The following is a 144179-nucleotide window of genomic DNA, read 5'->3' as shown; positions in this document are numbered from 1 at the left end:
ATGTTCTTTTCCTATGGGCCACTAGAGAGCACCATTGGAGCAGTGTCAAGTTCAGGAGAGTCTAGTTTAGGATGGAGATTTGGAGACCTATTTGTTATCAAATTTGCATCTTCATCCGCACTTTCCTGATAAAGGTTTTGTTTATTCTCAGCTCTGGGAACCCAGAAATCTCTCGCTTCCTCCACTCTGTATCTTACCATTCCAGCTCCGGTGGGATGATGACAGACTCACCAGGGTTCTTTCTCAGATGCCCCACAGTTGTTCACAGGCCCAGATGGAAAACACTACAGAACTATTATAATTGGCATAACCAACGAGAATAGCCACTGTCCCTGCTGTCACTGTGATTACTGCAATTTATGGAAAACAAAAAATCGCCAGTAATCAGGCTAACACCTTGACACATGTTACCTCACTGTAGGATCACAACAACCCTGTGAAGTAAGCATGACTGCTATCCCATCATACATATTATGTGTGTGGGGTAGAGATAACACACACACAGATCCAGACCCTTAAAAAATCCCAGGGGTTTTCCTCACGCAGTAAGTGTATCACTGTGTACATTTGGTGTTTCAATGTGTGGCCCCTCCTGGGTCGCCATGTTCAACTCATAGCACCACCTGTCTCAAGGCAAACCCAATCCAAATTCTCTAGTTTTCTACAGGAACTGCAGAGTTCCTAAGTCTTTGCATTTGCTATTGCTGCTGTCCCGTATGTCTTCCTCAGCTTTCCAGACCCCAGTCAACCCTTTACCTGAAGGACAAACTTTTCCTTCTTCAAGGAGTCAGATTACATTTTTCCTTGTCTGTAGAGCTTCCCCAGGCAGACATAAATACCCCCTTGTACCTCAAGATAACAGAAAAAGTTGCTTACTTATCTAATTCTCCCACTAGAAAGTTCTAAAGCCAAGTCTCACTGTTCTTAGTATCCCTGTGCCTGGCACAGCAGTTAGCACACAGCAGATGTTCAATACATGTTCATAAATGAATAAATGAGTGAATGACTGAGCCATATGGGCTCTCTCTTTAAACTCTAGAGTCAAACCCAAATCTTAGCAGCATAATGTAAATACATAAAAGCCAAAAGACTTGGGTCACTTCCTTTCAGAGAGGATTTCTGTGACAAATCCATTTACCAAGCCAATCAGTAGCAAATAAAGAGCCCCCGACTTTTGTTCCGCAGCTAAGCCTGCAGTGCTACTCTGCCTATGGTCTGGATGGTTAAAACTGAAAAAAGAGAGAGTGTGTTGGGCTATTCACATATGCCTAGGGTCTGCTATTAGTTGCTGCTGAGAGATAAGATGAAATTTCTTATTAGAGCGGAAGTACTTCAGGCTCCAGAATTATACAGCAGCTGTGGGGGGAAGAATTTGGGGGGGAGAGAATTCACCTTTCATCAGAAAAATCTGCGGTAAAAGTGGATATGATTTTTCTCTTTAAAAACACATGCAGAAACTGTTTGGCCTGGCTGGCCTTATTATTTCCTCTTGCAAAAGTCTGGCCAGTTCTCCTGAGTAAAGAAACGAAGACCCATCCACGTGAAAGTCTTTGGGGCCACAATTAAAGATGTACTTTCCCATGTGGTGTTTTCTTTCCTGTAAGCTCCAGATACCACTAATGAGGATGCCCAATTATTACATCTGTGGACCAGGGGCAGTAGTCTTCACTGCCCAGTAATACGTCGTCTGGCAGCTCATTCTAATCAGAAACAGGATTATTGCGGATTCTCTGCCCACGAATACAGTCAAGAAGTCACAGGCTAAGTTTAACTTGAAACCACAAATGCATATGTTCAGAGGTATAGTTAAGAGATCTTTGGACCGTTCCCCCCACCCCCCCGGCAGAAGTTGGCTTTCTACTTGTTTGCATGTTTCAAGTCTAATCAAATAGAAAAACGTGTATTTTGCCTCTTTGTGCCCCTAAATTTTAAATGCATGTTTGATATCACAGAATCATAAATTTGGATGGAAGCTCTAAACACAGGAAGCCCCGCCACATGGACAGAACTCTACTCAATTCATCCCTGGAGCAACCTACCCACCCTTTCCTCAGAAATATCTCAAAGGGACATCATACACTGGTGCATCCTGCTATCTCTTGGCACAATTTGCTTCCTTGAAGCTCACATACCATTGTCTTCATTTCCTCTACTGCTCAAGTAGGAGCTTAGCTTTTCCATTGCTTTCATTTCCTCTGCTGCTCAAGTAGGAGCTTAGTTTTTCCCATCATCTCCAGAGTCACTGTGGGCTTTGAGACTGTAGGAAGATCTCTCTAAAGACAAGTCCCTGAACACTTTGTGCTGTTTTGTTCCTGTGTCTTTGCACCTACTTTGCCATTAGCCTGGAAATCTTCTCTTTACCTATGATCCACCCTCTCCCACATTACAAACCTCTACTGAACCTCCAACACCCAGGTCCTTGGTGAAGAGCCTCCTGCTCATCATGTTCTGTCCCTCCCCAATCTGGGACTTGAATTACTAGTTCCTGAGTGCTACTACCAGCTTTCCTAAAACTTTGCTGTTCAAAATGAGGTCCTTAGGCCAGGAACAGTAGCATCACTTGGGAGATTATTGAAACTGAGCGTTCACGGGTCCCACATCTGACCTACTGAATCATTATACCTGAGAGTAGGGCCTGGGAATCTGGGGTTTAACAAGCTTGCTTGAATTTAAGAAGAACTGTCCCACAATAATTTCAACTCAAATAACCTTTGGCAATTGTAGATGTGATGCTTTTGACAGACAAGAGGTTCGTGACATGGAGCCATCATTTTATTGAGCAAAATGAAAGCAACCAAGCAATAGCACTACTAGGAATTTATCCAAGGGATACAGGAGTGCTGATGCATAGGGGCACATGTACCCCAATGTTTATAGCAGCGCTTTTGACAGTACCCAAATTATGAAAAGAGCTTAAATGTCCATCAACTGATGAGTGGATAAAGAAGGTGTGGTTTATATATACAATGGAATACTACTTGGCAATGATAAAGAATGAAATCCTGACATTTGCAATGCCATAGATGGAACTTGAGTGTATTATGCTAAGTGAAATAAGTCAGTCAGGGAAAAACAGATATCATGTGTTTTCACTCATATATGGAACTTGAGAAACTTAACAGAAGACATGGGGGAAGGGAAGGGAAGAAAAGATACAAACAGAGAGGGAGAGAGGTAAACCATAAGAGATTCTTAAATACAGAGAACAAACTGAGGGTTGATGGGGGCAATGGGGGAGAGAGGAAAATGGATGATGGGCATTGAGGAGGGCACATCTTGGGATAGAGCAGTGGGTGTTGTATGTAAGCAATCAATCATGGGACTCGACCCCAAAACCAAAAGCACACTGTATACAATGTATGTTAGCGAACTTGATGATAAATTATATTTTTAAAAAAAAATGAGAACAGAATTGGAGGTCATTTCATGAAAAGAAAATTGTAATAGCCCAGGCTCTACATACCACTAAAATTGTCACTCTTCATTCTTAATTACAGACATAATTTAGGGGAGGAATTATATGGCAAATCTGGAAAGTCACAGATACCTCCCATGAGAATACCAAGGGTCAGCACTTTTACCCTTTTAATATAATTTTGGAATTATTCCTTTGCATGCTTCTCTCATATTAGTCATAAAGTCTAGATCCTTCTCTCATTCATTTCAAAATGAAGCATAGGCCCTGACACACAGCATTTAAGATGTTAACTGAAACAATGAATGAATGAATGTTCACACAGAACATTTTCTGAAACCTCACTGCCTATTTTAGATAATACAGCCACCAAACTTAGTTTTGATTTGGTCTCCAAAAATAATTTTGGCTTACATTAATGTTTTTTGAACTGATGCTCGCTAGACCAACCAACTGTATCAGCATCATGTGAGATGTATATCCAGATTCCTAGACCCACCCTACAATATTGTTTCTGAATCTTCAGTTTGTAGAATCAAAAAATCCCAGAAGAATCTTATGTAGACAAAGTTAGATTATGTGGTTACCCCAATCTGCAGTACTCTGAAATTGGTCACTAACCAAGGAATAAGGAAAAACTTCCCTAACCAGAGGCTCATTATCTAAATTCAGTATAGGAGAAGTCCTAAAGAGATAGGAAAGAAATCAAGAATCCTACAGAGAAATTTCATTATGCAAAGATTCAAACAGTCCCATTTGTTCCATTGTATGTTTGGATTGAAATCCATACCTTCGTCAAATAGTTGCTTTGGGAAGTGGGAAAAGAGTTTAAGAAGTTTCTTTTGCCACCCCTTACATAAGAAACCAGTGAAATGTACTCCCAGGAATTTAAATCAAGGGAAGAAAAACAAGTGGAGGAAGTAGGGGAATTGTTTTCAAAACAGAAAAGAGAAAAGCCAAACATAGAGTTATATATTCTTCTCAAGCCCCTTCTCTCAAGAGTCTGATGCAAGGGCCCAATAGACATTGATTTACCATGGTATGATCTCAAGAAGTTGAAAACTTGATATCTGTTCCCTGAGAGCTCTTTAACTGGAGAAGTTCCACAATTTAAGATAACACCTAAAATATAAACACCTGAGGGGGTAAAAAAAAAAAAGCCTTAAATTCAAACTATAATAGGGGAAGACAGTGGTGAGGGTATGTAGCTTTTTAAATATCCCTAATCACCTCATTAAAGCAGACATGTAGAGCCACACACAGTATCTATAACATTAAATAAAATAAGTTATTCACATGAACCCCAGAATAGGAGTAAGTGAAGACAAATCATCAAGACTCATCTGTACAGGAAGAAGCCAAGGGAAATAAGGGAGTATCTAGCAGATCTGAGAACAGGATAACCCCAGAATTGCCAACATTTATTGACTTGGAAAGTGTGGGTGGCCAATTTGAAGACCGCAGCTGAATCGGAAAGGTTGTTTGCAGGTGAGTGCAGTGAGATGGCAGGAAGATTTTAAGAAGCTGAATTAATCTGGGACTTAACTATGGAAGTGAACTTGCCAAAATGCTGTTCCAGGACAAAGCTCTTCTGCTGGGAGAAACTGCTGGGGATATAACCTAAATTGACAAAGAAAGGGGAGAAGAAAAGAGAAGGTCCAAAGAAAGTGGGGATGCAGAAAACCAGGACATTTCCAGAAGTATGACACCGTATTTTAAAACAAAAACAATAAAGCAACAAAAAATAGAACTCTACAGCAATGAAGCTAGACAAGCTATCCTGACCCATCTCTTCCCCCTAAAAGTTGAGGAAAACTAATCTCATGTGAAAATGAGCAACGGAAAAGAATTATAGTTGAATTCTATACAACATTTTTATACGAAAATAGAAAATTAGGCACAGGAAAATATCTCTCTATATAACGAAAGCTCTCCAGAAAAATGGCCACAGAACAGATGAAAACTATAACTTAACATATTTCAAATTTTCTCATGATGGAGCATACCAAAAAAAAAAATCCCAACATCAATCAGAATGAAAAAAATTTCAGAAATGAGGTGGTAAGGACAAAATAAAAAAAAATTATCATTTCAAAGTGTAACATAAATCCCATCACAAAAGAAACTACCCAAATGGACCATAATAATGTGAAAAAATGCTCCATGTCACTATTCATCAGACAATTTAAGCCACAGCAAAATATCACTTTACCCCCATTAAAACGGCTAAAATCAAAAAGACTGATAATACCATGCACCAGCAAGGATGTAGAGAGACTGGAACTCTTGTACACTGGTGATGGGAATGTAAAATGGCACAGCTACTTTACAAAACTGCTCAACAGCTTCTAATACATGTAAAAATGCATCTGCCCTATGACCCAACAATTTGGCTCCCAGATATTTTCCAGGAGAAATTTATGCATATGTTATCACAAAGATTTATAAAAAAAGATTCATCACGGGGCATCTGGGTGGCTCAGTCGGTTAGGGGTCCAACTCTTGATTTCAGCTCAGATCATGATCTCAGGGGCGTGAGATTAAGCCTTGCATTGTCCTACACCCTGGGTGTGGAGCCTGTTTAAGATTCTCTCTCCTCCCTCTGTCCCACTCCCCACTCACACACATACACATGATTTCTCTCTCTTTAAAAAAAAAAAAAAAAAAAAGAAGGTTCATAGCTATAATTTGTAATAGCCAAAATCTGGAAACTGCACAAATGTTCATCCACAGAAGAAAGAATAAATTGTGCTGTATATATGAACTGCTGTAAGATTTTGTAAGAGGCTGGATATTGTATTGGGTATTTTTTAATAATTTCAAACATCATTGAGTGAAAGAAGTCAGGCATGAAAGAGTATATAATTATATGATCCCACTGATTTCAAACTCAAGAACAGGCAAAACCAATCTCTGGCAACAGAAGTCAGAATAATTGTTACCTGTTTTATTAGGAAGTAAGGGTTTTTACTGGAAAGAAGCACAAAGGAACTTTCTGGAATGATGGAAATGTTCTATATCTTTATCTGTTGGATGGTTACACAGGTGTGTACATAATCAGGAGACTACAAGACCACTCCCAAGTTCAATGGTTTGCCGTAGGGCCCCAAGGACTCAACACAGAGTCACAATAATGGCTATAATTTATTACAAAAAAGAAAAAAAGATGTAAAGTAAAATCAGCCAAGAGAGAAACCACATGGGGCAAAGTTCAGAGTAAATCAGAAGCAAGATTCTAAGAGTCCCAGTGAAGTCACACAGGATGTTGTTAACTCCTACAGCAACAAATGTGATATGTGTGAAGTGCTGTCTCCCAGGGAAACCCATTAAGGACTCAGTGCCAGGATTTTTATTAGGAGCTACTCACGTACATGGCTTCTGCCTCGCATTTACCAAATTTCAAACTCCCAGAAGAAAAGAAAGTCTTTAGCGTAAACCATATTATTCCCATAAATACACATTTAAGTTTTCTTTATTTTTTTAGTAATCTCTACAACCACCGTAGGGTTCAAACCCACAACCCTGAGATCAAGGGTCACGTGCTCTACCAACTGAGCTAGCCAGGCATCCCCACAATGAGCCATTCTTATCAAGAAACACACACCCTCCTAAAATTCAAGTTCCGAGCAACATTGCAAACAGGCATTTCTAAGGATAGCAGTCTTCGCAGTTAACTTTTTTCTGCACATTATGTAAAAAAACTTCACAAAGCTATACATTTACAATTTTGGTGTTTTACTTCATGTGGATCATATATCAATTTTTTAAATTTAAACATTGACCTGCTAAGGCTCAACTCTCTCAGGGACATAATGGGTCCTGTTCTTAAGTAGCTTAATGTGAAACAAAGAATATGGACTCTGCATCAAGCTGGTCTCTCTTTTTTTTAATTTTTTTTTAATGTTTATGTATTTTTGAGATAGAAATATAGAGAGCAAACAGGGGAGGGCCAGAGAGAGGGAGACAGAGAATCCCAAGCAGGCTGCACTCACTGTCAGCACAGAGCCCAACACAGGGCTCGAACTCACGAACCATGAGATCATGACCTGAGCCAAAATTAAGAGTCAGACGCTTAACTGACTGAGTCACCCAGGCGCCCCCAGCATCAAGCTGGTCTTAAAGTCTGGCTCCATCATTTGCTAGCTCGTGATAACAGTCAAGATAATTCACTTATCTGAGCTCCAGTTCGTCAGCAGGCTGAGGATTTGCCACTGAAATGTTGTAAGGATTAAACGAATCAACACATGCAGTTGGCACTCACAAAAATGTCAAGTCCCTTACTACACGAGGTAATACTCTAGAAGATAAGACATACATATGGAAAATTATAAGGCAAGAGAGAACGTGGTTAAGTGCTATGAGGGTCGTCCAAAGTTTTGACTTCTATAGGAGATCGGACAGAAAGGTTCCTGGTGGCCTGAAACCGAACTTTATGAGAAGTGGCATTTGAGCCGGTGACTGAAGGTTTGGGAAGATGTTGAGATTCGGAAATGAGGAGCGGGGGACATTTTAGGACCAGGGAAGGGTACATGCAAATTTGCAAGCTGGATTTCTCTTGGGCTTCTGTCAGTCCAAACTTTGCTGAAAAATCTAGCATTTATTCACCTACATGACTTGCTGTTACCAGGCCGTTATGGGCATCAAACATAATGCCATGCTGAAGAGGGTTACACAGTGGGTTCTTCCACTCTGGATCCAAGGCCAATGACATTTTTTTTGCCTCTTGACATATAGCAATATGAAACAGGGGTATGACCTTAACCAGGAACACTACTGAATCCTTTGGCAAAATGGTGACTGGTATAGAAACATCAGATGTATGCCCTTCTTCCTATCATTACAGTCCCCTCAGACTCTTTTTTTTTTTTTTTATTCAATAAGTATTTATTGAGCGTGTGGTCTGTGCCAGGCATTATGCCATACCCTAAGAATGAAATGTATGGATCCCAGCCCCAAGGAGTTCACAGGCTAGTCAGAAAGGCTACATGTAAATGCATGGATTACACTAGAGATCAGTAGAGGCTTTAGGGTAGAGATGAACGAAAGACCTCAGAATCACACAGGATAGGGCTGGGCCCTAGTTTGATGCCTCTGGTTTCTACTTTGCCAGTACTCTCACTGCTGACCGTTAAACTGAAGGACGGATTTGATAAGCTAGCTACTTTCCAAAACTGGTCAAATGGAAAACACTGGGCTCTAGGTAAGGTCGGAGTGCCCTCTGCTGAAACAGGAAGCTGGAATCAGAAGACAAACTATTCTAGTTTTACCTATATAAAAACACTCTCTATGCTCTTTTATTTGTAGTAATGAATAAATATCCTCTTTCCCTATCAGTAATACATCTTGAGTCTCGCTGGATTCTTACGTTTATTTGGGTTGGGAGGCAATAAAGGAGGACTAAGCAACATCAAACGCATGTGATCACATGGCAAAACAGGCTTAAACTAACTAGCACATAAAAACTTTCCAGGTTGATTGGCGGGCTATCGAAATCCAAGCCCGGGGCCTTTTCATAGAATGACTTCAACACTGGAGCCTAAACTCCTGGCAAGCTACCATGTATTTTCATTCTCCCATCCCAACGTTTTACGTGAATGAAAAGAAATTCAGCCACGAAGGATGTGGAGGAAACTTAACTTCATATGACTACGTGAAAGAAGCTAACGTGGGAATGTACATACCATAACGATTCCAACTGTGTGATGTTCGGAAAAAGGTAAAACCATGGAGACAGAAAAAGATCAGAGGTTCCCAGGGGCTAGAAGGGAGAAATGAATAGGGCAGAAATTACTCTGCATGATACTGTCATGGTCGACACATGGCATTCATACATCTGTCCAAACCCCTAGAATGTACAACACCAAGGGTGAACTGTAACGTGAACTGTGGACTTCGGGTGATAATCACGTGTCAATGAAGGTTTACGGATTGTAGCAAGTATACCACACGGGTGGGGGATGTTGATAGCGGAGGAGGCCACAAGGGGTGGGAGGGGAATGATGAACACTCGCGCCTTATTCTCAGTTTTGTTGTGAACCTAAAGAATAAGTCTGTTGAAAAACAGAAAACATTAATTCCAGTTAAATACGTAAGGGCAAGCCATGGGAGGCAAAATAAGTTCATAAAAAGGTCATTTATTTTGCCATCTAAAGGGGTCGCAGACAGGAAGAGAGGACGTGTGTGTGATGGAAAGTATGGTGATGTGTGGTTGAAAAAAATGCTACCTCATTTCTTTCCTTTTGCCCAACCTCCATAGCAAGCAACAAATCCCAAAGACAATGACCATAGTTATATGTGGCTTAAATTATGACTGATTTAATAAAGACTGAAACACTCGCTCCAAAGTAAGAAAGGCTATAATCTTAACCAGCTTATTTTTAACATGCATCCCGGGCTGTAGAACACAAACTGACATTCAGATTGCAGTGTGACACCGTAAGGAGGAGTGGCTTGCTTAAGGACCCTCCTCCAGCAGCGCTGAGGACTGACAGTGTGCTGAGCACTCAGCGTTTGTTTGCCAATATGCAAAGGCAGAGACAAAAACCGTCGCTTGTAAACAGGCGAGCTCTACAACAAGGACTCTTCAGCAAATGAGTTACCTTAAAGCAACAGCTTGGGGCTGCTAAAAGCCAGGGTCTTTCCTTTGGGTTGGATCATGTGATCTGAAATCTTTATTCCACTCTGAAATAACTTCCCAAAATGGATCCCATATTTTGGAACAGTGTGATTAATGAATTTTCAAAAACGTCCCAGGAGAAACACTGTAGTCATTTACTTAACTGGCCTTTAGAGTAAAATAATTAATAGTGTTAGAAATTTTTCTTGCCTCTTTAATTATGGAGTGAGGCTAAATATTTCCTTGCTCCTGATAATGAACGTGCTAGCACACATGAAAAGGTAAGGGGGAGGTCTCTTTAAACAGGTGCTGAATGACTTACTTGCAATAAACATCCCCAGCCACCATGAGGTTTCCACATCTGGTAGAGATTTTGTAGCCATGAACATCTGGAATTTAATTTGCTACATGTACTAGAAACCCATTTCATTTAAAAAAAAATTCTTTATTCAAAGTAATTTGCAGTCTTTTATAATCCACTCACACATACCCCCACCCACCCTCCTTGAAAAAAAACTCCCCACAATGCCTATTGTGAAGACCATTGGAATTTTTTGGCTTTGCAAAATAGTAACTTAATGCAATTCAAGCAAGGTTATTAGAGTTCCTTTTTTCTCATTTCAATGTATGGATGAGCTCTGGCTTTACGATTAACGTGGCCTCTTGTGTTATTTCAGCTTAATTATTCAGTGCTGTCATCTCCCTATCCCATGGCCTGTGGATTCAACAGTATGTATGAAGGCGTGGTAAGAGGGGGTAGGATGTGAGGGGTGAAGCAGGGAGTTCATCTGTGTTTATTGCATACAACGTTCTTTTCCTGTGGAAATGGGCGCTGGTGACTGTTGTTTTCCTAGTTCGGTGGATGGCCTGCCCCGTTGCAAATGGCTGCTATCAATAAACACCCTCACTTTCATTTGTGAGACCCAACCACCATTTCCTGGAGATAAAAGTGGCTTGGCTTTCAGCACAATGTAAAACATATTCCAAGACATTTCTTGAATGGAGTTAGGATATTTAAAGAAAACCTAACAGGCAGCCCTTAGATAAGATGGTTCTTGCTTTTTTGTGTTTTGCCATTCTCAGATATGGGGTCAAGCCACCTCCAGAAAGCAAGAAGACTGTCACCTCAGTCTCAGTGGTGACAGGTGGCCCCAAAGGACAAAAGGCTAGAAGCTGACATTTAGATCCTGAATGTGTCTTTCTCAATCCTTTCTAAACTTGACCTATGGGCAGTTTCATGCACAACTTAAGCCAGAAAGTTCTTCTCAGAATGATTTCCTCCTCCACTGAAACAGACCCCAAAAGGAAAGGAAACACTGAGTCTGACTCTTCCCTCAATTACTCCTATTCAGCATTTCCTAGATCACTAACACCCATCTCATTAAAAGGAAACTGTCCTCAAACAGTTATAGCTGTTACAAAATTGTATGTTCCTTTCTTTCATCTATTTCTCCTTATAACAAATTTTCCCTTTGTGTCAAATACATCATATTCAATGTGTTAAAGCACTTCATTATTTTTCTAGTAACTGAAATGTGAACTGATTGCCTGAAAACAAAAAACAAAACCAAAAAAAAACCAAAAAAACAAAAAACACATGTTCAGTCCAGAAAAACACATCCCTGTAAATGGGACCTTTTGCAATGGGAAGGTGACATATGGAAATATACAATATGGGACCAGTTTTAAGTTGGTTTCCCTACGTCGGTACCAGCTGACCTTCCAGTAGTCTTTTGCTTTCAGACGAAATGAAATCTAGAAGTTGGGAGAGTAAAGGAGGACTTGTGGTTGGCTTTATATTGTATATTAGATTGCAAACATATGTTTTTTAAGGAAAGGAAGCCTGACACAGTGAAACCTTTTGACACAACAAAGGAAGGAAATTGATCTAAGTGTCTGTCTGTAATGTGCCATTTACTGTGATCAGTCTCTCATTCAAGCCTGATCTCTGGCGTCCCGGTTTGTATTGGAGCCATTTCCTGCATGATAGTACATTCCTGTTTGACACAGCAGGCCTGGGAAAAGGCGCTATCACCTCCCCCCCACACACCCTCCCCACCCCCCCCACCCCCCCCCCCCACCCCCCGCCCGGGCAGGCACAGGCTGTAAGACGTCATCAGAAGCCTCTCCGTTTCCGTTGCTGGGCGTGGGCTATTCTGCAGGGTTTGCATCTTTCTCAACTGACTTCCTGCTCCGTTAAAGGAAAACTATAGAAGTGTCCAAAGATTTGGTTTCAAGATGAATTGGCAAAACTTAGAAAAGGAAGACATGAAGGAAGGGGAAATACATCCCAAGGTCAAAGATTTTATAACCAAAAATTTGAAGCCTATGGACTTTCTCTGTCCCTTGCCTGTGTGATCCCTGGACCAGCAGCATCGAATTACATGGTTGTCTATTACAAATGTGAAACTTCAGACCCCACCTAAGACCTACTAAATCAGAATCTGCATTTTAACAAGATACTCGAGTTTTGCACCCTTATGCTTGAGATACATGGGTCTCGATCCATTTATTCGTAAATAAAGAAACTGAGTCTCAAGTAAGTAGCTTGTGCCAAACCACCAAGTTATACATCGGAGCAGCTCGGACCTTAATACGAATGCTCCGGCTAGCCTGCTTTTGCTGTATATGAAAGGAAGACATACAGCTCAAATACCCCAGGACCAAAATTCCTTCATACTCATCACCATCTTTTACGCCATAGGCCAAACCGATTTCTCTTTATCCGAGCCTCCTCACTCCTGTCTTCATCACCCTGGATTCCATTACAATCCTCCTCCTGCAAACGCCTGAACATCCCTAGGACCTTTTCTCAAAGCACCTACCATGACTGAACTCAACCACCCACCTTCTCCATACCTGCACCCTAACAGCTGAGTAAATCTGGAGAAAAATCACTCAGTTGAATACATTGCTATCACTTTACATTTAAAATCAGCAAACTCAACCGAACCCCCAGAAGTGCCCATTAGTCTTGCTATTTTTCTCTAGTAGTAGCTTTTCCACCATTTTATACCTTTTCCAATTTCCTCGCACTTTCCACCACCCATTTTCAAGTAATGACTGACTTATCTCCAACTTCACAAAGGTAATACAAGGAATTAGCTATCAAACCCCTCAACTTTCCACCACTGATTCTTTTTTTTTTAAATTTTTTTAACGTTTATTTATTTTTGAGACAGAGAGAGACAGAGTATGAACAGGGGAGGGGCAGAGAGAGAGGGAGACACAGAATCTGAAACAGGCTGCAGGCTCTGAGTGGTCAGCACAGAGCCCGACGCGGGGCTCGAACTCACAGGCCGTGAGATCATGACCTGAGCCGAAGTCGGACGCCCAACCAACCAAGCCACCCAGGCGCCCCTCCACCACTGATTCTATATAACCTCTTGCATCTGCCCACCCTCATCTTCCCCGTTCCCCCTTTTTACAGAAGATAAATCACCCACCTCCTAACAAAGGCTAGGTCAGAACAGACGCTGTGGAACTCATTCACTCTCCTCTCCTCTGGAAGGGACCCCCACTCCATAGATCACTTCTCTTCCCTAAATATGCCACATGCACACACCCTTGCTTCTGAGTCCATTTCATCTGCATTCAGTTTTATTCTAGTACCTCCCTTCTAAAACAAAAAGCAAGCTAGCAAAATCTTAGAGAAAACCTCTCTAGTCGGATCCCTACTTCAATGCTCTCCTTCACAGGTAGCTGGTGAGAATGTGTTCTCCACACATATGGTCTGTGCTTTTTCATGTCTCATTCACTATTTCTCAGAATGACTTCATTTTTTTTTAAATTTAAGTAATAGGGAAAAAATTTTAAAAGATAGCAAGAAAAAAATTACTATAACTCTCACAACCCCAAAATAATCATCCATCCAAAAAGAAGATGCATAGGTAGGGAAGGAAATGTTAAATGTAAAATGAAATTGTATTCTATATGCAATCTTCTTAAAGTATAATTTCATTGTTCTTGAATTTAACAGAAGAAAAGTTTAGAAAATGAAATTAAGACCCTTAATTTCAACTCCTTACTTTGAACAAGAAGGAAATTTGCTTTTTGTAATTCCTTTCACGTTTTTAGTTTCATAAGTTATATTATTATTTTAACTGTCAAGATTTTTAATACTTAAGCTCTGCTTTGTTATTATAATCCTGCAAGTATTAAGTCCTAGCTTTCTATTTACATGTATCCAATCTGAACACTGATAATTTTTACTATAGGTTTTCCATTCCTAAGTATATTCAATACATATGTTTGGGGCATCTGGGCACTGGGGAGATGAGAGTGAAAAGTGGGTAAGATCCCTGCACTCACAGAACTTACATTCTAAAGGAGGAGAAAGAAAAGAAACAAAGAAAAACAAAACAAGATACTTCTCAACGTTTTTTTTTTTATTTATTTTTGGGACAGAGAGAGACAGAGCATGAACGGGGGAGGGGCAGAGAGAGAGGGAGACACAGAATCGGAAACAGGCTCCAGGCTCCGAGCCATCAGCCCAGAGCCTGACGCGGGGCTCGAACTCACGGACCGCGAGATCGTGACCTGGCTGAAGTCGGACGCTTAACCGACTGCGCCACCCAGGCGCCCCCAAAACAAGATACTTCTCAAATTATGTGTGATAAGTGCTATGTACATAAGGACACATGGTGAATAAGTGGGGAAAAGCCCATTTTAGCAAAGAAATACTTCTCCTTAGATGTGATGTGCAAACTGAGTCCTGAATAATCTAAAATACTCCATCAATAAAAGGCCTTAGAGCAGAAAATTCTACATGAAAGGAACAGAAAATACCTAAGGTAAAAAATAAGTGTGGCTTGTTTGAGTACCAAAAAGGTCAATATAGCTAGGACTAGTGGGAGAGTAGGAGAGGAGAATATGTGGTCAGAGGGATAGTCAGAGTTATTTGACACAGGGAATTTCAGACAATGAAATTCAAAATGCAATGTAAAACTTTAAGAAAGTGTAAGCAGGAGGGGGAAGAAGGATGTGAACCGATACACATTTTTAGAAGACCAATTTGCTGTGTAGAGAATGAATTGAAAGAAGATGTAGGCTAGGGGTGCCTGAGTGGCTCAGTCTGTTAAGTGTCTGACTTCAGCTCAAGTCGTGATCTCATGGTCCGTGGGTTTGAGCTCCGTGTTTGGCTCTGTGCTGACAGCTCAGAGCCTGGAACCTGCTTCAGATTCTGTGTTCCCCTCTCTCTCTCTCTGCCCCACCCCCACTCACACTCTGTCTCTCTCTCTCTCTCTCTCTCTTTCTCTCTCTCAAAAAAAAATTTTTTTTTAAAGAAAGAAGAGGTAGTCTGAAAAAGTAGAAGCATAAAGTCCAATTGGGAGATAATACTATAATATAGGCAAGAAATGATGATGTGGACTAGAGTAATAACAGTGAAGAAACAAAGAGTGACATATTTGGGATGTACATCACAAGTAGAATGGATGAACTGCCTAGAGTGGATGGAATGACTGGGGGAGGAGTAAGAAAAATGGAACCAAGCACAAATTCTAATGGCCTGGTTGGTTGGTTCGTTGGTTGTCATTCTACTTGAGCAACTGGGTTTAAATTAGTGCCACTTACTGAGATGTTAAAAAAAGGGGTCCAGGAGAGTCACATTTGAGATAGGTATTACAAATCTAATAGGCAAGAGGTATCTATGTTTAGCCTAGGGTTTAGTGGAAAGAGAAATTTAGAAGTGATCAACATAGGGATAAAATTAACACCAGAAGGATAATCACCTTGGGTAGACAGTGGTCTTCAGTCCTCAGTGTGCAACAAAGTCATCTGAGCTTTTACTTTTTAAAATTTCTTTTAATGTTTATTTATTTTTGAAAGAGACAGAGAGACAGAATGAGAGGAGAGAGGGCAGAGAGGGAGACACAGAATCGGAAGCAGGCTCCAGGCTCTGAACTTCAGATGCCGGATTCGAACTCACAAACCATGAGATCGTGACCTGAGCTAAAGTCAGACACTTAACCAACTGAGCCACCCAGGTGCCCCCAAATCATCTGAGCTTTAAGAAATACTTGTTTCCAGTTCTCTATCCCCCAAATAAACAGCATATGTGAGGATGGAATGTGGCATCATGTAGACAGAGAAGTGGGACCAGGACTAAGCCTTTGGATACACTCACATCTGGAGGTCAGAAAGAGGAGAATCCAGTAAAGAAAACCAAGAAGGAGTAGCTAGAGAGAAAGGAGAAGTAGGTGTTGTCCTAGAAGCCAAGAAAAGAAAGTGTTTCATGAAGGAAGGAAAGGTTACTCTGCCAAGACATTAAGAAAGATGAGAATCGCGTACATATGGAGGACGAAGTCAAGTTACCATCTGTTTGCTTTCATCAGTCAGGTAAAGGGAAGCCATCAGGTAAGATAGCATAGGAAAAGAGTAATACTAAAGGTTGTATGAGAGTGAGGAAAGTATATAAAGATCATTTTAAAGAGTCAGAGAGCAAGAAGAACACACAAAGAAAGCCAGGAAGTATCAATCATTCTTCTCAAAATTATGGGCAGAAGATTACAGTGGGACTAGTCAATCCATTTGGATTAGTTACTCTAACCCCATTCAAGTGTTCAAGTAGCAGATGGCTGGGTTTAATCATGGAAGGGTTTTTGGTTAGAGTTTTGTTTTATTTTTTGCTTGATTTGCCAAGTGAATATAATAAAGGAAGAAAGGGAGGCAAAGGAGTGAACTTACATCCTAGTTTCTTAAGGGCTGATTGCAGTGACAGCCCATATGATATCAATATGGGGTATCTCTTGCTCTAAACCAGGCACCAGCTATACCAGAAAGGCTATCATCCCAGGGCGAATCTGCCAAAAAGATAAAATAAAACAACAAGAAAAATATTATTCCTACTTTCAAGGAGTGCATGTTTAAATAAATCCAAGCTGAATACAGAGGGAGTGAAGTGAGAAAGCCCGATGAATTACAAAACACGGTAGGATCAATGGACTGACAATCTCAATGAAGCACAATTGGTAGGATGTGGACATGAGAGTGAACCAGTGGTGGGGACACTCTTTGTTCGAATTGCTTTCAACTCTTGCATTTTCCTTCTGTGTGCACTCTGAAATCTTCAGCTTTTTCTCTATGGAAATAATTTGATTTTCAGCTGTTGTGTACTCTGTTCTTTATTGTCTCTAATTTATGCATAAGTTTTGTAATGACGTTGTTTTGGTCCTTAATTTGTTCCCTTAGCTCTGAAATCTCCTTTTGCATTTCATGCTATTGTTTTTTTACCATTCTGTCCTTGAATTCTTTTTTATATTCCTGTTCTTAATAAGGAATTCCTGTTCATAATTCTTTTATGACCCAAAGCACCCATGGAATTATGGACCAAACTATTCATCTGTGTTTTACTTAGTATGTTCCAGCTCCTTCCCTCCTTTACCTCTCCTTCTCTTCTCTTCCTTCTTTCCTTTTCCCCTTTCATTCCTTTGTTCCTTCTAGTCTGTCTTCCTTCCTGCCTTCCTTCCTTCCTTCTTTCTCCCTTGGTCCTTCTTTCCTTTCCTTCTTCCCGTTCCTTTCTTCTACTCTCTCTTCCTTTCTCCTTCCTTCCTTCCTTCTTCTCAACCTATCTAACACCATGTTTTGTTTTGTGTTGTTTTGTTTTGTTTTGTTTTGTTTTGTTTTGTTTTGACACAAGCTTAAGGCTGACAGCTCTAACCAAACTTCTCTTTGCTCAGAGAGGATGCATGTCAGTGTTCACGGACACAGTCTGCAGCTCATTTGAGACTGCACTGTTTTCTCCTCTGAGCTATATATAGGTCAAAGAGTGCATATTGTTTTGGACTGATTGTTTTTTCTATGGTCTGCGGTGCCAGGGGAAAGTGGAGAGCTCTGCTGGGGCTCTGCGTAACCTTAACTTGAAGACACAAGTTCTTCTTTCAGAGATTTTCTTAATATCCTAAGAATTCACATCACCTAATTGTGAGTGCTATCCCCCCCCAAAAAACCTATTCCCATGGGACAAGGGTGCCTGGACTTTTTCTCTGCTGCCTACTCACTTCCTTTGCTTCTTCTGGAAGGTGGGAGTGGGCAAGAAGCTGTGCTAAGCACAGCCACTGTAGAATCTCCTGATTCTCTGGCTACCAGCTTCTCACAGTTAAAGAGTGAGATTGTAACCATTTTCCCTATGTGATTGCTGCTGGTGAACTCACTGCTGGTTTCTACTGGATTTGTTGCTTGAGGAACAGAGGTTTTTATGATCCTCTTTCACACTACCATCTAACGGATGCACCAGAAATGAAGTATCTGCCCTCAGAGAGCTCTATTCTAGTGGAGGGGAAAAAATAAATAAACAAACCAACAACCCTGCAAACACAGACAGACAAGACAGTTTCAACGTATTTCAACAGAAATAAAATGCAGGTGAAAAAGTACCTCTTTAGAATTGTCTCATATATTTTACCTGTTACTCCATGGATCAATTAGTCCTAGGAATCCAGTCCCACAAAAGAGGACACTACAGGCAGGCCCTTTGCTTAGGTACACTGAAGCTTTATGTGGGGCTGATGTTAAATGGGAGTGACGTAGGGGCGCCTGGGTGGCTCAGTCGGTTAAGCGGCCGACTTCGGCTCAGGTCATGATCTCGCGGTCCGTGAGTTCGAGCCCCGCGTCGGGCTCTGTGCTGACAGCTCAGAGCCCGGAGCCTGTTTCAGATTCTGTGTCTCCCTCTTTCTCTGTCCCTCCCCCATTCATGCTCTGTCTCTCTCTGTCTCAAAAATAAATAAACGTTAAAAAAAAATTAAAAAAAAAATGGGAGTGACGTAAAATTTAACAGCAACAGTTGTTACTTGGGAGAGTCATAGGAGCAGTCACAGGTGAGACATGCTAAAACAGTTCTGTCAACTGGTTCGCAGCATATAGAGGGGAGCTCTGATTTGTAGGGTTTGCAAATTTCTGTGGTATGCTCACACCATGTGATTTCAAGCTACTAACAATCTAAGAACCAGCTTGAAAAGTCCTGAATATTTACCAGTGGGCTCTGTGAGCCAAGACAAGACAGCAGAAGGCAAGCCTTTCACAATAGCTGCTGCCCTGGGACCCAAGCTTCAGTCCTCATTTTCAGAATGGCTTTGAACAAGCTCTTTTCCCTCTTAGTCTCTAGATTTTCATTTTTATAAGAGGATCAATGGCATCTAGCGGAAGGAAATGTGTGAAGGTTAAATCAGATCATGACTGGTCTAAAAATCTTCCTAATTCAGCAAGAATACATACAATGGAGGGTCTATTGTGAGCTGAACTCTGAACCAGAGATTTCTGAAGAGCCTCAAAATAACTGAAGACAGGTTTGTGCACATGGTCTCTATATAACTCGGTTGTGAAGGTACATTGCCTTCTCTTGGGTCCTATGTCTCCCACATATATGTGTCCAGTTTAAGCCACCTGAATGTCCAGGAGTGACAACTCAGCCTCCTGCTCTAGTCCTGATTTTACGGGGACTTCCGACCAGGTGTTCTGGCTCTTGGCCCTGCCATTTTCTCATTAGGAAGAAGCTCATTCTCAGCACTCAGGCCTAGAGACCTCAGAAGGAAGCTTTCTGTAGTAGGCAGGATTAAGTAAGAATGTTTACGTCCCTCCATAGCCTCTGGCCCATTACTATAGTAACCCTGTAAATCCCTCTCCTCAAAGACCCCTAAATAAGGAAATCAGCAAAAAGCAATCAGAAGAACAGGGTGGAATTATACCTTGGCTGATGTGGCCCCATGTTAGACAAAGCCCCACCTGTACATTCCCTGAATAGTGAGCTCTGCCCCCTGAGGAAAAACCTTACAGCAAGGCAGAAAGCACTAGGCTTGGATCCAGCTGACCAGGCCTATACAAAGGCCTCAGTTTTCTCATCAGTAACCTGGGCATAATAATGATACACACTTCACAGTGCTATGTAAACACAAATTGAGATTGTGATTTGTGTATGAATGTGTATGTAACACATTCCATATAGTGGCTCACACAAAGGATAGGCTCATACTCCCCTACTCTGTCTCTCAAAAAATAAACATTAAAAAAAAACTTTTTTAAGTGGGGGGGCACTTGGGTGCCTCAGATGGTTGAGCGTCTCACTTCAGCTCAGGTCATGATGTCATGGTTGGTGAGTTCAAGCCCCAGGTCAGGCTCTGTGCTGACGGCTCAGAGTCTGGAGCCTGTTTCCAATTCTGCATCTCCTTCTGTCTCTGCCCCTCCCCTACTCACACTCTCTCTCCCTCAAAAAATAAATAACCACTAAAAAAAATTTTTTTAAAGGATAGGCTCATAAATGTTAACACAAATATTATTGTTAAGTACATCTGCTTATTATTAAGGATATCTTTCCAGTCTTTGAGAAGCTTTACCTATAACTTTCTTAAAACATGTGCCTTTAAATAAACCCCAAACTTACTGTTCAGGACTTGTTTCACTGTGTTACTATTTTTTAATTTACCCAAAAAATCTTTTAGGATCCTTCATGCCTTTTTCCCTGACAGGAATTGTTTTGTGTGGTTTTGCTGTAGATGTCAGTTTGGACTGTTGTAAAAATAAAAACCTTATTCAAGATTCATTTGTTCAACATTTTTTGAAAACTCTTTTTATCTTACTTCTATCGCTTCCCTTTTTTTCTTTATTTTTATAATGCAGATGGAGAAGGAACCAGTGCCAGGTTGCTGGCCATGGGGAAAGTTTTAGGGGTGGGGGGCTGGATCCATTTATTCACTCACATACATCTGTGGAGGCCATGTCTCATGCCGGCGTGCCAGGCACCACTGTGGGAACCAAAGCCCCAGAGAACAAAAGCATAGTCCCCAGCTTCGAGGACCCTAGAGAGTAAGTAGGAGATACAGACAGGCCAACTGGTAATAAATGTATGGTGTGATAAATGCTCGATACAAAAATTCTTGTGATGCTACAGACCCGGTGGGGAGAGTGAGATAAACTGGGAAAGGAAGAGACAGGGCCGTATTTTTATAGTTTGGAAGTGACAACTGAGTGACTGAGGTATAGTCAGTTAAGAGAGGGGACAAGGAAGTCTGAGGAAGAGGGAAGAGCTGATTCATAATTATAAAAACATGAGCGAGACTGGTGTGCTTAGAGAACCACATGCAGTCTGATTTGTTAGAAATTGGGAACAGGGAAAGGAGGTCCCAGAGGTGAGGCTCCATTCAACCAGCTTATACTGCATCCTGAGATCAGTGCGGAGTAATCAAAGGACCTTAATCAGGGGGATGAAGAGATCAGATCTGTGCTTTGAGAGGTCGCTGTGGTAGCAATATGGAAAAGACTTAAAGGGGAGAAAGCTTGAAGATGGAGAGACCCCTGAGCAGGTGAAAAGAACAGGCAGAAAATAAGGAGGGTCTAAGCCAAAGCAATAGCAGTGGAGTGCAGAGAAGCAGAAGGGCTATAAGAGATATGAAGTGACAAAATCAATAATTCCTGTTCACCAAAGTCTTGGTAGGGAAGGGAGACAAAAGGATCAAAGCTGATTCTTAAGTGCCTGGCCTAGGCATCCAGACCAATAGATTACAGTGGCATTCACTGACAGGAAGCACAGGAGGAAGGTGGATTTAAGGGGTTAAATATTGATCCATTTTGGGTATCTTAGATTGAACTGCTCATAAAATATCCAGACCAGATAGAGACAGTGGTGCAGTAAACAGGTTGCAATACATATGTGTATAAATCGTGACACTGTATCTTAAATTTACATGGTGCCGGGGTACCTCGGTCAGTTAAGCATCCAACTTCAGCTCAGGTCGTGATTTCACAGCTCATAAGTTCAAGCCCCACGTCAGGCTCTGTGCTGACAGCTCAGAGCCTGGAGCCTGCTTTGGATTCTGTGGCTCCCCCTCTCTCTGCCCCTCCCCTACTCGTGCTCTGTCTCTCTCTCTCTCTCTCTCTCTCTCTCTCTCAAAAATAAATAAACAATAAAAAAATGTTTTAAATAAATTTACACAATGCTATATATCAATGATATCTCAACAAAGCTGGGGGGGGGGGATGGTGAAATAAAACTAGTTTGGAGTTTAATAGATCTAGGGAGGAGATAAGTGGTAACGAAGGTCACAGATGAGTATAATGAGTAGAGAATAGAGGGTCAAGGAGGAAAGGCTGGGGAACATAAATATCAAAAAAGAAGAAACATGGAAAGAGAAAGCCAAAGAGATATAAAGAATATAAGAAGAGTTGGAAACCATATTAATACTCAAGTTTCAAGACTCAGTTCGGGTACCATATTCCCCAGAAAAGCCTTCTCTTGGTCTCTGCCTACCTCCCGCTACTAACTGCTTTTGCTTTTTCTCATAAGCAGAGTGATAGCCCGGTATCCATGACATTCTGTAAGCAGTATTTACCTGTCTCCTCCACACCCCCAATCTCCAACCTCTAAAGCTCTCAAGGGCAAGGGCCATGTCTGACTCATCTCCATATCTCTGGCACCTAGGATGGCTTCGGGCACATCATATCTGTCCCATCAGTAAATATTCATTTGACGAAGTTGAAATTAAAGGGGAAAAGGCATTGAATAAGAGGAAATAATCAACTTTTTTGAACTACTTCCAAGAAGCCAAGTCAAAACATTGTACTTATAAACAAACTGAATCGACAATGTTCCTGTTAAGAGAACTTAGTGAACTAAGAGAGGCAGAAACCAAACAACCACAGAAGTGGATGGAGACAGTGGAGAAAGCACAAGCAGCTTTCTCCTTCAAGGAATCTGACAGCGAAGGGTTATGTTGCAGCATGTAATAGCTGGTCAGGAGAGGATATTCACCCTAATGGCTCTTCATTTAGCAACAATGTTTTCAAAAATTAACATTATTAAAGGAGAAATAAATAGGCATAGTAGAAATGGAAAGATGATTTAAAAAAATCAAGGGGGATTTTTTTTTAAGTCGGAAGATAGTTTAGCATAATTATAGACCAGAGGGAAATAAAAACACCTAAGAAAGAATGATGGGAGTCAGAGGCTCCAATGATAAAGCGATATTCTGAGAAGTAAAACGAGAGAGATCCAGAACCCAGGTTGGCAAATAGATGTAGAAGGAAGACCATGGTTCTCATAGAAACTTGAAGAGAAGGGAGGGAAAAAAGGCTTCGGATTCAGATCCATGGATCAGGAAGACGAGGAGCAGCTCAGGAAGGAACGCCTCTGACCTCTAACTTCCAGAAAATGCCGGATGGTGCCACTGCTGAGTGTGGGGCACTGTTAAGGAGCGCTAGGAGATGGGTGAAGGTGTGTGTAGCTGTGGACAAACAAGAGAAGCTTCTAACAAGAAACGTACGGGAACATTACCGGAGCAATGTGAAAGACGCTGCTGGCTTGCTGCTGCTAACAGCCCACGACTGCCTCTACAGAGCTCCTGCTGGGGGAGTTCACGTGTTTGCACAGCATCTGTAAGAATAAGAAACATGATTTGGGGCAGGACGATGGAAAGGGACCCTGCTGTGTGTTACCGGTTTATAAGAATTATGTGGATGAGGGAAAGAACACATTTTCTTACCTATTTTTATTCATGTTCTGTAACCTAAGTAAGGATACACGGTGGCTTATCCTTTTAAAATCCAAGTATCCAAACATCTAAGTTCTCACCACCTACATTCAACAAAAGTTATTTCTGCCATATTTTCATCATTTGCCTTAAGAAATAAACATGACAGTGGTAGTTACCAGGGGCTAGGGAAAATGGGGAGATATTGGTCAAAGGGCACAAACTTTCAATTACAAAGATGAACAGATTCTGGGATCTAATCCATAGCATGGTGATTATAGCTAATAATGCTGTTATTATATACTTGAAAGTTGCTGAAGAGTAGAACTGAAATGTTCTTACCACAAACACACAAAATTATGATTATGTGACCAGATGAACGTGTTAGCTTATGCTATGGTGGTAATCATGCTGCAATATAGAAGTATATCAAATCAACAGCCGTACTCCTTAAGCTTACACAAGGCTATATGTCAATTATATCTCAATAAACCTAGAAAAAAAAAAAAGACAGACACATGGCAGGTATCACTGAAACCTCTTAGCACCTCTCGCTTCCTCTCTCTCAGGAAATCACCAGATTCTTTCACTACCCTCCACGTTTTCATAATTTATCACCAAGGTGTATTATCTATAAGCAATAGTGATTTTTTTTGATGTTTATTTATTTTTGAGAGAGACAGAGACACAGTATGGGCAGGAGAGGGACAGAGAGATAGAGAGGGATACACAGAATTGGAAGCAGGATCCAGGCTCTGAGCTGCCAACACAGAGCCCGACGTGAGGCTCAAACCCACGAACCATGAGATCATGACCTGAGCCAAAGTCAGATACCTATCCAACTGAGCCACCCAGGCTCCCCAAACAATAGTGATACTTACTTGGCCCTACAGTTTCCAGTAAAATATATATATATTTTTTATATATGTGTATATACATATATATATACATATATAAAATACAGAATATATACAGTATTGTTTTGAATGTTTAAGTTGTTTAAGTGTCACCTCAATGTAGTTATTCAATAATCTGCTTTTTTCACTCTTTACTTTTGAGATTTACCATATTAATATATATAACTGGAAAATGAGATTTACTATTATAGTTTTAAGTGAATGTTAGAAACACTAATTTTACTTGAAAAAATATCCTTTTGCAGAGAGCAAGGTTTTAATTACACTTTCTTCATTTTAATGAACTTTTTTTAACATACTGGTTGTATTCATTGAAACAAGGACACAATAACAGTTTAACTGAAAAATACAATTATCTATTACAAATTCTTTGACAAGTGTAAAATAAATAGACATTGTTTCAAGTTCACAAGTGAACAGTCTTTGGACAATAACTATTAAACAAACTTCTGCAAATTATACAAAGTTCTTTGTTTAGTAAACAGACTTAGAGATAATTTTATGATAACAAAATACAAAAGAAGCATAGATTAATTTAAACTTGTGGTTACTGGAACATAAATATTCTCCAACCTTCATTATCTCTCTAATCTAAACAAAGAATAGTGGCTAGGCCAGTGTTTTGGGTTCTCAAAAGCCCGTATGTCAATGACTTCACTGAAGTTTCTTTTTTTTTTAATTTTTTTTTTTTTAATGTTTATTTTATTTTTGAGACAGAGAGAGACAGAGCATGAGTGGGGGCGGGTCAGAGAGAGAGGGAGACACAGAATCTGAAACAAGCTCCAGGCTCTGAGCTGTCAGCAAAGAGCCCGACACGGGGCTCGAACCCACGAACCGTGAGATCATGACCTGAGCCGAAGTCGGAAGCTCAACCGACTGAGCCACCCAGGCGCCCCTAAAGTTTCTTATCACTGAAACATGTAGTTTATAGTTTCAATGATAATTTTAGCTGAGGCTGCTTCCAAGTATTTGGGGTCAATAATGTTGTAAAGAACATTAAAGAATCTATACGTAGAATTTATCTCCACATAGTACTAACTCTTTTTAATTCTTCGCAGTATTCCATTTTCTGAAGAGCTTACCTTTTTATCCACTTGCTGGTGAAAGAATTCGGTTATTTCCAGTTTTTCGTTATCATAAGCAATGCTACAAGAACTCTCATGCCCATGCCTGTGCGTGCACACGTGCAAGAGTTTCAATAGGTTCCTCAGGAGCAGAACTGCTGTGTCCCAGAGAATATGCATCTTTGGTTGGATATGATATGAGGACATATCCTTACTAGATATCATCAAATTGTCCACAAGGGAGTTGTACCCGTGCACCCTCTCACCACCTGTGTGTGAGACTTCTGTTTCATTTCCCCACACCCTCACTCACATTTAGAAATATCAGACTTGTAAGTTTTCACTGATCTGTTAGGTATGAACCATGTTTTAAATCTGGATTTCTCTGGTTGCTAATGAGACAAAACACTTTTCTGTGCTTACTGTCCATGCTGGTTTCCTTTTTTGTGAATTGCCTGATCATACCGTCTGCAAATTTTCTCAGGATTTTTTTTCTTTCAAGGTTTGCAAGGGTTCTTAATATATCCTAGATACAAATTCTTTCTCAGTTTTATGTGTTGCAAAAACTGTCTTTTGGCCTATAGATTTCGTTTTACCAGCTTAATTTCTGTTTACTATTCTCCTTTTCCTCATGTTTTCTCCTTTCTTGCCTTCTGCTGTACACTCAACATTTTTATGTACATGTTTTTTTATCCTTTGTGGCCTTAAAGCTATAGTTTCTACTCTTTTCATGATCCCTCTTAATTTTTAGACTTACAGAGTTAGCTACAATATTTTTCTGATGAAGTCTGGAGGAGCGGTTCCCAAAGTGTGGACCCCAGACCAGTAGGATCAGCATCACGTGGTAATCGTTAGAAATGGAAATTCTCAGGTCCCACCAAAGACCTAAGGAACCGGGTGGGGCCCACCACTGGTGTGTTCCAAGTGATTCTGATGCATGCCAAAGTTTGAGAAACACTGGCCTAGAATTACTTAACATCTCTACCCATCTGCTAAACAACCAAAGTCGTCTTTTCCTACCCACTAGAAAGACCTCAACCTCCATTTCTGCCTTTCCCTCTTCCTTGGTATTGTTACATAGAGTTTCGTGTGTGTGGGGGGGGGGGGGGGCAAATAGTGCCAATGACCATCGGCCACTAACAATAGCATGTTATTTTCCGGTTTTTGCATCCCAATTCTTACATACCTGTTAATAGCTCTTTCACTGAGAATCTGAAGCATCAAATTTTCCTAATACATTTCAAAACTGTATGGTCCTTTTTTTTGAGTCATACTTTATTTGGATTTAGAATTCAAAGTTTGCACTTATTTGCTACCATCACCTTGAAATATTACTTTGCTCTAATTTGGCATCAGTTGCAGGTAAGAAGTCTGTTGTTCATCTAATAGGTATTTATTAGCAGGAATTCTGTCTCTCTTCAGGCTTTGAAGACTTACTCTCTGTGCCTGGGGTTCCACAATATTCCTGTTTTGTGTCTAAGTGTACATCTACTTCTGTTTAACCTCTTCATTATTCTTTGTGTTCATTTAAATGTGAGGGTTTGTGATTTTAACTCTGAGAAGTCTTCCGTTACTCTCTCTTTGAATATTGTTTTTCACCCTCCCTCCTTGCTTCTGGACTTCCTGTTGGATATAAGCTTCTCAGTCTGTCCTCCACGTCTTTTCCCTATTTCTCCGTATTTTTCCCCTTTTCTCTCTGTGCTGCATTCTTGGCGAATTTCTAATACAATTATCGAGAGCACAATATTTTTCTTCACATGTGTCAACCTACAGTTGATGCAACATACTGTGTGTTTTAGTTCAGTCTCATTTTTCATACACAAGATATCTAAGTGGTTGTATTTCATACATACTTTTTAATTTCATTTCTGCTTATTTTTGTTTGATTAATCCTTGCTCTTTTTATGGAAGTCTTTATTTCATTTACCACTCTGAGGATCCTAAAAACAAGTATTTTAAGTCCTTTTGGGGCGCCCGGGTGGGTCAGTTGGTTAAGCGTCCAACTCTTGATTTCAGCTCATTGAGCCCCACGTCAGGCTCTGCACTGAGTGTGGAGCCTGCTTAGGATTCTCTCCCTCTCTCTCTCTGCCCCTCCCCTCCACTCATTACACATTCTGAAGAAAATTAAAAATTTTTTAAATGAAGTTTTTTTCATATTTCTCTATTATTTTAATTGTACCTAAAGTGAACTTGTCTCCAACTGCTGGTAGTCACGGGCTACATTTCTTCATATATTCTGGAATTTGCACTTCAAGTTCTCTTTGATGAAATCTTTTTCTTTTCTTCTCTTCCAGCCAGTCAGCCTCTTCCTTCTTTTTTTTTTTTTTTTTTTGGCAGTGCAAGTAGTTTATTGAGGGGTGGTTGGAGGTACAAGGAACATTGGGAAGGAAGTAGAGAAATGATATTGGGCAGGAAAGATGGCCAAAAAGAAAGGGTGCATTATTAAGCTAGCTGCTACAGTGAGCAATTGGGAGTTTATCTCAGAAAACTTTCAAAAAAGGTGTATAAAAAACACATCTTAAAAAAAAAAAACACATCTTATTTAGTGCCCTCTATGGAAAGAAGAATTGAGGCATTTATATACCAAACCATATAAGCCAATGGTTGAGGGTAGCCTCACAATTCTAGTGGTGGACCTACAACCACCTCAAGCCCTCCGTGCCCTTGATGGTATTGCAGATATTAAATATCTGACACTGCCTGGGGCTTGCCTCATTGTGGGGTTGTGAACTTGCAAGCGTCTTTGCTTCCTGGACACAAAGTTTCATAGAAGTGGGAGCCTTAAGGAGCTTTTCAATTTCCTTTCTTAACTAGGGGCGTGTCACGCAAGACCCTCGTTTCAAGAAGCTCCTGTCTGGGGCGCCTGGGTGAGTCAGTTGGTTAAGTGTCTGACTTCAGCTCAGGTCATGATCTCACGGATCATGAGTTCAAGCCCCGAGTCAGGCTCTGTGCTGACAGCTTAGAGCCTGGAGCCTGCTTCTGATTCTGTGTCTCCCTCTCTCTCTGACCCTCCCCTGCTCACGCGGTGTGTCTGTCTCTCTCTCACTCAAAAATAAATATTAAAAAAAAAAAAAAAAGGAAGCTCCTGTCTGCTTTCAGACATACAGCCCAGCAGGGTCCAACACTAACCCCAACTATAGCTTTGTCTTTTTGTCGTGTTTCTGGAATGGGGAAATGTTATTCTTTTTTATTAATGTATCTATTACTTTAATTTTCTCTTTTTATAGTGTTCTATGTTTGGAGCAAAGATGGAGCTTCAAAAAATAAATTTATAATGCCTCCTTGATTCTCAAGGTCTGACAAGGAATCTGCTTTATTGTGTTGTTAGGACCCAGGAAGAGACCCAGAATGACGTAGATTTCTGGTTTCCAATCTGGCATGTAAAGAGCTTGGAAGCTGTCATTCCATCCTAACAACAAGTTAAAAGCAGAACAAACTGAAGATCAACAATTCTTCTTAGGGGTATCAGAGAAGTGTGGTCACAGGACAAAACCCTGCCCCCCATATTGGAGACGCAGACAGGTGCATACAGAGATTCACAACTTACCAGAGCAGAAACCTCCCTTAGAAATAACACCAGGGTAGGAAAACCTCAAACGTACGTACCCGACAAACCACTGAAGGCTGGGGGCAGGCAAGTAGACAGTGAACATCAGAGAAAGGTCCTTTCATGCTTCCAGCAGGGGAAAAGGATCCATCTTGAAACACTCTAGAGAATTCTGTCCTTCACAAGGCCTGCTCTCAAGAGAGCCTAACCTGCTGACGTTTTATCAGAGCCTAACCAATTCCTGGGAACGGAACTACCTAACTGCAGCCCGTTCTGGCCATCCTACCCCACCCAAGCGGGAGTGGTAGGGGACGCAGAAGCACGTGAACTTGACAGTGCAGGGGCACAGGCTCACTAAAAGACCTAACTGGAAAACTACTGAACACTTCCCCACCCCCACACCTTACCACCACGTTACCATAGGTCTATTTACTAGAGGTTTTTTTTCACCCAGTACATCATGACTGGCTTTTAACAAAAAAGCACAAGGCATCCTAAAGCAAAACACAGTTTGAAGAACAAGCATCAGAACGAGACTCAGATATGCCAGGAATGAGAACTATTATTAGGTCTGTTACTACAAGACCGAGAATTTAAAACAACTGATTAATACACCCAGGGCTCTAATGGAAAACCATTGACAACATGCAAGGATAGGTAAGTAGTCAGAGAGACGGAAATTCTAAAAAATAATAAAAAAGAAATGCTGGCAATCAAGACCACTGTAACAAAATGAAAAATACCTTCAATGAGCTTATTTGTAGGGCGGACATGGCTGAGGAAAGAATCTCTACGTTTGAGCATATGTCAATGGGAACTTCAAAATCAAAAGAAAACAAAGATTGAAGAAAAAAAAAGATTAAGGACTGTGGAACAATTACAACAGCATAACATAAGCATAATGGGAATGTCAGAAGCAGAATGATGTACAATAATCAAGTCTGCATCTGTACAACTAATTAAATTGCAACTTCCAAGCAGTTCTCTTGAAGATAAGACAGGTACTCTCCCTTTAACTCTTTGTGAAATTTCTTCATAACTAGATCATAAGCCATACATGAAAAGCATCTCTGAGGGGCGCCTGGGTGACTCAGTCAGTTGAGCATCTGACTTCAGCTCAGGTCATGATCTCACGGCTCATGAGTTCAAGCCTCAAATCAGGCTCTGTGCTGACAGCTCAGAACCTGGAGCCTACTTCAGATTCTGTGACTCCCTCTCTCTCTGCCCCTCCCTTCCTCCCTCCCTCTTTCTCTGTCTCTCTCTCAAAAATAAATAGACATTAAAAAAAATTATGGGGCACCTGGGTGGCTCAGTCAGTTAAGCGTCCAACTCTTGGTTTCCACTCGGGTCATGATCTTACATTTCGTGAGTTCAAGCCCCACGTTGTGCTCCACTCTGTGCAGAGCCTGCTTGGGATTCTCTCTCTCCCTCTCTCTCTGCCCCTCCCCTGCTCACTCTCTCTGTCTCTCTCAAAATGAATAAATAAACTTAAAAAAAATTTTTTTATAAAAAAAAAAGAAATGCATCTTTGAGGTCACATGTCAGGTGCTACAGGGATAGACACAGAAGCCATATAGACCATCACTGTCACGTAGTTTGAGTAAGGTCGAAACAAGTCCTGGCAAACACTGGCACACATACCATGGCCAAGGGAGGTAATTAGCTGCTGTATTCCTCCCACACTGCGTTGACACTACATCACGACCCTTCTCAATGCACTGCACAGTCGCTTCCAATTTACTGCAGTTAGCCTGCAAAATTAATTCTGTTCTCAGTATTTCCTAAGTTGTGTCTGGAGGAGCTTCCTTCTTTAAAACATTAAGTGGTAAAAATATTAATAATTATTATTAGCATGTCAAATAAATTTGAAAGCGCTGAATCAAAATTATACAGGTTTTTTAACTGTCAAACTTCATAATGTACATTATACGTTTCTATTTTCTGAACTTCCTAAACCAGAGGGAGCAGCTTATACAATGAGTGTTCCCTAGAGTAGACTTCAAGAAATACAGTTCTAGAAATATTCATGGATCCATCGTTTATGGGAAGGTAGAGAAGTCTGCAGGTAGAGCAGATGTTAGCAAATTTTCTCCATAAAAGGTCAGATAGTATTCGGGATTTTACAGGCCAGAAGGTCTCTGTCACAACTACTAATCTCTGCTGTGGTAGAAAAAAAGCAGTCGTAGTCAACACTGGATGTAGCTGTGTTCCAATAAAACTATTTAGGAAAAAAGGCCTGTGAGCTGTAGTCTGCCAGCTCCTGCTACAGAGAATAACAACGAGGCTTTGCCACAAAACATTTCTTTCAATCAACAAATACTAATTGAGTGCCTACTATGTGTCTTCTGGCTCCACACAGATGAATCTGCTGGGGGGGAGCGGGGAGATCATAGTATTTGGGGCACAGAAACATGCAAAGTCGTGAGGCCTTCACAGTTTACATTTACATGCAGTTTTTCACTTGACTTGTTTTAAAATTGGTATTATAAGTACCACCATTGCGCAGAAAAGGACACCGAGACCGAAACTTTCTTCAGTGTCCGTGCTGGGGAAGGCAGCTAGAAATGGAAGGTGCGTGGACACACTTCTGGTACAGCATTTCTAGGTCACTTATTCTTTCTGTGTCAACCCAACATTGCCTCCAACCTCTATTCAGATATTCAACCACAACAAAAACATCACAAAAAATTAACTAATTAGCTTTTGCCTTAGGCAATGGAAATAAATCCAAGCCCACAGTGTTTTATGTTCCAGGGTGGAATAGATGGATGCTTGGGTTGTTCAAAGAGACTGATTACATCTCTTCTAACTCACTAGTCCTCTCACTGAACTCAATACCTGGCGGGTAGGAAGGAAAGATAGAGATACCCTCTGTTGGTGGTGGTGGTGGTTTTTCTTCAATGTTTTGTTTAGAAATCCTGATGGAAAAGCTTTACTTAAGTCTGGCTGGCCTTTATCCTGCAAATCTTTCCAAAGTCTTCACATCTTGGTTTTTGTCCAGGTTCTGCTGATTCTGGTAAATCAAGCTAACCCCAGGCACGTTTGGGCTTTGTTCAAATCACCACTAGCCTCCATTTACACATCTGTTCCCCGTGCCAGTTGTTTAGACTACAGCATTCAGATATCTGCTGCCCCCTGTTACACCATGTCCTTCCCTAGAAAAAGACAACCCCAGCATTCAAGCATTTAGCATCGGACAACTACAGAAGCAGGGAAGAGGAAGCGAATGATAATGAAAAGGGATATTGGTGCCCATGATTACTTTCTCAAGCTCTGTTCCAGCATCCTTTCTGACTGTAAACTTTTGGAATAAGCACTAGGGGTTAGCCTGTTTCAGACAAAAGAAACCACTGAAGTCTCCATAACACTATATACCAAGTTGCTCTTGTGAAACAATTAGCACTGTGGCCAGACATAGGGCTCCAATTTTAAAAAGTGCTGCGTTCCTTGAAATTCCTTAGGCTTGGCTGCCCTGCTGGCCACTGACAGAGCCACTGGAATGTTTAATAGAGCAAATGTTGCTCTCTGCCGAAGCCATTTGTTTCTCTTCCTACGATTCCTATGGAAAATTTCCTATGAAAGAGATTTGACAGACGAACAAAGAGCTTCCCTTTGAACAACTGTCTTCTACTCCCCCATCTCAGCCACATCAGATGAAACCAAAAAAAAAAAAAAAAAAAAAAAACAGTTCTCAGGCTGCACAAGAAAATTTGGGCCTCATAAGGGCTTATAAAAGGTAGAGGAGGTGGGGGCCATTCTTTATGTGTTTAAATGAATGATCTACATGAAAGCAAATTCCTGAAATTCCCCTTCGGCTGGCATTATTTAGTACAGCCCGTTCCCAAACAAAAGTATTGGTCTTACGTCCGCCAATGGGATTGTCACCACTCATAAACATCTGTATATTTAACTCACCCCAGAGGTCTAACGAAGGGAAATCAGGCATTTGTTATTTCTGCAGAACAAACCAACATAGACCCAACAAGGGACAAAAAAAATGCAAAGCGAAATGAAATGACAAGAGGTAGGTATGATTGTTGGGAGACAGAATACATAGACTGAGGACTGAGGAGAGGTTTGCTCTTGGGAATGTGTAACAGATAATGAAGAGCACCTTCCCAGCATTTAGAACCCTGGCTTCTGTTAAATTAATTAAATAAGGAGGCCATTAGATCGATGTGGCCCCAATGCTAGGGCAGCTGACGTAAGCAATCCAAAATCTAAGCTTATATAGACTATCCCGGACTTCTCACGGCTTAAGACGATTCAAGTTTAGGATGGTGCAAAAGCGATACATATTCAGTAGAAATTGTACTTCCTGTTTTTAATTTGGATCTCTTCTCGGGCTAGCGATATGCAGGATGATACCCTGTCATGAGCTGAGCAGGGGCAGCGAGCAACCGCCCCCAGTCATGCCCACAACCATGAGGGTAAATCCCCAACAGGCTTACAGCTATTCTGTACCCTTTCAGCCATTCTGGTTTTCATTTTCAGTGCCGTATTCAGTAAGTTATATAAGATGTTCAGCACTTTGTTATAAAATCGGCTTTGTTACATGATTTTGCCCAGCTAAAAGCTAGTGTGTCCTGAGCACATTTAAGGCAGGTGAGCCTAAGCTATGGCGTTCGTTAGGTGTACCAAATGCATTCTTTTACAGCTTATTTATTTATCTCGGGGAGGGGGGAGGGGTAGAGAGGGAGGGAGAGAGAGAACCCCATGCATGCTCTGCACTGTCTGCGCGAGCCCCACGGGAGACTGGAACTCACAAACTGGAATCCCGACCTGAGCCACAATCAAGAGTCAGCCACTAAGTCACCCAGGTGCCCCATATTTTCAACTTAAGATATTTTCAACTTACAACGAGTTTACTGAGAGGTTGCCCCAACCTAGGTGGAGGAAGATCTGTCTCTGCCTCGAGGTGACAAAATCGCAACACCAATCACAGCCAACTAGCTTTTAAGTTGCAGCCAATCAAGAATTTCCTTACTTTGCTTCCGCCTTTTCCCTGGAAGAATCTCTCCGCGGCCTCTGTGCGTACAGCGTTCCTAGCCGCTTCTGGTTTGGTGCTGCTGGATCTGAATCACTTTTTGCTCAAAGAAACTCTGAAGATTTTAAATGTGCCTCAGTTTGTCTTTTACCAGCTCTGAAGTCAGAAGAGGGAACTGAGGGAGACCCTTCCAAACCCTCCCTCGCCAAACCCCCGCCGCTGCCACGTGTCCCAGCGTAGCTACCTGTTGAAGTGCGTCAGCCCGCGGCGTTCTGGCTGGCTCCGGCGGCCCCTCTCCCATACTAGCTTCGCAGATTGTTAGTCTTTCGGACTACTTGAGGGGGGGGGGGTTGGTGGGTTTTTTGGGTGTTTTCCCCCAGGACTGAGTCTGCAAGCCGGCCGGAGTCAGCCTGGGTCCAACCTGGAAACCAGTCCGGGTCAGGGTTTGATTTGGAAACCGGTCCGGGTCTGGGGCTCCCCTGGAAACCGGTCCGGGTTTGGGTCCAACATGGAAACCGGGCTGGCTCTGGATCCAAAACAGAAACCTATCCGCATCTGGGTCTCGCTTGGAAACCAGACGGGTCTGGGTCTCACTCGGAAACCGGTCCGGGTCTCAGTGGAACTGAATCTGACTTGGAAACCAAACGTGGTCTGGGTGGGTCTGGGGCTGCTTGCAACTTGCAAAACGGACCAAGATTGGGGTCGGACTGGGTCAGACTTAGAACCGGGACTGAATCTCACTTAAGCTGGATTGCGTCCTTTGCGAGGCCACAGCGTGAATAAAATTTTGTCTTGAGGCTTGTTTAAGTGGGTTAACCTTACCAAAAAATCTTAAACTACAGTGGCTGCTGTAGAGAAGTCTTAATGTAGATAGGTGTATCCGTTTAGGAGGTGCCCTAAGGAAAAAAAAGGGGGGGGGGGAGGTGCCCTAAGGAAAAAAGGGGGGGGGGGCTTAGCCAAGCACTCACCATAAAGGGTAGAAGGAAAAAAATGTTTTTCCTCCTCTCCAGTTTCTGGTGACTAGGATGGGACCTTCTGGGACACCCACTTGCCCCGGAGCCTGCAGACAGGATCATGGGAAAACTGGCAGAAGCAGACAAAGGGCAAAAATTCTTCCCAAAGTCAGCTGTCCCAGATCTCTGTCTGTGGTGCATGGTTGAGAGAGAAATAGAAAATTTCCTGGTGTCCCTTCCTTTTCAAATTCAGATCAACAGGCAAAAAAACATTTGTAAAAATTAGATCTTTGAATTGTGATTTGTGAATTTGCTTTCGGGTACCCATTGTAGATTCCTTCTCTCCCAGGGACAGCTGTTGCCTTCTTGTTCATCTTGGTTTGTGTCCAGGTGTCTGTTACTTTGGGAGCCCCCAAAATATGGCTGGACAGAAATGTGGGCCGCATTCCATTTGTGGCTAAGGTCCTAACAACTCTTGCCGGCTCTCAGGGTTATCATCTGTCTTTCTTTGGCTATCTTGGGAGTAGCTAGAGATCTTGGGAGGATGATATCTTTGGCACCTCCCTGGAGATGCCTCTTGCACCCAGGGGATTGTTCAGTACTGCCAAGAATATGTATCGATTGTCCCGGCTGAAACTAACAAGATATTCAGAAGGATTTTTTTTTTTTTTTTTTTAAGTAGCTCTACTGGCAGAAATTGGCCAAATTGGAAGCTGATATTCAGAGCCTGGTGGGAAAGTTTTTTCAGACGTTCTTCCCTAAACTAAATGAGACTATGTACCCAGAGGGAAAGAAAAACGTTCCAAAGACAAACAGCTCTAAATCTAGAACACAGGAGTGTTTTGATTTAGGTCTTAGTGGAAGATCTTCTCCCTGATGTAAAGAAGCAAATTAATAATGTGATTGGTGGGTGGGTGGACCTCACTATCATTCAAGTTGAAACATTGTGGTTCTTTAATGTTTCATTTTTGTAGATTTCAGGAAAGCTTTTTTTCTTTCTCCTAAGCTATGGGCAATTTTGTAAAGTATACTTTTGTAAACAGAATTGAAGCATTTGCTATTTCTCTGTACCTGAGCCCTCCAGTTCTAGAGGCCAGGAGTCCAAAATCAAGGTGTCATTTAGTGTTGGTACCTTCTTATGGCTCTGAGGGAGAACCCATTTCTTTCTTACCTCTTCCCTATTTTCTAGTGGCTGCTGGCAGTCCTTGGCTTGTGATCACATGACTCTAGTCCCTGTCCCCATCTTCACATGGCTTTTCCTCTGTATCTCTGTACCAAATCTTCCTGCCTTTCTCCTTGGAAGGACACTTGTCATGGGGCACCTGGGTGGCTCAGTCGCTTAAGTGTCCACCTCTTGGTTTCTGCTCAGGTCATGAACTGGTGGTTTGTGAGTTTGAGTCCCACATCAGGCTTTATGCTTAGAGTGTAGAGCCTTCTTGGGATTCTCTCTATACCTCTCTTTCTGCCCTTCTGGTGCTCACTTGCACTCTCTCTTTCTCAAAATAAATAAACTTAAAATAAAAAGGACAAAGGACACCTGTCATTGTATTTAGAGCCCGTCCTAAATCTAGGATAATCTCATCCCAAGATCCTTAACTTTATTTACAACTGCAAAGACCCAATTTCCAAATAAGGTCACATTCACAGGTACTGAGGATTAAGACTTGGACAGATCTTTTGGGGGACACTTCACAGTCCTTATGGATGCATGAGAACAAAAATACCACCCTACCCCATTCATTCCGGGAACTGAGCCAGCCACCAGAAACCCATAAATGAGTAAAGTCAATGCAGTCCTTATCCTCAAGCTCACTGACTGCTCTTCAACATCCCTCTTGCCAATGCCCCACTAGAATGGTCTCCTAATGTTTTCTCCTGGCTTCAAGTCTAACAAGTGTTACATTTGAAACAAAACAAAGAACCTATAATAGCCCAAACAGGCAAGGCTATACTGCAGTAACCACCACTGTGTCTCCGTGTCTTAAGACAATGGTTTGTGTCTTATTCACATCCACGACAAAATAGCTGAGGATCTTCTCTATGGCATTCTTACCTGAGGACAAAGGCTCATGCTGCCATAAAAGCTAAGGCAGGAAAAGGCTCAGTGACAAACCAGACAGTGTCTCTTAGGGTTTCTGCCCAGTTGTGGCACATATCACGTTCACTCATTGGTGTTGGTCAAAGTAAGTTACGTGACCATGCCTAACTTTAAGGCAGGCAGAGAAGTACAATCGAAGTGGGAAAAATTGGAAATATTCAGTGAATAGCTCTACTGCAATCATTGTACTGTTTGAATATCTTCAGTGGATATGTATCACCCGCAGGTGGCAGTGAAGACTCCTTAGCAGGGCATTCCAGCCTCTATACAGTGACCCCACTCTTGATTTTCACCCTCATTTCTCCCTCCTTCGTGACCACAGATGCTCTAGCAACACTAAATTTGATGACTCAAAATCCCCAACCAAGCCAGGCTCTCTCTAGCCTCAGGGCATTTGTTCAAGCTGTTCCCTTCACCGGAAACAACCTTTGCCCTTATTCATTCTCCAAAATTTTTCTTAAAGGGCACTTCCTCTTTGAAGTCATCTCCTTAGGTAAAATTAAGCCCTCCATCTGTGATCCCTTTTCATTCCTACATATCTCATTTCTTCATTGATTTATGCACTCAAGAAGCAAATCATGTGCTGAGCACTATTTGCAAAAGAAAAAAGAGCTCAGCCCCAGTGCTTGAATGCTTGTGTCATGGGGGAGAAAGAAAAACCACAGGCAATTACAATACAAAATTATACACGCCACTGTGGAAGAAGTATGAGGTGCTATGGGAGCCCTTGGCACAGTGACAATTTCCCAGAGGATATGGCAGGTCTGGGAGGGAAAAAAAAATCAAAGCAGGCATTAGCCAAAAACAGGAGTGGGAAGGAGAGAGATCTGGGTAGAGAACAAAGCGTGTATGAAGCCCAAAGATGAGAGAACGTGCGGCAGTTTGGAGAACTGAAAATATGTACTTAAGAAATATAGGGGAAATATGTGGCCTACGCTGTAAAGCAAACTGAACCGTGGATCCTGAATAGGAAGGAGAACAAGAGAGAACCCATTTCCTACTTTCATGATTCATCAGGGTGACTCCTTAATTTGGCCTCCTTGATCCATCTGTCTCAAAGAGAGATATTCTTTGTCTCTCTGTCTCTCTCTTTTAAATTTTATTAATTTATTTTGAGAAAGAGAGAGAGAGAGACAGAGAGTGCAAGCAGGAGACGGACACAGAGGGAGAACCCCAAGCAGGCTCTGCACTCAGAGCGGAGCCTGACGGGGGGCTCTATGCCACAACTGTGAGACCATGGCCTGAGCCTAAATCATGAGGTGGTCACCTAACTGACTGAGCCACCCAGGCGCCCCTCTCACTTTTTTTTTTTCAAGTAAACTCTACCCTCAATGTGGGGCTCGAACTCATGACACCCAAGAACAAGAGTCGCATTCTCTTCCAACTGAGCCAGCCAGGCGCCCTTCCTCTTTGTCTCTTAATATCATCTCCTATCATTGTGTTACCCTTTTTCTTCTCTATGCATTTTCTTGCTAAATATCCTATTAGAATTCTGTTAATATTAACATTGTTCAATATTAATATTGTTATATCAAATTTCTTGGCCAATGTATAATTTTCTCTTTCATTTTGATCACTCCATCTCATTTTGTTTGAGGTATATTTATAAACAGCTCATAATTATTACATTCTTTAGTTATTTGAAGTATAATTGGCATATAACATATTAGTTTCAGCTGTACAACATAATGATTCGATATTTGTATATGCTGCAAATGAGGGCCACAGGCCTAGTTAATGTGTCACCATACATAATTACACCTTTTCTTTCTTATGATGAGAACTTTTAAGATCTACTCTCTTACAAATTTCACTTTTTGATCCAAACTGACAGATTTTTGTATCCAATGTGAGAAAAGTGAGTTTAATCTGCCTCTACCTCTTATAATTATGAATGTATTCGGATTGATTTCTATCATCTTTATATTTCATTTTTTGCTATTCATTCTTAATTGTTTTTCTTCTTTTTGCTTTCATTAAATCAGTTTTTTAAACTTTCTTTTTACTTTCCAGTTTGGAAGTTATGCCTTTGGAAGAGTGTTTGTTTTTAGCATACGTTCTTACATTTATAATATGCTGACAAAGTCAATGTTAATCAGTATCTCTTTTCTCTACTGAAAAAGGCAAGGACCTTGGCACACAGTGACTTCCTCTGCCTCATGATGAGGCTGGACACTTGCTTCCCGGACCTGTTTTGAAAGCGTAAGCAGAACTATAGTTGTGTTATTGCATTATTAACTTAGCTCCACATTCTTAAGTATGTTTTATGCACCTCTTAACTTCACACACAGTCATTAGCTTTGCCTTTTCACCCCCATTCCCTGTTTACCCACTGCTTTTATAAACCTAATGGGGACTGGATGGTATCATTTGTCTTGAAATTATCTGATGTACCAGATAGAACCAGGTCCTGAATGGTGTCTCATTGTCCAGAAGAATGCATCCCTCTAGGTTATTTCAAGTTCCTCCCCACCTTAAAAGTTTCAAGAAATCCCTCACTCTCCACTCATGTGTCTACCTCCTTCCGTGAGTGTATATAAGCTGTCCCTGGGCTCACCAGGGCAAGACAGCTTTGAGAACAATCCCTTGCCTTCTCTTTGGGCTGCCCTTCTGCTAATGAAGCTTTCTTTGCTTCAAAACTAGTGTCTTAAATATTGGCTTACTGCACATCAAGTGCACAGACAAGTTGAGTTCAGTAAAAATGACTTCTAAGTTATGAAGTATTTTGCTTCCAGATTGTTTCCAAACACAAACATAAATATTGTTATGTTTGTTATTTTATGGAAAGTACTTTTTAAAACCATGCTCTATTTTTCACTGCTTTCATTATTCATCATTGCTTCTTATAACCCATAGCTTCACTCATCATTTTTCTTCATCCTGAAGGATAGTCCCCATGGTTGTTTACAGCACACTCCCCCTCACAACTGGGTATCAGGGACCCTGACATGTGACCCAGAACTTCAGAGGGTTTCTCTTGCCCTCCATCTATCTTCAAGAATCAAGGAATCCAGGAGCCCAAAAAGACACACCCCTCTGGGGGGCATCTGGTTGACTCAGCTGGAAGAGCATGCAACTCTTTGCCCAACTCTTTACTCAAGACCCACTTTGGGTGTAGAGATTCCTTGAAGAAATAATAAAACTTAAAAAAAAAAAAAAAAAAGAGGAGTGCCTGGGAGGATCAGTCAGTTAAGGGTCCAACTCTTGGTTTTGGCTCAGGTCATGATCTTGTGGTTCATGAGTTCAAGCCCCATATCGGGCTCTGCGCTGACAGTGCAGAGCCTGCTTGGGATTCTCTCTCCCTCCCTCTCTCTCTCTCTCTCTCTTTCTCTGCCCCTCCCCCACCTGCATGCCCTCTCTCTCTCTCTCCCTCAAAATAAAATATAAATAAACTTTAAAAAAAAGGCGGGGGGAGTCTGAGAAACTGCTACAATTAAGAGGAGCCTAAGGAGACATGACAAATACATTTACATAGTATCCTAGATGGGATTCTAGAACAGATAAAGGACATTAGTTAAAAACTACCATAGAGGGGCGCCTGGGTGGCGCAGTCGGTTAAGCGTCCGACTTCAGCCAGGTCACGATCTCGCAGTCCATGAGTTCGAGCCCCGTGTCAGGCTCTGGGCTGATGGCTCGGAGCCTGGAGCCTGTTTCCGATTCTGTGTCTCCCTCTCTCTCTGCCCCTCCCCCGTTCATCCTCTGTCTCTCTCTGTCCCAAAAATAAATAAAAAACGTTGAAAAAAAAATTAAAAAAAAAAAAACTAAAAAAACTACCATAGAATAAAACATAAACCTCACTTAACATATCAATATTAGTTCATTAATTGTAGCATATGCACCACCTAATGGAAGATATTAATGATACAGAAAACTAGGTGTGGGGATATATGAGAACCCTCTGTACTGTACTATCTTCACAATTTTCCTATCTAAAACTATTCTAAAATTAAAAGTTCATTTAAAACGATCTTCTCAAAAATTGGATGAGATGATTTTTCAGAGAGTTTTTAGCCTCAACATTCTGATATCTAAATATAAAATAATGGATCTCCAAGGTTAACAAGAGTAGAAGGAAATTGGATCATGCAGCTTCAACAATATGTTTGCAACCACAAATGTTACATTACTTATGTATTTACTTGTACCTTGTCTATGTAGGGGCCAAGGGCAGGCCACCCCAAGACGGGCCACTTTGGCAAGGAACATTATTTTGAGTTAAAAGAAATCAAAACCCAGTAGAACCCAGAAAAGCTGTTTATCTCCCCGTCAACTGCCTGCTTACACCAGGAAGAAAGCTATTAACAGAGATTCCTCTTTACCTAAGAAACATATCTACATAATAGAGAAATCTTTGTTTTCCAAATATGTCCTCTCACTTTCTTAATAGTCTTTCTCCCTTTGTATCCTCAGACCCCTTCCTACCCCTCTCCTTAGCTGATGTAAGCATCATGTTCCCTCGTTGTCTTTGAAATTTCCATGTCTGTACGGATTCCCTGTATATACATGATTAAATTTGATTTTCTCCTATTAATCTGTCTCATGTCAATTTGATTCTTAGTCCAGCTTGAAGGGCTTTAAAAGGAAGAGAAAAATTCTTCCCCCCACCCAAATCTACCAGCATTACCTTTTTTAGATGTATTTATGTTGATACTTAAACATTATTCATTTTACCTGCAATATAGTGTCCAATCTATGACTATACTGTAATGTATTCATGTAATCCCTCAATAATGAATATCCATGCTCTTTCCAATTTTTTACTCATATAAACACAGCCATGAATATCTCCACATGTTTTCTTGCACACACGAAAAAATTCATAGGAACATATATAGTTAGGGTAGCTTAGATATAAAGCTATTAGATACTACCATTTTGACCTCCAAAGTGTTTGTACTCGCTTTCCAGACAACAGTATATCCGTAGTTTCATTTCCTCTGCATATCATGAACCCTTTGAATGGTATCTCACTTTTTTTTTTAATTTTTTAACGTTTATTTATTTCTAAGATAGAGAGAGAGACAGAGCATGAGCAGGGGAGGGGCAGAGAGAGAGGGAGACACAGAATCTGAAATAGGCTCCAGGCTCTGAGCTGTCTGCACAGAGCCCCACGTGGGGCTCGAACTCACGGACCACAAGATCATGACCTGAGCCGAAGTCGGACTCTTAACTGACTGAGCCACCCAGGTGCCCCTGGTATCTCACTTTTGAATTGCACTCTCCCTAAATACAAATATAGTTATACGTTTTTTACATATATATATATTTGCCTCTCAGGTTTCCTGTTCTGTGCTGGATGTGATTGACATTTGTCCATTTTTCCTTTGGTTGGCTTTTTTTTTCATTAATGATTTAGAGAAGTTCTTTATACGTTTTTGATACTAATTCTTTTTTGGTTATGCTCATTACAGATATCTTATCCAAGTTGATGGTGTGTCTCTTGGCTTTGCTTATGGTACCTTTTGTCATCCAAAATGATTACATTGTAAGTTTTTTTCTTTTTCTTTTTTTTTACGATTTGGGTTGCTTGTGTGTTTAACATCTATATCTCTCTTCCAATGTCAACATTATATTCTCCTGTATTTTCTCGAAAAGCTTTATAGTCCTACTTTTCACACAAGTATTTAATTCATATGGAATTTGTTCTTCATGGCGTTTGGTAGGAATCCAGCCATATCTTTTTCCATGGAAAACCATTTATTCTCACTTTATTTATTGACTAGTTTATCCCTTACCCACTGATTGTAATGCCATTTTTGTTACCAGTCTACTTCTGGGTGCTATGATTCATTCCACTGTTCAGGCTGCTTATTTAAATACAGATTTTGGGGTTTCAACAAAAGATTCCAACTCAATCCATCTAGAACAGAGCTCATTAATCTGCAGTGTTAACAGTAAATCCCATGGTTCTGATGGAAATAGCCCATAAACATCACTTTAAAAAGGATAATTCTGGGCTTTGGAAAACAATCAAGAATGCAGAACCCAGAAGATAATATCCCACAACATGGAATATGATGTCTCTCCTTCATAACCGTTGTTTTTCCATGTGGTACCTGAAACCCTAACATTCACCAGTACAGCCCATTTCAAGGCAATCTCATAGAAGTTTAATCAGAAAGGCTAAACTGTTTTTCTCTCTAAACTTAGAAACTCATACCAAGCAGATGGGTACATCTAAATAGCTAACTTCCCCATGGTAATTAACAGACTTAACTTCAGCCACAAAGCAACACTCTAACCTACCACTGATAAAGACACTCTCCTTGACCCAAATGAGTCAGGCTCCTCTGGGTCCTTCTTCTGACTAGGCCACTGACCTTGCGTTTTGGGGACCTTCTGGCCTATTTAGTCCAGTTTCAGCAAGCATCCTGCTGTGTCAGTTTAGGGAAAACCCCCCACTCTTGATATCTGATCAAATTCCTCATTCCCACCCTTGGTATCTCATCACCCAGGCAAAAATCCCATAAAGCTAGAATCCCCCTACTAGTGATGTTTCCTTTTAGTAATATCCCATCCACCAATGCCTACCCTGCTCCTTGTCTATAAATGTCGCTTTGTCCTTGTTGTTTTCCAAGAATTGAGCTCCATCCTCTCCTAATACAAAACTCCATTGGAATAACCCCTGGAGTAAAGTCTACTTTACCATCTTTAACAAGAGTCTTCAGTATTTAACACTGCACACACCAGTAAAATATTCTTTGTAGTCCTCACCAAGATAAGCTTCTATAACAGGGGAGGAACCAAATTTTGTCGTTAAAATGTGAGTTTTTGACATGTGGAGGATCTCTTTCCAAATCCTCAATTATATAATTACAAAAAAAAAAAAATCCATGTTTCAAAGAAACGTGCTTAATCCTAATATAAAATTCATGTCACTTACCACAAAGTTAGTCAAGTGTATTAAGGATAAACAAAACAGAAGCAGTATTTACAAATTTAGATTATATGAAACATTGTGAAGAACGTTTTGCTAGTAAACAACCTAATACGTGCTTTTTTATACACCAAAATGATGTATCTGTGAACAGTATGATAAAGTTTATAATGTTAAAGACTAAATTAAATTCAAGGTTGTCATATTGAAGACTTTTTTTTAAGTTTATTTACCTATTTTGAGAGAGACAGAGACAGCACAGGTGGGGGAGGGGCAGAGAGAGAGGGAGACAGAGAATCCCAAGCAGGCTCCGCACTGTCAGTGCAGGGTCCAACGCAGGGCTCGAACCCACAAAGCCACAAAGCTATTTGATCACAACCTGAGAGGAAACCTTAACCAGACACTTAACTGACTGAGCCACCCAGATGCCCCATCATATTGAAGACTTTTAATTAAATGCAAGTAAGATAGCATTGAAAACTAAATTCAAGGTCAAGGTCAGAGTGATAAAGACTTTAAATTCACGATTTTAGTGATGATATCAGAATAACTTATAAATTCTCAGGCATATGAGATACACACACACACAAACACACACACACACACACACACACTAACAAAGAGGGCAGAATTTGTTTAAAATAGCAAAGTCAGGGGCGCCTGGGTGGCTCAGTCGGCTAAGCTACTGACTTCTGCTCAGGTCATGATCTTGTAGTTTATGAGTTCAAACCCCACGTCAGGCTCTGTGCTGACAGCTCAGAACCTGGAGCCTGCTTAAGATTGATCTTCCTCTCTCTCTCTGCACCTCTCCCACTCACACTATCTCTCTCTCTCTCAAAAATAAATAAAACATTAAAAAAAATTTTTTTAACTTAAATAGCAAACTCAGAAATTCACTGGCTAGATTCCACTGGTTCTGACCTGCTAATTTAAGTATAGAAATAGTTAATGGAAAGTTTTTCTTTAAAAAAAGAGGATAGTCATTCTTCTCTATCTCATTCTATGTTTCTATTTGCTATTCTTTACACCTTTCATTGGTTACCTTTATGCTTCATTTTAATCATTTGTCTTCTGTGAGCAAATAAAGAATGAAATACTATTAAAAGATCCTCTCGTTATTTCAAGTATGTAGCAACAATATAGGTATTAAGTTGAGAGTTTCAAAGCCAACTATCCAAAATATCCAATAATTATACTTATCAGTAGCTTCTGAATCCAATTATTTTAGATAACATCACATTAAGAATTTATAGCTGAAATAAACAAATTATCCCATTTCAAGGAATTGGAAACAAGAGCCAGAAAATATAGATCACCAATATAATAAAATCACCCTGCCTTCACCCCCCAAAATAATAATTTTGCATTTGTAATTGACCTTCTTCCTCTGGATAAAAGTGTACAGGAAACCCTAATCCTTGTGATCTCTAATTTTTTTTATACATCATCTATCCACTTGGATCCTCACTTAACCTTGCAGGCACATGTTTTCAATATAAGGCTGCAACAAAGGAAAGCTGTAATTACCCAATCTCTTCCTTACAGCTATTGAAATAATGCAATTTACAGAAATGCAAGACAGTACAAACAAAGGGGATTTTCCAGTGTTCACAGAGCACAGCTTCCAGGAACATGTCGTGATAAATATGCTTTCTTGTGGCCAAGCCCCCTGGGCCTGGAATCCAAATGGATTATGTTTCAGAGCCAGGTAGGGTTACTCATCTAGTCTCTGTGTTCTGAGAACATTGTTTAAGTAGAAGGAAAATCACAGGAGTATCCATAACCTTCTTCAAGATGATCAGAAGGGATTCTATTCAAATACAAATACTGGTATCCCATAGATGGTTTTGACCCCATTACCCAGTGACTGATTACCTGGTTTGTGGATTTTCCAGATTTGTAACTTTCTCTAGGCTTTGATGGCACCAGCCCCATTTATAGGTGAAGGATGCAGGAGGGCAAAATCGCTTTAAAAACCAACCAAATCAGATAAACAAAACTTCCAGCAACACATTACTTTTAACATTATAAGCAATTGCAGGCTGATTTTAAAATGGCATCATTGCCTAAGAAGGAATTAGTTTTAGACATGAGGACTAATCTGATTTTGAATTAGTTTAGCAAGGAGTAAGGATCCTGAGGGCTGGACATGGGATATGTGAGCAGGGATGGGTACAAAGAGGTCTGGGAATGTGGTCTTGCCCAGTCTCACGGTGCCGCAGCAGTGGGCCCAGGGCATTGAGAAGGAGGTGTAACAAGGAATGGGGTGCAGAGACATGGGAAGGTTTGGGGCCAAAGGCGTTCATTTTCCAAGCCCTTCGCTCAGCTTCAGCTTGTCATATAAACCTAAGCTCTGAACATTTCACTGTGTTAGCACTTTTCCTGCTTGCTAAGAAGCAAAAGTGAAAATGTGGGCGGTTGAAGCATGGAGCGAAAATTAGAAATGAGCTGTTTCTATTCCATGTGAGTTTATGGCAAAGGGACTGGAAGAGACAAAGTATTAGCTGAGCTGCAGTTTTCCCTCACGCGGACGGAGAGCAGAAAGCTGCATACACAGCTGTGGGACAGGGTGCAGCCACATGTTCTCATCTCACGGTTGTCTTTCCACATTTTGTAGCTCTAGCCCGTACACAGCTGGTTTGCTGTCTTACCGAGCTGGCGCAACCAAGGGCAGAAATGCAAACTTCACAAGAACGCCCAAACCAAGTCGCTGAACTGCCTGGCCCGAGGTCCGGTTTTCTAGACACAAACAACTGAGTACAGGAAGTGGGTTAGAACTAGGCCAGGGGCTTTCATAGGGCCTCTCAGCGCTTCCCAAATCTGGCATTATCTCCAAAGGGTTTTTTTTTTTTTTTAAGTCTTTTTTTAAGTTTATTTATTTTGAGAGAAAGAGAGAAGGAGGGAGGGAGAGAGAATGCATGGGGGAGGGGCAGAGAGGGAGGGAGAGAGAATCCCAAGCAGGCTCTGCACTGTCAGTGTGGAGCCTGACATGGGGCTTAAACCCATGAAGCGTGAGATTGTTGACCTGAGCTGAAACTGAGTCAGAAGCTTAACTGACTGAGCCACTGAGGTTTAATGTATATGGATAAGTTTAATATATACAGATTCCTTAATCCTTAGCCTTGGAAAAACCACAAAATGAGAATTCACAGGTGTCTGGGGGGCACCTGGCTGGCCCAGTAGGTGGTGCAGTGACTCTTGATCTCAGGATTGTGAGTTCAAGTGACATATATGGTGTAGAGATTACTTAAAACAGAAAGAATGTACAGGTGTCTGGAAATCCGATTTTTTTGGTAAAGAATCCACCCAGGTGTTTATTGTTACTGTTGATGATTAACCATGTTTGGGAACCATGGCTACTTTCATTTAATCCCCTTTGTAATTTTACCCAAGTATTGGTAGTCCCATTTTATAGATGAGAAAGCTGAGGACCAGGACTAGAAACCCACTTGAAGTCACACTGCTAGTAAAGACCCCTAACTGGCATCAAACCTAGCGTGGTCACCAGAACATCCACAGTATCTACAGCAGTGAAGTATATGAGGCACTTCACTGTCTCATATCCACTAACTATTCACAAAGGGCCATTCTCCTTAGAAGAGTGTTCACATGCACATTTTTGAAGGAGGCAACAGGTTTTGGATGGTCTTTCTCTCCCCTGTCAGAACTCTCTTCTTCCCTCCCATATTGGGAGCTAACGATGCTTCTTGCCGTGAGATATGTGTAGATCCTACCTTCTCCCACATCAGAGACCTATCTGATCTATGCCTCCCACTCTTAGGAACTGGGTGTTTAAGACCCATAAGGGTTGGCGAGAGGAGGTGGAAGAAGGAAACCCTGCCACCTTCTTCCACAGAGTGTCCCATCCAGTTTCTCAGCAAAGACCAATTTCATAATCCCCCAAGTCCATCCGACTGCCTCTCACCCCCTCCATAAAGTTCACATATTAAAAGGCTTTCACTTACACAGCAAATTACTTGTATGAAGTAATTCATTCTATCATTTATTTAAAGCTTATTTTCAGAGAGAGAGAGAGAGAGAGAGAGAGCGCACACAAGCACATGCAAGTAGGGGAGGGGCAGACAGAGAGGGAGAGACAATCCCAAGCAGGCTCTGAGCTGCCAATGCAGAGTCCAACTCGGGGCTCCAACTCAAGAAACTGTGATCATGACCTGAACCAAAATCAAGAGTCAGACATTCAGACATTCAACCAACTGAGCCACCCAGGTGCCTCTTTTATTTATTTATTTTTTTAAAGTTTATTTTGAGAGAGAAAGAGAGAGAGAGAGAGAGAGAGAGAGAGAGAGAGAGAGAGAGAGAGAGAATCTCAACCAGGCTCCACGTTTCACACATCACACTGAGTCTGATGGGAGGCTTGATCCCACAACCACCAGATCATGACCTGAGTCAAAACCAAGAGTTGGATACTTAACTGACTGAGCCACCCATTTGCCCCTATCTTTAACAAAAAAAAAAAAAAACCTGCACTTGACAGTGCTTCTACAAATATGAAATAACTAGGGTGGATACAGTTCCAATCTAAAAGCAAAGAAACACTGGGTGTTGTATGGAAACCAATTTGACAATATATTTCATATATTGAAAAAATAAACAAAAGCAAAGAAACTGCTTTTGTTTGTGCAACCTGTACATTGCGGCTAAATGTACATTTTTCATTTAAACTCCTCAAATTAACAAAAAGAACTTGCAAAAAAACCCAAAAGATGGCTGGGATAACCATAGGAATAATTGTAGGAATAACTGTAGGAACAATCATAGGAATGACTGTAGTCAAAGGAATAATTCTAACAGTGAGAATTTCAGACAATGGAGAGAGAGGATTTTATCGTGGGCTCCAAGCCTTTGCCCCAGCAATAGTCGTCTACTGTGCTGTGTGCGTCAGATCTGCCTTGCATTAGTCACAAAAAGTTCTGGGGAAGACAAGGTAGATCAGGGTTAAAAAACACAACATTCAGATTTGTTCAGATGTGTTCTCTACTGAAGGAAAGGAGGGAGAGAATTAACAGGAGTTCACTACATGTTATGAGGTTCTCAGAAAAGTTCTCAGACTTTTCTTTATAAGAAATACCTGGGGAGCTTGTTATAAAATATGTTCCCAACTCCAACCCCCAGAGATGCCAAATCTCCAGTCTGAGTTGGGGTTTGAGATTCTTCACTTTCATCGAGCACCTCGGGTGATTCTGATGCCAGTTTTTTCCTTAACGTTCTATTTAAAAAATTCTCAAGCCTTGTGAATGTTCCAAGAACAGGATAATGAACACCAGTATGCCCTTTGCCAAGATCAAGGGTCGGCAAACTTTTTCATTAAAGGAACACAGTAAATATTTTCAGCTTCTCAATCAGTCTCCGTGACAGCTACTTAGATGTGCCACCGAATATGTAAACCATCACGTAAGCAAGTGAGTGTGGCTGTCTTCTAAGAAGACTACATTTATGAACACTGAAATTTAAATTTCACCTAATTTTCACATCACAAAATAATACTCTTCTTTCGACTTTGTCCAGTGGGTTAAAGACGTAAAAGCCATGCGTAGCTCAGAATTGGTACAAAACCAGTCAGGGCAAGTTTGGCCTACACGTCCTTTGCCAACCCCTGAGGAATCCACCTGTGATTGTAAAGTCTAAGCTTTTCTGAGGATGAACTTTGTTTATTCCAAATGTTTACTTATTTTGAGAGAGAGAGCAGGCATGTGCATGAGCAGGGGAGGGGCAGGAAGAGAGGGAGAGAGAGAATCCCAAGCAGGCTCCATGCTGTTGACACAGAGTCCAACACAGGGCTCGAACTCACAAACCCATGAGATCATGACCTGAGCCAAAATCAAGAGTTGGACACTTCACCAGCTGAGCCACCCAGGCACCCCTTCTGAAGATGAACCTTAAACTGATCACTCTTCATGCAGACTCAACACACTGTCCATCTTACGAAAATTGAAAAAGTTAATCGATGAGGTTGTTTTCTGACTCTCTGCTGTATTTTCAGATAGAACATTTCACAGCTTCCTATGGCTGATATTTTTGGATGCCCTGTGGGGTACAGTTCCTCCTTTAAAATCTTGATAGTTCAGTTAGTCATTGTCTAATTTTACCACATAAAAATAAAGTGTGTGTGCCCTTCCCCACGACACCAGGACACGATTAGCATCTTTTTTAGCTTCTCTCTCATACTGAGGACAAATATGGGTAAAAAGACAAAAACAGATGGGACGCCTGGGTGGCTCAGTCGGTTAAGCGTCTGACTTCAACTCAGGTCACAATCTCGCGGTCCGTGAGTTCGAGCCCTGCGTCACGCTCTGGGCTGATGGCTCAGAGCCTGGAGCCTGCTTCAGATTCTGTGTCTCCCTCTCTCTCTGCCCCTCCCCTGTTCATGCTCTGTCTCTCTCTGTCTCAAAAATAAATAAACGTTAAAAAAAAAAAAAAAAAAAGAAACAAAGACAAACCCTCTATGCTCCAAATGGCTCCAATTTGTTATTTGTGAACAAGGGGCTGGGGATACCTTTCCTCGATTTTTCTCCTCCCTGACCTTTGGCTGAAAATTTGCCCCAACCCAGAATGTGTGCTCACATTTGTAGCAACACTGGGTTATTACCAAGTTAAGACAACAGTAATGATGAAAATCTGTTAACCAATTACTTCCATTCATAGTCATCAAGAATTCTGGAGGGTAAGGTCCAACTCAGCATCACAAAATCAGCAAACATGGTCACAAAGGGATCTATGTATTTACCCATGAAGGCCAAGACAGTGGGGGGTTGGGGGTGGGGGGAACACTTGAGCTAAGTGCATTCCTGCTTATTAAAATGCCTTTCAACTGGACTTATCCAAACATTACCTCATCTCCTAGGGAATGAACACCTAGTTATCTGAAGCATTCAAGCCTCTACCACCTCATTGCCCCGCCCTTCTCAAAGCAAAGTGATCTGTTTAATGGCAGGAGGATGTGTTCTCCTCTGATGAAGCTGGAGAACAGAGAAGTCATAACCGCCCCCCTCCCCATCCGGCATCTGAACATCAGCTTAGGCTGCTTTGGAGTCACATTGTAAAGACCTTGCATCTGCCTTTCATCTCCCAGCTAGCTCTCCTCCAGCTTGTGAGAATATGTGGCATGCTGGCTCAGGTGGAAAGGCAGGCACCTTAGAGTGAAGACTTAAAACCCAAGTCGGCTGACATATGAGAAGGCCCTGGGTTTCTCATCAGCTGGCTGATTTGTGGACGGTCGCATCGCTGGAGCTCAGCCAGCTGCCTCACCTGATGGAAAATGCTTATGAGCTTTGAAATCACCTTTAAATAGGATATATTTTCTCCAAAGAAATTAGAACCGATTGCTAGCTCCCCATTGCCGGAAATGTATTTGTCAGTTTAGATGACCGATTCAACAATTTGAGACGATTAAGGACTACAAACTGTATCTAAAATTCTATTCAAAGAAGACAATAGTGAAATGCTATTTAGGTCCGGGAGTTCTGTAGTATAGGAATAGCAAATAAAAATAATAGACAAATGTAATTTTGTTTTAGTCAAAAATTACAGACCGAAGTTAAACAGTGGACCTATTATATTAGTGTGGTGGGTCCTAAACCTGGCTGCATGTTAGAATCACCCAGGGAGCTTTAAAAAAATTCCAATGCCCAGGCTGCATCCCACACCAATTAAACCTGAAAGTAGGGGTGGGGGGTGGGGCCCAGGCCTTTGTATTTTTTAAAGCTGCCAGGCAATTCCAATGTGCAGGCAAGGTTGAGAATGTGATCCCTGTCCCTCTGTGGCTTAGTCTTTCAAAATATACTTGGCAGATGGCTTCCCTTCCTCATCTCTGCTGCTAGCTTCTTTACAGCTGCAATCTGGAATAAAAAAATGATTGATTGAGTCACACACAATATATAAAAAATACATGCACACACATTTTTATTTATTTAACTTAGGCCCTGATTATTAGCATATAAATCAGAAAAAAAACGAGTGCCTTGGAACTTACATAGCCTCTCCAAATCTTTAAAGAACCAAACTCTAAAAAACACACACAAGAGATACTTAAGTCGTAAAACACACACACACAAACAGACTTTAATCACCTTCAGGAACCATGATCCAATAATATATTTCATAGGTAAGATCTTGTTCATCAAGATACAAAAGAAAAAAAACAAAAACAGCCTTAAACTTTAAGACATGTGCCCTTAGCAAGAGCACTTAGAGTTAGAATGGTTTATCGGCAGCATTTTGAGGTAGCATATTTTGTAAAGTCAACAGAAGTCACAGAGCTGCTCTGCAGTTTCTCGTGGACACAAAGGGACAGGCCCTCAGCCTTTGCTCTCGGTGGAGGAAAACGAGTGTGTCTGTATTCAGGACCAAGTGAGCCTGAACACACTTCCTACCATCTCGCCACGGCCGTGTCTTCATACACTTCATGTATTACAGGTTTTGGAAAAGGTAAAGGCATTTTGATCCTTCTCTCCTCTTGGTGTGGTCACCGCCCCGGCTGTGGGGCCAATCTTTCTACCACATGCAATTCTCGCTGACAGAACATGTGGGGGGAAGGGAAATAGGGCATCATGGCACTTTTTTAAAAAAATTGGCTCTAACGATTTAATTAATTAAGAGTGACTAACTCCTCTAAGGCTATACAGAGTACTGTTTCTGAAGATCTCCTCCATGATTCTGACCCTTAAAAGGCTCTCCCTTTTTTCTCCCCCTGAGTGTAACATTTTGGGGTATCCTTAAGCTTTCTGCAATTTTCCTGGCAGGATGCGGAGCAGAAAAGCTTTAAAAAAATCCACACATAAAAACAACAACAAAAACCAGGTGCAGGAGCAACCCCAAGAACAGACTTCCTTTGTGCAAGTTGAAACAACCCAAGTTTACAGTTCAGGAAAACGGCCTTCTCTAAAAAAAAAAAAAAAAGAAAAGAAAAAAGTAAATATTCAGCTCAGCTCTGCGTTTTAAACACGAATATACAGTTGAAACAGGTTAAGAATTAAAGCTGCAAATATGGTCCCAACAACTTCAGACCTTGGTGCAGATCAAATTTTTGCCCATGGGCACAGATTTATGAGGGACGTCAAATCCCTAAAGCCCTTTTGTCCCAGTATCCTTTCTGTTTGAAAGTTAAACCCTTAGAAGGAATCAATGGACAAATGAATAAAAATAGCACATGCCCAGGCAAAAAAGGGCATGAGCTGGGCCTGAGCTGCCATATGGAAAACTCTGCCATTGAGTATCCTATACAATCGGCAAAGGCTGCCAGCCCAGATCCAGAGCCCAAGGCATCGGTGAACTTGCCAGCCACCCAGGTCAACTGTGGACCCAAAGCCAATGACACAACTGGGCATCAGCCTTCAAGTATATGAGGTGCTACAAGAGCTGGTTTGCTCAAGGACTTGGGCTGACCCTCGGAGGCCCCCGCCTTGTCCCATGACATCCTGTGATGCAAAAAGGAAAGCACTGCTTACAGTCACTAAAACACACAGAGTGGAAGGTGGGGAATCGAACCGCTCTCTGAATATACCAGCCTAACAAATACAAATAAATTCTTCAACACTTTGTACAACTAGAAGGTGCGTGAGCTGGTATTTAAGCGATCACTTGAAGCTCTCTTTTCCCCTTTCCGAATCAAATAGGAAAATGGTTCCGTTGGGTTAACAGTGTCACTTTAAAAATGCCATAAATTAAATAAGTTAGTTCACATTTTTTTCCCCCAGCACTTAAGTTACAGAGAGTCTCTAATGTGCTTTTGAAGTCTGCATCAACAGTTCCAGGTCTCTTCTGCGGACAGCGCTGGTTCTGTGACAACCATATTCATCCAGCTGCAAAGGTATGAATTGTTCAAGCAGCCCAAGGCCCTGGCCGGCGGGACTGGTGAATAGCTTAGCCCATGATGGTTTAAAGTTTCCGCTGAATCCCAAAAATATGGTACTCCCTTTAAAAACAAACAATAACAAAAAAAAAGGGTAATTCGTACATCTACCAGTTTCAGGCAAGATAATGCGGGAGGTGAGTCGGAGGTGAGCAAAACAAAGACAGTTATAAACACAAAAAAACTATCCTTCCTTACGTCAGCCATTGAACTCTTACCACCCACCTCTTGCCCCAAATAACAAACCACATCCCCAAACGCTTCCTCTAATAATGTTTCCTTATTTAAAGATGATCTTAATGATGCCCGCTTCAGCAAAATAAGCTCATGAAAACCATCTGGGGGCCATAGTCCACCATAAAAATGCTCATGTGGCTGGACTCATAAGAACTCCATAGAATAATACAAATACAAACCTTTTTTATAAAGATGAGCTGGTTTGGCTAATCCCAGAGGTACTAACGATTCTGAAATATTCAAATGCTTTATTTCTCCTCTTGTGCTCAACAAAACAATTGACCTGTATGTAAAAGTTAGAAAGTTGGAGGGAATTTCAGTAAATCAGCATGTGTTAATTGAGCACCTTTCTGAACTGAGTACACCACAGATATGCTAGATAAAAGCAGAACTCAAAACAAACAGGAAAAAAAAACAACAGATTTTTTTCACCTTCCTGCTGTTCCAAGTTTGGCTCCCCTGACCCACCCAGAACTGTGTTGCTATTCCAAGGTGTCTCCAAGAGTAGGGAAGGCAAAGGTCATTTAGGTCAGTTGACCCAGTGAACAAATTGAGACTCTGCTCTTTTATGGAATAAACTAACAGAGGAGGTTAGTTTTGTTTGTTTCAGATACTCTACTTATCTATTTAAGTCCTATTATCTATTTATCAAATAAATTAATAAACATCAATTCTAAAAAGAAATAAAATCTGTGCCCCATGGTTTGGTTTAAATTGCCCTGTTTGCTATGTAGCATAGCAACATGTATACTTAGATCTGTTTGTGGATTTTCTCTTCTCCTGACCTCTCCTCTCTCCTCACTCCTCTGCCAATGCTATGCTGGCTAAATTACTATGGCCTCATGATTTATTTTAATATCTTATAAAACAAGCCCCCTGTATTAAGTTGTCTACAAATATTTTATTACTCTCCCACATTTATTCTTCCAGATGAATTTCAGTACCAACTGTCAAGGACAATAGAAAAGTAACCTATTAGGACACTGATGGAAATGTGTTAAATTTATATTTATGTAGGTAGAGTGACATCTTTACAATATTAATTTTCCCTCTAGAAACAGGGAAAATCTATCCTTTTCTTCAACTTGCTTATATCCATCAGTATTCATTTTCTTAATGAGGGTCCTGACATGTTTTATTAAGATCCAGAAGTTTTAGGTTGGTATGGATTCTTTGAAGTCATTCTAAAGCAGTGGTGACCATTCAGACTCAGAACAGAGGTCTGACCATAGCAACCCTACAGGCCTGACTCCCTTCAGGCTAGTCCCATGAGATCACTTACAGGTCCCCACTCCCCCCCCACCCAATACGTGCACAGTCTCTCCAGAAGTTACTCCCAGTGGCGCCATAACCTCTTAACACTTTGTTAAGACACAACACACAGACAGTAAAGTATTACTAAGTGTTTAGCACACCAAATTTCTGCCCACTAAACATACTTATGTCACCAGCCCAGATGCAGAAGCACAGCACTACCCATATTTTAAAAGTCTTCCTTCGGTCTCCTTTCTAGAAACAACCTTGTGACTTTTTAATGACTTGGTTTTAACTCTTAAATCTATAGGGTACCGTGAAGGACACCAAGTTATCCTAAATATTGGTGGTGAGAGGTACACTCTGGATTGTTTTAGGTGGACTGAGTACCTGTGTTTCCACCACTGGGAAAAGTTTTAAATCCTGAAAGAAAACTGAGGCCTTGGAATTCCCTACAAGTATCTTAAAGCAGAAGACAGGGCTACACATGCACATTGTATATTACACTCAAATAATCCGATGACTTTAGGGGACTTCCTGAGACCTGGTTCTGTAAAGCGTAATGAGCGTAAGTCATCAGATAACCGAAGATGTGTTCAAAAACTAGACAGGACTTTACTCCCCAGGAAGCTTATGTCCCTCCCTTAGTTACTTCACTAACTGAAGATCTGCATGTAAATCAATGTCTGTAGCACAACCAAGGAAGGCAGAAAGGAGCCTGAATTCATCGCCTTGCCTCTAGGCAGGGTCTAACCAATCCCCAAAAAGAAAGGTTTTGTTCATGTGCCTGCTTCTTCAGAGACCAACAAAACAAAACCAATCAGACCAGGGCTCTGAAAAGAGAGACCAGATACTCAACTGCTTAAAAATCAGTTGACTCCTTTCCAGTCACTTCCATGTGAGCCAGGAGATGAATTTACAGCACAATGCCATCTGGGGGCTTATCAGTGGGACAGATGGCCACAAAGGCAAAATTGTGTATAAAACTGCTTACATCAGTAATGAACCTTCTGAGTGAGTTAGGTGCAAAGCAGATCAACCAAATGATAAAATGTGGGACAGTAAAGTTCCAAAATACAGAACAATTCCCCTTCAAAGAGCCTTTACACTATTTGCAAACTCTTCTAATAGCCCGGCTTTCACTTATCAATGATAGGTACTTTAGACCACAGAGGTGTCCATCTGAGAAGAGGAAGGAATGGATACCTTTCAACAGCCTTAAGTGCCCACCGAGGAAAAGGGTGGAAAGACAAACCAAAGCTCAGAGTTAACCGGGTGTCACTTGCTCAAGGTGACTTGTCCCTCTTACAGAGCAAGCTTCACCTACCTTGGAGGGATGCCTGTTCTCAAATACTCTTCCAAGCGACTGATATCAGCAAGAGAGAAAACCTTCTTTGCCATTAAGCGGAAAGGAACGCTGCAGGCATCCACAACGAGGAGGAGAACACCCGGATTTTGGATGGTAAAGTCGGTGCCATTGACCTGAGAAGAGAGAAACGTCTTCCGCCGTCACCACCATTTCATATCTCCAGGATGGCTCATTTTTCTAGTCCGTCCCTCTGTCTTCTAAACCCATGATTCAAATTATAGTTCCAGGATTCAAGCTGCATGACCCATTTATTCTTTCTCCACCAACATCTGAAACTAAGCCAGTGTTCTCTAGACCGCGCCTCGATTGGTCTTTACTGTTGGGATAGATGCTCGAGAAAGGCATCTCGATGGAGGCACTCAGTTGAGCAGCGTGACTCTGCACGTGTACGGGATTAATTTTTGCACACACTCTCTCACTGGGGCCAATGCTTGCAAACTCAGTGAAAGATCAGTTGATAGCCTTGTACTGCAGCTCCGATAGCTCACTTAATGTCACATTGGTTCAGAAAAAAAATACCACACCTCCCCCCACACGTAAGCCCCCCATTAGAGTTTAGGTTTGGAACAGGAGAGGAGCCAGATGGCTTCATCTCCTTTTTTCCATCCACAGCTCTCCTGTAAAATCAAAGTGGAAAAGTGGTAATTTCACCAGGATTTAAGCCACAAGGTAGTAATAGATTTGGTTCACAATTATTGTGAGCTGAAGTTTCCAGTAGTCCTCTTTAAATTAAATTAGCAGTTTGAGACTTCTTGAAGAAAAAGGAACGCCAGACACATCCGAATATCATTAATTCATCAGCCAAAAAAGAAGGAAAAAAAAACCCTCACCAGACTAAAAAATGATTCAACACCAATTTAAGCCACAGGCACTGTTCCTACCTAAAATGTGTAAAATTGGGGCATTTGGCTGGCTCAGTCGGTTGAGCGTGTGGCTCCTGATCTCAGGGTTGTGAGTTCAAGCCCCAAATCGAGTGCAGAGATTACTTAAATAAATCAATAAAAACTTAAGAAAAAAGTTTTCCTTAAAAAATAAAGAAAGAAATTGTGTAAAATTATAAACTATACTAAAGGCTAACAAAGGAGAAATGCTATCACCACTGCACCTGTACTTGTTTGGGGAAATTATATTGAAATTTTATTTCTAACCACTACTGGTCTCACAGGAATCAAAATGACTTTTTCGCTATGTTTATATTGCTCTAATCTAGAGAATAATTCTGGAAATCCTTGAGGTAAAGTACCCTTTTATATTTGGAAAGACTGGAAGTGTTTTTAAGACACTTGTTTTTAAAACTCAGAATACATAAAATTAAGATACATCTGAGAAAAAATATATAATGATACCCAACACGCTTAAACTGTCCTTTTGCAAAGAATCCCCTAAGACCTACTGCTTAAAGAAACACAGCAGTTTCCACACAGACCAAAGCAATGCCATGTCCTAGCAAAGACTCTTCAGGTACTGCAAGGGGAAAGCACTGGAGGCAAATGTGACAAAATACAATGTTCTGTGACTTTTTTGGGGTCCCGAGCACCCAGTATGCAGCAATGGAGTTTTAAAAAAATGTCTTCACAGGGCACCTGGGTGGTTCAGTCAGTTAAGCGTCTGACTCTTGGTTTTGGTTCAGGTCATGATCTCACAGTGCATGCATGAGTGCAAGCCCTGTGTCAGGCTCTGCACTGACAGTGTGGAGCCTGCTTGGGATCTCTCTCTCTCTCTCTCTCTCTCTCTCTCTCTCTCTCTCTCTCCCTTTCTCCCTGCCCCTGCCATGCTCACGTTCTCTCTTTCAAAATAAAAATAAAACTTACGAAAACAAAACAAAACAAAGTCTTCCGACTCTGGAGCAGAGTCTGAGATTTTTTTTGAGCAAAGCAGTATCTTCTTAAATTATTTAGTGAAGTTAATAGAGCAGAAAGACTCGGCACCCACTCGCTTCCATTACACAACTGACTCCCACCCAGATACCATGCCAACCGGCTAGGATCAGGCTCTCCAGGTAGCCGACGGCATTGAGATGCTGAGTTAACAAATTTCATGCCAAAAAAAATCACATCTCAAACATAGTACAAAACGAGCAGTTGCTAACACAGGATAGTAGGCATAAATATACAGTTGGGAAATCTTTGGGCTACCTTTAAATAGGAATCTTCTCTATTTATTTTTAATATTCGTGTGTGGTCATGAGATCCAACCGCTTAACAAATTTTAAGTGTGCAATACATAATTGTGGACTGCAGGGACAACGTTGTACAGCAGCTCTTGAGAGTTTATGTATCTTACTCAATTGAAACTACATGCCTGCTGATCAGGAATGCCTCATTTCACCCTCCCACCTTAAGTAGGGATATTCTTGTTTTAACTTGTTTTAATGTTTATTTTTGAGACAGAGACAGAGAGAGAGAGAGAGAGAGAGCGCGTGAGCTGGGGAGAGGCAGAGGGAGAGGGAGACACAGAATCTGAAGCAGGCTCCAGGCCCTGAGCTGTCAGCACAGAGCCCGACGCGGGGCTCGGACTCACGAACCGCGAGATCATGACCTGAGCCGAAGTCAGACACTTTACCGACTAAGCCACCCAAGTGCCCCAGTAGGGATACACTTAATTCAGAGTTGCTACAAAGCTCTTAATTCAGAGTTCAGCCCTGGAAATGGATGGTGGGGATACCTGCACAAAAATATCAATGGACTTCATGCCACTGAGTTGCACACTTAAAAACGATTAAGATGATTGGGGCGCCTGGGTAGCTCAGTAGGTTAAGTGTCTGACTCTTGATTTCAGCTCAAGTCATGATTTTACAGTTTGTAGGATTGAGCCCCGTGTTGGTCTCTGCACTGAGAGCTTGGGATTCTCTCTCTCAAAATAAATAAATAAACTTAAAAAAGAAAACCCTAAAAAATGGTTAAGATGATGAATGTTATATTATAAATACTTTAACACAAGTAAAAAATTGGGAAGGAAAACAAGAGTAAGGTAGAATTTTGTCAACATACAACATGTGGATTTGTGATTGTGTTGCCCACCACTTTAAAACACTGGGCTCGTATGGTTAGAGGATGGGTCAAGCAGATGAAGGGGATTAAGAGGTGCAGACCTCCAGTTATAAAATAAATAAATCACAGGGAAGAAAAGTACAGCATAGGGAATAGAGTCAATAATATTGTAATAACTTCATATGGTGTCAGGTGGTAACTACACTTACCATGGTGAGCATTTCATAATGTATACAGCTGTCAAACCTGCTGTGCCTGGAACTAATATAACATTGTATGTCAGCTATATTTCAATTATAAAAGTTAAAAAAGAGGGGCCTTTAAAGAGACCACGTGAGACTGGGACCAGGCCCAGGCTGGATGTCACTTAGATGGCTACATACCTGCCACCACAAGAGTTCCTAACACAGTGGCACTTGGGTCAATCTGATTTTGGACAGATCTCATGCCAACAGCTGGTTACCACTGGCGAGCTTGGCTCTTAACCCCAATTCTAAGTGTTGGCGATGAGGTTTAGGCCTTTACTTCCATAAACTTGCCTAGAACAGACAACTAGCACTTTGTGAACAAATTTTGACATTCACCTCAAAGTTATCAGTAAAGACAATCTACTGAGAAAAAAAAAGATTTTTTAGTAAGTTTGAACTTATTTAAAACTGCAAATGTTTAGGAGGTACTTATAACTTTATTACATTGCTTGCCACCAAGGGACTGTTGCCAGAGACGATTCATGTCACTGGGATGAAATATCAAAGTGAGAAACTGAGGCAGGGTACATGTCAGATGGTACTTACGGAGATCACAGACAGGTCTCCATGCTGAGTCTCTGCTTTACTGGGTGACTGGAATTGCACGGGGAGGTAGCTTTTATGAGGATCACTAGTAAACACCACCTAAACGGGGAGGAAATTCCATATTAACGTCAACTGCATCTTCCTTCAAAAGGGCCTCAAATTAAACCCAATTATATCAAACCCAATGGTGTTTTCCCCCTTTGTACATATTGCATGGCCTAGAATTCCATGTGTTGTTGATACAGATGTAACACAAGAAGTGATTGTTCCTCACTTTCTGGAATAATCCCAGTCTCAAATCATTGTACTCTTATTAATAAAACCAATTCTGCAAATGGCTAAGTAAGTGTGCTTTACACTTATAAACACTTTATGCAAACAATAGTCACAAATGTTTTTAAAGGTCCTTTTCAGACCAGTTATCTTAAATAGGGACTGAGTCACTCCCGAACTAAGAAGTATAGATGACAAGGATTACCCTGTTCAAAACCTTTTAGTAGGCTGTGCATCACCAGGCTAAATTCTTCTACCAGACTTGCAATGTGTCCCATAAATCAAGCCACGCCTTATGTACGGGCCCCTAACCCCACTGTTCTAGCACATTCCACACACAGTGCAGCAACTTTGCTTTCCCACAGTGCTTCATCTCCTTTCCTGCCAAAATTCTGCCTTTGCAGATGCTGTTCCCTCCCAAGAGTGTCCTTGTTTCCTTCTACTCCTCAAAATCACTCCCAGCCTCCAAATCCCACCTCCTCCCTCCTCCCTAAAGGCTTTCTTCTCATTCTAAAGCAAGCTTCTCACACAACTGAGCACCTAAAGTATTTATCTTTCTGAATGGATGTCAACAACTTCCTCACAAGGGCAAATAGTCATGAGACATCATGATACTAAACATTCAGAAGCTCCACATTTCTTTGAGTCTCCGGTTTGGAGTCAAAAATTCATGTGAATTTTCCTATTTACTCCTAAGGTACATGTGCCTGTTTTTAATATTCAAAACAAACTCATTCCCTCAAATCTCCAAGTAAAAGTGATGTTTTCAAACACTTCAAGTACCATGCAATTGCACCAATATATGTCATTGGTATCATTGGTATTTTCAAAAAAATAAATTCTAACCAGTGTTTCAAGCGCATGCGCACACACACACACACACACACACACACACACACACAACAAAGAATGCTAAACATTAAGGTATGGAACCATTAACAAGACAGGCTATTTCCAATGATGATTATTTTTAAAAATTATAATGTTGGAGTCGTAACTATAAATTATATAATCTTGTCAGTAATGAAGAACTTTCTTAACAAATTCAACTTGAGAATTGGGCTGGAGAATTTACTTTTCCACAAAGATTATCTAAAAATGCCACTTTAGCAATTAAGACATTACATGGGACAGGCAAAGATCTATATAAACTTCTTCAGGTACATGGCTGGTGGGTTGGTGGGTTGGTGGGTGAGTTGATTGGTTGGTTGGTTGGTTGGTTGGTCGGTGGGTTGGTGGTAGAGTTTTAGTTGAGTTGGAGAATAGAGGTGGCACAGGGATATGAAACACTGAAACTGTGATAGTGAACTGCCATTGAAAATATACTTACCATATATCATAATAGGAAGGAAAAAAAATCCCTGCCTTTACTATCACCGATAGGCAAAAACAAACGAGAAACATTTCTGATTGAGTAGGATTGGCATACGACCAAGAATTCTAATATTTCACAAGTTCCCAGGTGATGCTGATGCTGTCAGTCTGGAGACCCCACTTTGAGAACTGTTTCCCTTAACCCATATTTGTTTCTGTAAAGGTTAAATATTAATTCTACACTTCTTTTTCACTTAGAATTGGTCTGACTTCCTTTAGAAACCCCATGCCCAATTTGAGCTCATATTTTGGACTTTCAATGTCATGTTTTCTTAAGATCCAGAGAGAAACTTTATAATTAAGAATATGTTGGGGCGCCTGAGTGGCGCAGTCGGTTAAGCGTCCGACTTCAGCCAGGTCACGATCTCGTGGTCCGTGAGTTCGAGCCCCGCGTCGGGCTCTGGGCTGATGGCTCAGAGCCTGGAGCCTGTTTCCGATTCTGTGTCTCCCTCTCTCTCTGCCCCTCCCCCGTTCATGCTCTGTCTCTCTCTGTCCCAAAAATAAATAAAAAACGTTGAAAAAAAAAATTTATAAAAAAAAAAAGAATATGTCAGGTGAAGCATTCCACTTCTAGCCCAAGTTAGTTTGTACTTTTAACTACAGACAAATATAATAGCACATGCTTCAAAATTAATCACTTCCAACCTTGAAAAAAAAGGAAATAATTTTCATATCAAGTGCATTTTTGGAAGAGAAATTTTACAGTCATCAATAAAACAACGTATTTTTCTACATCATTGAAATGTAAACCCAATAGCAATATTGTAACAGAATCACACCTGAGGGGGGATAAAAGATGAGGACCAAAACGTCTATAGTCATCCAGGATAAACTGACATATCACAGGGGTAAGATATTTTTATTATGAATTTGGACTAGTTTGCTTCTTATAAGCATCACATTCTACAATGGGCCACAATTCAGGAGAAACCATGCAATATTTCTAACTTGGCAATACAGATGTTTCAAAGAAAAATGTGCCTATTGCAAAAAAAAAAAAAAAAAAAAACCCAAAAAAACAAAAAAAACCCTCCAAAAACAAAAAAAACTTTTCATTCTTTCTCTCAACCCACAGTCCACTTTTCTTCCTTGTTTACCTGTTGGGTCCCGCAGCCTTGACAAAGCCCGGTGAGCATGGATGGCATGCGCTTGAGTGCTGATGGCTTCCTGTAATACTGAGGATAAGCTTTGGCCATGCAGTTACTGATGTCTTTTGAGTCTGTTGCTGCCTGGATCTTGACTCTTTCGCATCCCTGAGATGAACAGTAACTGTGGCCATCCCTGTGGCTTTTGGCTTTGAGATACAAAAATAGTAACCTGTGTAGAACACAAACCAATCCATAGGGTGTTAGACTGACACTCACAAACTAACAAAAATTCCTCAGATCAGCTCATGGCCTAAAGGGACATTCCTCTAATAAAGTAACTTTTCCTTAAAAGAAAATAAATTACAAAAGTAATAAAGTTGTTTCTCATTCCTTTCTATCCTCCTAGGGTCCTAAGTCAAATGTGAAGACTATGTTCAGAAAATATTTTGATAACCCAATTCAGTCATTCTGGAACATATCAAAGTTAATTTCTGGATTAAATTAGTTCAATGGGTAATTTGGGAGGATGGCCTTTGGTTTGGTTCAAAAATTCTTTGGAAAATTTTAGACTTGTATTGAGTTTTAGGATTTTGTAAATTAGTGTGGTTTATTCTTTTTTTTTTTTTTTTTTTTTTTTGTTTATAAATCATTTTGGTTTAAGGCATAAAATTGAAATAAAAATAGCAACTGTGACTTGCTTGGCTAAGGCCAAGATATGGTCTCACATCAGTTCCTGTGATGTTTACTAAGAGCAGATGGGCCTGAGGTCCTTCTGTCTGTACTTTGGCCAAAATCAAGTGAAATGAATAGTCACGCCCACTCTGAATGATCCTCCAGCTGCCAAGATGAATGGAAAAGTCACTTCCAGGCAACAGTCCAATGTCTGTCAGCGGAACTAGTGTTTCTGAACCAAGGGGAGACTGCAAAGCATTTGATCAAATGTGATTGATTACTAGAGATTAAGAACTCATATTTTAATAGGAAGTCAGTGAACAATGAAAAGTTGCGATACTGAGGAAAAAATCAGCCATTGTTCTAACATCGATACTTTTAACATATATGCAGAAGGAATGAAAGGGACCTAATTGGGTCTGGGCTTTTTGAGATATAATTAAAAATTGTCAAAATGAATAGAATTAAAAAGAATGAGAACCTTGGAGACTGAGGGATTATAAAAATACCTGGCTGAGCAATCCCTATCAAAATAACAGCAGCATTCTTCACAGAGCTAGAACAAACAATCCTAAAATTTGTATGGAACCAGAGAAGAACCCAAATAGCCAAAGCAATCTTGAAAAAGAAAACCAAAGCTGGAGGCATCATAATCCTGGACTTCAAGCTGTATTACAAAGCTGTAATCATCAAGACAATCTGGTACTGGCACAGAAACAGACACTCAGATCAATGGAACAGAATAGAGAACCCAGAAATGGACCCACAAATGTTTGGCCAACCAATCTTTGACAAAGCAGGAAAGAATATCCAATGGTATACAGATAGTCTCTTCAGCAAGTGGTGCTGGGAAAACTGGACAGTGACATGCAGAAAAATGAACCTGGACCACTTTCTTACACCATACACAAAAATAAACTTAAAATGGATGAAAGACTTAAACATAAGATAGGAAGCCATCAAAATCCTAGAGGAGAAGGCAGGCAAAAACCTCTTTGACCTTGGCTGCAGCAACTTCTTACTCAACACGTCTCCAGAGGCAAGGGAAACAAAGGCAAAAATGAACTATTGGGACTTCATCAAAATAAAAAGCTTTTGCACAGCAAAGAAAACAATCAGCAAAACTAAAAAGCAACCAACGGAATGGGAGAAGATATTTGCAAATGACATATCAGATAGAGGGTTAGTATCCAAAATCTGTAAAAAAAACTTATAAAACTCAACACCCAAAAAACAAACAATCCAGTGAAGAAATGGGCAAAAGACATGAATAGACACTTCTCCAAAGAAGACATCCAGATGGCCAACCGACACATGAAAAAATGCTCAACATCACTCATCATCAGGGAAATACAAATCAAAACCACGAGATACCACCTCACACTTGTCATAATGGCTAACATTAATAACTCAGGCAACAAAAGATGTCAGCGAGGATGTATAGAAAGAGGATCTCTTTTCACTGCTGGTGGGAATGCAAGCTGGTGCAGCCACTCTGGAAAACACTATGGAGGTTTCTCAAAAAATTAAAAATACAACTGCCCTACGATCCAGCAATTGCACTACTAGGTATTTATCCACGGGATACAGGTGTGCTGTTTCAAAGGGGCACATGCACCCCCATGTTTATAGCAGCACTATCAACAATAGCCAAAGTATGGAAAGAGCGCAAATGTCCATCAATGGATGAATAGATAAAGAAGATGTGGTATATATATACAATAGAGTATTGCTCGGCACTCAAAAAGAATGAAATCTTGCCACTTGCAACTATGTGGATGGAGCTGGAGGGTATTATGCTAAGTGAAACTAGTCCGTCAGAGAAAGACAAATATCTTATGACTTCACTCACATGAGGAATTTAAAGATACAAAACAGATGAATATAAGGGAAGGTAAGTAAAAATGATATCAAAATAGGGAGGGGGACAAAACATAGGAGACTCTCAAATATAGAAAACAAACAGAAGGTTGCTGGAGGCGTTGTGGGAGGGAGGAATGGGCTAAATGGGAAAGGGGCATTAAGGAATCTACTCCTGAAATCATTGTTGCATTACATGCTAACTAACTTGGATGTAAATTAAAAATAAACAAAATAGGGCGCCTGGGTGGCTGAGTCGGTTGAGCGTCCGACTTTGGCTCAGGTCATGATTTCGCGGTTCATGGGTTCGACCCCAATTCGGGCTCTGTGCTGACAGCTCAGGGCCTGGAGCCTGCTTCCGATTCTGTGTCTCCCTCTCTCTCTGCTCCTCCCCTGCTCATGCTCTGTCTTTCTCTCAAAAATAAATAAAGATTTAAAAAATTTAAATAAACAAACAAATAAATAAATAAAAATACCCGGCTGAACAAAATATTTCCCAGCTAATCATGAATATGTGATCCCCAGACCATCCTCACAAATTTAGGTGTTGCATTTATTTTTGTGGAAAATCAATAGGGAATGTGGAATTTCTGTCATCTGTAGAAGAAAAGTCCAAGTGGGTGTTTTAAGTCTAATTAGAAATTGAAAATCAGAGACAATTATGGTAAGAGAAGACTTAAGCTGGCCACACTGGCTGCTGGAGGGGTCCTGGAGGGCAAACGAGCTGCATCTTATTCAAAAACTAATAAGGCACTCGACTAAAACCCGACCTCATTCCCCCATCAGACTCGCCACCCTTCTCCCCATTCTGAACTTGTCTTTCCCCAAACATGCCATGCCACGTTCTTCCATGCCTCCATGCATCTATCCACACTGCTCCTAGGGACACCTTACCCCTCTCTTTTTCCATCTCCTCCTACTGGTTCCTCAGGAGTTAGCCCCATGACTGGGCATCCTAGACCGAGCTTCTGGGTTACCGCAAAAGGCCTACTGAACATCCTGCTACGGGATTTACAGCATATAATCCTCTAGCTCTCTAATTACTTGCTTGGCATGCCCACATCCTTCAATGGACTGTGAATTTGTGGAAGAAATGAGCCTTATTTACATCAGTATCTTTACAGCACCTAGACGATGGCACGTGATAGGAATGTCAGCTCAAGGAATGGATACTAAAGGAGCATGCTACTTGTTGGAAGAGTACAGGAGATCGAGCCTACCATAACCCAAAGGCTGAGAGACTGTAACTGGATAAAAGCAGACAAAGCCAACAGGACCCCAGGTGAACAGGATTAGAATTAAAAAGTGGAAAGATGTAGCCTAGAGAGAGTTGAAAGCAAATATGCCATGGTTATACAGTGGTTTGTTTTCGTTTTTTGTAAACTCAAGGTCAACTTGAAAGATCACCTTAAAGGAAGAAAAAAAAAGAGAGCTTTTGCTGAAATATGAACTATATCACATGTAAATAATCATCTTAAGGGTTGTGATAGAAAAAATTATTTTGATTTTCCATTGGGTCTACTGGTTCTTTACTGACAAGGATAATTTCTCTCTCTAAATTGCCTTAATAGGTATATGGCAAACATCTTCATTTCATTCCTGCTGCCAACTATAATTACGAGGCATTCTGTCTCTAAACCTCTAATAGTGATGAGCAGAGAATTACCCACATCAGCTGCTTTTCTAAACAGCTGTCACATCACAACCTATTCTTAGTTAGGGTGAAGAACTAGTCATTTCACCATTAAAGAAAAATAGCAATAATTCTCATTCACTGGTTGTGCTTCATTACCCCGCGCTGGAGTCAAAATAGAATTTCCTCTCCGACTGCTTTCTCTGCAATTCCTCCAGTGAATGCACAGGCTCATACTCTTCCATTTTGGATAATGAGCCATTATGGCGCTGTAAAAAGCCAAAGGTAACCTGAAAACTTGTGTTTGATGGATAGCAGAGGCCAACTCGAATCCAGTCATTCCTGTAAAGGAGAGACAATAAAACAATGAATTCACACTTAGGCCTATATAATTTTGAGTATTATAGCATATGTAAATTTCAGCCATGATTTTTCTCCTCCTTAAATTTCTCCTGTGTACTGAGCCACTAACAGTGAAGTCCTGTACCCCAACATACCAGCAAATACCCTATCTTTGTATGTTCCCCACACTTCTCAATATATATATATATATATATATATATATATATATATATACACACAACAATTGTCTGGCTTATAAAAAATGTCTTAGTTTCAACAGGACTTCAGGGAATGTGAATAGAAGTTGGATAAAATGTACTTAGGCACTGCAAGAAGAGAATAAAGTTAAGTGACATGGCTGGGTATGGGGTACACAAAGATGGAGGAGACACTAAGAGCCTGATAGCGGGAGCATACACCGGTAAAATCTTTGAACAGAACTTTTTAAAATTTTTTAATGGCTACTTATTTTTGAGGGAGAGAGAGAGAGACAGAGAGGCAGAGCATGAGCAGGGAGAGGGGCAGAGAGAGAGACAGACACACACGGAATCCAAAGCAGGCTCCAGGCTGTCAGCACAGAGCCCGACGTGGGGTTCAAACTCACAAACTATGAGATCATGACCACAGCCGAAGTCTGACGCTAACCAACAGAGCCACCCAGGCGTCCCTAAAGAGAATCTTCTTTAAAGTAATCTCTGCGTCCAACGTGAGGCTCAAACTCACAACCCTGAGATCAAGAGTTGCATGCTCCACTGACTGAGCCAGCCAGGTGCCCCTTCAAAGAATTATTTTGTTTATAAATGTGTTTTGTCTTTTGTTATTGCATTTAGGATAAATACCTAGTGGTAAAATTGCTGAATATAAAGGCATATGTATTTTTAAAGTTTTTGATGCATATTACCAAATTACCATGGTGTTTTTTCCTTATCTGATGTCCTATCTTTAGATATAAAATCAATACTTCCTGAAAACAATTAAAAATATTGCCCTTTTTTAAATCATTTGCTGTTTGGGGGAATTTTTTTTAAGTGATTTAATGTTTTGTTTTGTTTTTTTTTGACAGAGAAAGAGAGAGAGAGAGAGAGAGAGAGAGAGACAGTGCAAGAGGGGAGGGGCAGAGAGAGAGGGAGACATAGAATCTGAAGCAAGCTCCAGGCTCTGAGCTGTCAGCACAGAGCCCCATGTGGGGCTCAAACTCAGGAATGGCGAGATATGACCTGAGTCAAGGTCAGATGGCTAAATAACTGAGCCACCAGGAGCCCCTTCAGGCATTTTTTAAGTCGTGGTAAAATATATGTAACAAAAAATATCATCTTTTTATCCATTTTAATTCCACAGTTCCATGGCATTAAGTACATTGGCAAGGTTATATAAATCACTACTATTCTAAAGAATTTTTTTTAAGTTTATTTATTTATTTGGAGAAAGAGACAACACGCAGGGGAAGGGCAGAGAGAGAAGGGGAGATAGGATCTAAACCGCATTCCCGCTAACAGCGGAGAGCCCAATGCTGGGCTTGAACCCACGAACTGTGAGATCATGACCTAAGCCAAGATTGCCTGCTTAACCAACTTAGCCACCCGGATGCCCCCTCTTCTAAAGAATTTTTAAGGGCACCTGGTGGCTCAGTCAGTTAACGGTCCAACTAATGGTATCGGCTCTGGTCGTGAGCCGATATGTGAGCCGTTTGTGAGTCTGAGCCCTGCGTCAGGCTCTGCGCTGAGCCCGCTTGGGATTCTCTCTTTCCCTCTCTCTCTGCCCCACCCTGCTTGTTCTCTCTCTCAAAAAAAACCCAAAAAACAAAAAAAACAAAAAAAAAAAACACTTTAAGAATTGAAACAATATGTAACAAGGCCTTAAAATTATTCATGCAGATTTTACCAGTACTTTCGCTAAAGAATAATTAGAAATGCAGACCAAAAATGTCTAAGAAAAGATGCTCTGTGTAATATCATTTATAATAGCAAAAGGGGGATATGGAGAGGCTGGCAGAAGAAACACTAAATGTTCATGGAGGAAGAGAGTAGTTAAATAAATCTTGGTTTATCTATATGCTCAGAAAACACGTGAGGGCGGAGAGAGAGAACAATACATTTATAATGTCTCACTTCGATTAGAAGAATTCTAGGGTTTTTTTTTCCCATTTTCCTCATGTTTTTCTCTATTTTCTTTATTTTGTTTAAGGAATACGTACAGCTTTTATCATGTGTAAAGTGTTATTTGCAGAAGAGGCACTGTGGCAAAACCTATGACCGCTCCATGATCATATTAAATTTGAGAAGAAAAAAATTATCTGTCTCCTCCTCTTGCCTCTGCCCATGATGAAATTTTTACAAACTCTGAGCTACTTAAGCAAGGAAAGTCTGACTGAACTTCAAAAGCCCATGCATATTTTTGAAAATTCTGGGCTCAGCCCTTTTTCACTTTAAAATATTTTTACTTGCTCAGTATTTGTTCAAAAGTTACACGTGATACTTATAGAATCCTGCATACCACGTGGTTGTAATACCTCACCTCAAGTTCGTAACCTGCCAGATATAATTCTTCGGACTACTGATCGCTGACATTTCTCCTTGAGCCTCTGTAGCTATCATTTGTTTCTTTCATTGCCTTCTCCGCTGCTCACTCACGGGAGCGATAATATCATACTGGCTTTTAGGAAACTGCCCCCCAGACACACTGTGAACTAAGGATTAGAGACGAGGAGATAGAACAGGATCCAGGCAACAGATGATAATGGCCTGAACTCAGCCACAAGCATCAGAGGTGGAAAGAAGAGGAGAGATGCAAACAACATTAAGGAGACAGAGCTAACAGGGTTTGGTCACTGATGGGAAGGGATGAAGAAAAAGAAGAGTCGGTGATGACTCCTGGGATTTTTGCCTTGGTTGACTCAGTAGGCAGGGCTGTGATTCTCCAGCAAAGGAACAGAGAAAGCGCAGCAAGTATTATAGGAAAGCAGCAATGGTCCAGTTTAGAGGATGTGCGAGATCTAACAGCTCAGAACCCGCTGATATTCACCGATCCTTGGAAGTGACCTACTCAGAGCTGAATTCCTACATGTTCTATGCCTCCCTCTGTTCATTTCAAGTGAGCGTTTTAAGAGAGTTCTAACAAGTCAGAGCTTTATGACCAGCCAGGTGAACAAGCCATTTTGATTTTTCCAGTACATATCTGAGCAGTTGCATGGAGTCTCATAGGTTAACCATCACATATAAATAGACTGGTTACCTCTACCTTTCAAAATAATCCCATCCCTCCCTTCCAGCATCCCCTGTCACCTCCTCTGAGGCACCCTATGCTCTTAACACGCTGAATCCATCAGTCCCTGAGCAGAACCAGCTTTTTCTCAAAGGTATTGTTTTTGTAACAAGACAAAACACTTAGTATCCCTTCCTCAGGGGCACCTGGGTGGCACAGACAGTTAAACGTCTGTCTCTTGATTTTGGCTCAGATTGTGATCTAACGGTTCATGGGCTCGAGCCCCACGTTGGGCTCTGTGCTGACAGCATGGAGCCTGCCTAGGATTCTCTCTCTCGCCCTCTCTCTCTCTCTCTGCCCCTACCCTGTTTGCTCATGCTTTCTCCCTCTCTCTCTTTTGAAACAAATAAATAATCCTTAAAAAAAAAAATAAACACTTAAAAACAAAATCACACGACTCTCTTCTGCCAAGTCTGAACTTGGCCTCAAAAGTGTTTTCATGTTCTTGATTACCAAGTGCTCAGTTGGAATACCAGATAAAACTTCTTTCCATCTCAGCTATGGGGCATTAAAGTATTCAGCAGACTATATTATAACCTAATGGCTTTCTGCACACAATACCTTGACCATAGACAATAAGAAATGTTTTTAAAATGACAGGATTCAATTGCTTAATCTCATCAGCATAAAATACATACAGCCTCCACATGAGAAGAACAAAGTACATGAAAACTGGCATTCTTTACTCGCTACAGAAAAGTGATAATTTTTCTCCACTAAATTACAACTTGCTCAGCTACTTGAAGTAACCGTAAGAGAGACATACCTGTTGAAGTTTATGAGGTATAGAAAAGCAGTCCGTGGGGCAGGTCCATTCCAGTGGATGGTATAGCCCTTTTCCAGCATGATCACAGGCTGGTACTGTGGAAAGGTGGCCTTCTGGTTAATGCCTCGGAGCACCATCGGATAGGAGGGATACTCATCTCGTGCGATGGTCATCGTCAGATTCTGAGTGCTCCATGTCTGGACATAAACCTTCAAAAAACAATTAAGAATGAAAGGAAAGGGGGCGCCTGAGTGGCTCAGTCGGTTGAGCAGCCAACTTCGGCTCAGGTCATGATCTCGCGGTCCGTGAATTCGAGCCCCGCCTCGGGCTCTGTGCTGATGGCTTAAAGCCTGGAGCCTGTTTTGGATTCTGTGTCTCCCTCTCTCTGACCCTCCCCCGTTCATGCTCTGTCTCTCTCTGTCTCAAAAATAAATAAACGTTACAAAAAAAAAAAAAAAAGAATAAAAGGGAAGAAGACTCTTAATTACAGAGAACAAACTGGTGATTCCCAGAGGGGGAGGTGGGTGAGGGGATGGGTGAAATAGGTGATGGGGATTAATACACTTATCAGGGCACCTGGGTGGCTCAGTCGGTTGAGCATCCAACTTCAGTTCATGATCTCGAGGTTCGTGGGTTCAAGCCCTGCGTCAGGCTCCGTGCTGACAGCCTAGAGCCTGCTTCAGATTTTGTGTCTCCCTCTCTCTCTGCCCCTCCCTTCCCTCTCAAAAATAAATAAACACTTAAAAAAACTTTTTTTAAAGCATACTTACCATGGTGAGCACTGAGTGATGTATAGAATTGCTGAATCACTATATTATACACCTGACACTAACACTGTATGTTAAGTCTACTGGAATTAAAATTAAAGCTTGATACAAACTTTTAAAAAGAATTAAGGAGGAGAGAGCAAAAGCTTAAATAGCTAAACAAACATTTCCAGCACAAAGTCCAGTGTCTCTACTTTCAGAACAGAGGTTCTGTGATCTGAGCCAGACTAAACGAGTAGAAGCCAACTTCATCGTAAGTTATACTTAAAATGAAGCCCCACTTAAACTGAAATGGTAAAACCAGACCAAGCATTCTGCTAGCCAAGATCTTCATCATCTCCTCCGCCACAACGGGCCAGCTTATTCATCAGAATATAAAGCCTTTGCGGCTTACACAGCTTGTCAAAGAAATACCTCAGTCTGAAGAACACACATCCAAAAAAAACCCGTAAATTAACGTGAAACCTGACACCCTCCAGTCAAATCTGAAAGCCTTTTCTCTAAAACAAGAGATGGAAAATTGAAATATCTTAGAGCTTCGGCTTTTCATTTTCCATGACCTACATCAGCCCAAGAAGTCATTTTTCACCCATTCAAAAAAAAAAAAAAAAAAAAAGGCTTTATAAAGCACTTTACAAAAACTGGAAAAATATATTAAACAGAGACAACTTTGAGAATTCCGAATTTATTCCAGTGGTATTTGAGCCCTTGCTCTGCCAAAACAAAACCTTCCCCAAATGCATCCTCTAAAGAACAAACCTCAGAACAATTTCCTAAAGCAAATCAGTATCCTGTAACAGAATTCCCCAGAAGTCTTAAAACATTTGCAGAATACTGTATTTAATCCACAATATTTCTCTATTTTTCTTCCTGTCATTTCTACAGTTTTGTACATATTGAGCCAGGAAAGCTTAAGTCTTATTTGTGTTTCAACACAATACTCTCCTTTCTGATACCACTTAAAGATTTAAAATAGATGGGAAATATATATTTTGAGATTACTGACTGTCTTCATTTAAATATATATATTTAGTATGTACTATATATTATAGTTACTACAAATAACATACTTATTTTTTTAATTATTATTTTAATGTTTATTAATTCTTGAGACAGAGACAGAGTGTGAACAGGGGAGGGGCAGAGAGAGAGGGAGACACAGAATCTGAATCAGGCTCCAGGCTCTGAGCTGTCAGCACAGAGCCCGACGTGGGACTTGAAACCACGGAACTGTGAGATCATGACCTGAGCTGAAGTCAGACGCTTAACTGACTGAGCCACCCAGGCACCCCATAACATACTTATTTTTAAACACAGGTTTATATTTAACCTGTAGGTTACATATAATACATATTGTTTTTAAAAATGTTTATATTTAACCTGTATTTATTTATAGGTTATATAAATATTATATATATACATGTATATATTACAAAATATAAGTTAAAATAATAAAATATTAAAACTACATAAAAAACAAGTTATATATAACAGGTTATATATAATATATAATGGGAGATAGATAGATAGACAGATAGATCTCCTCCCTTCTTCCAAATCCGGGAAGATATGAGGTAGCACATATTACCTTAATTCTTCTATGTTACCACCTTTTTTCCTGAGCCCCTTTAACCCTTGGGTTAGCAAAAAACAAGCATCCCATTAAAATATATTTACAAATAGCTAAGTAATTGTTATTCTATCTTGAGATCCAGGTGTTCTACCCTTTGCTTAAAGACATAAAGTCTTCTACAAATGTCTGCAGATCTGGGCCCCCAGCCCAAATCCAAAATTCTCAGGAAAAAATTTCTGACCTGTGGTCCTACCATTCCCAGAGCCTCCTAGGAAGTATTAGATGACTTATTTCTTTCTTCATCCTTCAGTAAAAAGTGAATTACTACTCTGCTTTATAAGATAGAAGGATCAGGTTCATATTCTCAAATACGCTTGAAATCCAAAGGGTTGACAGATGCATTTATAATAATTTTTTATTTCCTTGGTGAGTACACACCACTTTCAGACAGACACATACACACGAAACTTAACTAAAACTATAGCTACAAAAAGGAGCTGAAAGCTTTTCGTTTTAATTCTAAAATTTCTTTTTTTTTTTTTTAAGTAGGCTTCGTGCTCAGTGTGGAGCCCAGTGTGAGACTTGAACTCACAACCCTGAGATCAAGACCTGAGCTGAGTTCAAGAGTTGGATGCTTAAACGACAGAGTCACCAAAGCACCTTGTAATTCTAGAATGTCTATAGCTTCCTAGGTATTGATAGGTTACTTAGTTTTAGCAGGCAATTCTGATTAGGAATAAAATGAAAGGGGGGCACCCGGGTGGCTCAGTTGGTTGAGCTTCCGACTTCAGCTCAGGTCATGATCCCAGGGTTCGTGGGTTCGAGCTCCATGTTGGGCTCTGTGCTGACAGCCTGGAGCCTGCTTCAGATTCTGTGTCTCCCTCTCTCTCTCTGTCCCTCTCCCACTCAGACTCTGTTTCTCTCCAAAATAAACATTTAAAAAAAATTTTTTAAAAAGAATAAAATGAAAGGAAAAAAGAAATTACATTTTAAACCATGTTTTCTTCTTTACTAGAGTTAATTCTCCATTTTTTCCTTGTCCTTCCCAGGACTTAGGCAAGAATAACATTTTTTTTTCCATATTGGAATGAGAAATCCCACAACAAAGAAGCTAATACTCCTTTAAAGTAAGTCAGGAGACTCCTTCCCATCTTCATCCCTCTGCCAGATTCCCTAATTTAGTAGAGATAATGACCCTGAGAGCAAAGAATAAATCCCCCTCTCAGGGGGCACAGCTGTCGCATGACAAGGAAACCTGGCCTAAGACTCAGGAAATATGGGTTCTCACGCCAACCATATCCCAACTATATTTAACCAAGGGCGAGTCGTACTATTTCTGTTGGACCCACTTTTCCACCTGTTTAATTAATTTGGAGCAGTGGAACCTTAAATAAAACTGTACGAGTCCATGGGGCACCAAAGTGGCTCAGTCCATTAAGCGTCTGACTCTGATCTCTGTTCAGGTCGTGACCTCACTGTTTGTGAGCTCGAGCTCTATGTCGGGCTCCATGTTAACAGTGCAGAGCCTGCATGGAATTCTTTCTCCCTCTCTCTCTGCCCCTCTCCCAGGCTTGCTCACATACGCTCTTTTTTCTCTCTCCAAATAAATAAACTTAAAAAAGTTTGTCTGAGTCCATGACTCCTAATGATTTTATTTTTCTTTTTTCCTAAAGGAAGGTCATGCCTTGGAAAGTATCGACCATGCTGAGGAGCAGAGGAGTACTCCTTGTGGAAGTGGTGCCATTAGGAGCTGGTTAGGAATCAGGCACCAGAGAGCATTCTGGCCTACCTGGGCATAGTTCCCGCTGCAGACCACTGCATTCCATTTGGTAATATTCACGCAGCTTGGGTGGCGGATCAGGTAATTGTCGATTCTTCCCACATACGCATCCTTGTATCCTGTCACAGAGCCGTCGATGTCATGGAATATGGAGTTCTTATCACCATCCAGCTCACAATCTTCAAACCAGGGGCCAGGCTTCCCAAAGAAGACATTCAGAGAGACCTGCCAGCAGTGAAAGACAAGGACATCACAAAATGAAGGCTTCTGCATTCCTGGCCAGCGTCCCCTGCAAGGATCCAACTGCATATCCCTTACAACTGCTTTGAGGTCAGAGCAGTTCTGAGTCACAGTTCATAGTTGTCAACCACAGCACCCAAAGTTTTCACTTAATTATGACATGGTTCGTTGGGGGTGGGGGTGGGGGGGTGGAAATTACAAAGCCTTGTGGAGTTCAAGTGGCAAATGTTAAAAATATAGCTGGTGTTTCCCTTTATCTTCCATTAAAAACTATGACCTGCTCTCCAGACAAAACTAACCTATGGTAAGAGAATCAGAACAGTTGTGGGGAAGGGAAATATGGAGCCATGCATATTTGTTAAAAATTATAAACCTGACACTTAGGATGTGAGCATGTCCCTGTATGCAAATTATACCTCGATTAAATAAAGTCTGTTATAAATTCTATCTTCTGAGTTAGTTCGTCATTTTATTTCACTCCAAATGCTTTAGTTCTTGTTCATTTGACTCCTTACACCCCCCCCCCCCCCCACCAAAAAACATGTACAGTTTCAAATCAAAACACAGGCCAAGTGTTGCCTTGGTATGCTGGGTGACCAATGAACTCACTCAAATCTGCTAGAAAGTGTATGTTACTTTCTCGTCAACATAGACCAAACCCAGCTCAGTAATTTTTATATCAGGTAGAGTTAATTTAAAGCTTTTATTAAACATGTAGTACACAACTGCGACGCAGGCTGCAGATTACATGTTTTATAGTCTTTAGCTGCTTCTTATTAGTGGTAAATTATTCATACTATTCAAGGGGTGCAGACACACCTTTTTTTTTTTTTGACAGAGAGAGAGAGCACAAGCAGGGTAGGAGTAGAGAGAGAGGATCCAAAGCAGGCTCTACACTGACAGCAGCAAGGCCGATAGGGGGGCTCAAATTCACCAACCCTGAGATCATGACCTGAGCCAAAGTCAGACACTTAACTGACTGAGTCACCCAGGTGCCCCATCATGCTCAGATGATTTAAAGTCAAACTGAACGTCTAAATGATAAGCAATTCAATGAAAAATCATTGACGTCTGGGACACGTGGCTGGCTCTAGGTTCTTAGTCGTAGGCTTTTTTTCTCATTTCCCTTGTACATCCTGTTGTTAAACCTAAGAGAAGTTTGGGCATGTTTCCCAGTTTTCAGGGAGCACAAATGTGGCAAACCATTCCCTTTACAAGCTGTTCCCAGGGCGTGAGCACCATCAGACCTCCTGGATGATGACCACCGCGTTTGCACGGCAGGGATGTTAGAAGTCAGAACTCCACAACCAACACAACACCTGATGAACTGTTTCTCAGAACGACTGTGTCATCGTCACTGCAGCTCCATGTATGGAGGTCTGTGTGCACAGCAGGTGAACACCCGGCCTCCACACTGGAGAGCTGCTCCAAAGACCGTCCTATTTATTCATGTGGGAAGCTACCTGCTAGTGTCGCCCTCCCTCTTCCCCTGCAGTCATGCGGTTGAAAAGAGAGCCAGCCAACCAAGCTGGCATCCCAATTTGCACCTGTGCCTCTGTTTCCTGCCTCAGCCATTCTGGAAAACCAGATACAGGCTTTGGTAAACTATCTCATGTTCTATTTTAAACCAGGCTACCACAGAGTCAGCCCACGGACGTGAATGAGAGAGGCATGAGCCACTTCCCAGTCGTGGCCGCCTGTGGAAGCGGCGAGCGAGATGGTCTGAGACCCAATCTCCACGTACCAAGGTCATTTTGGAACTGGCAAGATGGTGGAGGGAGAGGTACGTAACCTTACTGTCCTGTGTACTGACGGTACAGGGGTCACCGATGAAACTACTAAGAAAACAAACGATTCCTGTGGGCCACTGTACTGCAAACAATGATTTCTCAGTCTTCTTTGCAGTCTTCGTAAAAACCTTCTGACAGTTTTTATCCATATTTGCTTTATACCACCCCAGGACTTCTGCTCTTCCCCATCCTTTTATCCTGTTTCCCCAAAAGAATAAGCCCCAGACAAGTAGAATACCAGGCAGAACTCAAATCACTTCATAGATGATCACAACGAACTTCCCCAAATCCTCTGGTTCCTATGAAACCCTACCATCCTCAGTCCCGCGCTATCACTTTAAGACACTGTCCCTGGGGCGCCTGGGTGGCCCAGTCGGTTAAGCGTCTGACTTTAGCCAGGTCACGATCTCGCGGTCTGTGAGTTTGAGCCCCGCGTCGGGCTCTGTGCTGACGGCTCGGAGCCTGGAGCCTGTTTCTGATTCTGTGTCTCCCTCTCTCTCTGCCCCTCCCCCGTTCATGCTCTGTCTCTCTCTGTCCCAAAAATAAATTAAAAAAAAAAGTTGAAAAAAAATTAAAAAAAAAAAAAAAAAAAAAAAAAAAGACACTGTCCCTTTCGAGATATCACTTGAACGTCAAAAATACCCCTGGTCACATGGGATCTCTGTTCTCACCTTGAACTCAACGGGACAGCCTGCATGGAATGAGGAGTCTCTTTTGCATGTATTTCTCCTCCCAGCTGTAAAGACTCGTACGAACACTTGGTTCGTGTGTTTGTCTCTGGGGATGCGCTACCCCTCTTGCTCCTGTCGTGGTCACCACATAGGTACCGTAAGAACATACTTACGTGTGGACCGAACTTCACAAGGGAGATGTTATTCCTGGGAGTTATCTGCCAGGGATTCTTCACAAGGAAGCCGATAGCACTGGTGTACCTATCTGGAGTTGGCACATATTTTTTGAAAGTGCACCTGGTTAGATGAATGGGCCCGTCATAAATCTGAAAGCCTCTAATTGGGAACGTCCTGTTGAAATACAAGATTGTGTTTAATATGCATGGGCTCATCCCTGCACCGGCACGTCACTTACAAGTTTGTTTTATAAACACTGTTGAATATCTCATACACGCTAAGCACAATTCTAGGATACAGCGGTACCATGACAAAATCCCCGAGCAAAACGGTGGAAAAGGCAAACAGAAAAACAAGGATAATTTCAGGCAGTGAGTGTTGTGCAGGCAGAGACACGGTAATACAATAGGTTGGGTAGAAGAGAGATGCTGTTTTGGACAGAACGGAGGCCTCTCTGAAGAGGTGATTTTTGCTTCCTTGAATCAACTCAGTCAAGACCTTTTATTTGGGAACTCCTATACTTCGGTTTTGGTTCCAAAATCTCTGGCAGGAGAATAAAAGACCAATCTGTGCTTTCACAGAGAGAACCTCCTTTCAAGCCACTAAATGATAGTAATAAGATGAAATGATACACTTAAAAGCATAAAAGTGTAAATCCTCAAGGCTTACTATGTCAAAGGGGTTGGCTGGATTGAGAAATTTGGTTTATTCATTTTCCTCCTTTCTGTTCAAACACAAACTCCTTAACCTACTAATCATATATCATTAATTATAATTAAGGTACAAAACCCATAATATTCTGGATCCCTTAGGTTTCTCCCCCTGTTAAATTCTTTAACGGCACTGCAGAGGATTCCTACAGCAACATCAGTTTACAACTTGGCAGTGTTTTACAGTAAAAACATACATGCCAGCAAGAAAATGAAGTAGCCTGCTTAAAAATCTATGCACCTTGATGAACGTCTAAGGATATATCCCAAAATGGCTCTCTCTCATAGAAAAAATTGTAAAGATACAGTAAAATAAACACTGCATCCACTGACCAAGGAGGACTCTTTGTTTTAGAAAATCTTCCTTCATGAAGAAGCGATAAGAATTTTGAAACAAATCTGAAGGCCACATCGAATCAAAATTTTGTACACCTGAAACTAACATAATATTGTATGTCAACTATACTTCAATTAAAAAAGAAAAATGGAGGGGGTGGCACCTGGGTGGCTCAGTCGATTGAGCGTCCAACTCTTGATTTTGGCTTCGCTCATGATCTCACAGTTGTGAGATCGAGTTCCATGGCGGGCTCCACGCTGGTGGTGGGGCCTGCTTAAGATTCTCTCTGCCCCTCTCCTTCCTTTGCCCCCTCCCCCACTCATGAGTGTGCGCTCTCTCTCAAAAAAGAAAAAGGAAAAAGAAAAAGAGAGAGAGAGAAAAAAGAAAAAGAAAAACACTAGAGGCCAATGTCAAGTGAAAAGAATGGAACTGGGCACCATCATACTGTAGCCAAACGCTAGCCGATATATAGCTATTTTTCGTTACACATTAGAAGAGACAGCTACAGCCCAATCTTGACAGGCACATCACAGCGATGAAGGCAGACAAACAGGGTTTGAATCCCACCTCAGCTACTTTTAGTAAGCTCCTCATTTATAAAGCAGGATAATGACAGTACCTACCTCACTGGGCTTTGCGAGGATTAAGTGAAGAATAAAGTATTTAGAACGGGGCCTGACACATGGCAAGCACTTAATAAACGTTAGCTATTAAAAATCCACGAAGTTTCTTCCCTCATGGCTTCCACAGTCTGACTAACAGGAGGGCTACACAGAGCGTAGCTTATAAGGGCATTCAGGATTTCCCAACAACAAGCAAAGGGGGAGTGGAACCAAGCTCACTCTTTGCCAGAGGCTAGTAAAAGCCCTTTTGCCAACACTCACCGCGCTGCCCCTCAAAGTGAGCAGTCTGTGTGGCCCATCCCCCTGACCCGTCCTAGCCCAATGCCCACCTACAGTGTATAACTTTAAGGGAACTGATGCTTGATGAATTCTGGCAGCGGGTCCAACATGAGACCTTCAGAACAGGAGTTGTTCTCTGTTTTTCTCACAAGTAAAATGAGGACAATTCCAAACTGGGTCTCAGAACCGAGGTATGGGTTAATTACTTACTAGTTCCCTAAAAGCTCTAAAGTATCTTTCTGGTGCTAAGTACTATTTTAATGACTCTGTGATTATTTTGACAGAAAACATGCCAAAAGTCTACTCTGTACAGCTGAAACACTGGTAATTACACAGCCGTGGTTCGGTTTTGAGTCAGCTTTGGCATCTATCAACTCTTATTTTCTAGGACTTTTTTCAATAAGTTATTTCCTTTTTCCAGTGGCTATTTCTGCAAACCCACCTCACAAATTGAGGCAAGAGTGACCTAACGTCATAGTTTACAGTTTGGCCACTTTCTGTGGCTCAAGAAAGAAGAAAACAAAAAAGTCAGCAGCTTATATAAGGCCTTAAGCAAGAAATGAAAAACAAGATAGTTTCCTTCGTTAATTAATAATGAAATCTAAAGTGCTTGATAGTTAATGCTCCAAAATTCCAGAGTCTACCCAGCTGTAATAGTAATGATATAATAATAATAATAATAATAATAATAGTAATAATAATAAGATAAGGTGGGGAAAACCATCACAGAGAGAACCAATGCACCCAGGATTATTGCAGAAACTTCCGATAAGGGTTAGGTTTTCATTTATTGTTCAAATTTAACAGTCTACTGCTAAAGCAATGCTTACCTGTTCCTAGGTAGGGTCCGAGGCTTCTGGTCTATTCCTCCAGTGCCTACATATTTGTTCTGACCACCCTGAAAGCCATAATTCCTGCTCTCCCCAACAAAGAGAGATTCGGATACCTCCTGGCTGGAACCTTCATCACTGGGGAAGCTTCCATCACTGTTAAAATGAGAATAACCATTACCTCCCACCTCCAGGAAATTTAAATTGGCCCTCAAATCCAGACACGCCATAACTTAAAAGCTAAAAATTTGCAAAACAGATAGGAGCTTTTTCTAATGCATATTATCAAGTCATCAAAAAGTCCTTCTAAGCTGTGAACATACCTCGTATAAATCAATACATGGTTTGCACATGAAACAGGTGACATTTCATTTAACAGCAACAATTGATTATTTTAGTCTGCAACAACAGTATTGTACATGGGGGATGAACTTGCCCTGAGTTTAACAGTTAGATGACAGTCATATTTAAGACAGTACCCAAGTAACTCTTGTCTGGAGAAAAATATGTAACATTAAAAGTTCGGTTCTTAAAGATCACTGCAAAATAAGACCAGGTTCTAAGAAAGAAAATATTTAAATATTTTTTTAATGTTTATTTATGTTTGAGAGGAGGTGGGGTGGGGAGATACAGAATCTCAAGCAGGCTCCAGGCTCTGAGCTGTCAGTCCAGAGCCCGATGCGGGGCTCAAACTCACCGGCTGTGAGATCATGACTGAGCTGAAGTCGGACACTTAACTTAACCGACTGAGCCACCCAGGTGCCCCTAAGAAAGAAGATATTTAATATGCTCCCAACTTTTCTTCCCTTCCTCTCAAGTGCTTTCTCCTAAGCAAAAAAATATGACAGGCCAATCCTTCTACAGAATTCCAGCTATATTAACCTATGACTTTGGTGCGAATTCAATTAATTAAGAAAAATGTATTTTGGCCCTCTAGTGGTATCAGGAAGTGGGTGCTGTTTTGTTTGTTTTTTCAACTGCCAACATAATGATAGAACAATCCATGTGTGATCAAACCCACCCCTCCCCCGAAACACACACACACACACACACACACACACACACACAAAACCAGGGCTGTTTTACCTTACAGCTTTGAAATAATCAGATAAGTATTTTAAAAACAATTACAAACCTGGCAAAGGTCAGTCCTATTCCATTATCTGCAAATCTATGAGAAAAGAGAATAAAAGAACATTTAATTTATCACCTCATGTAAGAGATAATTTCTCTCAATATTTAATTTTTGGGAAAATCCAGGAGGTTCCAATAATGTTTACTCCCCAAGACCACAAGAAAATGTTTCACTTCCCAATAACTTAAAGCACACACTCCAGTGAAGGTAGCGTTGCTGATTACCGGCCACATGACCTTGGGTAAGGCATTCGCCTTGACTCTCTCTCAGTTTTCTCACCTAGAAGTTGAACCAAGAACATAACCTTCCTCAATGGATACTTGAGGGCATTGAACATACTAATTAATGCCAACCCTTTAGGACAGTGCCTGTACACAGTAACCAGCACACAAGTGTGAGCTATATTATTTTTATGACTATTTTTGAAAACAATTAGGTCATGGGATTCTCTTCCAATTTTTCAACATTAATACCCAAGCTATTTCTACAGATTTAATACAAAACTAATTTTTTGCATGATGAAAGTCAGAGGTGACAGTAAAATGCCAAGAAGCTAATGTCAGTGCCAGTCGGGAAAAAAACATGTTTTTCTAGACTCTTGAACACCAAATCTTAGCTCAACATACATCAGACTTCTAAAATTATGCAAACGGGAAAAAATTAAGATGCTTACTGCCTCAAGTCATATTAAGCCATAAGTCAACAGACTTAGTAAGGTGGAATTCACGACTTGTATTTGTAATGGCAGTGGGAGAGCAACAGAAAAACTTCTGAGTTTCCAAAAGGAAGGGGAAAAAATCCAGGTAGTTTCAAAATCTTTATTTAGCTCTCTGACATAGATGATACTTGTTATATAAAGTTAAATCCGCAACTCCTGTTCAATCTCATCAAAAAACTCTCGTGTCACCAGATGAGTTCAATTCCAATAAAAGCAACAGAAAGAATGATTCCAAACATTTGCTGCCTATGAGCGCGAGCAAACACTTCCTCAGAGCTCACCCCGTCTGTTAGTAATAATAGTAATATGATTCCAGGGGTGCCCGCTGGCTCAGGTAGGAGAGCGGGGTCGTGAGGTCCAGCCCCACATTGAGTGTAGAGATTACTAAACATAAATAAATTTTTAAAAATAATAATAATATAATTCCAGAAACTATCACTGTATTTTCAGCACACTGGGTTGTTTAAAATTGCCTTAAAAAAATAAACATATAGGTACCATCAGATAATGACTTTGTAGAGAATACCTACGCTGAATTCTGAACGACAATGTCTCCCCCTCTGACCCAAGCTCCATTGTCATTATTTTTAAAAGAAATGAGCCTGTCAATTAAAGCAGCAACACGTGGCTTTTCAGGGTCCGCATCCTGATGAGGCCTAAACCTTGGAGTTTAAAAAAAAAAAAAGAAGAAGAAGAAAAAGGACTTTTTAAACAAGCATTGGAAATCATTTATTTTACAATTGTAAGCTTAAGTGTCAGAAGGCAGGATTTACATATGACCAAGACAAACAAAATCTTAATGCACAATTTACAACTTAATTATTTGTATTTCAGATACTGGAAAAAAAATTACATTTATTTATAGAAGTTTCCCAAGAACTGCTTTCATATTTTCTTATTGTTTTAAAGCAACTTACATTATAGAAGAGGACACTACAGAACATTCTAAGCACTAAAACCATTTCAAAACAAATAAATAAACAAAAACCTCAGACTAGGAAATCTGGTATGTTTTCACAAATTCTTAACTACATGGCACAAATATAAACACACTGAATAAATTCATCAGGTATTTTAACATACATATATGCAAACTAGAGTATTAATTGAGTTGTGTGCTAGTGAGATGTTTTAGATACAGAGATAAAACTAGTTCAATATTTAAAATGCCTAAATTTAAAACAGAGTGTATTTAATTAACTTGTTAATTACAAAGACTGAATTTTACTTCTTCTTTCTCTTCCTTCTACAACACTTACAAGGACCTTAATGAAAAGGTCAAAAAAATTGGTGTCAAACCACTATACAAATCAAATAAATAATTCTATAAAGCCACCTGGTTTTTAAATGTTTGTTTATTGAAAGAGAGAGAGAGAGAGAGAGAGAGAGAGAGAGAGAATCCTAAGCAGACTCCATGCTGTCAGCACAGAGGCCAACAAGGGGCTCAAACTCATGAACCATGAGATCATGACCTAAGCCGAAATCAAGAGTAGGACACTCAACTGACGGAGCCACCCAGGCGTCCCAAGGCCACCTATTTTTTAAAAAAGATCATTTGTATCTTAATTTTTACAAAGCTGGGGGGGGGTGGGGATGGGGGAGAAACAACTAGATAATTTTCCAAAAACCAATTCAGCAGGCTGAGATTTTCAAACCATGCAGTCAGGAAATACCATGTGTACAAATGCCATTACCATAGTTGCTGGCACAGTAGATGCTATCATGGGAGAAGACGACATGCACAGAAAACAGCAAGTGAGAAGGTCCTTAGGCATGAGTGAGCTTGGCCAAGGAACAAACAAATTGGCTGGAGAGTAAGAAGCATGGGGCAGAGGACAGAGAAGTGAGCATATGCCAGGCAATGTGAGGGCCTAGGGAGAGCAGGACACAAGGCAGGTGATGGTCAAAGAGTACAAAGTTTTAGTTATACAATATAAATAAATTCTAGAGGTCTACCATACAGCACAGTGCCTTAGCTAATAATACTCTATTGTGCACTTAAAATTTGCTAAGCCAATAGATCTTAGGGTAAATGTTCTTACCACAAAAACATAAAAAATATTCTTAAATTTTTTTAATGATAACAATAAAGGAAGGTGAGAAAACTTTGGGAGATGATGGCTATGTATATGACCTTGATGGTGGTGATGGTTTCGTGGGTGTATACCTATCCCCAAACTCCCTGAGATGTATACATTAAATAGACACAGGTTTTTAGATGGTAGTCATACCTCAATAAAGCAGGTGGAGGGAGGGAGGGAGGGAGGGAGGGAGGGAGAGAGAGAGAGAGAGAGAGAGAGAGAGAGAGAGAGAGAGAGGGAGGGAGGGAGGGAGACGGACAGTCTTCAGAAACATGGAATCAAGAAGTGATACAACTGATTTCACTTTTTTCTTATAAACTGGTCACTCACTGCTACTTGGTGAAAGGACTGTAGAGAATGGACCATAGGAGACCAGTCTGGAAGCTTTATACCTGTCCTTAGATTGTGTACATGACCCCTTACACTAAAGAGCTCTGACCTAATAGGTGAAATGTCTGACTCTGGGCCATCACCCACTCTCTGGTAATTGCGGTTGCTGCCAAACAGCTTTGCAGTCATTACGCAGTATCAAGCAGATGGAAGAGTTCTGGAAAGAAGACTACACAATGTTCTACAAGAAAGTTAAAAAAAGAAAAAAAAGGATCCTAAAGTAACACTGATTCTCTGCTGTAGCCATCTCACCTTTTCTGAAATTCCAATCCATATACATCAATTGTTGACTGCTTGCTTGGATACCCTTTATTTCTAACCTCTTTCCCACTTGATCTGTAGGCGATAGCTAACTTTCCCAATTTTTCACCATCCTCATTCACGAGCTTTCAGCACACTTTCCAACCTCCCTTAATTGGCCTTGGCCTTAAATACTACCTGGTTTCTGTGCTCTTTCATTCCCTTAGACGAAACGTCCCAATCTGACACCAAGAGCTTTCTTGGGTTACAATTTCCCTTCTTTGGATGCCTATAATTTCACATCTTGAAGACACACGAAAAGGCTCATCTGATTAACTGTTGAGTCAACTTTCCCTTTGTTGTATAGACTAAATATCTTCTGGATCCCATGAGCCTTATGTTTAATTCATGGGCTGGTTTATTACTCATTGTGTTAGTGTTTTATCATTCTTACTCATGTCTGGACTGTACGAATGTACGTGGGCATATTCTACACATGAGTTTATACAAAATTAAATATATACACCAACTGCCAAATGTCTTATTCATCTTCCATAATCAGTTCTTTCCAGTAACAACTTCTAAATGGAGTCTAATTCTCACTATGTATGCATTTATAAACTGGTAAGACAAATAATGAAGAGCAGAGGAAAAATTACCATTATCATAATATACACACATACCCAGTAAAGAACTTCTCAGGCCATTATGGATAAATTGTTTTACTGTCAAGCCTGATTAAAGCACCAATGAATTTCTGAAATATATTTTCTCATTCATCCATTCATACACACACACAATTTTTTAAGGCAGGGAAGAGAAACTCAATTGTGTTGTGTTTAAGCATTTTTCTGTTAATACTAAGCAAAGTACACATTACTAGTTCTACCAGTTAAAATAAACTCTTAAAAAGCAGCCGTGTCCTGTCAGCAAAGATTTCTTTGTTTTGCAAGTTAATATCCTCTTCTTGGTTCATAGTCCACTGTCATCTCTATGCTTCTTTTTCTTTTAAAGTTTATCTCCTATCTTCCCATTTCATATCTTGCTTAGCTATTAGGTGTCCAGTAACTTGTGTTTTATTTAAATAACGTCCAGAGTTTCCTGGTTTCTCAAATGTCATCTGATCATTGCTTTAAAATATTTCAGGCTCAACTTGACCTTTAAGTAGTTCTGATGAGTAATTTTACTAACTGTACTTTCTCCAGTTTTCTCCTGGCCTCGTGCCTTATTACTGGGTCGCAAAGATCTTGCCTCACACTTAAGTGGACTTACCAACCTACAGTGAGGATCCTATCTTATTCCCTTGTGAACAGTAGGGCCTGGTGTCTTTTTCTTAAATATCTATCAAAAGAGCCTATTAAACCTAGCACCCTTTAGAAACTAGAAGTTGGTGGGGTGCCTGGGTGGACCAGTCTGCTAAGTGTCCAACTTTAGCTCAGGTCATGATCTTGCAGTCTGTGAGTTTGAGCCCTGTGTCGTTCTCTGTGCTGACAGCTCAGAGCCTGGAGCCTGCTTCAGATTACGTCTGTCTGTCTGTCTGTCTCTCTCTCTGCCCCTTCCCCGCTTGCACTCTGTCTTTCTCAAAAATAAACAAACATTAAATTAAAATAATAATAATAATAATAATAATAATAAAGAAACTAAGTTGGTCAATCAACTTGAAGGATAGGAAAAAAACACGTACGCAGTTTCTGCTGAATAGGACTTTAAGTTGCCATCTTTTCCAGAAACTTTTATTTCCATTGGAGACATGTTATTTATTTTGGCTCTTATAGAGCACATAGAAGAACTCTGTTGAAATGTTCTCCCTATCCCAACCACATTTTGCGGTTACAAAGGGGGGCAACATAGAGCCCAGAGACGATGGGACTCTGAGACTACAAACAACTGAACCAAACTAGCTTGCTCATCAAGTTCAAGACCTTTCTCTGTGAAATACATTTCAATGCAATGTTCCATTTTGACCACTAACAATAAATTCGATAGGCCTTGGTTTTCAGGAATTACACCAAAATGTCTTAGCTTGTTTTTCAATGAATCATGTTCTATGTTAGGCCAAATGTAGACCCTGTTTTCAACACCTCTCTCTCCTTTTTCTTTCTCTTTCTGAATATCTCTCTAACATCAATTTACAATGGTGAAAAAAGGGGAAAGTATCAACTTCTCGGGCATCTCAATAATATTTTAAAACAAACAAACCAGCCACAGGACCTAGAACAGCACGGGGAGAAAAAAAAGTTTCCCCAAAGCCTTCCTACAAGCTTTGAAAACTTTAGTTTAAATGTGTTACTGGAGAACAGAGCACAATGACTTACAACTCAGGAAGTTTTGTTTTGGCAAGATAGGGCCAGAATGTGATGTAAAAGGATGGACTCTACCTTGCGCTGTTATCCAAACAGAGGTATTCTCTTGGGTCTGCCGCACTAGCATTGGTTGTTTTGACACCTTTGTCAATAAATAAGCCAGCCTGGAAAATATAATAAGGGACTGAAGTGAACATGAGTCCTAAGTTATATCAATATACTTCTCATGACTCATGAAAATTACTTGTAGCTTATCACATCCACCAAAGAGAAAGGAGAGGAGCGAAGAGCAAGGCAAAGGTTTTATGAAAACAACTACCTTTCTGGATATTTTTATAATTTTATGTATTCAGTCATTCAACAAATATTTACTTGGTGCCTACCTTGTGGGAGGCACCAAGCGTGATGCATTAACAAGGAAACCGTGGTCTTTGCTGTTGTTGGCATATCCAGTAGCAGGAAGACACGCAATTAAAGAAACAATTACCATCCTGTATGATAAGCAGTGATGAAGTGAGTAGATGATGCTTTAGCAGCATGTAAGAAGAGGCACCAAATGAGACCTTCCTCATAGATGGGAGACAGAGGATTCAGGGAAGGTCTCCTCAAAGCAGTGACCTCCTAAAGCTGAACAATGAGGGATGGGGAGGACCGAACCACACAAAAGAATGGGTTGGGATGAAGGGTGGCGGGGCATGGGTGGGAAGCAGCTGAAAAACCCAGAGCAAAGTACTCAAGGAAATCGTTGGTACAAAAAGTCTGGAAATGAGGGAGAGCAGGGCACATCTGAGAAGAGACTTAGATGGATGAACAGGAAATGTATGGAGGAGGGGAAAGCAAGGAAGAAGGCTGAAGAGAAACAAATGGTGGACAACATAGAGTCAATGGGCTGGAGTCCATTTAACGAGACTTTTAATAAAGGCAATGTAATTAACCGCACGTTAAGAATGAATGCTCTACCCACAGGATGGATAATGGATCAGAAAGGGAAAGGGGCAAAAAGAGAGATAAGAGATAAGGTAGGACATGACCCTGGTAATCCAGAAGAAAAACAAAGATGACAGAGACTTGGGCAGTAGTAATGGGGGAAAATGGATACGGTGAGAATTCTTTATGAGGTAGATACTGCTTAGCAATGAACAAAACGTCTAAGGGTGAGGGAGAGGGAGCGATAAAGGTTCATATCTTTCTGTTTGGGCAATCAGGTGGCCGGTGGTTTCATTCAGTGAGACAGAGATATGGGAATGGGTCTAGGGATACACATAAGGATTTTAGTTTTGAACACATTTTAGTGATGTGTCCCTGAGACAGCCAAATGTCAGTTGGAAATCAGACATGACTGACCTGTGCCAGATGCAGATTCGGGTGTCATGAGCAACCAAAGCAAAAAGGTCAGTGTTGGTATATTTACAGCTTATCCAAAGATGACCGGTTACTGTCTGAGGACCCCAAGGGTTCTGTTTCCCTTGGCTGTAAAGTATCATTCTGGACAGTCAGTCCCAAATTAAACAATTTAAAACCTAATCATCCGCTCATTATTTAGATATGATATTCTTCTAATCAATAGAATAGATTACTACATGTACTTCTGGTATATGACATTAAAAGTTAATTAGAATAGGATGTTTTTTTATATCACTACCATTAGAAAATTTTGAGGATTTCCACTTTGAAATGGTACTCTCAATAATTACTGGGCTTAATCAACTACTCGGCTTCTGACCAAGGTTTTTTGCTCTCTCAAGTGTTTAAGTGATGCTAAGCTCTTTAAATTATAGCACACTTAGGTCTTTACAGGATCCTCTCAGCATCGTAAATGGGAAGTATTTGTTGAACTTTGACGTGGATCACATCAGGGTAAAGAATCTGGGCCCTATATTACCTAGTGAAAATACCCAAGTGCCTTGTAAGCACAACATGAGGCAAATACATTTATCACTTGAGGGTGGGGATAAATACTAAATATCATGAAAACCGGTGTTCCTAAATGGCTTTTGCTTTAGTTGATCTGTATCATTTTAAATTGGGCCAAATATCATAAACAGTATTTTACCACATAATTCGTATGAAATGCCCAATAGGACATTCTACCAGCACTGTGAACTGAGAGAAGAAAGGAAGTATGCTTCTTAATCCACAGAAGCATATCATCTAATGTGTACATCCCTAATAGGTACTAACGATTGGAAAGAAGGTGAGAGGGAAAGAGGGAGGGAAGGAGTGAAGAGGGGAAGGTAGGAGTGAGGGAAGGGACAAGGACACAGGGATCAAGTCCATCATTGTAATTACTCAGACTGTATGCACATGCATGTGTTGGTATATATGCCTGGGTGTGTATAAATGGGATCCGGTATGTAATCCTGAATGTGTCTGCTTTCCTTTTTAAGAATTTTTCTTTAATGTTTATTTTTGAGACAGCGAGGGTGAAAGGGGGAGGAACAGAGAGGGAGACAGAGAATCTGAAGCAGGCTCTGCACTGCCAGTGCAAAGCCAGACGTGGGGCTTGAACCCAGCAACCACAAGATCATGACCTGAGCTAAAGTCAGACACTCAACTGACTGAGCCACCCAGGCGCCCCTGTGTCTGCTTTTTTAATCACAACTTACTTTTTGTGATGACAGGTTTTACCTAAAACTGACATTTCTCACTTGTATTTCTCAGCATTCCATCCTTCACCCTGTAAATCACATGAACTGATTTTGTTAAGGCCTAGGAACCTACCTTGAAACTTGAATGGACCCTGTTGTTATAAAATATACCCAACGGAGTGAGTTCTGGTTTTGCTAAGAGCTGCAATCCACTGGATTCTCCAGTAGGTTCCTTGTGGAATAAATACCATATTCCAGCATCCTGTAATTAAAAGGGTGAGATCATTAAAAGCCTTATTTTATAAAGCCACCCTATGAAATGGCTTCAATAGACTAAGTGCTTCAGAAACAAAAATGGATCTTTTTTAAAAAAATTTTCTTGAGTTTATTTATTTTGAGAGTGAGAGAGACAGAGGCAGCGTGAGCAGGGGAAGGCAGAAAGAGAAAGAGAAAGAGAAAGAGAAAGAGAAAGAGAAAGAGAAAGAGAAAGAGAGAGAGAGAGAGAGAGAGAGAGAGAGAGAGAATCCCAAGCAGGCTCCACACTGTCAGTGCAGAGCCTGACATGGGGCTCAAACCCACAAAACCATGAGATCATGACCTGAGCCAAAACCAAAAGTTAGACACTTAACTGACTGAGCCACCCAGGCGCTCCAAAAATGAGACTTTTTAACACTAATTTTTCATTGTCTCAGGCTCAGAATGGACTATAAAAACTTGTGCACTCACCTAGCACTTTCAGAGCCATTATAATCATGTTTTTAAAAAACAAATTTACTTCTGCTTGCAGTATTCGATAGAAATAACTGGCTGAGGCCAAAACTCATTTTCAAAACATAACTCTCCCATCGTTATCTACTTTAATAAGTTATGCAGAGTTAGAACCAAACAAGGCTGCCTGCCTTCCATGTGACTAGGACAGCACGGCCTTTTAGCAATATGAGGGTTTTTCTGTTTACCTCCAAACCTGATCAATAGATGAGTCATATTCATTAAACAACTATCCGCCAACACGCAGAGCTCACTGACTTCTTTCAAACAACTCCAATGCCCTTCCTGTCCCGAGGCAAATTTTTGCCAAAGAAAAAAAAAAACCACCACACGCATGAATCAGGATGCTGTCTCAGTCTGGATCCTGTCTGTTCAATTTCAGTATTCCTGACCTCAACAGGAGCAGCAGAACAGTTTAAACATCTTTGATACTCAAAATGAGCTATAAAAGTCAAAATGAAATGATCTTAATCTCCATGACCATTTTTTTTATTTTACATTAAAAAAATTTTTTTAAGATTTATTTTTGAGAGACAGAGAATATGAGCAGGGGAGGGGCAGAGAGAGAGAGGGAGGGAGACACAGAATCTGAAGCCGGCTCCAGGCTCTGAGCTGTCAGCACAGAGCCCAAGGAAAGGCTCAAATTCAGGGAACTGTGAGATCATGACCTGAGCCTAAGTCGGAAGCTTAACTGACTGAGCCACCCGGGTGCTTTTATTTTACATTTTAATTAAAAACCAGCCCAATGCTAAAAACAGCTTCACGTAGAAGAATGTGGATTGAATGGGATGTTCCAACGTAAACATACAGTCCCAAAGTATGCTACAGATTCAAATTCAGCAAATATTTGTTTAGAGCCCACTGTGTGCCAGGTGTACAGTGAGACTATTCTCAAAGAATTCAGAGTGTAAGTGGAAAGAGAGAACAAAAATATACATACTAGGTACTACATTGCAATTAATTACAAAGCTCTGCAGGAGCACAGAGAGATGCACTGTGGAAAGCATATATACCTACACACAAAAATGAAGGTAACATTTAACATTTTTCCACGATAGAGGAACTACCCTGAAAAAATGTGTTTGCCACCTCTACTTTTGGGGGCACAAAACAGACCACAGAAGAAGATCTGGAGGCTCTATACCATGGCCTTAAAAGCGGAGGGTAGAAGCGAACCCTCCCAGGATGCAACGGGAGTCTGGGGAAGGGGCAACATGGGGGGTAGCTGCTGTTTCCTGTTAAACACTGTGGTGTAAAAACAGGTAAAGGGAGCTCTGTAAAAAGGCAGTGGAAACGTACAAGAAGAAAGAGTTTGATTTATTTTGGGAGGAAAACCCTTGCCAAAACATGAGCTTCGCCAGGACAGTTTTTCTAGAAAGAAAAGAAAGAACTCACAGAACGAAAAGGAAGAAGAACGAACACGGGGTGGAAAACAAGAGACCCGCTTCTTCGTTTCTCACACGAGCCCCAGGAAGGGCTTCTGGCAGCCTCACCTTAGTTTTTTCATCAACTATTTGCAACTTGTTTTCATCTTCACTGTTCACTTGAAACGTACCACAGGTCAGAAGATGATCCCGGGTTGAGGCTGCATATCAAACTCGCATCTTTACCCCTAGAACTCCCCCTTCTAATTAGGAACTCTCAACACAAACCCCGATAGATTGCTCAACAAACATCGGATGAAAAATGAATGAATGAATGAAACCTGAAACGATTAAATGCCCAGGTCTCTACCCTGTCAAGTAAGAATTTTACATTTTATGTTTTTAAGGAAAATCGCAGAGGTCAATTCCACCATCATCCAGAGACGCCCGTGTTTTAGTTATCGGGAAGAAATACTTCCTTCAACTTATCTTTCACTTGGTCCTGGGAAACAATGCTAGGTATGTCTTTACATTTAATTATTTAATTTTAATAGTCACGATATATAAATATGAATATTTAGGTGTTGGTGTAAAGCTATTTCTCTACTGTGGTTTTCAGCACAGATATAATCATGATAGTATAATGTCTTCAGGATTCACTTTTATATTATAAGCTAACAGTTTTAAATCACACTCAATTATGAATGTAAATTTCTCCAGCTTTCTTCAGGAATTATTTCTGCCATCCAAAAATAGTTCACTTATTGTCTTGAGTTATACTCGTGTGTGTGCGTGTCTCTGAAATAATTCAAGGCACATAGTAATATAAAGTACAGAGTTGGGTTGACCTGCTTTGCCAAGGAGATAAAACCCCTAAGTGTGGATGATCCCTGCATTTAACAAAAAGACGTATCCTTTCACCAGAATGACTGCTGTCATAATGTTCTACATAATAATCCATTCCTATAAAGAAAAGCTAAGGCTTTCTTTGTTCATCAGAATTAAAAACTGAAATGATCAGGGGCGCCTGGGAGGCACAGTCAGTTAAGCTTCTCACTTCATCTGATCTCACCATTTGTGAGTTTGAGCCTCACATCGGGCTCTGTGCTGACACCTCAGAGCCTGGATCCTGCTTTCGGATTCTGGGTCTCCCTCTCTCTCTGCCCCTCCCCCACTGGTACTCTGTGTGACTCTCTCTCAATAATAAATAAACATAAAAAAAAAAAAAAACTGAAATGATCAGTTACTCGGACACACATGACTTAAATAGAAGTCAGAAAGATTACAAATGATACACTAAAAATACACTCTGAAGGTACAATAAACCCACATATCAGCCCACCTCTTTTCTTCCATTTGGCATCTGTCTTACCCCACTCATAAATACTAACTGGCATGAATGATTTGGAAGAAACAGAAGAACCATCAACTGTATTCTCCTTTCAACAAAACAGGCAGTAGCAGAAAACAAAGCCATGCTTGAGTTAGACAGTCACACGTTACATTACATCCATATAATATCCAAAATACTTATAAACACGAATACAAAACAGCTGAAAGCATCTAATATTACTTACCTGTGAGCCTGCAGCCGCATTACTAATCAGGTTATTGTTGGGATGAGCAATCCAGAAAGTCGAAACAGCCCTGCAAGGCATTTTTTAAAGTGATTTAAACATCAGTCAATGAAAAAATCCTGCCCGCTAAAAATGTCCTCCAAAACATCTTCTCCCCAGAGTCAAAGGCCTTGAGCACCACACATGAGGTTTTCTCTCTGCCAGATACTCACATGCAGTCCGTGGCGGGCACAGGGACATAATTTCCAAACACTTTGTCTCGCATGGCAGTGCACATGGAATTATTCCTATCAGTGGGGAGGAGGGTGCCGGGTTTGGTGAGGAGTCCCAGATTGTGGAACAAAGTATTTCTCTGTTCAATACCATCTTCCAAAAAGAAACAATGACCCAGTGTGTCAAATCCAATTGTGTCTTTTATCTGCAGAAACACAAGCGTATCATGTCACTGGTAACACGAACGACTGCGGTGTTAGTGACGAGGCTATCTATGTAGCATGCTCAGTACAAACGCAAAGAGACGTTTTAATCTTCACCGGAGGGGCAAAGTCAAGTGTCAGGCTTTATTGATCTCTTAAGAGAATAGAGGAAAACACTGGAATTCTCAGTACAAGCAGGAGAGAGTAAGGGATGCGGGACAAGAGCCGACTTCTCTCAAATTGAGAAGTTGGGACAATGGAAGACAGTTAACGCTTCTGACAACACGCATCGACGTGATGAGAGGCTACGTACCAGCAGGCCATTTGTTCCGTGCACAGTGATGCACCTTGAGAAGCTGTGATGAATAGACAAGCCATCCACAAATGTCGCGTGTCTGTACCCTCCCTTGTGATCCACGTCCCCACACAGGTGAAAATGAACAGGATACCGCCCCAGATGCTGCTGACCCATGTGTCTCAGCTCCACATAGGACAGATGCACTGAAGTAAAATTTTTCCTTATCTATAAGACAAGATAACTGGAATCACACTGATAGGCTTTGGAATATTTTTTTAAAAAATTGTTTTTTACATTTATTTATCTTTGAGAAACAGACTGAGGCAAAGCGTGAGCGGGGGAGGGGCAGAGAGAGAAGGAGACACAGAATCCGAAGCAGGCTCCAGGCTCTGAGCAAGCGGTCAGCACAGAGCCTGATGCGGGGCTCGGACCCACAAACTATGAGATCATGACCCGAGCCAAAGTCGGACACTCAACCGACTGAGCCACCCAGGCGCCCCTAGGCTTTGTTTAAGGTAGCACAAAAAAAAAAAAAAAAAAAAAAAAAAAAATATATATATATATATATATATATATATATATATATATATATATATATATAGTTCTAATAGAAAATGTCTGAAGGAGAACACATATTAAAACTTTTCTTTCTTTGGCACCTTGCTTTCTAGGATCTCCAGTTACTAATTTAGCAAGTGCTGCTGTTTCTTTTTTTGGTTTTGTTTTTTGTTTGTTTGTTTGTTTTAAGTAATCTCTATACCCAAAGTGGAACTCGAACTCTTGACCCTAAGGATCTGGAGTCACATGCTCTACTGACTAAGTCAGACACAAGTGCCAGCAAATGCTTCTTAACTAAGTGAATACTTTCAAGAGCCATAAAAATGGCCTCTCATAAGAATAAAAAGACATGTAACCAGGAAAGCCACAGAAATGATTTGTCTTTATAATATGTATTGATTTCTTCAAATATTTTGGTCATTTCCAGTCTTATCATGTTCTTTGATTTCTATAAACTCCACCATAGTTTGATAGTTATTTGTAAATCCTTCTCAATGTTTTAGCACATAATATTATTTACTTCAATTCTTTTTAAAACTTTCTCTGGGACCCACAATTTGAGCATAAATTAAAAAAAAAAATTTTAATGTATGTTTATTTTTGAGAGAGAGAGAGAAAGAGAGAGAGAGAGAGAGCGCGCACAAGCCAGGGAGGGGCAGACAGAGAGGAAGACACAGAATCTGAAGCAGGCTCCAGGTTCCAAGCTGTCAGCACAGAGCCCTACTCAGACTTTGAACGCAGGTCAGATCATGACCTGAGCTCATCCAACTGAGCCACCCAGGCACCCCAGAGCATAAATTTTTAAACACCGGATTTTTAATCATACTGTTAAAAATAAAAAAATAACACTGACCAACATTTCCTAAAACAGTGTGACAGAAATGTTGCTAACAACCATAACCTACTGAGTGTACAAAAGACAGATTTTAAAACACATGTAGCCAAAATGAAGCCCAGAAGGCCAATCAGCTAGTACACAGTGCAATGCTTATCATATAGTGAGTGCTCAATACTTCTATATAAATAAAAATCTACATATAAAAGTATGTGTAGATTACTATTGCTTACCTTTTCATAATATCAAGGTATTTTTTTTTAAGTTTATTTATTTATTTTGAGGGAGAGAGAGCATGAGTGGGTGAGGGGGAGGGGGGGAGGAGGGGGGGGGAGAGAGAGAGAGAGAGAGAGAGAGAGAGAGAGAGAGAGAGAGAGAGAGAGAGAATCCCAAGCAGGCTCCATGCTATCATCGCAGACCCAATGTGTGGCTTAAACCCACAAACTGTGGGATTGTGACAAGCTGAAATTAAGAGTTGGATGCTTAACCGACTGAGCCACCCAGACGCCCTCATACATGGAGATTGCATGCATGGATACCAAGACTCTTTGTTTTTTTTTATCTCTATGTGGTTCTTCTCAGTGTAAATGGATTTAATTCTTCATGGGACAAAATGGTTTACGGCTCCAGGTCAACTAAATGAAGATATAACTTTCTCTTTCAATTCTGAAAAATCTCCTCACTGTCACTAAATAAAGAAAACACAATTTCTTTTTAATATCCATATAGATCTCATCCCCAAACTTGAAACTTTCGGGGTGCTTGGGTGGGTCAGTTGGTGAAGTGTCTGACTTGGGCTCAGGTCATGATCTCGCGGTTCGTGAATTTAAGCCCCACGTCGGACTCTGCGCTGACAGCTCAGAGCCTGGAGCTGGCTTCGGATTCTGTGTCTCCCCCTCTCTCTGCCCCTCCCCAACTCATGCTGTCTCTGTCTTTCTCTCTCTAAAAAAAAAAAAAAAAAAAAAAAATCCAAAAAAATTCAAAACTTGGAAGTTTTTTCAAACGTGTATTTAGCAAGCAAGGAGCTCCTTAAATCTTTTTGCCTACCATGACATGTCCCCCAAAGGTGTCATAATCAAAGAATTGGCACTGGTTTCCAGCGTAGCATGAGTCTTCCATTTCTCCTCGGATCACAACATTCCGGGTGAGAATTCCGACCTCTGCTCTCATGTCTACACCATCAGTGATCTCACCCATGTGCAGGAACTGAGGGGCTTCTGATTGATGTGGACAAGAGACAAAAAATATTAAAAAAAAAAAAAAAAAAAAAGAAAGAAAACAGGAAACATATCAAAAAGACAGTCCTCTAACCACAGAATATAAGGAAGCAAGGCTTTTAAAGATCCTCAGTGTCAAAACCACACACAGACAAGGAGCTTAATCCTCTCCTGGATGGCACCAATATTCTGGAATCTACCTAAGTATCCACTCCCTCTCTCTTTCTTTCATTCTCTCTGGTTCCTGCCCATATGCTCTAGTTCTAATCCCTTGAGGACACATGAAGAATGAAATGCATGGTGAATCCAGATTAAAAGGAATGGTTTTGTAGATGTTGATAATGGGGTCTCAAGTTGTTTTTGCTTTTACTTCAAAGCTAAAGTAACATCCATTTAAACATTAGCAGTGCAAACATTACCAAGATTTTATAACATTTTATAAAATAAAATATCTTATTTTAATACTGATAAGCATTCTTTTAAATGTCCACCTTTATTGGAAGTCTAGAAACCCTTTAATAATGAGCTTTTCTCTGATGTTTTTATTACGTAAACTCAGGAAGGAAAAATACAAATAAATCAAGCAGTTAAGATCGTGGGAGATTCATTATCATGTAGACTTGTTAACAAGAGTGGGAATTTCCAAACAAAATTAATGCCAGATGGTATCATAGTTTTTTGGGTTTTGTTTTCCGCTTATGCTCTATAGTGTCAAGAAGGAAAAGTACAACACTGAGTGAAGGAGAGACCAAGTCCCAAGTGAGCCAATCATCCTATTTTTTTTTAAAGCAAACCACAAAGCTCTAAATTACCCATGAGTGTGTGCCTATTAAATAGGTACTGTAAGCTCTCTTGTTTTATATCATAATTGTATATAATCTTGAGTACAGAAGGAAAATGATGTAAATAAGTGAAATGAATAATAAATTCCATAATTAAGGAAACACACAAACAAGCTTTGCCTATTACCTGCCTCAGGATAAGTGGCTGGTAAATGTCAGCCCTTCTTCCTAAATATGGCTTACAATACGGATCTCACTGCATATTCCTTTCATTCAAAAAACATTAGTCAAGACTGTGATTTAAAAAATGTAGTGTACGAAAATACCTTTTTGGTTCTATTTTAAGTTTTAGTGAAATGTTTTTGTTTTTGTTTTGCCAGGAAAGTAGGCACTCAAAAATTATGAGATTTTTTAAAAATTTTCTTTTAATGTTTATTTTAGAGAGAGACAGAACACAAGCAGGGGAGGGGCAAAGAGAGAGGGAGATAACAGAATGTGAAGCAGGCTCCAGGCTCTGAGCTGTCAGCACAGAGCCCGACGTGGGGCTCCAACCCAAGAACTGCGAGATCATGACCTGAGCAGAAGTCCGAAGTTCAACCAACTCAGCCACTCAGGTGCCCCATGAGATTAGTTTTTTTAATTAAGAAGAGAAAGACTTCTATTTAAATATGAATCAGTTGATAATTGGCATTATTATTATTTGAAAGCAGAAAATTAACAAGAAGTTGGATATGATCTTGGAGAAAAAAAAAACAATCCATGTAGTTGCTATATATATACATATACATATAAATATAAATATATCTATAATTTTTTTTTAACCAAGAAATAGCACAAAACACTAATTTGCCTGCAACACTACTGTTCAATGAGTACTATACTTTTTATCTAACATCCTCTGGGATCTAGTGTTCAAAGCACCCCACTGCTAAGATCTTCGATATCAAGATGATGATGCTGATGGCGATAATGCCTTGGGATGGGAGCGGTGGAAGGGGATCCAGGAATGCAAAGCCAAGAGAAGAGCGTTTGCCAAGAAGCATTCCAAGCAGACGGATACCTTTGACTTTGACCTGGAAACGGCTGCACTCTGGACAGGGGAGAAGAGTGAACTCCTCTGCTTGGTACATAGAATAGTCTGTGCTTGCAACCACAATCTGGTCTCCAGGTTTCCAGCTACTAACATCATCCAGCAGATGAAGCTTCACTCCATCCACAACCTCCACCCGGAAACCTGAAAGAGAAACACCTAGAGGAAAAAGCAAGGAAGAAAATGATACATCAGAGGCATGTTTTCCCCTAAAATCAATTTTCTCACTGATTCACATCAAAAGTTAAGACAGACACAAGTCAGTATGATTTCACCAGTGCTAACCATGTGCCAGTCATTCCGCAGACACTACTAATAAAAAGATGAACATGTGGGGCGCCTGGGTGGCTTGGTCGGTTAAGCGTCCGACTTCGGCTCAGGTCATGATCTCATGGTCCGTGAGTTCGAGCCCCGCGTCGGGCTCTGTGCTGACAGCTCGGAGCCTGGAGCCTGTTTCGCATTCTGTGTCTCCCTCTCTCTCTGCCCCTCCCCTGTTCATGCTCTGTCTCTCTCTGTCTCAAAAATAAATAAACGTTAAAAAAAAAAAAAAAAAAATTAAAAAAAAAAAAGATGAACATGTACATCCCTGGCTTCCAGGGTAGAGAGCCCCAGCACCCCGAACCATGATGAGACAGAAAATGTCACGTTTCGGTACCATTTCTTTTATAATTTTGCAGAAGCGTCTCGATCCCCAGATCTTTTGCTATACTTCAACTCAGTGCTAAAACTGGGGTGTCTGGGTGGCTCAGTCGGTTAAGCGCCCAACTCTTGGTTTCAGCTCAGGTCATGATCTCGCAGTTCACGAGTTCGAGCCCAGCATCGGGCTTTGTGCTGACAGCTCAGAGCCTGGAGCCTGCTTCGGATTCAGTGTCTCCCTCTCTCTCTGCTCCTCTCCTGCTCACTCTCTCTCTCTCTCTCTCTCTCTCTCTCTCTCTCTCCCAAAACATAAACATTAAAAAAAAAGAATAAAAGCTTGCCTCTGGCAATCTCTCTTTTCTGTGCCTTTGCTCAAGCTTCATTCTTCAGTTACAGCGTCCTTCCACTCTTAATTCACCAACCAAGATACTATCCATCTTACAGAAGTCATGCAAATCTTTTTCCTTTTTTTTCTTTAAGTTTATTTAAGTAACCTCCACCCAATGTGGGGCTCGAACTCACAACCCCAAGATCAAGAGCCACAAGCTCAACCGACTGAGCCAGTCAGGTGCCCCGAGATCAGACTAATCTTTAAAGACTTCCCAAACATCCTTGCTGGAAGCAACCTCTTTCTCCAGTATCCTTATTCTAGTGCTCCCTCTGGTGTTATCCATACCTTTCCAATGGAAGAATAGCTCCCTTCTTTGGAAGGTACATCTGTGAAGGCAGCAGAGTCCGTCCACCTGTGTATTCACTCCTCTTGCAAACTCAAAGATTTTTGCTGAAGGGATGAACATTCCCACTATGACCTGCAATGTCCCCCAGAGGTCACATGATAGATCCCCTGTCCAACTTGGCTCCTTCCCTGTGACTATATCAACTATGCAGTCTACAGAACCCAGGGACTACTAATCACTGATCTCTCCTAATACCTCCTTTTAAAACTCAAAGTTGACTCCCAATTAGGCAGACAAAACCTGAAAAGTTGATCCAACATCTTAACTTACTCTTTTACATGCAACCAAGTGTAGAAGCATTTCCTGGCTCTAAAGCATCTGTGATAAAATCTGCCATAAACCAAAGGTCGATTTAATGCAAATGTATACACACTAGATGCAAGCCACTGCATGCGACTGGTGGAGAAGGAAAAACAGCGCATTGCAAAGGTATCTGTGCACTCGTATCTGTACTCCGCAACCATCCTTCCAGTTAACCACAACACTATTCGGGGGCTACTTTAAGATATTGACACCATGGGTCAATGACAGGAGTGAAGAAACACATTTATTTACTCAAGTTAGAGGAATCAAAAAGAGGGACATTCGGGCAGGGCACAAGGAATACTACAGACATCCTTACAATCTTGAGCCAGCTCTCCTGATACAACCTGGCCGTAACAAGTCTTAGATTCTGTTCCTTGAGATGCCAACATACCATGCATTTGTTTTTGCAAAGTACCAAAAGAAAAGTACCTTAAAAAATGTAAAGTAGCTTTCTTTTTTATATGTTTCTTGCATCCAGATACTAAAGCCTATAAAGTAATTTGGTCTAAATAAAAATAGTAATAATGACTCTAATAACGACAGCCGATAGTCGCTGGGACTGCACTCGCATAATAAATAACCTTTTATTGGGGCGCCTGGGTGGCTCAGTTGGTTAAGCATCTGACTTTAGCTTGGGTCAAGATCTCGTGGTCTGTGAGTTTGAGCCCTGGATCATGCTCTGTGCTGACAGCTCAGAGCCTGGAGCCTGCTTAGGATTCTATGTCTCCCTCTCTCTGTCCCTCCCCCATCACACTCTGTTTCTCTCTCTCAAAAATAAAGAAACATTTAAAAAATTATTTAAAAAAAAAACCTTTCATCAAAACAACTTTGAGAGGGGTAGCTGGCTGGCTCAGTCAATACAGCATGCAACTCCTGATCAGAGTCATGAGTTCAAGCCCCACACTGGGCATAGAGCCTACTTGAAAAAAATTAAAAATAAAAATAAACAACTTTGAGAGGCAGAAACCATTTTGTGTACTAAAGATGAAAAAATCTGAAAGAAGTCAGGGAGTCTGGAGAACAGCTAAAAAAAATGGTACAGCCCACAAATGAATGCTCATTTAACTCCAGAGCCCAGTTTCCTAACTTCTTTATTATTCTGCCTTTCCAAGAATCCCAATAGGCAGGGTAAACACGAAGACAATTAAGAAGCTCAACAACAATGATTATCACTGACCAAATTTTCAGATTTTACCCCCCAAAATTTATCTAAAAAACAACTAAGAAACATTACTTTTTTTCACACAAAATTTTAAAAAACGCTTTCTAAAAAAGAGGACTGTTAGACAAATCCGTTTCAACTTAGAAGATCATTAGAATTTGTTTTTAAAGAAAAAAGTCAGAAAGTTAGATGGGAAAGATCTGCATTATTCAATAATTTCTCACTTTTTCCTAGCTTTAGATGAAAATCCTGCCTAAGATTTCCTCCCATTAACACGAGTGAATTGGAAATAAGGGAGGAAATATGCTCATCCTTCTTGCTTCCTGGAGAGAATTTCCACCTCTTCCAGAAAGTAAGAGTCATTGCAAACATGGGCCTCAATATCCTACGATAGCTAGAATGTACCCTCTTCCAGAAATGAGTAGTCACTGAGAATGTGGAAACGAAAACAAAATTTTCCACAGAGGAAATGTTGACTCGAGGTTTGTCAGTAATTATCCTCTGCATGAACTCTCACTGGAAGCGTTTCCACTAAACCCTTCATGCAGGTTCAAATTCTTGCTAAGAAATGCTTCTCATCCACCTATGCTTTTTGCCGGAGGCAACCATGATGGGGTAGAAAGCAGTAGTCTTGGGGCACCTGGGTGGCTCAGTCGGTTAAGCGTCTGACTCTTGGTTTGGGCTCAGGTCATGATCTCATGGTTTGTGGAATCAAGCCCCACATCGGGCTCCATGCTGACATTGGGGAGCCTGCTTGGGATCCCTCTCTCCCTCTCTCCCTCTCTCTGCCCCTCCCCGCTCTCTCTCTCTGTCTTGAAATAAATAAATAAGCTTAAAAAAGAAAAAGAAAAGTAGTCTTGGAGGCAGAAAGCTGAGGCTCGATTCTTGCATCATCATCCATAACAGCTACCATTTCCTCACCCCAGACCCGGAAGGCCGCTGAGAAGCAACATGTCAAAGTCTCTGTTACATACCAGGAACTCTATTTACCTGTTTATTTTAGAGCAAAAGACTTTCTCCCTTTAATTACAAAGATACAAGATACATGGTTATAACCCAAGTCATGTATGGATCAACGTTAAAAGAGCTACCACCGTAGGCTAACTATGCACGCTGTGTGAAGAACTTCACATCCTTCACATCGTGATATTCACAGCGGCCCTATGTGGTCGTTTCTCTTATTATCCCCACTTTTGAGATGAGGAAACCGAAGATTAGGAAGTTAAAGTCACACAATAAGGGAAAGAGCTGGATGATGAACCCAGGCATTCTGTCTGCAGAAATCCATCTAAGTAAACATTTTGCTACATTGCTGCTCGAAACAGAGGCGTGAGCCCTAAAATAAACCTTTATGGGTAATAATGCACTTCCGAATTACTCATGTCATGTTAATTTCGGCATACTATTTGGTTGGAAAAGAAAGGCGGAGGGCAAGTACAAGAGGCTGCCAATCCATACTGGGCGCCAAAAAATCTGGCAGCGACATAGGTAAGTAAACACCCTTTTTTTTTTTAATGTTTACTTTTGAGGGACAGACGGGGGGGAGGGGAGACACTGAATCCGAAGCAGGCTCCAGGCTCTGAGCTGTCAGCACAGAGTCGGACACAGGGCTCGAACTCGCAAACCGGGAGATCATGACCTGAGCCAAAGTCAAACACTCAACCGACTGAGCCACCCAGGAGCCCCAGTAAATAAACATCCTTAAAGAAACAAGTCAGGAGTACCCAAAACACCCAGTGCTAGGCATTATTTAATAAATTATACTTCTTCTAAAAGGTGGATTCAAATATAAATCATGTTAAAGAAAATGTAAAGACTTAAGATAACTGAATAAAATGTTATTTAAAGAGAGGGAAACAGGTTAAAACAAAATGAACACTAGAGAAGAAAATATATACAAGATAAAAATTACTAGATTATGTGCACAAAAATAATCATCTCTGAATGACAGGATTAAAGCTTAATTTTTACTTTGTACTTTTCTGTGTTTTCTGATCAATTTTAAGACATACGTATTAGTTGGATCATCAAGGAATAACTGCTAAGGAAACGGGAGGTTCATTTGTACAGCCTGTGTCTAAAAGTAATATTTGTTGACATGTCTACATGAAGAGAAGATCCAAAGTACAAAATCACGTTCATTGTCACAGAGCACAACCAAAGGCAGCTCACCCTGTCACATTTAGATTGGTCCAACTGGTACCAAATCCAGAAGACAAATCCATTTCTTTTTGTTTGTTTTTAATGTTTACTTATTTATTTATTTTGAAAGAGAGAGAGAGAGAGAGAGAGAGAGGTAGGGAGAGGCAGAGAGCGAAGAAGAGAGAGAATCCCAAGCAGGCTCCGCACTGTCAGTGCAGAGCCCAACATGGGGCTCGATCTCATAAACCGTGGGATCATGACTTGAGCTGAAATCAAGACTTTGGATGCTAACTGACTGAGTCACCCAGGCGCCCCAACAAATCCATTTCCAATGGTTAACCACACCTTATGACTCAAGAATCAAGAACAAAGTCCAGGTGGGAGTGGAGCACTAGAACAGGGCGTTCTCCCATCCAGCGAGAACTCTTGAGTTCTTGATCAAACACAGTAGGGAAACCATAGGTTTCATCTTCAGTCAGTTGAGAAACCTAATCAGACTGTCCTTCGAATACAATACCACCTAAAAACCAAAAACCAAACCCAAACAGTCTTTCACAATACTTACCAATGTCTTAGTCTAAACTGTACTTGCTTACCTTCAATCCATTCACTGTAAGCCGTCACAGTGAACTTCTGACCATCCACAGTATAAAATTCTCTTTGGGCAAGAGCCTTCCCTCCACTGCTGTGATTTTCATAGTTCCTCACAGATTCATTGCAAGAAGCACTTCCACCATCAATGACACCAACCAAAGCCCATGCTTGCCTAGAAGGAAAAACACCACGAGCCTTATTTGTCATGGTACCAGTCCAGATCCCTGACACACGTGTTATGTCAGGTGCTGTTAAATGCTTGTATTTCATTTGTATCAATCCCTCTACTTCTTTTACCATGAGGTTGTAAGTCTAAACCTTGACTGAAGTAACCGACTTCACAGAAGGAAATGCACCTGGACTTTAAATCCTTGTTTGTCTAGCTCTGTAACAGGTGAAATACCAACGACTGACACTAAGATTAATCACTGTCTTCCCTCCTCAATACACACCCATTTGACACATCATTCTGGGCACAAACCCATGTATTTCCCTTCTTTTAAAATGTGTATCGCAGGCACCCTGATATTTATCGCAGCATTATCTACAACAGCCATATTACGGAAACAGCCCAGCTGTCTAATGACTGATGAATGGATAAAGATTTGGTATATATGTATATGTACACACACACACACACACACACACACAAACACACAATGGAATATTACTCAGTCATTAAAAAGAATGAAATTTTGGCATTTGCAATGACACGGATGGACCTAGAGAGTATTTTTTAAAGAGTTTTGTTTGCTTATTTATTTATTTATTTTTATTTTTTAGAGAGAGAGTGTGCACATGCGTGAGCAGGGGAGAGGGGCAGAAGGAGAGACAGAATCTTAAGTAGGCTCCGCACTCAGCGCAGAGCCCAACACTGGGCTCAATTGGACAACCTTGGGACCATGATCTGGGCCAAAATCAAAAGTGGGACACTCAACCAATTGAACTCTAGATGCCCCTAGAGAGTATTATGCTAAGTGAAATAAGTCAGTTAAAGAAAGACAAATATCATATGATTTCACTCATATGTGGAATTTGAAAAACAAAACGAACATAGGGGAAAAACTAGAGAGAGGCACGCCAAGAGACAGACTCTTAACTACCGAGAATGAACTGATGATTACCAGAGGGAGGTGGGTGGGGGGATGAGTGAAATCAATGATTGGGATTAAACAGCACACTTACGGTGATGAGCACTGCTGGGTAATGTATGGAAGTGCAGAATCACTATATTGTGCACCTGAAGCTAATATTACACTGAATGATAACTAACTGGAATTTAAATGAAAACTTCAAAAAGACAGAAAAGAAAAATGAACAATAAAATGAGTATCGCCTGCTGTCTTTTGAACTCTCGGCAATATTCTCAAATCTGGCTGCATAATAGAGGCACCTGGGAGATTTACGAGTCCATCCATGCTCAGACCCAGCCCAGACTGATGACATCATCATCTCTCCAGGTGGGGCGTGGCCTTATTAGGTTTGTTAAAGTTTCCCAGGCGATTGGGATGTGCAACCAGACTTGAGAAACACTAAGTTGGAGAATGGTTCTCACACTTTGATGTGCATCAGAACACCCGGAGTGTGTCAAACCAGATTGCCAGGCCCCACTCTCAGATTGCTTGGGGTTGGGCCAGAGCATTTGCATTTCTTTCTTTTTTTTTTTTTTTTTTAATGTTTGTTTATTTTTGAGAGACGGGGAGAGTGCAAGCTGTGGAAGGACAGAGAGAGAGGAAGATAAGAGGATTGGAAGCAGGCTCTGAGCTGAAAGCAGGGAGCCTGATGGAGGGCTCAAATTCATGAACCATGAGATCATGACCTAAGCCAAAGCCAGAAGCTCTACTGACTGAGCCACCCGGGCATCCCTCAAGAATTTGCATTTCTATCAAGTGCCAAGGTGATGTTAAAGCTGCTGGTCTGGGGACCACATTGGGAACCCCTGAGTTAGTCACCAACCCTGACTGCACATCAAATGCCTGGCGGGGAGTAGGGGGTGGAGGGGCCCATCCTTCAGAGATTCTGATGTAAAAATTTCTAGGTGGGCCCTGGGCATGGGATTTTTAAAAATTTCAGGAGTGCAGGGGCCCCTGGGTGGCTCAGTGAGTTGGGCGTCCGACTTTGGCTCAGGTCATGATCTCACAGCTTGTGGGTTCAAGCCCCACGTTGGGCTCTGTGCTCACAGCTCAGAGCCTGGAGCCTGCTCCGGATTCTGTCTCCCAATCTCTCTGCCCCTCCCCTACTCACACTTGTCTCTCTCTCCTTTAAAAATGAATAAACATTTAAATTTTTTTTAATGTTTATTTATTATTTTTGAGAGACAAAGACACAGAGCATGAGCAGGAGAGAACCAGAGAGAGAGGGAGACACAGAATCCGAAGCAGGCTCCAGGCCCTTGAGCTGTCAGCACAGAGCCCGATGCAGGGCTCAAAGCCACAAACCTTGAGATCATGACCTGAGCCGAAGTCGGATGCTTAACTGATGAGCCACCCAGGTGCCCCTTAAACATTTAAAAATTAAAAATAAAAATCTCAGGAGTGCAAAACTGAGAACCAATAGGTTACTGGTGTCTTAATAGGCTTAAATCCAAGTTGTATAATCACTCTCCAACAGATTTACATTTTTACATCTCTTTGTTGAAAGCAACTGTGTTTGAAAATTCCATTTAATTTCATTTTGTTTCTGTAATAAACATTCCAGGGACTTGCTCAGACTTGTGGCCAAAATAAAAAAAGAACAAAGACAAAAAGCCAAAAAATGTGCCTTAAGACTCCAGGTTTAAAACACAGAAAGAAAAATGTCAATTTCCTACTCTGGGGGCCGGGGGGTGAAAATGTGTGTGTGTGTGTGTGTGTGTGTGTGTGTGTGTGTGTGTGTGTGTGTAATGTAATCTATGTCAGACAGATGGCTGGCTACTCACAGATAAAAGTCAACCAAAGCATGCCTACATCCTTATAAATTCCACACCTGCCCTGGCATGGATTAGCTACTTTTCAGCTGACTATGCTTTATAGCTCTATTTATATTCCTTGACACTGCACAAGGAATCAAATGCAGAATGTTTCAACTTATTATCTCCTATGTGAAAGAAGAAATATCAGAGACTCCCTTTATTCACCAGAACTGCCTCAGCAACTATAAAACAATGCTCTATTCTACTGACATTATCTCCAAAACACTCCTACTTCCCTCCTCCACTTGAGGAAAATTTCAGCGCACCAGAACATTATCTTTAAAGGCGTATGCTTATGTGCATTGGAGATAATGTCAAAGCAATGGAACACTGGCAAAGGATCACAACCCAAATCCCTCTGTCAAATCAGCAGCACTATTTTAAGGGGAATTTAGAAACCAGGAGGGAAAGGAAACAAAAAAAGGTCAAATGCAATATTCATAGCTAATGACCACACAAATCCAGAGAAACAATGGAGTAAAGAAACAGAAGTTGTCATCCTGGCATTAATGGGTAATGAAACAAGCAGGTGTCTAACTTTGCAAAAGATCATGTTTCCACTGCTAGGTCTAGAAGTTACAGAAATATATACACATGGGTTTCAAGAGATGGATAAAAGAACATTTGGAGAAGCACTTTTTATCGCAGAGGTTCAACAGCCTCTGGGAGGCTGGAAAACCTCCCAGATGTCCAGCAGTGAATACACTGTAGTACAGGCATACATAACACTCAGGAACATAGAGTTGAGCAAAGAAGCCAGATGCAGAAGATGATACATTGTCTGCTTGCATTTGTATGAAGTCCAGGGGCACCTAGGTGGCTGAGTCTGTTGAGTGTCTGACTCTTGACTTTGGCTCAGGTCACGATCTCACGGTTCGTCGGATTGAGCCCAGCATTGGGCTCTGCACTGACATCTCGGAACCTGCTTGGGATTCTCTGTCTCTTCTCTCTGCCCTCCCCTGCTCTCTCTTTCTCTCCATCTCTCAAAATAAATAAACAAATTAAAATATATATATATATATTGGGGCATTTGGGTGGCTCAGTCAATGGGCATACGACTTCAGCTTGGGTCATGATCTCATGGTTTGTGGGTCCAAGGCCCAGGCTGGGCTCTGTGCTGACAGCTCAGAGCCTGGAGCCTGCTTCCGATTCTGTGTCTCCTCTCTCTGCCCCTCCCCTGCTCATGCTCTGTGTCTCTCTCTCTCTCAAAAATAAATAAGCATTAAAAAAAATTTTTTTAATATATATTATATGAAGTCCAGAAAGAGGCAAACCTAAACTTTCATATTCTCCACAAATTCAGATGCATGGTGACCTTTGGTGAACAGAGAGAGTGATTGGTGAAAAGGAGGAAACAGCAAGGGCACTGCCAGGCCACTGGCAGTTGTTCTATTTCTGACCTGGTGGGTGGCTATCCAGGTATCACATTGTGATAAGTCATTAAACTCTGCATTCCTGTTTTTTGGCACTTTTCTGCATGTGTATTATATTTAAAATCATAATTTTTTAAAAAACCCGTCTCCTGCTCTTCTCCACCTCCCACTGCCTACATAGCATCCTCCTACACTCCTCTCAGGTGTCTCACCTTTGGGAAGACTCCCCAGATTCCCCAGGCCGATCTGGGGGCTCCCTCTATTTTATGCTCCCATTACAGCCTGTCAGCAAGGGTCTCACTGTCTAGTTTGGTGTGTTTCTCCACTGGATTGAACGAGGGCTCTGAGGCTGTGTTCTTTCATCTAAGCAACTGTGGGTACCCAGTACTCGGCATCTCAATATTCCCTGGGTGAATAAAAGGGATTTAAAAAGCATTACAGGGGCACCAGGGATGCTGGGGTTGAGCATTCGACTCTTCATATCGGCTCAGGTCATGATCCCAGGGTCACAGGATCAAGCCCCACACCAGGCACTGCTCTAGGCACGGAGTCTGCTTGGTATTCTCTCTGCCCCTATCCCGCTCACGCATGCTCACTTTCTCTCTCTCAAAAATAAATAAACTGACGGTTGATGGGGGGTGGAAGGGAGGGGAAAGTGGGTGATGGGTATTGAGGAGGGCACCTGTGGGGATGAGCACTGGGTGTTGTATGGAAACCAATTTGACAATAAATTTCATATTTAAATAAATAAATAAGCGTTAAGTTGTTTTTAAAAAGCATTACACACACTTTTCTTCTTTAATTTCGTCTTCTTTAACTTTCTCTAGAAATTCTACAGATAATATCCCATTCCAACACCCAATCAAAGGAAAATAATAACTATATCACTCAACCATCCAAGGAAAAAATAACCAGATCATGTCAACATGTGAGTTTTAAAGTCCTCTTAACTTTTCACAGCAGATACTCTCCAACTTCACTAAGAACAGTAAGCAGGATTAAAACTTCCGTTTTTTGAATTGAAAGCGGAGCCAGCTACTTCCCCCAGACTCAGGGCTGCGTTAGGAAGTCACGGTAACCAGAGCACGGCACGAGAGCCATCGGCAGGAGAAATGAATACTGCTCACGGATGGGCTTCCAGGCCCCTCCAGCTTGTTGCTCCCTCACACGTGCCAGGGCTCCACAGGCCTGCGCCAATCAAGCCGACGGACTCAAACCAGCGTGCGGAGGAGTCCAGAAAAAGAAACAGAAAACCGTGCGTGTTCCACAGGCTTTTCAGATAACTTTCACACCTCAGCGTGGGATCGGGGCCCCAACGAGCCTGAGTTTCATGTGGTTTTCAAAAGGTAATGAAAGAGGGGAAGTAAACTGGCCTTGAACTGCCTGCCAAGTTCTCAGTACCACATTTCCGTACCTAACTTTTCACAAGCCTGGTGCTACGGTTCACAAAGTGCTTCGTAAACCAAAGCCAAGAAGAGAGCTTTGCTAACCAGCGTCCCGTCCTCCATCCCGTCGTTTCACAGCACGAGGTAACCAGACCTGGAAACGGTAGCTGCCATTCTGACGACTGGAGACAGTCTATGGAGTGATGTGTCCCTTTCTCCACCCCCCTCTCCTGTCACACAGATAACAGACTCGAACGCATAGCTGGGAAGGAAAGTAAAAGGTATGCCCACCTGTAGCCCAGTCCCTGGATGAGCTTACTTCCCAGCCGGTCCTGGATCATTTGTATGGTTCCTTGTAAGAGGCTCTTGGCTGCCGAATCTCCAACGGCGATAGCAACAATCCGGCCTGGATCCTGGATTCTCAGAAGTTCCTGAAGCCGTCTACTCTCATTGTGGTATTCGTGGGTATCAAACTTCTCACTTTCCAAAATTTTGGCCGTGTCTTGGTCGATGATCCTCACATTGAGGCCTCTAGAAAAGTCCTTTTCAAAGGCATACGACCCAAAGGTCAAGCCCGAGGAATGCAGAGTTCTTGCCAACAACGTCCACGATACTGTCTGCGCCCCGTGGATCTCCAGTGTCCCGCCAGCTTCCACACCAATAAATTTTTTGCCAAATGTTGGCATACTTTCACCTTCATCTGACTTGCCATACAAGGCAATTGTCGCTTTGGATTTATAGCGGCATTTTTCTGCTCCAATATGAAGCGCCCCACCATCCTTGATCAGGATGTAACGAGTCCTCAAAGTAATATTTCTGGATCCATCTTTATCATCCCCAAATACAAGCAATCCTGCAAGGAACAACACTAGTGTAAGCCAACCTCTGAAACATCTCTCTGGGATACAGAGAAATAGAGTTTACTTTAAGGCAGTTACTGCAGGATTAGGAAAACTCTTCTGCAATTGAGTTGGGGAAAAAAATTCATTACGAGTCTGTTTAGAAAATTAAGCCTGTTTTGGGGCACCTGGGTGGCTCAGTCAGCTGAGCGTCCGACTTCGGCTCAGGTCATGATCTCGCGGTCTGTGAGTTTGAGCCCCGCATCGGGCTCTCTGCTGACAGCTCAGAGCCTGGAGCCTGCTTCCGATTCTGTGTCTCCCTCTCTCTCTGTTGTCCCCCTGCCCCCCCACCCCCCCTGCTCATGCTCTGTCTCTCTCTCTGTGTCAAAAATAAACATTTAAAAAAAAATTTAAAAACATCAAAGGAAGGGGTAACCTCACAGCTACCATAGGCAGGGACCTTTCTTTACCTCCATCCTGAATGACTACAGAATTCACCGTGGCATCTGACGTCAGACGGAACATATCTCCCTCCTTGATAACAACTTGCTTGGCAGAGTCTTGTCCTGGATCCCAGTTCCTGAGACGTGGGTTTTGATCTGGGCAATTCTCTACAAGCAATGCAACATCAGTAGCCATCAATGCAACAAAATTCACGAATGCTTTTAGCCAGATCCAAGTTCTACTATCATTTACGGCAATTTGCAAGGGATGGGCGGACCTGTTTTAACTTCCTGCTGTAAGGATGGAAATCCCATCCCGTTTCACCCAGCAGATATGTCAAAGCCTCTACTTCAACACATTCAAAAAGTTTCACCATGAAACTAAGTCACTATCATCTGGTTTGGGTCAAACTCTACAAGGTAAACAAGGAGTTCCTCTGAATCATCGACTCTGGAAATAAATGAACAATACAAAACAAAACTGTGAATTGCTCTCAGACCTACACTAGGAAGGTGTTTTAGAAAACCAGTATTCACAACATACTGGTAAGTAAAAATTGGAAACTGCTAATAGGTCTACCAGGTCTTCCCAAGTTCCCTGTGCACAGTGAAGAATAGCATAGGCGATAAAAGCACCTCTATCACCCCAGAGGCAGCAGCTAATACCAGCTATCTTCAGACATGTGCGCTTTCCCAATGAAACTGCCAGAGGCAGACGGCCAAAGACATGACTTCTCATTTTCAGAGATGAGGAAACTACAGTTCAGAGAAGTCAAATCCAAGATGACTCAGCAAGTTGAGTGATATTCAAGTTCCCCCTGAAGAAAGAAATGAGGTTTACTGGACATGCTGTATTTCTTTACTAAATTAGAATGTGACTCTCTAATGGGCGACGAGAAAAACATGAAAGCATTGCAACAGCTATTTAATGCAAGAGACCTTCAGCTGCTGCTATAATTTGGAAGAAGGGGGAGGGAGAGGCAAGAATCACACTGGTTTCGATCAACTAATGACCACATATTTACTGAGGATCAACGTGTTCACTTTGTACTAGCTATTTAAAATTTATAAAGCATAGAATGAACTCTATTAAGCATAGAATGAACTGCAAAGGTTATACTCTACTAGGAGAAAAGTCACCAGGTAGGAAATAACTCCATATTGAACAATGTGGTACTCACTTGATGTGCCAATGAGCTCAGAGGGGTCGGCTGGAATAACTGAGGCAGTTTCAATGGAACACAGGGACACTAGACCTGGACCCCCAAAGGGCAGACAGTACTTAAATAAGAGGAGCACGAAGGTGGGAGAAGCAAGCGCCCCTTGCTGTCCAAGTCCATTGGCTGCTCAGTTAAAAGAGCCCACGTTTAAACTCAAAGTAGAGACAGGCAACGAAGGTGTACTTGGGAATCGTATGAAAGTGGAAGGTGCATGTTGGGAAATAACATGAGAAAAGCCTGAGGAAGCATGAGGAAAAGTAGACAGGCTGAGTGCAGCATGAAGACATTATTTTTTATAGAAAGAAAATTCTGATTCCTCGTTTTTGAATTACACAACACTCAGGGCAAACATCTTATTTCTAAGCACTGGGGTTGACCTAGGCTTACGCTTTCTCTTTGACAGTAACTCCTGCAGTTACAATTAGCCTCGCTGGTTAAGACCTTGGCAATTAACCATTAAGTCCTTGGCAATTTCTCATGGAATTTTTCTCAGAGAAGTTTCATAATCACCAATATTTAATTCAGATAAATCAGTCATCATCACTATTATACTAGAAATAATCCTTAAATGTCTCTTTCCATTAAGAAAACAAGAACTCTCTTGGGAATGCAAACTGGTGCAGCCACTCTGGAAAACAGTATGGAGGTTCCTCAAAAAACTAAAAATAGAACTACCCTACGACCCAGCAATTGCACTACTAGGCATTTATCCATGGAATACAGGTGTGCTATTTCGAAGGGACACATGCACCCCAATGTTTATAGCAGCACTATCGACAATAGCCAAAGTATGGAAAGAGCCCAAATGTCCATCGATGGATGAATGGATAAAGAAAATGTGGTATATATGTATACAATGGAGTATTACTCGGCAATCAAAAAGAATGAAATTTTGCCATTTGCAGCTACGTAGAATGGAACTGGAAGGTATTATGCTAAGTGAAATTAGTCAGTCAGAGAAAGACAAAAATCATATGACTTCACTCATATGAGGACTTTAAGAGACAAAACAGATGAACATAAGGGAAGGGAAGCAAAAATAAAATAAAACCAGGGAGGGGGACAAAACAGAAGAGACTCATAAATATGGAGAATAAACTGAGGGTTACAGGAGGGGTTGTGGGAGAGGGGGGGATGCGCTAAATGGGTAAGGGGCGCTAAGGAATCCACTCCTGAAATCATTGTTGCACTATATGCTAACTAATTTGGATGTAAATTTTAAAAAATAAAAAATAAAATTAAAAAAAATCAAGATTCAAAGAAAAAAAGAAAACAAGAACTCCCTTGAATGTGTTCTGACTTTAAGGGTTTCTTAAACTTCTGTCTTCCCATAAAACATCTAGCTGGAACTCCCCATGATGTTATATCACAAGCAAATGTATGCCCCAGACAACAGGCCTGTACCCAGCCACTGAGAAGGAAATCTGGTCTGTTGACATGTAGGGCCCACTAAATGGTTATATAATTTCTCTTCATCTTTTAAAATTATTCCCCAGGAAGCATGCTTCCTCAGGAACCATCACCAGAAATCCTAGTCTATTTCCCTCTAGTAAAGTACACTTAATGAGAAAATACGTGGTCTGCAGAAAGGACTGACAAATAGCTCAGCGGCCCTGCCTTTCTGGCTGCCCACTGTTGAGCTGTGGGTGCATTATCAAGGTTCTGGAACAGCAATAACCACAGCGAGGCGGACCCTGGAAGATGTCAGCATACCACATATTTCCACTGAAGTTCTGCACTTTTACTGCCAAAATGTGAAGCTGAGGAATGTTGATTCAAAGGAACCACATCAGTAATTCAATGTCTTAGATGAAATATTAAAAGGTCAATTAAAGCCAGAGGTTTCACCTCTGATTTTCCCTGAATCTAGCATCTCTTTACTGCAGATTACTTGGGAAGAATGAATCAATGGCAATGAACTTGGTTATTCTGCTGGAGAAAAGGGGAGAGAAAGTCAATGCTAAGAGCCAATCAATAGAGAGCAGTGTCACAAATTCATTATGTGATCTACTGGTCTGGTTAGCAAAGACATTGCTATGAACACCCTTCTGTCTCTCTCTCTCTCTTTAAACACTTATTTATTTTTGAGAAAGAGACAGAACATAACCGGGAGAGGGGCAGAAAGCGAGGGAGACACAGAATCCAAAGCAGGCTCCTGGCTCTGAGCTGTCAGCACAGAGCCCAATGCGGAGCTCAAACCCACAAACCATGAGATCATGATGTGAGCCAAAGTCAGATACTTAATCGACCAAGACACCAAGGCGCCCCTGAACATCTCCTTTACTTCAGGTCTATTTTCTTAGAAGCATTGACACAATCTTTCCCAGGACTTTCAAGCCTATAAAACCCCTAAAGCACCCATGGAAACTAAATAAAATAGTATTTGTAAGTTTTATAAGTGATGAAGTGTTTCTCAAATGTTACATTCATTTAAGGAGGCACCTAATTTGACAAAAATCTGTTGTAGATAGTAAAAAAAAAATTTTAAAACAGGCAAAAATGGTGCCCAATCCATTGTTATGGTCTGCTTCTCCTGAGACAGTCCCGAGCTCTCCGATTTTTGGACTGATGGATGAGATTCTATCATGAGGTTCTATCATGAGGATTCTATCATGAGATTCTTGGTACTATATTGAGGCCGACTGGGCAATGAATTTCTTCAAAACCATTCAAAGTATTGATATATTACCAACTTGAAAAGCAAAGACCATATAAAAAATTAAAACCTCCCACATTATATTTAACTATGAAGTAATGAGTGATTTTTAGATAAATGTATTGGAACTTGAAACTCCTAATGGATGTTTTCCTTTGGGGAAAAACATTGTTCCTCAAAAATATTTAAAGCTTCTTTTTGTCTCTCTGACTCCCAGCTGGTTTCAAACCACAGAACACAAATCTTAGTATTTTCACTCATTTTTTTTTTTTTTTTTTAGTAAAATGTAGGGGTTCCTGGCTGGCTCAGTTGGAAGAGGGTGTTACTCGATCCTAGGGTTGTGAGTTTAAGCCACACACTACGTATAGAGATTACTTAAAAATGAAATCTTAGGGGCGCCTGGGTGACTCAGTCGGCTAAGTGTCTGACTCTTAATTTTGGCTCAGGTCATGGTCTCACAGTTAATGGGATCAAGCCCTGTGTCAGGCTTGGCACTCACAGCACGGAGCCTGCTTGGGATTCTCTCTCTCCCTCTCTTTCTGTCCCTCCCCCACTCAAACGTGTGAGCTCTCTCTCTCAAAATAAATAAACATTTAAAAAAAATGAAATCTTAGGGGCGCCTGGGTGGCTCAGTCGGTTAAGTGGCCAACTTTGGCTCAGGTCACGATCTCGCGGTCCGTGGGTTCGAGCCCCGCGTCGGGCTCTGTGCTGACTGCTCGGAGCCTGGAGCCTGGAGCCTGTTTCGGATTCTGTGTCTGCCTCTCTCTGACCCTCCCCTGTTCGTGCTCTGTCTCTCTCTGTCTCAAAAATAAATAAACATTAAAAAAATAAATAAATAAAAAGAGAAAAAAAATGAAACCTTAAAAGAAAAAAGAACAAATGTAGTTTTACCATTACACTTAGTCATTTTTATCACTAAAAACCTCTGGCAGTCAGACAATCATACCCACCACAAAGGATGAAGTCGCAGGAAGAATTCTGCCAAAGTGGCAGAATGGGCAGGAAGGGCAATCCTTTAACCGTGTCATGTCCACGGATTCCTTTAACAATTGCTTCCATAAGCAGCTACAACTCCCGTTCTCTAATTATCCTTTAATTCGCTAGAGCCAAGTGAAGATATCACAAGGCTTTCTTTTTAATTTCATTCCGCTATTTCCTTCCCTCTTCCTTCTCCTGCACTGGGTCGTCTGTACACGTGCGTGTCCACGCATGCGCACTTACCATCTGGGGCGTATTTTGAGGATATGCCTAAAATGACCGCGAGTGCAACGAAAAATGAGAAACTAGTGACGGCGAAGCAAATGAAAGTATTTTTGTGCCTCTTCTGCTTTCGGCTCTCTCGCTGGGCCTGCTGCTCTTCAGGTGAGAAAGCGAAGGTGGCCCGGGCTTCCTGTCTGACGGAGGTCAATTTGGCTGAAGCTTGGCTCTTTGGAGGAGGAGGGGGACGCAGCGGCACAACCTTCCCGGGAACATAGCCAGACGAGCGATGGCCCTTTCCGTTCTGAGGTTGCAGGAAAGCAGGGGGGTGTCCCCTGGAATCAGTGGCATGCATGATACACTGTCACTGCGAAAAGAAGAAAATTACGGTTCAGAAATGTGAGAATTGTGATGGTTTTATTAAGCGTCTTTGGTGGTGGCCAAATCGCGTAACATAAAACGTGCTATCTTAACCACGTTTCAGTGCACAGTTCAGGGGCATCAAGTGCCTTCAGCGGTTGTACGACCGTTATCACCATCCATCTCCAGGACTATTTCATCATCCCACACAGAAACTCTGCAGCCATTAAGCAAGAATTGCCCATTCCTCCCTGGTAACCACTGTAATGACTTTGAAAATACCAAGTCAGCCTACATCCCTGATATAACCACCAATTTTTTTCTAATGCTCCTGCTTTTTAAAAAAAAATGTGTAATGTTTTATTTATTTTTGAGAGAGAGGGCACGAGTGGGGGAGAGGCAGAGAGAGGGAGAACAGAATCCGAAGCAGGTTCCAAGCTCTGAGCTGTCAGCACAGAGTCCGACGTGGGGCTGGCACTCGTGAACCCTGAGATCATGACCTGAGCCAGAGTCAGACACTCAACCAACTGAGCCACCCAGGTGCCCCGTAATGCTCCTGCTTCTTGACCCTGGTGGCACCTTATAATCACCCTCTAACATTAATGCCCAGTGCCACACCCCAAACAATCAAGTCAGGATCCAAGCATCTCTATCTTTTAAATGTCACCTGAGTAATTCTAGCAAGAACTTGGTTGAGAGCCGCTCTTCAGAGGCAACTGTTCTCAGTTTTCATTGTACAAAAAAGAATCACCAGGGATGTTTGTTAACAACGTAGATTCCTCGGTTCTCCACTCCAGTGATTCCAGCTCAACTGGTGCAGAGGGCTGTGGATTTTACATTTTTAAAACACACCCTGGTGACACTAAAGCAAGTGGTCACACTTTTTGAGGAGCATTACCATAAGCCCTTCAAACTGAACTTAAAGTCCATGCATCATATGAAGACCGTAAGTTGGCCCTAACAAGTTCCAATAGACAAGCTTTCATGTTTAGGTGTTCGATTTCCCCACAGATTTTTCTTTCAGTGTAGCAACTTAAGTATTTCTACCTGTTATTACTTAACTATAGGCTATGAGTTCATTTAGTGAGAAAACCTAATGTCTACATTAGCTGGTTTAAAAAGAGACAACGGGCTCTTTGGGGCACCTGGGTGGCTCAGTCAGTTAAGTGTCCGACTTCAGCTAAGGTCATGATCTCATGGTTCAAGAGTTCGAGTCCCATATCAGGCTCTCCACTGTCAACTTGGAGCCTGCTTCAGATCCTCTGTCCTCCCCTGTCTCTGCACCTCCCCTGCTCTCTCTCTTTCTCTTTCTTTATCAACATTAAAATAAATAAATAAACATTAAACATTTTTAAAAAGAGAGAGAGACAACAGGCCCAAAATGGAGTCACTTATGCTAAGGCCACGTCACCAAACCGAGACTTAACAACGAACCCAATTGCAGTTCAGCTTCTCTCAGGAATATAACCTTTAACCAACCTTTAACCAACCCGGTCAGCACTGGCAAGGTAATCTGCCTGACAAACCACTGCCTTCCCCCAAAGGAAGATACCTTGCCTGAAACAATACACTCTCTGCTAAAAACTTTTTCTGCCCCCTCTGCCTGGAATAAGCCTCCCATTTGGTACAGCTCCTCGAAGCCCCTCTCTACCTGCTAACATGAGATGCTGCCTGATTCATCAATCATTAAGTAAAGCCAATTAGATCTTCAAACTCACTCAACTGAATGTCATTTTTAAACAATCTCTTTAAATCCTCAAAATTTGTTTAAAAAATAGGCACTCAAATATTATGGTTAGGATAACTAAAAAAAAAAAAATCTGGCTCAGAGTACTTACGCCAGGCACTATTCTAAACATCTTACATGTACTACTCATCTAATACATTTGTTTTAAATGTCTATTTATTTATTTTGAGAAAGAAAGCGCACCACCGAGGAGCGGAGAAAGGGAGAAAGACAATCCCAAGCAAGCTTCACACCATCAATGTGGAAGCTGACTCGATCTCATGAACCATGAGATCATGACCTGAGCCACAATCAAGAGTTGGATGCTTGGGTGCCTGGGTGGCTCAGTTGGTGAAGCGTCCGACTTCGGCTTAGGTTATGATCTCATGGCTCGTGAGTCCAAGCCCCGCGTCAGGCTCTGTGCTGACAGCTCAGAGCCTGGAGCCTGCTTCGGATTCTGTGTCTCCCTCTGTCTCTGCCCCTCCCTCACTCATGCTCTGTGTGTGTGTGTGTGTCTCTCTCAAAACTAAATAAACATTAAAAAAAAAGTTGGATGCTCAACCAACTGAGTCACTCAGGCACCACACTCATCTAATGCATTTAATACAACAAATCTGTGTATCTCCCATTATCCTTATTTTGCACCTGAGAAAGGTTAATTAGCTATTATATGGAAAAAACAGGACACTAGAGTTCTGGCTCTTAACCGTTACACTAATGTGTCTTTCAAAACAATTGAGAAGCAAGAATTCCAAAGAAATCAGTTTTCTGATTTGCAAGGGTATAACTCGAACTGAGCTGAGTCTAAAAGAATACAGCACATTAATATTTTCAGGAATTCTTCAAGCAGAAGTTCACTACAAATGATTCTTATCTAAGAGAAGCTCTCTCTCTCTCTCTCTCTCACACACACACACACACACACACACATCAGTCGTTTTTATTTTTTATAGTAAGCACTTGTAAGTTTTTGAAAGACTAAGTTTTATTTTTTTTTTTTTTTAATTTTTTTTTCAATGTTTTTTATTTATTTTTGGGACAGAGAGAGACAGAGCATGAACGGGGGAGGGTCAGAGAGAGAGGGAGACACAGAATCGGAAACAGGCTCCAGGCTCCGAGCCATCAGCCCAGACCCTGATGCGGGGCTCAAACTCACGGACCGTGAGATCGTGACCTGGCTGAAGTCGGACGCTTAACCGACTGCGCCACCCAGGCGCCCGAAAGACTAAGTTTTAAATGCAACCCTATTCTGTTACTTTGCAAAGGGAAGGGAAGGGAAGGGAAGGGAAGGGAAGGGAAGGGAAGGGAAGGGAAGGGAAGGGAAGGGAAGGGAAGGGAAAGGAGGGGAGGGGAGGGGAGGGGAGGGGAGGGGAGGGGAGGGGAGGGGAGGGGAGGGAAGAAAGGAAAGAAAGGAAAGAAAGAAAGAAAGAAAGAAAGAAAGAAAGAAAGAAAGAAAGAAAGAAAAGAAAGAAGAAAGAAAGAAGGAAGGAAGGAAGGAAGGAAGGAAGGAAGGAAGGAAGGAAGGAAGGAAGGAAGGAAAGAAATCCTATGCTACTATATAATGTTCTTATTGCAATGACTGTGGATAAATAAGATGGGCTGAATGGTTTCAGAAACATGGTGTTCAACCTCTCCCATTCCGTAATAACTAGACCATCTCAGAGTCACCTGATTTCACTCAATAGCCTTGTAATTAATTCCCCTCATGTTTTGCCAAAACAATGAATGAGATCCCAGTCATAAGGGTACCCCCAAATTGCTCTAAACTACACCAAACCCATTAAACATAAAATGCCGTCATTAGAGAAGCCATCAATAAGCATTCCCAGGACCCAAACGACCTGCAAATTCACGGGGACAGAAAGGGAATCTAATCAGGAATTGATGCTGATTTTACATGGGGCAAAGAACATTCTGAGTCAGTGTGTCTGTCAAAAACACTTGGTTAGCGGGGTTTGATTTCTGAACAAAAGTAATTATTTAGATGAAGCTTAAGCTCCATGACAAAGGAAAGAGAACATGATTCAAGGTGCTATTGAAGACATTACCACATGTGCCAAACAGCAGAACGAGATAATAGAGACATCCTGCTGGAACAAATGAGAGAGTATAACAAAGAGCCCTTTCTGATCCTCTATTAACAAAGAAAAGGCTAAACTAGATATTCTTGAGTGCCAGGCTCACCAGGGCGGGAGGGGAGTCATGAGTATAATCTGCTCTGAAAGGGAGTGGGGATCTTTTGTTTGAGGCTGCAATCAACTGATACTTCATTGTTTCAGGGTGAGAAAGGTTGTTATTACTTAACAGGCTGGAGGGCCCTTTTGTGGGAGATGATGTGTCTCCAGATGTACCCACAGTATAATAACAGACAGTAAGAGGCTAAATGAAGCCACCAAGCCACTGGGAATAATTTGTCTTCACAGTCATAAAATGATAGACTCACATGGAAAATTCAGATGGTGTCTGCCATAAACTAAAATGGTCAAGAAATGAAAGTAACTGTGGTTGTGTTTGCCCCAGAACTCTTTTGTAAAACCATATGCAAAATATTAATTTTTATTATTTTCTTAAGTAAACTCGATGCCCAACATGGGCTTGAACTCATGACTCCAGAGACCAAGGGTTCCATGCTCTACCAAATTAAGTCAGCCAGGCACCCCAAAACTAAATATATTTCTATTCATATATTTTGAGCCCATTAGCTCCACTCTATTGAAAGACATGTAAATGCATAAGCAGCAAATACAATCATTTTCTTCCTAAGAAGTAACATACTGTTGAAACCATCTTAAAATTACAATCAGGGGCACCTGCCTAGCTCAGTCAGAACAGCGTGCAACTCTTAACCTCGGGGTCATGAGTTCAAGCCCATGTTGGGTGTAGACATTACCTAAATAAATAAACTTTTAAAAAATTACAATAAAAAAAATCACTTTATGCAGATTTCCCTTTCAATTTATTATAATTTGTAAAGATACAAGATAAATTTAGGATATCACTTTACATTTATGAGTTTATTTTACAAGTAGTATTATGAATCAGTTACTTAAAAATATAATTATTGCTAGTTATAGATTTAAACTATTTGTGGGAAAAATTGACATTTCACTCATTCAATAAGCAATAGTGAGATCCTAAGGTCATTAGAGGATTGTGGTAAGAACTACTGAGGATAGAGAAAAGATTTACGGCATCCCCAAAAAACACAATTCCTAAATTCAACTTTAATCACTCACTTGAAGGCAGAGTTAAATTGACCAGGGAAATACAGCTGACCCTTGAAGTAGGGGCACTTATCCCCCACCATGCAGTCAAAAATCCATGTATAACTTTTGACTCCCCCAAAACTTAACGACTAATAACAGCCTACTGTTGACTAGAAGCCTTATGGATAACCAAATAGTTGATTAACACACATTTTGTATGTAATATGTATTATATACTGTATTCTTACAACAAAGTAAACCAGAGAAAAGAAAATGCCATTACGAAAATCCTAAGGAAGACAAAATACGTTGACAGCACTGGACTGTGTTTATGGGGGAAGATCCACATATTAGTGGACCCGAGCAGCACCGTGAGAACAGTGGTCAAGTTCCCAAGCTCTCTGACCCATGGCCGTTTCATCCACGAGATTGTTAGTACAGCCCCTGCAGCATTAGTGAGTCTGGCGTTCTGAGAACAAAGAGGCACCTAACAGAAGAAAGAGGATGAAGAGGTCCCTCTGGGCTTTCAAGACTTCAAGGTGAGTATTAGCTGTCATTGTGAAGTTTTGACGACAGACCGATGTTTTTACTTCATACGCTACTAATCTGTTCCCGTTACATGTCGTTTTTAAGATGGCGGTCTTTCTAGTGGAAAGCACACAGTACTATACAGAAGGAACATGTTAGCATTTTATGATGTATTTGAAGAGCTAAATCCCTAAACACAGATAGATAATCCAAAGTGGGGGGGGGGGGAAAGTCATTCGTATTGAGTTGGGAAATGCACTCCATGCAAGTTTTGAAGCATAACTTTTGGTATTTGAATTATCTCGTATTTATTTACTGGATGACAGCCCGAAAGGCTTAGTAATAATTAATTAATTAAAATGTTAGTATAGGTGCTGCCGAAGCCAGCACTAATTAATTAAAAAGTTAAATCACTAAATAGAAAGAAAGAAAGAAAGAAAGAAAGAAAGAAAGAAAGAAAGAAAGAAAGAAAGAAAGAAAGAAAGAAAATCATGCCGTTAAAGATATTCACAGGGAATTTGGGCAAATATTTAAAATAGAACAGTTCATGGTGCCAGACTAGAAGTCTGGTGGGTATCGAGGTTTATATATCATAGCAGTAGCTCAGCTTTGGGAGTATCATTCATCATATTTGTCTACATTGACCAACTGGGAAAAGAAGGTAGAGGAATAAAAATTAAGATTTCTTGGTCTCTTATCCCTTCACTGCTTAGGGAAAAGTTTACAACGAAGGGCTGATTCTTCCCCCTCTTACCTCTAAAATAAGTAATACAAGAAATTACTAAGACTATGAAACTATCAACTTAAAAGATAAAAATGCAAATGCTGAAAAAGGGGGAAGCATTCAAAACCTACCATTTTGGGGGCACATGGGTGGCTCAGAGCCTGGAGTCTGCTTCAGATTCTGTGTCTCTCTCTCTCTCTCTCTCTCTCTCTCTCTCTCTGTCTGCCCCTCCCCTGCTCACACTCTGTCTCTCTCTCTCTCAAAAATAAACATTAAAAAAATTTTTTAAATACAACTACTAATTTTGTCAAAAAAAGTTCACCAAAAAGAAACCTTTAAAACTTCCTGTTACTTTGAAACAAAATTCTTCTCTTGCATAAAAAGAATGCATAACCTTCAACAGCAACTCAAGGTGGGAGGGGGCCTGTACATTTGATAAGAACACTCAATTACAAGAAGTAATCACAGAAAATAATTTGTTTTGAAATTTCAATAACATTACAGGAGATCAGGTTGGTAAGGGTTTCTTGGGCCTATAAAAATAAAAGAGCATGGGGCACCTGGGTGGCTTAGTCAGATGACTGTCAGACTCTTGACTTCGGCTCAGGTCCTGGTCTCATGGTTCGTAAATTCGAGCCCTGCATCAGTGCTGCTAGCACAGAGTCTGCTTGGGATTCTCTGTCTCCTTCTCTCTCTGCCCCTCCCCACTCGTGCACTCTCTCTCTCAAAAATAAATATTAAGAAAAAGAGAGACAGCATGATTTTAAGAAAACTGAGATATTCTCATTTAAAGTCAGCAAACACTGTGCTATCCCATCCAAGAAACCCTTCCATCTCAGGATTCTGCAAGAAGTTCTGTCTGTTCTGCCCTGTACTCTGTGTAAAACTCTTGTTAGGGTGCTCCTGGCTGGCTGAGTCGGTAGAATGTAAGACTCTTGATCTCAGGGTCATGAGTTCGAGCCCCACATTGGGTGTGGAGATTACCAAAAAATAAATAAATAAATAGATAGATAGATAAATCTCTTGTTGGATCATCTTGCTCTCTGCCTTATGTTCCAGTTAACGTGTAGACTTGTCCGTCCTTCAGTCAACTATAATAAGCCTCTTGAGAACAGGGACTATGTCTTACTCATCTTCATATTCTCACAGGATCTTACACAGACTGGAATTTCCCACTTAATCTTTCTTTAACATCCTTGAGGCTCTGGGAAATTTGTCTAATCTATCTGTATCTATTGCCCTGATTTAGGAAAAACTGAGAATGTTTACAACTTCAAGCAAAAAGGTCAAAGCATTAATTTTTACAAAATGCAGTCCTAGTGTGCAATCTAGCAGGTGACTAAAGGTATAATTACCAGCTGCAAACAGGAATTCTAAAGATAAAGAGCAGCACCCTAGACAAGCCCAACCTTTCACAATATTTTGTAATAGTTTTAGCAATACAGTATGAAATGCAGTAGGCACAAAGGAAAAAAGAAAGTGCTCCATTCCGCTTTATGTTGTTATGCTGACGGCCAATAAATGCTGTGATCTGGGTCACTTGGCTGGCTCAGGCAGTAGAGCATGTGACTTTTGATCTCTGGGTTATGAGTTTGTGCCCCAGGGTGGTGAGTTCAAGCCCTACGTTGGACACAGCTTAATTTGGAAGAAAAAAAAAAAAGGCGGGGGGGGGGGAATATCGAAAAATTTTTGACAAAAAAAATTTATTGAAGGAGTCTTCTCAATACAGACATAGCAGCAGTTATTCAAAATTAATAAGAGCTCTTTAAAAGGACCAAGTTTTGAGGCGCCTGGGTGGCTCAGTCAGTTGAGGTCTGACTTCAGCTCAGGTCATGATCTCACAGCTCGTGAGTTCGAGCCCCGCGTCGGGGTCTGTGGCTGACAGCTCGCAGTCTGTCAGCCTGCTTCCGCTTCTGCGTCTCCCTCTCTCTCTGCCCCTAACCCACTCTCATTCTGTCTCTGTTTCTCTCAAAAGTAAATAAACATTAAAAAAAAAAATTTAAAAGGACCGAGTTTTCACGTGCTTTCTACTGCGGAGACATTAATATAGAAGACAAAAACTGCTTCCTACATACGCTTATCACTTACATGGTGCTTGAGGGCACTTAGTGCCAGAAGCTGTGTATTCAGTCCCCCCAATCGCCCAGCCCCTCCAACCCCGTGGGGAGGGGCTCTCATAGCCCATGCTATGCCCTGCATACTGACCCCATCATAGTGAACACTTAATGAAAACTCACTGCTTTTGATTCATTTAACCATTTTTAAATCCCGCCTGCACTTGTTTCGAGAACTTATTTTTGAATGGAAAATTTAGGCTTATAGGAATAGTCAAGAAGCTGGCATGATCTCAAGCTTATTCTTCTTTGATCAAGGACATAATTTTGGAAACAGTGTCCAGTCTAAAGGTCACTTCTGCAAGTTACGGTCTTCATTTTCTAAGACTTTCGGTACAAACTCTGGCCGAGGAAACTTCCTTTTATTAAGATCTTGGTAGCTCTTCGTAACACACTCACTGGTATGCTTAAGTCACAATAAAAAGTAAACCATGCCAGGAACGAGTGGTCATTTGTGAATTACCTTGAAAATAAATGATAGATGTTGATAATTATTAGTAATTATGACCTAGTTAAAAATTTAACCAGCTCCTAACGGCTTTGAACTTCCAATTAATGGTTTCAACTTCCAATCTCTCATGTTTAGGAAAAAGATAACACAGAATAACATCAAGGAACCAGGTTTAGGATTTGGGAGGGCGGTCGGGGGTTTCTTTAGTTTTGTGGTAGATTCGGACTATGTCTACAGTTGCTAAACAATGAGCTCAATACTTCAATCATATAAAACTGTTCAGTAAGAAATAAACTTAGCACAACTGGCTTGTAGCTCCTTTAGTTTCTCAAGCTGTCAAATAAATACTTAAGTCTGATTCATATGTTTGTGAAGATTGTGTATTTAAACAGATATTATAAAGATTTTCAAAAAAACGATGGTTGAAAAAGTTTCTGGGGGGAAAAAATCCTTCTACAGACAGTTACCAGGAATATTTTTTAGTGCATATCATATTCCCAGAGCACACAGGATAAAGTACATTTTTAAACAGTGCTCCCCGCAAAAGAATTCAATATAAATGCTAGGTCTATACATAGAGCTATTTGGGAGAATACAGACAGATGGTGGGGAAAGATTAAGTTCACTTTCCCTCAGAGATCTGCTTCATTTGTGTAAGCATACTCCCAGAGAATCCAATACCCAGAGACCTCAAAACAGGACGGTGCCTTCACACAAGACACACTCACACAAAAGGGTAGCCTTTTTGGATTTTCTTTCAACTCTCCAAACCAAGACGAGTCACTATCACCTGCAAATGTCTGGTATGTTCCCAAGGAATAAGACACTTTGCACAGTTTCTTCACATTAACTCTGGTTCACTTTTACTAAGCTGATCGTACCCAGGCCAATGTTTCCAGGAAGAGGGGAAGAATTGGCCCTTCATTATAAACCTTTCCCTAAGCAGTGAAGGGATAAGAGGCCAAGAAATCTTAATTTTTATTCCTCTACCTTCTTTTTCCAGTTGGTCAATTTAGACAAATATGATGAATGATACTCCCAAAGCTGAGCTACTACTATTACATATAGACCCTGATTTTTCTAGTCTGGAATCAAGAAGTGTTCACATTATCTCCTCCCTCACAAGGAAATCACTCTCCCAGTACACACTAACTCTATTAAAATATAATACTTGGGGGGCACCTGGGTGGCTCAATCGGTTGAGCGTCCGACTTCAGCTCAGGTCATGATCTCGCAGTCTGTGGGTTAGAGCCCTGCGTCGGGCTCTGTGCTGACAGCGCAGAGCCTGGAGCCTGCTTCGGATTCTGTGTCTCCCTCTCTCTCTGCCCCTCCCCCGCTCATGCTCTGTCTCTCTCTGTCAAAAATAAATAAACATTAAAAAAATATATAATACAGGGGAGCCTGGGTAGCTCAGTAGGTTAAGCATCTGACTTCAGCTTAGGTCATGATCTCCAGTTCGTGAGTTTCAGCCCTGAGTCAGGCTCTGTGCTGACAGGTCAGAGCCCGGAGCCTGCTTCAGATTCTGTATCACCCTCTCTCTCTGTCCTTCCCCTGTCCTCTCTCTCTCTCTGTCTCTCTCTCTCTCAAAAATAAGTAAACATAAAAATTTTTTTTAATATAATACAGAGAAATTATAAAGAATCTTTTAGGGGCTCCTGGGTGGCTCAGTTGGTTGGGCGTCCAGCTTCGGCTCAGGTCATGATCTCATGGTCCATGAGTTTGAGCCCCGCATCAGGCTCTGTGCTGACAGCTCAGAGCCTGGAGCCTGCTTTGGATTCTGTGTCTCCCCGCCACCCCCGCCCCTCCCCCACTCATGCTCTGTCTCTCTCTCAGAAATAAACATTAAAAAAAAATTTTTAAAAAAATTTTAAAAAAAATGAATATCTTAAAACTATAAATCTCCTCAAAAGACCTACGTTGACTAAAAATCATTTTTGGTCAGTAAATATTGAGTCAGAATAAGTATTCTTTAAAGCAAAAAGAGGAGATACCAAGTAAAATGCGTGCATTTTTAATAACTGTGTACTTCTGGTGACTGTATAGTTTAAAATCCTATTTTTTTATCAAATTTTATAAAAATGGGAAAAAATAAAAGCTAGGAGACATTTGTATCTGCTCAGAAATTCACTTTTCAGAAAAAAAAAAAAAAAAAGAAATTCACTTTTCAATTAAGCTCTGCTCTCTTTGCTGGAATACTACAGTCAGGGAATAGTAGACCCCCAGAAAACAAAAATTAACCAAAATACAAAGAGGTGGCTTATGTTAAAAACAACAAAACAATAAATACTGAGTTTATGGGCCTGCATGGAGGAAATTCAGATTAGCAAGCCAGCTACAATTTCACTAAAGTGGAGATATCCTCGGCAAATTACACTGGACTCTCCTGTTAAATATAGATCCCTCAAAACAAAGAGTCTTATTTATGATATCTAACGCCCAAAAGCGAACCAAGTGAACACTTTCGCATCTTAAAGTTATAGAGGTGACCTTTAAGACATATCTTTAATTATATTCTTATAGTCCTCCCATTTACGCAAGATACAGGAGGCAGATGTCTGATTTTCCTGACACCACACACGCTCGTTAATCCCGTCTTTTCCAAATCCGTTAAGCATCTCCATGAAAAGCAAGGCTTGACCCCAAAGCCAAGATGGCTGACAGAGTGAAAAGGCTGAAGAACATTACCGTGGGCAACAAAAGGGAAGCAAAAGAGAAAAGACAGACCTTCAGACCAACAGGGGAGAAAGGCTGATAGTGAAGAATATCTCACACTCCTTACCCCGTCGAAAATAAATCTTAAAAGAGCAAAGTATGTAGGCCCTGGCTGGAAGGAAAGAACTAAGGGTAAACACAACAGGAGAAAGAACAAGGCTTCCACTTGGGAAGCTGGAGAAAGGAGAGGGTCAGTTTACCTCCCAGTCCTCTGCTCTTCACGTCTGTTTCTTTTTCCTGATGATTATTCCTCAGATTCCTTTTTCTCCTTAATCCTTTCTGTTGAAAAGCTGCCCCCTTTCTACCCTCCTTCCCAATGCTCCTTGGACCACCCCCCTTCGCCCTTGTTCCCCACAGGCTGGGAGGACACAGCAGAGGCTTCCACCCTGCTGACAGTGACGGATGGCTGCCAGAGGCACACAATGGCAGATGAAGGCGTGTCATCAGCCTTGCAGCTGGCCTTCGAAAGAAAGAACCGAAGCCAACGTCTGACCTGAGGGAGGCTGATTTAATTAAGGTTACGGCAAAGGGCAGAACTGTCTGCAGGCTGCATTCTCCGCGAGCGCTGGGGACAAAGCTTGAAAATACTTCTCAGGAAGAAAGAGCCAAGAAAGTTATGTTGGCTTAAATGTTGAAAGGGAGGAAAAAAGTAAAGGCAACAGAGATAGGTTTGATAAACAAGCACAGATACACCAAAAGTCCATGATCCCCTGATACACAGACATCAAGATACAGGGACCATAGGAAGCATATAACGGGTATGTTTGGACATGCCTTTCAAACTACGAAATATCCCAGATGAATAATGAGATGCCCAGAGTGAAGTGATCTGGGGCCCCTCAATCCAGCATCAAAGCAAAGTTCCTACCAATGGCAGGACCAGGACCAGAATCCAAATGTCCTGTTTCTTTCACCGACAACCTCGAGCCTATTTTTAATACAATTTTCCCCACTGAGAGTAAAGGCTTGCCCAAGAGGAAAAACATTCAGGCTTGAGCATCTCTTATGAGACAAGGACTCTGCTAGATGACAGGGACCCAGTGGTGCACAAACAAACAAATTCTCTACCTTCAACGAGCTCAGAGCTCAGTGTTGGGGTGGAGGGTGTCAGGAGATGAGCCAAGTAAAGAAGTCATTACAATGCACATGAAGCAGACACTGGGCTGGGGGGTTCTAAAGAGGTGATCGCCTGAGTTTATTAGATCTCAACGAATGGAATAGAGGTATATTTTTAAAAGCCCTGGCGAACTGACTTACCCAAATGCGTTATCACCAGACTACTACTAATAGCTTCTTTTTGGATGTGCAAAGTGAAACCTACCACTGAACCCTGCCACTGAAATGACAACACACTGTCCAACAATGACCACTATGTGGGGGAACCAACAGAAGTCTTTCGTAGTGTCTGGAAGGCTTGCAGGCAGAGTGTTACCTGCAGATGAGTGCCCGGCTGAAATAAAAACAGTCACAGTGCCCGGTCTCCCGGGGCATGTGAAATCTAGGCCTGCCAAAGGGACCATATCACACCTCCTCCAGTCTCGATGTTCATCAAACTCAACGGTGCCAGAGCGTCAGCAAGGAGGACCAGTGAATGAGCAATTACTCAGCACTAGAGCAGTGTTTAGACTTTGCACAGCAGAGCAGGGACAGAATACAGCCAGCAGCAGTGGGACAGGCAAACAGAGGCTACGTGATCAACTCAACGGCTGCAAACACAAGCCGGGAGCAAGAAGAAACACTTTAAGGTTAAAGCCAAGCTCAGACCACATGGTAAGTAGGCAGTGGGGGAAAGTTATCCGTGAGCTGACTGTACATTGTGAAGCACGACCACGTGGAGAGGACAGGCAGTATCTAAATCAGTCCAAGCACTTGGGAAAGCAGCTATTAACATTAATCAAAAGACATTATTAACATGCGGAAAAGACGATTCATCTTCCATTTGGCCTTTCCAACATTTTTTTTTTTTTTTTTTTTTTTTTTTTTTTGGGACAGAGAGAGACAGAGCATGAACGGGGGAGGGGCAGAGAGAGAGGGAGACACAGAATCGGAAGCAGGCTCCAGGCTCCGAGCCATCAGCCCAGAGCCCGACGCGGGGCTCGAACTCACGGACCGCGAGATCGTGACCTGGCTGAAGTCGGACGCCTAACCGACTGCGCCACCCAGGCGCCCCCCATTTGGCCTTTCCAGCTATACCTTCACACACACCCTACTTGCTCCCAACTGCTAGCTTCTCAACATCACCAGCCCTTCGTTTCTATCTCAGCATGTCCTCGGGGGGCTGGCGAATGACTGTCACCAAGTGCCCACTGAACAATTAAAGGTGTCTTTTGCACTAATGAAATATATTTTTTTAAATCCTCATATGAAGTTGGTTTTATAGAGGTGGCGCTGGTGATATGAATAAACAATAAGAAGTGTGTTTTTTTACCACAATTAAAAAAAAAAAGACTCATTTTCCTCATTCCTTCTGAAACAGGAATCAGGCATTTGTCCTTGTGCTCAACTTAATCTTTCCACTCCCTAAAATGTTAATAATTAATTTTCCAACCCCAACCCCACTGTATGTGAAAAAAACGACTCATTCTGGAGGCAAGTGAGTCACCGTTAGTGAGGGCCACTGTAACAACAGAAGGTTGGCCGTCTCCAAGTACAAGCCAATAATTAGGCAAGAGCCCTCAAATCAATAACAATTTCTTACTCTTTGGACAGACTTCATAACTAGACGTGACCAAGACATCTGGCTTGTGGTGGATGTTCATGTGTTTTAAGATACTTACATCAAATTCAGAGTCAATAGGGACAATTCTTTTTTCTCGGTGGCTCAGTATGGATCATCTTAAATTGCAATCCTTTCGGGCAAAAACGTTCCAATCACACTTCTATGCCGTGTTAACACCATTTTAAAAACTTTATTAAAGCTAAGACTGCTACAAGATCCCTGAGGCAAACTTTTCATAATATAAAATCCCCAAATGTTGCCAAATTTTTACTTATTGTCCAAACTGAGATGGAGCCCTGATAAAATAAATATAAAAGGTTTATCACTTGTTACAACGTAATGAAAATAAGTGTCATGTTACAAATCTGGCTACAAGGTTAGACTAACTAATAACAATTTCAATGCAGATTTGCCTAACAGATCAAAGGACGGATTTTGGTGGGAGACAACAATTCCGTGTCTTTTAAGTCATACACAACGTCCCAGTCTGGGCCATTTTTTTTTTTTTAAAGAGACATTTTAGTAAAGACCCTACGCTTCATTCGTCTTTGCACTGCTCACAGCATCCAGCACAGAGCCTTGTACATCTTAGGAATGCAATAAAATATTTGCTGAACATAGTTCCTGACAACCAACATTAATGGCTTCTCAAAGCAAACATGGGGAAAACAAAAGAACATGCCAACATATTTCTAATATACTTTTAACCTATGATTCACAACACAAATCTGAATAATGTTTCCAGGAACTTACTTCTTTTCAAAAATGTGCACTTCTACAATATTTTAAATTTGTGTACTATTAATGGAAAATGCAAGCAAAGCTAACATTATGGTTACATTTAGTTCCCTATTTGCCAGAAATGTATTACGAGTAACATCACCCCCACTGTGTGCATCATGTCATGTGTAGGTCCTCCCAAACAAAAGAGTATCTGCTTTAAAGCTGGGTGCAATGGGTTTCTCAGCCCGAATGCAAATCATTTCACCATTAAAACATTAAAATAACTAAGTTGCTAACAAAAGCAAACAGGAACTAATTAGAGTACATTAGAGGGGGGAAAAAAATGCTGACCGGAAATAGGGACAAAGGGGTTCTTGTCCCTTGCTCAGCCATTAATTTACTATATGACCTTATCTAATTAGCCTCTCTGAGTCTCAATTTCCTCATTTTAATATTATTTTTAAGGCCCTTTCAAACTACAGGCTAAGATTCAATATGTCCCTGAAAATTGATTTACATTTGTACTGCTTCCCGCCCCAAGAAAATCACACTGAACTGATAGTTTGAAATATGTGAGTATGGATTTCTATCAAAGGCAATTTATTACACTGTCAGATGAGCTTAAGTTCATTTCAAGTGGGGAGTAAGGCAAGTACATTAAAGCAAGACGTGCTTACAGATTCAAGTTTCACCTAGACAGCGACTGTTCTGACTGTGAGAACAGCCTTTTCTTTAACAGCATCGTTGAAAATTACACCTCTTTATACATGGAGAAAACTAGTAAGGGTCATTTTCAGGATCTCGAAAATGCAGATGCATGGCTTTTCCTTCCTTTTCCATATTTATCTTGTTAGGATAGAGGAAAGCAGAGGGGTTAGCTTGCCTTGGGAGACGGGGGAGGAACACGGCAGTTACAGAACAGCCCCAGACAAGCCCCTCTCAATCGAGGTGCTGTATGCACCAGCCCATCCTTCTAATTAGTGCTCACCACCTGAATGTAATGAGAAGATTTCCTGTGGCTGGCATGGGAAGCTGCCTGGACAAGTTGAGGAATGCCATATGACAATAACCAGCATAAAGTCTGAAGAATTGCATTCAAGATGGGATTCGGAACACTCTGGAAAGGGTCAACAAAATAGAAATCTGTCACTGGAGCCAGCTGGACTGAGTTATGATTTGGATCTCTTCATTGCTCTAAAAAGAAAATATTTTTGTTTGTTTGTTTTAAAGCTTTTTGTCTTTTGTGTTTTGGTTGTTTTGTTTTGGGGTTTTTTGTTTGTTTGTTTGTTTGTTTGTTTTTGAGAAAGACAGAGAGAGAGGGAGGGGCAGAGAGAGAAGAAGAGAGAATCCCAAGTAGGCTCTGTGCTGTCACAGTAGAGCCCGATGAGGAGCTCAGTCCCACGAACGTGGTATCATGACCTGAGCCGAAATCAAGAGCTGAATGCTCAACCAACTTTTGGCTTTTCAAGCCACCCAGGCTAAAAGAACGTACCCTAAAAAGAACATACTTTGAAAGTACCTTGCGAGAGCAAACAGCACTAACTTGTATGGAACTTTAGTATATGCACAGCAAATTAAATCAAAGTTAAACCTGAAAGAATTCAATAAAATATGATTAAACTCATTCTACAGATGAACAAAGTGTGAAGAACTGGGGGATTTGGGCAGCACCAAAGGGTTAGCAAATGTCAGAGCTTCGCTTCAGACTGAACTCTGACTTCAAGTACTCCCATCTTTACATTTCAAAATGGTACCACTGACACCAGTGTTCTGCCCCTACTATTTCTGTCTGAATTTTGAAAATTTTAGTTTTCACCAAATTGCTTCCTTCCGCCCACTGCTCCCAATCTGGTCCTCCTCTGGATTCTTAAAGGATTCTATGCATAATGCTCTCCACACTTACACACTTCCAGCACCTGTTTCCTTTCCTCTCAGCCTAGGCTCTTTCCTTTCAACGCAGAGACTGGCTCATCTTTCTTTACAGATGGAAGCCACACACAGGTGATCTCGGCTCCCTTGGACTTCCCAAGCTTTAACCACTCCATCCACCTCCCTCTGCCTGCCTACTGACAAGGTGGGCACTCAGACTGTTTCCAGAGGGCCTGACACACAATGGGTGAACAAGAATTGTTAGTTGAATGCATGGTGGGTGGGTGATGCAATACTCCTCTTTTACAGCACTTTACAAGGTACACGTTTAAAACTTTACAAGGTACACGTTTACATACGGTATCCCATGTGAGTCTAAGACTGTGTATTTGATAATAATCCTCTAAATGCTCTCTTTCTGCACTGTGGTTCATCGTATCATCATTTGCAATTTCAGAACCCTGCCCAGAGGGACAGAGCTGGTAAACAGTAGCCTTTCAACTTCGGAAACCGCCCACAACTACTTTACTTTCTAGTTGGTCTTCTCACCATTCCCAAGAGAGCTTGGAAACAAGCTAGATGAGGTCTGTTGGAACAGCAATGAGGTGCTGTCCCCTGGTTTCCTGCCATGAAATCTGAGACTCCTGAAAATTTGCAGGTTACAGGTTACATCAACAAAGGAGACTTTACTCAAACAATTCCGCTGTGACAAAAGAAATCTAAACAAGCAAGGGGTAAGGATATACTGATTCCACCTCCCTGTCCACACAGCCCGTGGCTTCTGTCACTGGCTGTTGAAGCAGAACAGGTAGGTGATGATTCAAAATTCACTTCTAACCTTAATTTTCTGAGTCTGTAAACACACATTCATCAGATAAACCAGCTTCAGGAAGATTGAATTGAAAGCCAAAAGCAGACTTCCACCCACACAGACTCTGACCCTGCAGTGCAGGTTCACACAAAGCTGACAGGAGGAACTTTAGTGTTGAGAATACAACACCATAAGGTACTACCAGTGTTGACTAAGCAGAAGGGCTAGTCCACTATCTTCTCCTTTGCCCAGAAAGGCAAACCCCAAAGAGCCCTTTGAATAGCTAATCAAAGGCACACAACTAGAGCATGATGCCCAGACCAATTTTGAAAATAGCAAGCTTCCTTCAAGGGTCAAAGATTAATAGCTCCATTTTTGCCAAACCAAAGAACCATAAGGCTAACTACATGCGCTTCTAACACACCCGTTTCCAACAGGTATGTCTGGCTGCCCTGAGGCTTGAGGCCTCCCTCAGCTCAGGTGAAACTTCCTTCCATCCCATTTCCTCTAAATTCTTATTTTGCTCCTGAAAACATCTGCACACCCTGCAATTACGCAACAGGGCATCGCATGGTTGAAATGAAACCAGGAGAGTGGACACAAGCCGGTGAGTGGCTCCTGTGTGGAATGAAAGTTCTTAAAATTATTAAGCACTCCATCCTTAACCCCAACTCCTGATGAAAGGAGACATATATCAAAGTCTGTTTTCCTAACCTTACGCAGAGAATTTAAGTTGAGTGGTTTCTGCTCAACAGCGAGGTCTGGAGACAACCCTCAGCAGAGAGCATCCAGGGACATCAGGACCTCGGTTTTATTGCAAAGGATGTAGAAACTGGCACTAACTACTGAATTCTGGGATCCTCACAGAGCGGGACTCCCCTCCTTTGCCAAGACCTCGCAACTCTGCAGAGGAAAGCTGGGCGTGGGGTCCAGGGCTTAGGCTATATTCCCCAGCTGTAAAGAAAGCTGCAAGCGATTTTTAAAGCCTCCCCTGACTTGAACTAACACAAAGCGGGGTAAGGGGTGTGGGGTGCACCAACCCAGGGGAACAGTAAAGAGACAAAGGTCACCCCAAACGCGTCCGCGCGCGCGCTGAAGCCCAGACTCTGCAATGCACATTCTATCAACCTTTCATCGTGGTCAGCTTCCTGTGGGGTTTATCCCCCACCCCCACCCCCACTCCCACCCTCTCCGGAAAGTTTGCGGCTGTTCACACCGACTTTCAAAGGTCCATTGTTTCCTCCCCCGTAAACGTAATGAAAAGAGAGACGGAAAGAAAGAAAATCTAGACGTGGTTCCCAGACCCTTTCTTACGGAGAGGATTTACTCCGGGGGAGTCCGGTTACTCCCGAACCCGAGAGGAGGGAGACCGGGAGAGGCGGTGCGAGGGGGGAGGGCGGGAGGGTGCTTCGGGGGGCGGGAGGATGTTTTCCATTTCGGCAGCAGCAGATGCCTAAATGCCAGGCCGCCGGGAGCCGCGGTGGTGCGCGGGGCCGCCGTCGGCGACCTCGCGGTGGCCCCAGCAGGCAGCTGGGGAGGCGGGGCGGGGGTCGGGGGACCCTTTGCTTCTTACCTTCCCCTCCCCCGCTTAGCGTCGGCTACTTCAGGTGCCTACACCGCGGTCCAAAGAGACGGAGCCGAGCTCCTAGCGTCCCCGGGTCCGGATCTTCTCTCCATGGCCAGAGAGCCCGGGTAGCCCCGCGCCCGCGCCCGCCGCCACCGCTGCTTTTATGCAACTGGCAGCCGCAGCCTCAGCCTGGAGGTGAAACACTCTCCTCCCGGGAATGACGCGCACTTCCCTCCGCCTCCGCCTCCTCCTCCTCCAGCCCCGACACTCGGGGGCAGGGGCCTCGGCTCGCTCGCTCGCTCCCGGAGCAGCCGCTCGGCTTTCTCCGCTCCTTCTCCGCGGGGAGGAAGAGAAGCTCGGCCCTGGCGGCGCGGGCCGGAGCGTCCCCGCGACGACGGGAGGAGGCGGCAGCGCGGGGCAGAGCGGGGTCCCGGGAGTCGCGCTTGTCCCTGGTCGGCGGGCGCCGCGGCTCGCGAGGGTCGCGCTCAGCCTCCGCCGACCAGACAAGCCGCCCGGCTCTGCAGGGCCGAGGGCTGCGGATTGGGCGGGCGGGCGGACGGGACGCAGGAGGCGGGGGCAGAGGAGGGGCCTGCGGCCGGAGGAGGCGGTGGCCGCGCTGGGCTCCTCCCGCCGCCCGGCTCCGCGGGAGCTCGGGACCCGGCGCTGAGCGCGTCCGGCCGCGGCTGCAAGCTCCTGCTGGGCTCGGCGGACCCTGAGCCGGCGCCCCCGCCACCTCGCGGCTGAGCCCGACCGCGAGCCCCTCTCACCCGCGGCTGGACCTGACAATGAGCTCCCATCACCCCACCCCCCCGCCCCCGGCGGAACCTGCTCGCGCATCTGGTCCTGGCCGAGCCTGACACTGCGCCCCCATCACTCCGCGGCTAAGCTGGACACTGCACCCCCATCGCCTCCCAGCTGAGCCCTGGCTGCGCCCCAACACCCCTCGGCTGAGCTGGACTCCGAGCGCCCTCATCGCTCCCGGCTGAGCCACACTCGGAACCTCATCATCCCCAAAGGGACTTCCAGAACTCCCGAAAAATTTCTGCGCGTTCCGCCGGCGCAGCGCGGCCGCCCCCACCTGGCCAGCCACGCGCGCCGGGTTCTTAGCCCTTTCCGAAGACACCGCCCGCTCTCTGCCTCAGGACAGCTCCTCGGGCAGCTCGGAGCGGCCCGGGCAACCGGCTCTCCAGCCAGAATAAATAGAACGACGTTTCCCCACGCCCCCTGCCCGCGCCACTCTGGAGTGGCTGCGGCTTGCGGGAGTGGCGCTCTACAAGCCACTCCCCCGCCCACCCCAACTCCCCTGGACCTCTCTATGTATGGACTCCTGCTCCGGAGCTGGAGGAGCTCCAGCTGCCACCTCCCCGCCCCTCGCTGGAGCTGCTCCCACCGAGCACAAGTCTGGTCTCCGGGGGAGGGCGCCTCCGGGGCTTGGTCAGTCAGACCCACGAGGTCCCCAGCTGGTGACAGCAGTGGCCCTCCCCAATCCAGGCAGTCGTCATCCTCTGTTTAATTCGGAACTGGAGGTTGTCCCGAAGGGGAACTCTTTCAGCGAGTCCTGGACAGATAGGGGTGTTCGGATTTCAGGGTTGCCCTTCCCCGCCGCCCCCCACCCCCCGCCCCGCCGTTTTAATGACACCTCAGTCATGTAACCATGATACACCCAGCGGGCGGGAAAGGGAATTTCCCCATTTCCATGAGTTAGGTTCAGGAATTTGTAGAAATGAAAGTTTCCAAATTTCGGCTGATAACATTCTCCTGCGGCACTTTGAAAAATTAGGATTGCCAAACTTGCCGCCACCTACTGAATCAGAGGTGCCTGGAAGACTCGAGTTTGAGAAACAGCGCTACAGAGCATCCGCGAATGACTTCAGACTTTGGGGGACGCGGGGGCGCCTGGATGGCTCAGTCGGTTAAGTGTCTGACTTCAGCTCAGGTCACCATCTCACGGTTCGTGAGTTCGCCCCCCCCCCCCACCCCACCCCCACCCCCCGCGTCAGGCTCTGTGCTGACAGTGTAGACCCTAGAGCCTGCTTCGGATTCTGTCTCCGGCTCTCTCTGCCCTTCCCCCGCTTGTGCTCTGTCTCTCTGTCTCTAAAATAAATAAACATTAATTAAAACTTTGGAAGGATGCCTCCAAAACAGCAACACGGTCCAATCCAACACGGTCCAGTGCTAAGATCTTAATGAAACTACCCAACTTTGGATGCCACTGTTCCTTCTGGGAGAGGGAGGAAGGTTCTTGAAATAAGGCAGATGATTTTGAGTGACAAACTGGAAGGGAGGAAGGGCTGTTTTCGTGATCAAAGGTGAAATGTTTGGGACTATGCCTTATGAAGACAGGATAGGAAATGTGTCACCCTGTGCTGTAAACTGAAAAATACCCCCCTCCCCCCACTCAGAGATTTCAGACCCTAATCACCAGAACCTGGAAGTGTTCCTTTATATGGAAACAGGGTCTCTGCAGATGGGATTAAATTAAAGATCTTGAGTCGGGGGGGGGTTATCCTGGGTTCTCAGGGTGAGCCCTCAGTGCAATCACATGCACCCTTATGAAAGGAAGGCAGACAGGAGATGATGTGAGCATGTAAGCAGATGCAACCACAGTCAAGGAGCACCAGCAGCCGCCAGAAGCAGAAAGAGGCAAGGGTTCTCCCCTGGAGCCTCCTCGGGGAAGGGAGTCTTGCCCCCTCCTTGATTTCAGACTTCCAGCCTCCAGGAGCATGAGAGAATAAATTTCTGTTGTTTTAGGCCACCGAGTGTGTGGTAATGTGTTATAGGAGCCACAGGAAACAAATGTATCCTACCACCTGCACAGGGCCAACTTTATATTATAATGCCCATTTTCTGGGGCGCCTGGGTGGCTCAGTCGGTTAAGCGTCTGACTCTGCTCAGGTCATGATCTCACAGTTCCTGAGTTTGAGCCCCACACTGGGCTCTGTGCTGACAGCTCAGAGCCTGGAGCCTGCTTCAGTTTCTGTGTCTCCCTCTCTCCCTGCCCCTGCCCCGCTCTCACTCTGTCTCCGTCTCAGAAATAAACATTAAAAAAAAAAATTTTTTTTTTAATGCCCATTCTCTGAATGTTTATTAAGTGCCAGGCGCTTTGCTTGCAGTCTGAATGTGTTACTCAATTTAATCCTCTCCCAAATTGTTATTCCAGTTTTAGACACGAGGATACTAGGACTCAAAGTTAAGGGAACCTGCCGCACAGCAAGAGCCCATTGGAATCAGGCCTGCCAAGCACTCAAGCATTAAAAATAGCAATTAAAAAATCACATAAACTGTTTTCATGGAAGGTTTGGTTTTAAAGAGGTTTTACTTCCATAACCTATACCTGTTGTCAAAACCAAAGGAAATGGACGTCAATATCCAGGAATGCTGTGCGGGAAAGAGGCGGGCTGGTGGCGGGGATCGTACGGGATTCTGTATCTTCTGCTCAATATTGTTGTGAACCTAAAAATGCTCTACGGGAGCCTGGATGGCTCAATCTGTTGAGTGGTTGAGCACCACACTTCAGCTCAGGTAATGATCTCGTGGTCATGGCAGCCCAGAACCTGCTTTGGATCCTCTGTCCACCGTTCTCTCTGCCCTTTCCTTTGCCCCTCCCCTGCTCACACACTCTCTCTCAAAAACTGAATAAACATTTAAAATTTTTAAAAATTAAATATAAATAAAACTGCTCTAAATAAAGCCTATTGGGGGGCACCTGGCTGGTTCAGTCAGTAGAGCACACGACTCTCGACCTCAAGGTTCTAAGTTCGAGCCCCATGTTGGGTGTAGAGATTACTTAAAAATAAATTTTTTTCATGATAAAAATTAAAAAATAAAGTCTACTGACCAAAAAAAAAAAAAAAAAAAAAAGAGGGCACTGAATCATTGTGTAGCTGACCATTGAGAATTTTACAAACTTTTGTTCTTGGATATTTATCAGGAACATGAAAAATCAAAGGTTCTTGAAATAAAGCAGATGGTTTTGAAACTACAGATAGTCCCCAGCTTACAGTGGTTGGACTTAATTGTTCAACTTGACGATGATGTGAATGTGAAATGCACTCAGAAAATATACTTCAGATTTCCAGTTTGGATCTGTTCCTGGTCCAGCCATAAGCGGTATGAGACTCTTGCAAGATGCCAGGCAGTGACAGGGAGCTGTAGCTCTGTGTCAGCCTGGCCATCATGAGAGTCAACAACTGATACACTCAAACCATCCTGTACCCAGACAGCCTTTCTGTTTTTCACTTTCAGTACACTATTCAACACGTTTCATGAGATATTCAACACTTTAGTATAAAGTAGGCTTTGTGTGAGATGATTTTGCCCAACTATAGACTAATGTGGGTGTTCTGAGCACGTTTAAGGTGGGCTAGGCTAAGCCGTGCTCTTGGGTAGTTGAGGTGTACTAAGTGCACTTTTGACTTGAGATATTTTCAACCTACAGGAGGTTTGTCCAGACGTAACCCCATCGTGAGTTGAGGGAGATCTGTAATGTGAAAGGAAGTCACACCGGAGACCAAACAAAGTGAGAGGCCACAGACTTCTCTGGTCAATGGAATTGATGTTGTCCTGGATCGGGTTCCCAAGGAAGCAGGCTCTGAGACAGAGGAGCAAGATGTTCGTTTAAAAACGTCCATGAGGTCAACACCTTTGGAGGGAGGGACAGGAAGCAGGATGGGACAGAGGGAAAAGTTGAGCTGCAATGTGAACCCAGCAACAGGCTCGGCCAACCTCCCCTGGGGGCCCTGGAGCCCGCATGGCCCTTCTGAATTACTGCACCCAGATGGCCGGACCTTTATATAGCCTCCTGAATTAGTCATTGGATGTGGTGCATCCTGGGAAGTTGCAAGACCTTGGGCAAGGCAGCTCAGCAGCTGAGGCAGTCCTGGAGAAGGATCACTGCCAATAACCCTCATTACAGGGCAGCACATCCTCCCTTGAAGGCAGATCGGGTGGTCATATCTCTATGTCACGTACTCCCTCAGGATGTGACACCCTCACTGTTGTTCTGTCCTTTCCATATGAGGGGGGGAAAGTCCCAGGATGAGTGAGATGCTCCTTTGATGCCTTTTCATTTGTGCTCTTCATGATGGTGGTGCTCACTGTGTTGAGGCAGGATAGCGCGTTGGCCAAGAGTGAGGGGCCTTCAGTCAGGCGGCCTGGGTTAGAACCATGGTCCATGGCTCAGTGGCAGTATAACTTCGGACAAGTAGCCAAGCCTCTCTGTGCCTGTGTCTTCATTTAAAAATGGGAATAGGGGCACCTGGCTGGCTCAGTTAATAGAGCATGTGACTCTTGATCTTGGGGTTGTTAAGTTTGAGACCCATATTGGGTGCAGAACTTACTTTGAATGAATGAATGAATGGATGGATGGATGGATGAATACTACTGAGCCCATGCAGGTGTTATGAGAATTTATTATGATAATGTTATAGGCGGTTTAGCTGCACACCCCATAAGTCCTCAGCGCACTGTGCCATCGGTGCCTCTGGCCATCTCTTCTTTAGCCTTCCACGACTGGCTAAATTAGAATCTTCTATCATTACACTCACTACGACTTCCTCCGTGGGGATTGGAAAGTGAGTGCTCTAAGATCAAGGCCAGAGGTGAAGATCATGAGAAACATAGGTGGATCATTACCTAAAGGAAGCTGGAGCTTTCGTTTTAATGGTGAGAAACAACGACCACACTTCAAACATGCCTCATTCTTTCAACCTCTCTGGCCCCGTATGCACTTTCCTTTCCCCATCTCTCTGAAATGCCAGTTCTCCCACTCTGTACCCTGGCTAGCCCATCCCTTATCACCACTGTCCTTTTCATTTTGCGAACTAGATCAAATGTGACCCTCTTCCTGAACCACTCTAGGATCAGTCGGGACCTCCACTCAGCTCCGAAGGCTCTATCCACACCTGCTACAACTCTAGCAGCCCTGCGTCCTGATTATTAAGTACGTCCTACCCCCAGCCATCCCCATCCTGCCCCCTTCCCTGCAGCTGGTAAACTGGGCACCTGAAGATTCAGCACGCACCACCTCTCCGCCCTTCCTACCCTCTTCCGTGGGCCTCGTGTCTACGCTTGGCTCCGAACATTCCGTTCTGCTCTGAAGGTTCAGAAATTCAAGATGGAGCCTCACCTTTCTTTATTTGTTTGTTTATTTATTTATTTATTTATTTATCTATCTTTTTTAGTAATCTCTACACCCAACATGGGGCTCTAACTCACCGTCCCCGAGATCAAGAGCCACACGTTATTCTGACTGAGACAGCCAGGCACCCCAAACCTCATTTGTTTTTCAATCCTAAGAGTCTAGCGGTGTTTGCAGAGTGATGCTGCCTGCTGTATGGATGACAAAGGAGTCCACAGAGCCCTTCAGGAGAGGGGAGAGGATCAAACACCACGATCTGGAAATAACCTGTACACCTCTGCGTTCAGCATTTCAGTGCCTCTGCGTGGTTTGTATTTTTCAGCTCCAAACCCTTTTAAGGCAGAACCTCGCTTAACTGCCAGCCACTCTTCCCCTTTCTGTTTCCCCCCAGGCTGTTAGAAATTAATTGCCACAAACAGTGTTTCATTCTGCGAGGGTCTGAACAGATCGTCTTTAAATCTCACTTTTCTGTTCATACTTGTTCCCTGCTACATTTAGTGTACAGCCTTGGAAATTATTCTCCAGGTGACTAATGCTTCTCCAGAAAGGTGTTGATACGCTGTTTGCCATCCTCACCTTAATTAAAAGTCTTAGAAGATTTTTCCCCCGCTGACCGAGTGCAATAACATTACGGAATGTTAGCGTGACCTTTCTCCGCTGGGCTACAGCTGAGTGTCTACAAAACCATCTTTTCTTTCTTTATGTCCTTGCATCCAACTAAGCTCATTCTCACATTTCATCAGCTTGTCATGAAGACAGTATGCTTCCAGTTAAACTCTCTGGATACTTGCTTTAAAGTATGATGTAAGCAATTCTGGTATAGCTAAAACTCTGACACGGTTTTTTCAGAGAGAGGAGAAACACTTATTTACTTAATTTTCAGCCTCTGCAATCTATCAGGTAAGTAGGAATGAAACCTGTTTTCTTTTTTTTAATTAAAAAAAAATTTTTTTTAATGTTTATTTATTTTTGAGACAGAGACAGAGCATGAGCAGGGAAGGGGCAGAGAGAGAGGGAGACACAGAATGTGAAGCAGGCTCC

At 41.8% G+C, this 144179-nt stretch overlaps 1 protein-coding gene across 3 annotated transcripts; it reads right to left on the bottom strand.

Moving 5' to 3' along the window:
* Window positions 1-51827: 51827 nt before the first annotated feature.
* On the bottom strand, window positions 51828-138194 carry CEMIP2 (cell migration inducing hyaluronidase 2). Of its 3 annotated transcripts, none has more exons than XM_058695707.1 (24): window positions 138078-138194; window positions 117514-117856; window positions 112444-112584; window positions 111426-111987; window positions 105429-105598; window positions 99820-100008; window positions 97808-97977; window positions 95383-95592; window positions 94866-95071; window positions 94654-94723; window positions 91078-91206; window positions 88432-88520; window positions 83873-84004; window positions 82625-82660; window positions 81490-81645; window positions 78707-78884; window positions 75842-76057; window positions 71713-71921; window positions 67503-67685; window positions 63188-63407; window positions 60444-60542; window positions 56618-56772; window positions 54216-54319; window positions 51828-53862 (listed from the first exon to the last, which is right to left on the bottom strand). In XM_058695707.1, exons 2-24 carry the CDS (start codon window positions 117842-117844, stop codon window positions 53666-53668), a joined length of 4152 nt encoding a protein of 1383 aa, XP_058551690.1. In that variant the 5' UTR covers window positions 117845-117856; window positions 138078-138194; the 3' UTR covers window positions 51828-53665. The 3 variants fall into 3 exon arrangements, with proteins under 3 accessions (XP_058551690.1, XP_058551689.1, XP_058551691.1); XM_058695706.1 differs by lacking the exon at window positions 138078-138194 and adding an exon at window positions 137006-137458; XM_058695708.1 differs by lacking the exon at window positions 138078-138194 and adding an exon at window positions 129511-129533.
* Between the last annotated feature and the right edge of the window lie 5985 nt (window positions 138195-144179).

Source organism: Neofelis nebulosa, chromosome 12 (assembly GCF_028018385.1).
Source record: "Neofelis nebulosa isolate mNeoNeb1 chromosome 12, mNeoNeb1.pri, whole genome shotgun sequence".
NCBI classification, from domain to species: domain Eukaryota; kingdom Metazoa; phylum Chordata; class Mammalia; order Carnivora; family Felidae; genus Neofelis; species Neofelis nebulosa.
The sequence above is the reverse complement of the archived record's forward strand: the minus strand, read 5'-3'. Positions and strand labels throughout refer to the sequence as shown.

Coding starts and splice junctions, on each gene's coding strand:
- CEMIP2 (XM_058695707.1), bottom strand. CDS start 117,844: ATGCATGCCACTGATTCCAGGGGACACCCCCCTGCTTTCCTGCAACCT. Junction 112,585..117,513: donor CTCAAAATACGCCCCAGATG/GTAAGTGCGCAT, acceptor CATTGCTTGTAG/AGAATTGCCCAGATCAAAAC. Junction 97,978..99,819: donor TTTCCAGGTCAAAGTCAAAG/GTATCCGTCTGC, acceptor CACATCAATCAG/AAGCCCCTCAGTTCCTGCAC.